The sequence below is a fragment of the Oncorhynchus gorbuscha genome, linkage group LG25 (genome assembly GCF_021184085.1).
Source record: "Oncorhynchus gorbuscha isolate QuinsamMale2020 ecotype Even-year linkage group LG25, OgorEven_v1.0, whole genome shotgun sequence".
NCBI lineage: Eukaryota > Metazoa > Chordata > Actinopteri > Salmoniformes > Salmonidae > Oncorhynchus > Oncorhynchus gorbuscha.
Genome location: NC_060197.1, coordinates 34288462 through 34432640, shown reverse-complemented (window position 1 = coordinate 34432640; position 144179 = coordinate 34288462). Strand labels below are relative to the sequence as shown.

General features: G+C 43.6%; 2 protein-coding genes and 1 long non-coding RNA gene across 4 annotated transcripts; 2 read left to right on the top strand and 1 right to left on the bottom strand.

Annotated features, from left to right (window-relative positions):
* The first annotated feature begins 66050 nt into the window (after nucleotides 1-66050).
* LOC124013863 (proline-rich protein HaeIII subfamily 1-like) lies at nucleotides 66051-67202 on the top strand. The gene has a single exon (XM_046328417.1). It carries the CDS (start codon nucleotides 66051-66053, stop codon nucleotides 67200-67202), a length of 1152 nt encoding a protein of 383 aa, XP_046184373.1.
* A 901-nt stretch (nucleotides 67203-68103) lies between these two features.
* On the bottom strand, nucleotides 68104-90206 carry LOC124014005. 2 transcript variants are annotated; one of them, XR_006834948.1, is made up of 3 exons: nucleotides 90097-90206; nucleotides 68869-68979; nucleotides 68104-68540 (listed from the first exon to the last, which is right to left on the bottom strand). It is a non-coding gene; the product is annotated as an uncharacterized LOC124014005 (long non-coding RNA). The 2 variants fall into 2 exon arrangements; XR_006834947.1 differs by lacking the exon at nucleotides 90097-90206 and adding an exon at nucleotides 72986-73166.
* LOC124014004 (adhesion G protein-coupled receptor A3-like) lies at nucleotides 74875-136461 on the top strand. The gene is made up of 19 exons (XM_046328633.1): nucleotides 74875-76058; nucleotides 90472-90543; nucleotides 117179-117250; nucleotides 121723-121794; nucleotides 122233-122304; nucleotides 122726-122886; nucleotides 126085-126298; nucleotides 126715-126879; nucleotides 127622-127823; nucleotides 128059-128208; nucleotides 129601-129762; nucleotides 129935-130138; nucleotides 130597-130798; nucleotides 131279-131487; nucleotides 131860-131984; nucleotides 132329-132452; nucleotides 133163-133308; nucleotides 133660-133755; nucleotides 134626-136461. Exons 1-19 carry the CDS (start codon nucleotides 75835-75837, stop codon nucleotides 136094-136096), a joined length of 4143 nt encoding a protein of 1380 aa, XP_046184589.1. The 5' UTR covers nucleotides 74875-75834; the 3' UTR covers nucleotides 136097-136461.
* The last annotated feature ends 7718 nt before the right edge of the window (nucleotides 136462-144179 follow it).

Here is a 144179-nt window from a genome sequence, read left to right as displayed (position 1 = left end):
AGGTCATACTGTTGCAGTCCGTGTAGATGCTGAGTTGTTCTATATTCTAGAAATGTCAAATGTATGCATATTGCAGCCTCTGTGTTGAGCTTGGTGCTATCCCGGGTCCTTAGGATGTCCCTTAGCCCTTACCTAACCATAACCGTAACCATGACCATTTAAAATGTCAACGTCAATGGTGTGATGTCAGAGTTGGATGCCCCAAGGTACCCGGATAGCAAGGACCGTTTTGTAAATATTTTTTTAACACTGCCTATTGAAATAATTGCTTTTGAAGTGTCATATCGGGTGGATATGTGTAACACTGAGTTGCCATTTCAGAGCACCTCTTTGTGAAGTACTATGATTACCGGAAAGTACTGAATTCATACCCACCTGAGGGCAGGTGGGTATGAATTCTACCCTTAGTTTCATCTTCCAAATTGAGACAATTAATACATCCTCCCTCAACTTTTGGGATTGCTTCTTTAAAAAAAAATAGCCCCTTGTTTCTTTAACGGAGTGGTGTACTACAGAGCTGTTATAGTTTGTCTTCCCTCTGGGCCAAAGGACATCTGAGTTTTGTTAGCGTTAATTGCCGTCTGTTTGATCATTAACAGTGACACCGCTTTAATGTACTCTAAGTTCCTTCTGCTCTCATTTCACAGGGCTTCTAAAGATGCATACTCCCTCTCTACACTGACCCCTTTTTACCCTTGCCCCAGTGCATGCATGCACGAACACGTGCATTAGCAGGCACAAACATACAAACAAACAAGCACACACACACACTTCCAATCTCTCTCTCTCTCACTCACACACCTTATCTAACGTATACACTCTCTTACATTCTCTCTCACAAACAATGTTACACACACAATCACAGATACGCACACACTCACAGACACACACACACAATCACAGATACGCACACACTCACAGACACACACAATCACAGATACGCACACACTCACAGACACATAGTCACAAGACAACTGACTTGAAAGGGAACAGATTCCAGCCACACAGTACACATGTGGGTGAGTCTCGTCCGCTTTTCAAATGGAAGTGGCATGACTTGAGTGGCGTACGCAGGGGAACCAGAGCTCTTACAGGATGAGAGCACCCGTACCCTGCGCGCTCGCTGAATATTCCCATCCAAGCTGGACCAGGCCAACCCAGGCCAAATCAAACTAGGACGAACTATAGGCTCAGCATCCTTTTTTGTGTACAGAGCTTTACTCGTCCGAATGAGGTCAAACAGAATAGCACCCAGTGGAGGGTACCACTAAATGATTGTGAGTGCATTCATCTGGGCCTTTCCCTCTGTAGTCAGCGACGCCTTTTCTATTCCCCTTCGCATTCAAAGGTTGTTGCTTTTGGTCAGAGACAGGACAACGCTACGGATGGACTGATAATCCAGAAGTACACCACTGCCAAGTCCCATCCCTGGCCTCGTCCCTGAAAGCTTACGCGTTTGACTCTCCTGGAGTCTATTTTTACACCTGGAACAACTGCCTGACCCCTCGTCATTAAGGCTGATGACTGATAGGCTGCTGCGCTGGCAGCCGCTGACCATACGTGATGCAACCACCGACCTTGGGGTCTGGACCAGGGGAGCAGCAGCAGCTTTTCTAAATAAAGAAAAGGCTGTGATTGAGACGCCGCGGTTTAAATCAGCTGCTCCGTTTCCCCTTCGGCATTTGCAACGCACCCAGTGATGGAATCGCGGAGACTTGCCTGGCCAAGCAGTGTGTTTGTTTGTGTGTATCTATATATAGGTGACTCGTACAGGAGCAGGTATGCAGGAGGTCCTCATTGATATGCTATGCTGAGTCATCTGATCTGTACACTTTCCTTTGTCGCTTTATGCAAAGCCGTGAAGACAAAGAATATGCCCGACTGCTCAAACGGACTCCGATGCGGAAGCTATAAGCTACAGAGACTAATGTGCTAATGCCTTTGTGTGAATTTGGGAGGGTGAAAATGAAGGCCTTCGTTCACTTCCCTCCTCCTACATTGTGTATTTCGCTGGCTGTCCATAAAAAGACAGTCATTGGAGAGCCTGCGTTGATTTCTCGACATATATAGTGATAAAACGTGCTCCTTGCTCTTCCGACCCTTAACTGCCCAATTTGATGGCCCCTGATTTGGCAGGGCCGTGGAGGAAGTGTAAATAGAGCTGCAGGGGGCGGTGGTAGTGGTGGTGGAGGGCATTCTCTCTATTAAAAACCCACACAGCCAGGAAGTGTAGAGGACGGGGGAGCTGCCTCAAGGACTCAAGTTCAACCGAAAACTGAGAGGGAAGGAAAAACAGCAGTCAGAAAGAAGCAAGCAAACGGGATGTTACACTGCTGGCATGAAAGTTGTCCAACTGCTTTACTGCAGTTTCTGAGAGAAAATGACAGTGCAGTATGCAATGATGCTTCCTGTAATGGTAATACCCCTCTGTAACCCCTGCACCCAATCACCATGTAGTCAAATCACTACAAGTACAGATCGATAATCTTCATTTGATCACCTTGCGATGCAGGAAATGTAAAACTTGTAGTGTATTTGAGGTTTAAAAAGGCTTCCGAAATGTGTAAATTCCACATCAAGTACAACCTTTTTTTGTTGCTGTTTGTCTTGTAACTATGTCATACTTCTAAACGCCGTTTGAAAGCAATGTACGTTTCCAGTCTGATGAAGATGTATTTGAAGAAAAATCTGTTTCTTTAAAAAACGATCCGAGTCTGTAGCCTCCCCTAGTCATTAACAAAGCATTGTCCAGGCCACTTTATCATGATCTATGAATCTCTGATTTTGATGCAATAGAAAACCAATCACGCAGCGCGACTCCAGGCGAAGCATTCGTCATCATGTCTTTGACACCGGAGAAGAATTGGGTCATTCTTTTAAATTAAAACCGCTCATTTGTAAATATACACTTGCAGACAAAATACATACTCCTCTCTTATTTTGATGTATGAAAGAATAAAGCGACGGCGCTCTGTGATTTGTGGCAGGGCGAAATGCTGGAGCCCTCGCGCCGCACCCAGACGAGGGGTTAGGGGAGCGAACGCCGATGATCGAGCACTTTGCCTCGAGGTTAGCGTTTGAAAATTCATATTCTTCTATTATGATTATTTCAGAGTCGTCGGGCGCCGTTCACAATGTCGTAGGGCTCATTGGTGGGCTGGTTCAAAGATACTTGGAAATATCGACTCGTTTCCTCTCCTTCTTTCTCAATGTAACTTTACTCCTGCACAGTTATAGCCTTGCCTTCCATTGCTGGAGTCGCAAGTGTGGAATACAAACTCTGATGCTCGGTACCGTTGCTCCCTCACCTGATCGAACCTGACATTCGTGAGCATCTGGAGTGAGTTCAATTATCCAAAGTTTGTTCCCACTTTAGTTCAATGAAGTTTGCACTCCTCACCTATGGATTTTATACCAACTATCAGATGCATGGCTCATTTAACAGACCTTGAGCACCTACTCGAATGATGCTGTTTCAAGTAAGGAGATATAACGCTTGGGTTGGATGGCGTCCAGCCAGCCTTTCTGATATCAAGCCACCATTTTGAAGAAGACGTGTAGATATACAGAGTTACATGACTATCAGTTCAATAAGACAAATGTAACATATTCACAACTGTCACGCCCTGACCTTAGAGATCCTTTTAATTCTCTATTTGGTTAGGTCAGGGTGTGACTAGGGTGGGCAATCTATGTGTTTCTATTTCTTTGTTGGCATGGTATGCTTCCCAATCAGAGGCAGTCTATCTTTGTCTCTGATTGGGGATCATATTTAGGCAGCCTTTTACCTACCTGTCGTTTGTGGGATGTTGTTTTTTTGTAGCTGCCCGTGAGCAGCCCAGAACATCACGTTTCGTTTACGTCTGTATTGTTTTTGGCGACTTTCATATTTACTAAACATGTGGAACTCTAAGTGCGCTGCGCCTTGGTCCATTCATTCAGGCGCCCGGGACAACAAGACAATGTTAATCCCTTAATTGATTTAGAATTCTCCCAGATGACATTTATTTTGTCTTCATATTATATGACGTAAGTGTATTTATTCAAAGATTCACACACAAGGTTTTACCTTGGAACCTTGTTTGTCTTTACTTCGTCAATAGCTATTGGCATATCAGCACACATGTCCGTTTCTTACTCTGCATCTTACAATATTATCCCATTGCTTATTTGGCGTATCAAAACAATATGCATTTCATTCTGAACTTTCAGATCAAATTCATCTTGACCCCCTGTTTTAACGCGAGCATGGAGCTAATCCAGCGTTCCCAACCCAACCAGAAGAAATCTGGTTATATCAGATCGATCAATGTCTCAGAAGCCGGCATCGACATTACCACTGTCTTATTGTGTGAAGGAACGGGCCCACAAACGCCAGATCGCCGTGTCAGTGTCTCAATACCAATGAGAATGGCAAGTCTTTAAAGAGCCACAAAGCCTCTGTCTCAGTGGATGGTCTCCGGGGAACCAAACACTTAGCGCATCATCACAATAGGCAAAACTTCCATAAGGTGGGATAAAAAAAAAAACTATTTCCTGCTTGGATAATTACCCCTATAGTTGCAAGCACTTTGCTAAATCTATAAGAACTAAGATATTCTCCTTCAGGTTAGCTGGTAGGGAATGTGGTAGTCATAGTTGTAGGCCTCACTATTAGCGTCTGTGGTGGGAACGACTGAGTAAGAAAGGGGGAGATGAAGGTATGTTGGTGGCGGCCAACGTATGGGGCCATGAGTACAGGTACAGTATGTTGGGGTTAGCGACGGAATGCTAATCGGCCTTGGGCGCTGAGCTGGAGCGAATCAACTCCTCAGAGCGGCTCATGGTCCGGCTTGACATTAAACCACAACCCTTCCTCCCCTCCCTCGTCAAACACACACTCACATCTCACTGCGCACAGGAGAGGGAGAAGCTGTAAATTACAGAGAGAGAGAGAGAGAGAGAGAGAGAGAGAGAGAGAGAGAGAGAGAGAAAAAAAGAGAGGGCGTGAAAGAGGGACATTGGCAGTAAGGGAGGGTATATAGGAAGAGAGCAAGGTAGGTAGAGAGAGAGGGCCACAAATACAGAGGAAAATCTGCAAAAGAGGGGTAGTGAGTACTAGTGACTTAGAGCGTTTGGGCCAAATACAGACTGGGTTTCCAATACAACTGTACACATTCACACCTCAGACTCATCGTCATCCAAGATAGAGTAAAAAATATCCTCCTTCTGCGAACATAGCACTCTCGGGTGACGAGGCACAACGACTGCACGCCTCGAAGCCCCATGTTTGCTGGGAACAAGGTGAGGCGTGTCAGTGGGAGACACAGAGGCCTCTTGAGTCAGGATGCGGCGCTGCGACAACGACACCGCGATCAATTAGAGAGATTGTGGCGCTCAGGTGACGGTTGTATACTCGTCCGCGATGACACCGAACGTCCCCCTGGAAAGGCACCTGGCAGGAATGTTAAAGAGTGCAAGCAGACGTACACACCCAAAGACAGCTATACACAAGCACACACCAGTGGAGGCTGCTGAGGGGAGGACGGCTCCTAATAATGGCTGGAATGGAGTCAATGGAATGGTATCAAACACATGGTTTTCATGTGACTGATACCATTCCAATGACTCCATTCCAGCCATTATTATGAGCCGTCCTCCCCTCCGCAGCCTCCCCTGACACACACTCTCTCACACACATACCAACTGTTATGCAGGTGAATGAGGACCCAAAAGCGACTTGGCGAAAACAGAGTTTTTAATCCAGTAAGATACTTAACAAAACAAAAGGCATAATACTACTCGTAAAGACGAGAACAGACTGGAGACTTGATCAAGAACTGCAGGTTGCCTCGGGAAGGCACTTGAACCTAGCAGACTCAGACACCTGCTCACCACGCAGCATCTGAGGGAAACACGACACGACAGGGCAAAACATAGACACAGCACGGTGAATATAGACAAGGATCCGACAGGGCAGGTACGGAAAACAAGGAGAGAAATAGGGACTCTAATCAGGGAAAAGGATCGGGAACAGGTGTGGGAAGACTAAATGATTGATTAGGGGAATAGGAACAGCTGGGAGCAGGAACGGAACGATAGAGAGAAGAGAGAGCGAGAGAGTGAGAGAGGGAGGGGGAGAGAGAGGGATAAAAAGAGGGAAAGAACCTAATAAGACCAACAGAGGGAAACGAATAGAAGGGGAAGCACAGGGACAAGACATGATAATTAATGACAAAACATGACAGTACCCCCCCACTCACCGAGCGCCTCCTGGCGCACTCGAGGAGGAACCCTGGCGGCAACGGAGGAAATCATCAATAAGCGAACGGTCCAGCACGTCCCGAGACGGAACCCAACTCCTCTCCTCAGGACCGTAACCCTCCCAATCCACTAAGTATTGGTGACCCCGTCCCCGAGAACGCATGTCCATGATCTTACGTACCTTGTAAATAGGTGCGCTCTCGACAAGGACGGGAGGACGGGAGGGAAGACGAACGGGGGTGCGAAGAAAGGGCTTGACACAGGAGACATGGAAGACAGGATGGACGCGATGAAGATGTCGCGGAAGAAGCAGTCGCACAGCGACAGGATTGACGACCTGGGAGACACGGAACGGACCAATGAACCGCGGAGTCAACTTACGAGAAGCTGTCGTAAGAGGAAGGTTGCGAGTGGAAAGCCACACTCTCTGGCCGCAACAATACCTTGGACTCTTAATCCTGCGTTTATTGGCGGCTCTAACAGTCTGTGCCCTGTAACGGCAAAGTGCAGACCTCACCCTCCTCCAGGTGCGCTCACAACGTTGGACAAACGCTTGAGCGGAGGGAACGCTGGACTCGGCAAGCTGGGATGAGAACAGAGGAGGCTGGTAACCCAGACTACTCTGAAACGGAGATAACCCGGTAGCAGACGAAGGAAGCGAGTTGTGAGCGTATTCTGCCCAGGGGAGCTGTTCTGCCCAAGACGCAGGGTTTCTGAAAGAAAGGCTGCGTAGTATGCGACCAATCGTCTGATTGGCCCTCTCTGCTTGACCGTTAGACTGGGGATGAAACCCGGAAGAGAGACTGACGGACGCACCAATCAAACGACAGAACTCCCTCCAAAACTGTGACGTGAATTGCGGACCTCTGTCTGAAACGGCGTCTAACGGTAGGCCATGAATTCTGAACACATTCTCGATGATGATTTGTGCCGTCTCCTTAGCGGAAGGAAGTTTAGCGAGGGAATGAAATGTGCCGCCTTAGAGAACCTATCGACAACCGTAAGAATCACAGTCTTCCCCGCAGACAAAGGCAGACCGGTAATGAAGTCTAGGGCGATGTGAGACCATGGTCGAGAAGGAATGGGGAGCGGTCTGAGACGACCGGCAGGAGGAGAGTTACCCGACTTAGTCTGCGCGCAGTCCGAACAAGCAGCCACGAAACGGCGCGTGTCACGCTCCTGAGTCGGCCACCAAAAGCGCTGGCGAATAGACGCAAGAGTGCCTCGAACACCGGGATGACCAGCTAACTTGGCAGAGTGAGCCCACTGAAGAACAGCCAGACGAGTGGAAACAGGAACGAAAAGGAGGTTACTAGGACAAGCGCGCGGCGACGCAGTGTGCGTGAGTGCTTGCTTAACCTGTCTTTCAATTCCCCAGACTGTTAACCCGACAACACGCCCATAAGGAAGAATCCCTCGGGATCAGTAGAAGCCACAGAAGAACTAAACAGACGGGATAAGGCATCAGGCTTGGTGTTTTTGCTACCCGGACGGTAAGAAATCACAAACTCGAAACGAGCAAAAAACAACACCCAACGAGCTTGACGGGCATTAAGTCGTTTGGCAGAACGGATGTACTCAAGGTTCTTATGGTCTGTCCAAACGACAAAAGGAACGGTCGCCCCCTCCAACCACTGTCGCCATTCGCCTAGGGCTAAGCGGATGGCGAGCAGTTCACGGTTACCCACATCATAGTTGCGCTCAGATGGCGACAGGCGATGAGAAAAATAAGCGCAAGGATGAACCTTATCGTCAGACTGGAAGCGCTGGGAAAGAATGGCTCCCACGCCTACCTCTGAAGCGTCAACCTCGACAATGAATTGTCTAGTGACGTCAGGAGTAACGAGGATAGGAGCGGACGTAAAACGTTCTTTTAGAAGATCAAAAGCTCCCTGGGCGGAACCGGACCACTTAAAACACGTCTTGACAGAAGTAAGAGCTGTGAGAGGGGCAGCAACTTGACCGAAATTACGAATGAAACGCCGATAGAAATTAGCGAAACCTAAAAAGCGCTGCAACTCGACACGTGACCTTGGAACGGGCCAATCACTGACAGCTTGGACCTTAGCGGAATCCATCTGAATGCCTTCAGCGGAAATAACGGAACCGAGAAAAGTAACGGAGGAGACATGAAAAGAGCACTTCTCAGCCTTTACGTAGAGACAATTCTCTAAAACGCGCTGTAGAACACGTCGAACGTGCTGAACATGAATCTCGAGTGACGGTGAAAAAATCAGGATATCGTCAAGATAGACAAAAACAAAGATGTTCAGCATGTCTCTCAGAACATCATTAACTAATGCCTGAAAAACAGCTGGCGCATTGGCGAGACCAAACGGCAGAACCCGGTACTCAAAATGCCCTAACGGAGTGTTAAACGCCGTTTTCCACTCGTCCCCCTCTCTGATGCGCACGAGATGGTAAGCGTTACGAAGGTCCAACTTAGTAAAGCACCTGGCTCCCTGCAGAATCTCGAAGGCTGATGACATAAGGGGAAGCGGATAACGATTCTTAACCGTTATGTCATTCAGCCCTCGATAATCCACGCAGGGGCGCAGAGTACCGTCCTTCTTCTTAACAAAAAGAACCCCGCCCCGGCCGGAGAGGAAGAAGGCACTATGGTACCGGCGTCAAGAGACACAGATAAATAATCCTCGAGAGCCTTACGTTCGGGAGCCGACAGAGAGTATAGTCTACCCCGAGGAGGAGTGGTCCCCGGAAGGAGATCAATACTACAATCATACGACCGGTGAGGAGGAAGGGAGTTGGCTCGGGACCGACTGAAGACCGTGCGCAGATCATGATATTCCTCCGGCACTCCTGTCAAATCGCCAGGTTCCTCCTGAGAAGTGGGGACAGAAGAAATGGGAGGGATGGCAGACATTAAGCACTTCACATGACAAGATACGTTCCAGGATAGGATAGAATTACAAGACCAATTAATAGAAGGATTATGACATACTAGCCAGGGATGACCCAAAACAACAGGTGTAAAAGGTGAACGAAAAATCAAAAAAGAAATAGTCTCACTGTGGTTACCAGATACTGTGAGAGTTAAAGGTAGTGTCTCAAATCTGATACTGGGAAGATGACTACCATCTAAGGCAAACATGGGCGTAGGCTTGTCTAACTGTCTGAAAGGAATGTTATGTTTCCGAACCCATGCTTCGTCCATGAAACAACCCTCAGCCCCAGAGTCAATCAAGGCACTGCATGTAGCACCCGAACCGGTCCAGCGTAGATGGACCGACATAGTAGTACAGGATCTAGATGAAGAGACCTGAGTAGTAGCGCTCACCAGTAGCCCTCCGCTTACTGGTGAGCTCTGGCCTTTTACTGGACATGAATTGACAAAATGTCCATCAAATCCGCAATAGAGGCACAGGCGGTTGGTGATCCTCCGTTCCCTCTCCTTGGTCGAGATGCGAATACCTCCCAGCTGCATGGGCTCAGTCTCTGAGCCAGAGGAGGGAGATGGTTGCGATGCGGAGCAGGGAAACACCGTTGACGCGAGCTCTCTTCCACGAGCTTGGTGACGAAGATCTACCCGTCGTTCTATGCGGATGGCGAGAGCAATCAAAGAGTCCACACTGGAAGGAACCTCCCGAGAGAGAATCTCATCTTTGACCACTGTGTGGAGTCCCTCCAGAAAACGAGCGAGCAGCGCCGGCTCGTTCCAGTCACTAGAGGCAGCAAGAGTACGAAACTCTATAGAGTAATCCGTTATGGATCGATCACCTTGGCATAGGGAAGCCAGGGCCCTGGAAGCCTCCCCACCAAAAACTGAATGGTCAAAAACCCGAATCATCTCCTCTTTAAAGTTCTGGTAATTGTTAGAACAATCAGCCCTTGCCTCCCAGATAGCTGTGCCCCACTCTCGGGCCCGGCCAGTAAGGAGTGAAATGACGTAAGCAACCCGAGCTCTCTCGCTAGAGTATGTGTTGGGTTGGAGAGAGAACACAATATCACACTGGGTGAGAAAGGAGCGGCACTCCGTGGGCTGCCCGGAGTAGCAAGGTGGGTTATTAACCCTAGGTTCCGGAGGCTCGGCAGGCCAGGAAGTAACAGGTGGCACGAGACGAAGACTCTGGAACTGTCCAGAGAGGTCGGAAACCTGAGCGGCCAGGTTCTCCACGGCATGGCGAGCAGCAGACAATTCCTGCTCGTGTCTGCCGAGCATGGCTCCTTGGATCTTGACGGCAGTGTTACGAGCCTCTGTAGTCGCTGGGTCCATTCCTTGGTCGGATCCTTCTGTTATGCAGGTGAATGAGGACCCAAAAGCGACTTGGCGAAAACAGAGTTTTTAATCCAGTAAGATACTTAACAAAACAAAAGGCATAATACTACTCGTAAAGACGAGAACAGACTGGAGACTTGATCAAGAACTGCAGGTTGCCTCGGGAAGGCACTTGAACCTAGCAGACTCAGACACCTGCTCACCACGCAGCATCTGAGGGAAACACGACACGACAGGGCAAAACATAGACACAGCACGGTGAATATAGACAAGGATCCGACAGGGCAGGTACGGAAAACAAGGAGAGAAATAGGGACTCTAATCAGGGAAAAGGATCGGGAACAGGTGTGGGAAGACTAAATGATTGATTAGGGGAATAGGAACAGCTGGGAGCAGGAACGGAACGATAGAGAGAAGAGAGAGCGAGAGAGTGAGAGAGGGAGGGGGAGAGAGAGGGATAAAAAGAGGGAAAGAACCTAATAAGACCAGCAGAGGGAAACGAATAGAAGGGGAAGCACAGGGACAAGACATGATAATTAATGACAAAACATGACACCAACACACACACACACAAACACACACACACACAGGTCTCAAGGATCATTGACGCCCCGGAACGTGTAGTACCTGAGCATACCTCAGCTCCCAAACTCACCTCCCAGGTGCCCCTTGTGTTATTGAGAGGGGATGTTAGTTCAGCATGCTGATGTAAGCAGAGCCTTAAAGAGCCAATGGAAGTAATCTGTTTGTGCGTGTGTTATTGTCTTTGTGTGTGTGTGTGTCATTGAATTTCAGTGCGTGTGTGTAAGCGTACTTTTATTCCCAGCCAGGTTGCCCGTGATTCAAGTCAGTATCCCACGTCCATCCATGTCTAAGGACGTCGGGAGATCACGTGAAAACTGGCCACTAGGGGCAGCAGTAAGCGCTGTTACCTTCAAGTAGACTTCGGCTTTGCTCGGGTGTTGTGGATGGGCTTAAGCGTCAACCTCTAAGCATCAACCTCTGCTTCCAAAGGTTTGCAAGTTCAAATCCAGTGGCAGCAATAGGAAGATGTTTTTTTGTATTTCTGTTTTAAGCCTATCCCAAACCTTAACCCTTACCTTAACCATTCAGAGTGCATGCCTAACCTTAACCACTCAGAGTTAATGCCTAACCTTAACCACTCATAGTTAATGCCTAACCTTAACCACTCAGAGTTAATGCCTAACCTTAACCACTCAGAGTTAATGCCTAACCTTAACCACTCAGAGTTAACGCCTAAACATAACCTTAAACACTTCGAAATCTGACGTTTGCAACAACTTTGGAATTTAACGATGAATGTCTAATTCTGACGTGAGACTGTTAGAGCTGGTACTTAATTCCTCTGACAAACTCATATTGTAAATTAGTTTTCATCTGAATAGTATAACTGTGGTTGGTTTGCATGACTGCATGCTCTTCGTTGTAGTAAGTATGCCATCCAAGGACGTGCAGCTTCACTTCTTAAGGTCTTGGCTGTATATTGCTTTAGTTCCTCTGGAATAAGATCCTTGAGATGAGCATCTTATGCGATGCAAAATTAAAATGCTTTAATGCTCAATGGATAATCCATACTTATACAATTCCCTTTGCCAGTGTATAATGAAGTCTAACTCATACAAGAACTTGCCATGTTGGAGTAGGATTTGATTACTTGACAAACTGCACGGCTCAGGTTGTATTTGAAATATAGTAAACCTACTGAGCGATGCTGGGGTTGGGTTAAATGCGGAAGACACATTTCAGTTGAATACATTCAGTTGTGCAACTGACTAGGTATCCCCCTTTCCCTTTTCCCTTTCTCTTTCTGTGCCTGCGTCCCAAATTGCTTTTGACCAGAGCCCAAGAGCCTCTGGTGATGAGTAGTGCACTATGTAGGGAATAAGGTGTCATTTGGGACTCATCAGTGTTTGTTACCCCACTGCTCTGAGGACTCAGGATGATGCATAGACTCTGACACTTTAACAGATGAACAGATTGAAGGTGCTCCAAGGACTCTGCTGTTCAATATAACTAGGAGAGGGATGGGATGGGGTGTGTGGAGGGGAAAGGGGGGGTCTTGGTGTTAGTGATTGTTTATGTGGGATTGCATTGCCTGGTTGTGTACACTGAGTGTACAAAACATTAGGAACACCTGGTCTTTCCATGTGTCATAGCACTCCTATAAAGATCTGACGGATCAGGTTACAGTGGTTCCGCTCTACAGCACCCTCTCTCCCCCTCAGTGGTGCAGAGGTGTGTGTGTGGGGGGGGGGGGGGGGGGGGCGCGCGCTTTATGGCGGTCGTAAAATACTCTGCTTCTGGGCTCTGTAGTATTTAAGATTGGAATGTGACTGTGGAACACAGAGAGACACTTGGACATCAAAAGGTTGAATCATTGAACAGTATTTCTGTATTCCAAGCAGTCGGGGTCCATGGACACTTAACAGTCATGTTGAGTTTGTTTCATTTGGTGACCTCGTTTCATTTGGTGATGGAGGACAGGAGACACACAGTACTGTTTCTTTCTTTGCATACATGTCTCAATTATGGGGTTGCATCTGAATGTTGTATCAAATAAATGATTATGCATAAGAGTACTTTTGGAAAGATAACAATGTGATCTTAGTCTTCTAAATGAGAAGTGTTTTTCATAGTAACTTATGATCAGTCAGTGGCCCCGCCCCCATGACAAATTTTACATTTGACCAGAAAACATGGAAACTGTCGCTACATGTTGAAATGGTTGGCAACTCTACCAAAGGACAAGAACAGAGAACGTGGAGATCATTCCCACGTTGATGTGGCTAAGAAATCTACAAACTAAAGAGCAATTATTCAGGCTGCAGCTGTTTAAGTACTTTAGTCTGGTAAACACAACCAATCAAATGATCTAATGGTACTCTGACGTATCCATTATAACAAGCTACAACTACGAAATACTTTGATCTCTGGTGGACAAACCAGAGACTTTATGTTGACTGACTATCCAGCAAACAGACCGCCGACCACAGAGAGGGACAGCAAAGGCATACACTCGTAAATATGTCAATTGAATTTTTTTATTCAAATGAGCGGTTGTTCCTGTTCAAAGTATTAGCATTAGCACCAGCTGTCCCCACTCCTTTCCTTTGTCTACCAAGCCGTCATATCGGTTTTGTCCACTAGGGACTTTTCCTTGTGTCATGTTAGTAACCAATGTATGACCTTCCGTGTGTGTGTGTTTATGTAATTCTGTGATTGATTAGTTAGTTAGTAAATAAATAATTAAGCCAATTTGTATATCGCTGATTCATGATTTATTATGCTAGGGTTCGTGACATGCAGGAATGAGTCTGATGAGGTAATAATACATTAATAGAAGACTCTAATCGATAAGATAATAAAGTATCTTAAGAGTTATATCCGGGAAATTGCAACTCTATAAACAACATTTTCCCATGGTGCCCCGACTTCCTAGTTCATTTCTATTCCGTGATTAGTTTAATTGTGGAATAATTACACATATAGAACTGATTTGATAATATAACAGTCATAACGTTTAATGGCAGCAAACATTACGATACATGGCATTGTATCTGTTTCAAGTCGGTGCGCTGTTCGTGTTTCTTGTTTTCTTCATGTTAGTTTACTTATGAAATGTATTCACTCCCTGGGCTTGCTTCCCAGCGCATTCTTTACAGATCTCTTATTGATGTCACTTGTTAAATCCACTTCAATCAATGTCGATGAAGGGGAGGAGACGGGTTAAAGAAGGATTTTAAGCCTTGAGACATGGTTTGTGTACGTGTCACAGTCAGAGGGTGAATGGGAAATACAAAACACTGAAGTGCCTTTGAACAGGGTATGGCAGTAGGTGCCGGCCGCAGCTGTTTGAGTGTGCCAAGAAATGCCACGCTGCTGGGTTTGTCACGCTCAACAGTTTCCCGTGTGTATTAATAATGGTCCACCACCCAAAGGACATCCAGCTAACTTGACACAACTGTAGAAAGCATTGGAGTCAATATGGGCCAGCATCCCTGAGGAACGCTTTTGACACCTTGTAGTCCATGAATGAATCGAGGCTGTTCTTAGGGCAAAAGGGGGTGCGACTCAATATTAGGAAGGTGTTCCTAATATGTTGTACATTCAGTGTACAGTATGTGCTGTTTTCCAATATGTTCCTGCATGTTTTAATGTTTCTATAACTATCTATTTACGAACATATAAGGGGAAGTGTGTGTGTGTGTTTGTGTGTGTATGTGTGTGTGTGTGTGTGTGCAGTTTTCTTCTTTGTATGTGAAGGTGCCAGTACAGCCTCAAAAGCCACAGCTTCCTCATGAAGTGTGTGTGCATAGCAGGGGTCCAAGCAGCATGTCTGTGTGTGTGTGTCCTCAGATCTGTGTCCTTCACTCCCAGGCCCCGGCCGTTCTCACTTTGATTTCTTAAGTGCTTTGTTTTATTAGGCACTCTGGATGCATTTGATATGTGTGTGCATGTGTGTGTGTGTGTGTGCGCCAGGACACAGGCCTGGATCACTCTTTAGTCTCTCGCACACCACAGGGCTTATCGGGTAGTAGTGCACTAGGAGTAGGGTGCCATTTGGGATGCAGTATGCCTTCTCTGTGCCATTTGATTCCATTTAGAAAGTGAATTGAATTGAAGACATTGTCCATTTCAAGTGAAGATGTTATGCAGGTCATCATTTTTTGCCTAAATATTGAGTGAAAATGTTTTTGTTTTTTAAATCTTAATTTAATTTAAGCAAGTCAGTTAATAAAAAAATATTATTTACAATGACGGCCTACCCCAGACGACGCTGGGCCAATTGTGCGCCACCCTATGGGACTACCTATCACGGCAGGATGTGATACAGCCTGGATTCGCACCAGGGACTGTAGTGACACCTCTTGCACTTGGTTGCAGTGCCTTAGAACTCTGCGCCACTCGGGAGCCCCAGTTGATCATAAGATCAGTTAACTGATCCAAAACAATAGATCTCAATAGTTATTGTTCAATTCAAAATCAAAGTTCAGCCTCACTGCACAGCAAACACTCCAACACTCCATATCGCTTCCTCTGACAAGTCATGAATCAAGGTGGTATGTCACTATGGGATAATAATGATGACTGAACCCTGTGAATTTGTATTCTGAATTTCGTGGTCGAACATTGAGATTGGTGGATGCATGTAAGATTCGCAAATATAATTTGGCAAGCTTGTATCATAGTGTGTGAAAAATGTAGCAACGGTCGCAAACTTGTAACTTGACATTTGAATACATTCAATAAGATAAGCAAGCATAACTTATTTTCAGAATTGAAGTGCATACACCGCCACCTACTGTACTGGAGTGTGAGGCCATTCACGGCCGACCTGCATTATATTCTTAGATGTAATGATACAACACTGGGAAAAAGGAAAATAAAATGACCCTATTAGTCCTCTTTATAAACCCACCACCCATTCCACTATTTAACCCTACCTAGTCCTACTCCAGACCAACGGTCTGAGAGGCCATATCACAACCCCTGCAGCTGTTCTACAGCAAATCCTCACAATACCTAGTCCTACTCCAGACCACCGGTCTGAGAGGCCATATCACGACCCCTGCAGCTGTTCTACAGCAAATCCTCACAATACCAAGTCCTTCTCTGCCACTGCCACTGCCACCACAACCTCTATCTGCTGTGACTTTCCATCCATTTCTGCAGTACACTTAACAACCGTGGCTATAAATGCTAAAAATCCCACCTTACTGAAGCACATATTCTTTCCATCACTCTCTCTTGATCTCTGCCTACTCACAGACATCCTCTCAGGATCCCTCACCCTGTACCCATCTTCCTCTACCTCGCTCCACTGCTTCGGCATTTGACACTTTCTGTGTTGCTCTGGAAACCTCAATCTGCCTTTCTCACACCGGACACCTCTGATCTCCGGCTCCTTGATCACCCCCACGCCTAACACACATAACCTTCTCCACTGATATCACACACTCCTTCGTCTCATGTCCTCCTGCACACTTCTCACGTTTAGGCATCTCCCTCCTACACACTGGTGCAATATTCCCATAACCTAAAACACCTAAAACACCGTAATATTTTTGGAACATAAGCTCTCCTGGGATAACTGACACGTCCTACCGTGACCTTATCTGGTAACGATTCTGCATCCAAACTCAGCGTGACAGATAATGTCTTCTCCGTTTCCCCACGGAATCTGCATCCCATCAAGAGGCAGGATTTACAGACACAGGGAATCTTCCATTTCAACAGCTCCTCCTCAACACTTAATGCCACCCCCGATATCACTCCTTTCAACGGCGCCCTGCTCCGGAGAGCAAAGCATGTCACAATTCTTGTCCCTAATGTCATCATACGGAGCACCCTCTCCCTCTGTGTGTAAGAAACGGAATAAATCACGAGTCCACTCCGAGTTACCTTCACCAATTCAACAATCTCCAACCTCTACTCCACCCAACCTGAGACCACATGTGGATCAACCAAACAGCAAGGATCCATTCTCTGAACTAACTCTCTGTCAGAGAGACTGATGAGAGGGTTTGACAGGAGGCCCTGGGCCAATGGGGGGTCAGGGGTGAGGGCTTAGAGTCAGAGGGAGTGTGAGCAAACTTACAGACATTCAGATACAACTTGAACCCCAGAGTAAGGCTACCACCCAACCAAAATGCTTCAAACGCTTGTCCATTGCAGCTATTCTGTCAGGGAAAACACTGTTCTACATTTTTAATTGGTTGATCGATAGTTTTTGAACTTTTCTGACAGCACAACATAAACCTACATTTCCTCCCAACACACACCTTCTAAACCATTGAGTTGTTGTGTCCTTTACGTATCCATTTATCTGAATTGGAAGGCACCCTTATAGTCCGAAATCACCATCAATGTAAACGTTAACTCTCCTGCTTCCTCTCTTTCAAGTGCATTCAGTGCCCCTGTCCATCTCTCTACAGGTGTTACAGGGAGAATTCTCCAAGGACCTCCAGAGCTTTCTGACCAACTGCCTGCCTTCTCTCCAGACCACGGAGAAGTAAGCTCCTCGCTGGTGGCATTCACTTCACGCACGGTTGTCTCTGTGTGAATGCATGCCTCGTATTATCCAGGGCCACTGATTGCATTTACTGTGCTCACTCAAACTCATGCTATCTCCTCCCTCTAAAAGTGTCCCAGACAAACTAACATACGTCCATCCCTCTGTCGCCAGGCGAGTCTGCTGGGCCATGGGACTCTAGAGCAGCACATAAAAAAAAAAACAAAAAACTGCCACACTGTTGTCAGCAATCAGCAGACAGTTCCCTGAGGAAGAATGCAACTAGACTAGACTTTCAAAGGCCAAATTTGCGCGATGACCACCAAATAAAAGAAAGTGTTGTTAAGGTTGTGTGACAAAACAATACCTTTTTCACAGCCTGTTTTTATTCAAATGTTTTTATTACATTTTACTCGCTACTATGGTGACTTAAACATCAAACAACATGCAGACTTTCTCCATCAACAGAACACTCAGTGCTTATGATTTGATTTAATCTCAAATCAACGCCAAGTCTCGTGTCCAGGGTGAATACACGTTTATGTTTATAAGACATCACACAGGTGTGCCAACTAAAATATATATCCCAGACGAGACCAAAGAAGATGACAAATAGACCAGTGAATATAATAAGTAAGCCGTTTGTATGAATGAGGGGTTACATAAAATACATGTTGAAATGTTAAATGGCTACGAGTCAGAGATAAGGAGCCTCTGGCTATAATGTCAGGTAAGGTACCACTGAAGGCCCCAGAATTCAGTCAGGCAGCTGGAAGCAGATGTGCGTTACCATCCAGGACCCATGTCACAGCGTGCAGAGGGCCTGACGGGGAAATGGCAATAAATGCATTATGCACCTTTCATCACCAAAACCATGTTAGCATTTACTGCACATGATGCTGAACAATCCAACCATTTTGTTAGTGTCATTGATATGAATGGGCCGTTCGCATCAACATCCAGTTCGTAAAGCATTGACTGTAACACCTCTGGGGTTCTGCGGTTGTCTGGCAGCGTACTGCTTTCGAGTGATCGTACTCCCTCTCCTACCTGAAATGCAATAACGACCAAAACATGAATAACAATAAGCCTAGTCAGCCAGTCATTTGGCTAACTAGGCTAATTAAACACTCATGTAAATGTGCACAAGCCTGTTCATCCAAATGATACCAAAACAGAACAGCCTATTTGCAGGAGGGTAGGATGCCGAGAGCGGGTGAAAACGTGCTTTGGTGATGACACTTCCTTTATGATATAAAACACATTTTACCAAGACAAAAAAATGATTCTTCGTGTTCTGAATTGTTCAGTGGGGTCTTTCTCTAACATTCCATTAACCTTATACATTATTAACCTTATACAGCCAATAATAAGCACCAAGCGATGCAGCTTTCTCGCTGAAACGTTTTAGGATGAAACATTTTGTGGTCGTACTCTTGTCTCTGTGGGTCGCAAATGGAAAAATTAGCATGTAAAAGGATTTGAGAAAAAAAAGATGACAAGTTCAATAGTAAGCCTGTACTGCATCCAGCCTAGCTGACGTAATGATATTTTCCTGATTTTTGACCACTTTGTTTTTCTGGCCTCTGGTCACCATCATTTTTACCATCCTACAAGGGTAAAACTCCAATACATTTTGCATGGATTATGATAGAGACATCAGGTTTGAACCATTGGTTTTCTTAGAAGATTATCTACACAATTAACATATTATTTTACCCATTGATTGGGGACCTTAAGGAGGGGGATTTTTCAGTCACCAATTAATCAATAAAGAGGCAGTGGAACAAAGTAGCTTGACAAAAAGTGTTAAAGTAGGTAACGAGTCTTTAAAATATAGCTAGCAAATACATTGTTTTTATTTTTCTAGAAACCTAACATTAGCGACAGTGATTATGGTGCGAGACTTTCCCCCAGCAGGTTCAATTTAGCTAGCTAGCGATATGTTGACAGCTAGCTAATAGAATTCATATCAACTTAATCAATCAGATTGTTAACTAGCAAATATTATATTTGTTTTCCCCTCGCATCTAAAGCTGCCTGACAAAGCTAGCCAATTGATAGTAAAGCTAGGATGAACGTCAGAAGCCAGCTAGGTAACGCAAGGGGCCATGGTTCCGGTCTAGAAAAACGCTTTATCCATTTTAGAATGAAGCTGTAACGTAACAAAATGGGGAGAAAGTCAAGGGGTCTGAATACTTTCCAAATGCACTGTATTAACCTTTCTGGCGCAGGCGTTCCGCTGGCGACCCACTTCGACAACATCCGGTGAAATTGCAGAGCGCAAAATTCAAATGACAGAAATAGAAATATTTAACATTCATGAAAATGCAAGTGTCATACATCAAAATTAAGCTTAACTTCTTGTTAATCCAGCCGCTGTGTCAGATTTCAAAAAGGCTTTACAGCGATTGAGGACAGCGCCCCGCATACAAAATCATGAAACACATTTTCAACCAGGCAGGTGGGCCACGAAAGTCAGAAATAGCGATGGAATAAATGCCTTACCTTTGAAGATCTTCTTCTGTTGGCACTCTTAAAGGTCCCAGCTACATCACAAATGGTCCTTTTATTTGATAAATTCCTTCTTTATTTCCCCAAAAATTCAGTTTAGCTGGCGCTCTTCTTTCAATAATCCACCGGTTTCCCTCCTTCAAAATGCAAACAAAATGAATCCCAAACGTTATCAATAAACTTCTCCAAAAAAGTCAAACAACGTTTATAATCAAACCTCAGGTAAGCTAATGCGTAAATAAACAATCAAATTTAAGACAGAGAATCGTTATTGTCTTTACCGGAGATAAACAACAAAGGACGCACTCTCATCCAAGTGCTTGAAAACACTACAGCCAAAGTGGAAGCCCTAGGACCTGCAATCTGGGAGGATTTCGCCTCATAATAAACATGACAGCCATTGGAAACAGGGGGAGGCTGAAATTGTCATTCTTTTGGATTGTTTGTCCTCAGGGTTTTGCCTGCCATATCAGTTATGTTATACTCACATACATAATTTTAACAGTTTTAGAAACGTTAGAGTATTTCCTATCCAAATCTACCAATTATATGCATATCATAGCTTCTGGGCCTGAGTAACAGGCAGTTTACTTTGGGCATGCTTTTCATCCGGACGTCCAGACGTCAAAATACTGCCCCCTAGCCCAAAGAGGTTTTATAAAGACGATTACTTCAAGTATACAGTTTTATTATAGTACTTCAGGCCAAGTAGTAACATTAAAACCTCTCAAATATTGGCCCCACCAGCTAATTTTTGCCTAAAATGACATTCCCAAATCTAACTGCCTGTAGCTCAGGCCCTGAAGCAAGGATATGCATATTCTTGGTACCATTTGAAAGGAAACACTTGAAGTTTGTGGAAATGTGAAAGGAATGTATGAGAATATAACACATTAGATCTGGTAAAATATATTGTTTGGTATTTTTTGGGTCAGAGGGAATGCAAGAGAAAGGCCATTATGTATTATTCTAGGCAAGTTGCAATTGAGATTTTGGCCAATAGATGGCAGCAGTGTATATGCAACGTTTTAGACTGATCCAATGAACCATTGTATTTCTGTTAAAAATGTTGCATCAAGACTGCCCAAATGTGCCTAATTGTTTATTAATAACTGTTCATGTTCAATACTGTGAACTCTCCTCAAACAATAGCATGGTATTCTTTCCCAAACATGTAAAAGCTACTGTAAATTGGACAGTGCAGTTAGAATAACAAGAATTTAAGCTTTCTGGCAATTTCATATATGTGCATGTCCTGGTAAATGTTATTGTTACTTACAACCTCATGCTAATCGCATTAGCCTATGTTAGCTCAACCATCCCACAGGGCACCCACCAATCCTGAAGAAGTTGTAATGACCTGACTTTGTTAAAATGACTTATTTTCTCCTCTTCAAGCTACTTCCTGAGATTTGATTGATTGAACAATCCAGCCAGTGGTTGCAGCAATTTAGCTGTGGTTTTGGCTGAACTTGGGATTTTTACCGGTGAACTAAAACTTGCAAGGCTCATTCTTCTATATAAAAAAGGGAATAAGCTGGATCATGGAAACTATCGGCCTGTCTCAATCCTGTGTATTTCATCAAAGGTCATGGAAAAGATCATGTTCGAACAGATTGACAGTTATATTTCCTAACACAACAACCTATACAGTGCATTCGTACAAAAAAAATGTAATTACTTCGCTACTATGGCCTATTCACATTGCCTTACCTCCTCACGCCATTTGCACACACTGTATATAGACTTTTTTCTATTGTGTTATTGACTGTACGTTTGTTTATTCCATGTGTAACTTTGTGTTGTTGTTTGTGTCGCACTGCTTTGCTTTATCTTGGCCAGGTCGCTGTTGTAAATGAGAACTTGTTCTCAACTGGCCTACCTGGTTAAATAAAGGTGGGGAAAAAACACACACAAAAGAACAGAGCATTCGGTATGTATTCAGACCCCTTTACTTACCGCCTTGTTCTAAAATGGATTCAATTAGTTTTTCTCCTCTTCAATCTACCCCATACTGATAAAGCTAAAACAGGTTCTTAGAAATGTTTGCAAATTTATTACAAATACAAAACTGATATCACACCTGTATTTGGTGAGTTTCATCCATTATTTTCAAGCTCAGTCAGGTTTGATGGAGAGCATCTCTGCACAGCCATTTTCAGGTCTCTCCAGAGATGTTAGATCGGGTTCAAGTCCGGGTTTTGGCTGGGCCACTCAAGGACATTCAGAGACTTGTCCCGAAGCCACTCCTGCATTAGGGTCGTTGTCCAGTCTGAGGTCCTGAGTGCTCCAGAGCAGGTTTTCATCAAGGATCTCTCTGTACTTTGCTCTGTTCATCTTTCCCTCGATCCTGACTGGTCTCCCAGTCCCTGCTGCTGAAAAACATCCCCACAGCATGATGCTGCCACCACCATGCTTCACCGTAGCGATGGTGCCTGGTTTCCTCCAGACGTGACCCTTGGCATTCAGGCCAAAGAGTTCAATCTTGGTTTCATCAGACCAGGGAATCTTGTTTCTCATGGTCTGAGAGTCCTTTAGGTGCCTTTTGGCAAAATACAAGCGGGCTGTCATGTGCTTTTTACTGAGGAGTGGCATCCGTCTGGCCACTCTACCATAAAGACCTGATTGGTGGAGTGCTGCAGAGATGGTTGTCCTTCTGGAAGGTCCTCCCATCCCTACAAAGGAACACTGGAGCTCTGTCAGAGTGACCATCGGGTCCTTGGGCACCTCCTTGATCAAGGCCATTCTCCCACGATTGCACAGTTTGACCGTGTGGCCAGCACTGGGGGTTCCAAACATCTTCCATTTGGAAGGCCACTGTGTTCTTGGGGACTTTCAATAATAAAGAAATGTTTTGGTACCCTTCCCCAGATCTGTGTCTCTATACAATCCTGTCTCGAAGCTCTATAGACAATTCCTTCGACCTCATGGCTTGATTTTTTCTCTGAGAAGGACTGTCAACCATGGGACCTTACATAGACAGGTGTGTGCCTTTCCAAATCATGTTCAATCAATTGAATTTACCACAGATGGACACCAATCAAGTTGTAGAAATATCTCAAGGATGATCAATGGAAACAGGAAGCACATGATCTCAATTTCGAGTTTCATAGCAATTGGTCTGAATACTTATTACATTTCTAAAAAACCTTTTTTTGCTTTGTCATGATGGGGTATTGTATGTAGATTGATGGGGATTTTTATTTATTTAATCCATTTCATTTATAAGGCTGTAACGTAACAAAATGTGAAAAAAGTCAAGGGGTCTGAATACTTTCTGAATGCACTGAATGAGTTCCAATATGGCTTTAGGAAATCCCATTCCACCGACACTTGCCTACTATATCTGACTGACCACATCAGGAAGAAAGTATATGGAGGGATTTTGGTATGGCTACGTTAGATCTCCAAAAGGCGTTTGTGAATCGTGTGATTCTGTTAACCAAACTAAGAGCCATGGGCTTTAACAACTTAGTCATGAAATGGGTTAGCTTTTTCTGCAAGAAAGAAAACAGACGGTGGATGTGTCTGACTGTCTCAACCCAAAACCTTGAACTGTGGGGTACTCCAAGGGAGTGTGCTGGGTTCACTTTTCTTTCTGTTGTATTTAAATGATCTGAAATATGCCTGTACATATGACCTTTTCTTCTTTGCAGATTATTCTACACTGTGGTTGTCCCAGGAAAACAAACACGTGGTTGAGAAAGCCCTCAGTGCAGAGCTTCTGAATGTCAGTAAATGGAACTCCACCTTGGAAAAACTGCCCATCTTGTATGGGTCCAAAGTAACACCTAGGAAATCGCCTGGCCTTAAATTGGTAGTAGGTGACACAGTAGACTTAGCTAATTAGCTAACACATTTAGCTAATTAGCTAACACATTTCCACAATGGTGACATTGCCACTTTGACTATGCATGCTCTTCCTGGCACAATAGTGCCCCTAAAATAATTCAAAACAAGCTGCAGACATTCGTCAGGATTATTATTGAACTTCCAGCACGTATGCATCTTAAGAATTTGTTCTTAACTGACTTGCCCAGTTAAATAAAGGTTCAATAAAAAATAAAATAATAAAATAATGATCTTGACCATTCCCACTATCAAAGTCTCAGATAGTTTGAAATGAAAGAGAGAGTCTCTCAGCTTAAATGAAGTCTTGTAAATACGATTGCCCACAGTATGGTCCCCCAAGTACCTATGTAACTACTTTAACTAGGTCAAGGATAACCACAACTATTTCACTGGAAGAAGTGAAACTGACATTCTTCCTTTCAGATTTAAGAGTTGTATGGGGGAAAGAAACCTTTGTAGTCAGCTGACATTCTTTGGAATAGTAATCCAAAGAACTTGAAATTCATAACCTCCGTGGTCGGCTTCAAGTTCTCACTGAAAAAAATGCTAAATAGTAGTGTCTCAAAAGTGAACCTTAAGATTACGGTACGTGGGTGAGAAGGAAATGCCCGGGATAGTCTATGGGCTGACGTTTGGTGTCTTATTGTGTATTTTATTGTGATTGTCTTGTATATATTAGGGATTGATTGTTGTATAAATTAGGGGTAAATGAGACAAGGGTGAAGTACCTGTCCAGTGTTGTCTAATATGGAAATAGTATTGTACTATTGACACATTTTATGAAACCAATTTTGTCTGTCATTGTTTTTAGCCAATACAATTGCTGCCTAACCTTGCTGCCTTTGAGCTTTATTGTTTTATCCTTGATGATTTTCTTCAATTGTAGGAAGCGGGAAGAAAGGAAAGGAGGGGAAGGAAAGGATAGGAAAGGAAAGAAAAGGAAAGGAAATGAATGGAAAGGAAAGGAAATGTAAGGAAAGGAAGGGGAAGAAAGGAAAGGAGAGTAAGGGGAAGAAAGCAAAGAAAGGAAAGGAGGGGAAGGAAAGGAAAGGAAGGGGAGGAAAGGAAAGGAATGGAAATGTAAGGAAAGGAAGGGGAAGAAAGGAAAGGAGAGTAAGGGGAAGAAAGCAAAGAAGGGAAAGGAGGGAAAAGGAAAGGAAAGGAAAGGAAAGGAAAGGAAAGGAAAGGAAAGGAAAGGAAAGAATGGAAAGGCAGGGGAAAGGAAGGGAGTTTTTCAATAAACCAACCTCCACTGATACTATTTATTCCATTTTAAGTCAAATATGGTGCTGCCTTTTGGTTTTCCATGAAAAAAGAGAAACCATATTTGGATTTATCCAGAAAAGTTAAAAATACATCAAACAAACAAATACATCTCTGTAGGCCTGTCTCCCACAACACCTCCATGCTCTTGTTCTCTGTTTATCTGGAAACCAACAGTGCTATGAAAACGCTTGGCAGGATAGTGTGTGGTGGCCGTTAAAATGCTATCTTCTTTTGCCTAGCTGGGCCTCCTGTTTTCCTGCATCCGTCTGGCACCATTACCCACTGAGCAACTAATGAGTCTTACAGATGTGTATTATTTGCATCAAAAGGCATGGCAGCATATTCAGCAGCAGAGACGCGCCAACGCCCAGGAAGAAGCAGTTACAGGTAGGGCCTGTTGATCTGCCAACCCGAAAGAGAGAGGGAGGCAGGGATGGAAGGAGGAAGGGAGATTATACCGTTCTCATTCTCGGGGCCACATGCCCGAACGTCTGCGAATCCAATCATTTTAGTGAGCGAGTGTAAACAGTACGTGTACAGGTTTGTGTCTTCCCCCCCACCCTCTCTCTCGCTCTCCTCCCTGTGTCTCACTTTTCCTCCTTCCTTTTTCTTTCCCTCTCGTCTGTCTGTCTGTCTGTCTGTCTGTCTGTCTGTCTGTCTGTCTGTCTGTCTGTCTGTCTGTCTGTCTGTCTGTCTGTCTGTCTGTCTGTCTGTCTGTCTGTCTCTGTCTGTCTCTGTCTGTCTCTGTCTGTCTCTGTCTCTCTGTCTCTCTGTCTCTCTGTCTCTCTGTCTGTCTGTCTGTCTGTCTGTCTGTCTGTCTGTCTGTCTGTCTGTCTGTCTGTCTGTCTGTCTGTCTGTCTCTGTCCCTCTCTGTCTGTCTGTCTCTGTCTCTCTGTCTCCCTATCTGTTTTTCTCTCTCTCTCACTCTCTTTCTCTGGCTGTCTCTCTCTCTCACTCTCTCTGTCTTTCTCTGGCTGTCTCTCTCTCTCTGTGTCTCTGTGTGTCCAGCCGACTTGTTCAGAGCGGATTAGGATTGCCTAATGAACCTGCCGAGATCCTCAAACCTTATTATCCCAACCACCAACAGGCAGGGAATTAGGAGCTGCAAACGGACTGACCTGAAATCCCTCTGGGATATATATGAGCTAGAGTTAAATCACAACAGCAGCTCAGAATAGAAGAGATTAAACAGACCAGACTGGACAGGCTGACTGTGTCTTTGCATTTGTCCCATAAGAAGAGAGGAAAACACCCCACCTAGTGGCCCCTTGCAGAAACTAAGCCACCATGATGCCTGGCACTTTTCTTTGTGTGTGTGCAGGGGGGGCTCTGTTTGTGTCTGTGTGTTTGTGTATATTTCTGTGTGTGCCTCCGTGTGTTCAGCTCTGTGTATATGTGTTTCTTCATCCTTTGTGTGTGAGAGTGGTCTTTCAGTGCCAAGGATTGCCGTATGGTTGTATACCCACGAGGCAGAGCCTAGCTCCAGTTGGACAGGGTGGCTGTAACTACAGCGCTGGTTGTCATTTTAAGTGAGATTGGGCCTTGTTGGATTTTGCACTGTTTTGGAGAACTGGCCAGGATCCACTCCAGGTTTTTTGTCACCTGGTTTTGGAGAGCTCAGAGGTTAACACTGCACTTGCAGATGCTTATAGTTCTAGTTTTCCTATGTATCTTGCTTTAAAAAAATGCATTTTTGGCTAATTAGCTAACAATTTCACAGGCTGGTAAATGATAAACTTCATTAAGAATATTTTGGAAGAGTGTGGAAAGGCGACACAGCCAACACCTGGTCTTGTGGTGATTGCATTTTGAAGTGCACAATGTTAAAATGAGTGACACATATACCAGTTGTGCCATGAAAGTTGATTTAGTTAGCGGAATGGCTGCCATCTGCAAGTGATGAAATTCTGTTTCAAATTATGTAAAAAAGTCACTTTTTTACGAATTGCTTTTAGATCCTGGGGAGAGTTAGCCCAATACCTACTTCCCCCAGCTCCATGGGTGGCTAGATAATGTAACCAAATGTATGCAATACACTGAGATGCTTGGCAACCCTCGCCATGGCGATGGGAAGGTAATTTAGAGCTCTAACAGGTATGACAGAGCAAGCAGGATGGTATGTTTATGGGAGTGTGTGTTTACGAGCGTGTGTTTACGTGTGCTTTTCTAAGTGTGTTCATGCTGCCGTGTGTGCGTGTGTGTGTATGTGTGTGTGTGGTGTAAGTGTGAGGAAAGGGAGGTTAGGATAGGTGAGGCGACAGATATAGTCCCTACTCACTGCAAAGACTGAACCAGGGGGAGGGGAGTGGTTTTCACAAACATTAGGAGTTGTATAGATCACCAATTACCTGTAGGAACCATTTCACGTCTCCATTTCCAGATCACCTCTCTAGATCTCTATCTATCCACATTCCCACATTTCCCATTCCATCTGTCCTCCAGCCCCTCCGCAATTCCGTGAATCATCGGCCAGTCCGTGACTGCCTCTCCTCCTCTTCTTGAAGGGTTTGGGCTGTTGGGCCGACCAAGCTAGGAATTAGTCCCTGTGCTGTGTGGAGGATGCCTCGCCCGGGGCTGATAGTGCCATCCAACTGAACGCCCTTCCCTCTGCACTGAATCCATTAGCTCTACCGTTTCCTCCGCCCCATGATTTCACCCACCATCTATTTTATTTTTCGTATTCTTATTTTCAATTTTGCGGCTGGGGAAAGGTCAGGATTAGTTATCGACAGGCTGTGTCTAAGCCCAGACGTGGAACCACAGATGTAGTCCTGGGTCCCCGAAACCTATTTTCCTCAGTCCCAGCGGTGGCCTAATCTGTGTTGTGTGTGTGTGTGTCTCTCTCTCTCTCTCTACCTTTCTCTGTGTCTCTATTGCTCACCTCTCACTACTGCTGTGTCCCTGCCAGTTCGGTACTAATGCCTTTACATTTTCTAATAAGGCAAACGTGTTTGAAAGGTGAAAAGACATCAAATTAATTGAAAAAAAGTAATCTAATTTCTTACCAGTTGAGGTAGAATTTCATGGATCTTTTCATCACTTTGCCCATAAACAATCCTCTTTTTCTCCCTCCAAACCTCTCTCTATCCTTATATCTCCCTGTATCCTCCACCACAGTCAGTGGTGATTCTCAGTGTGAGGTGTCGCTGTCTCAGAATCCCAGACCTGTGAAATGATGATAGAGGAGCACAAGCCCCTTACCCATCCATCTCTATCCTTCCCTCTTCCCATCCCCCTCTCCCACCGAGGCAAAAGAGGATGCCGGTAGGGTCTGTCTGACGGTGACGGATGCCTGGGGCTGGACAGACAGGGCCGGAGCCCCCTAAACTCATTCCATCCTCTGCCCTAAACCCTCCACCCTGGCCGGATTAAAAGAGAGAGAGAGGGAGGGGTGGGATGGGAGGAGAAGAGAGGAAAAGAATGGAGAGAGGGGGGGAGAGAGAGAGCAATGGAAGTAGAGAGAGAGACAGCATGATGAAGTGGCTTTGTGATCTCATCTTCCATGGTCATCCCAACAGCCTCAAACGAACATGTATAATACAATGAGGATTCAAGCTGTCTCATAGAACGAATTCCAAAACATCTTCTCTTGGCCTGTTGTAATGTTCAGTTCTGTTTTATTTGGTCCACTTTGTGTGTGTTTGTGTGTTTTGTTATTACGTTACGAAAGATGTATCAGATTTGAGGTGATACAGACCCTGCATTAGAGAAAGAACTGCCGGGAGATGACCTCCACATTTATACTAGGCTTTCTCCTTTGTCAATGACAAACAGTTGAATGTAGAAAAAGGGAAATCAAACACGCACAGACGTTTCAAGACTTCCATTCCCAAATTCCTTTTCATTGTCCGGCCTTATGCTTTTCTCAACCATCCCTTCCTCGCTCACATCTCTAAAATACATAACCTGGTGTATTGTTACAGAAATAAATTAAACCAATGAATTATTAGCACTAATAGTCACATGACCCTAGCAGAGCCTTATGAAGACAGATTCTTGCCTCACGGAAGGCAATCAAGAAGTGAACTTATCATGACAGAAATTAAGAGCAAGCCCCATTCGTTATTCCAAGACCCAAGGCTACATTTCCATATAAAGTAATGGCGCAGTGTATTATTCAACTAACTACCACCGACGTATGTGATTTATAATGTGCTGTATGTTCTTTCCTCTTAACACTTCTGCTCACGTAGACAGCAGAGCGGGTATAGAGAGCTTCTCGGACGGAGAACGGCAGCTGGATTGGGGGTGGATTCAGGCCAAGTAGATCTAACCATCCAAACCCTGTCTGAAAGGGGACATGGGAGCAATGGTTGACCCATAGTGAGTTAGGTTACGATGCTTTTGGGGGCACTGGCAGAGAAAGGTTCATCTGGGTTATGCACGTAGCTGCTTGTCTGTGAAAAAATACATTTGAGGTGGCACCGTTCCAACAACAGAAAAACAATTTAGGCAGGTGGACCCACTGGGTAGTGGTTAGAGCATTAACCAAAAGGTCCCTGGTTTGAATACCCGAGCCGACAAGGTGAAAGTCTTTCTGTGCCATTGAGTAAGGTACTTAACCCTAATTTACTATAGGGGTGCCATACTACTATGACTCACCCTGTAAAACAACGAATTTCACTGCACCTACCCGGTGAATGTTACTATATATATATATATATATTTTTTTTTTATAATATATTTTTTATGGACCAGTCCGTCTGGCATTTGTTCGAACTGTGCTATGATCAGTCCGTTTCTGCCTAAGTACTTCTGCAGGGGTTGGTTCATTCAAAATCCTCTATTTATCCTTTAGCATGTTACCATTTGCCCATTTTGGCTGCGAGAGAACACTCAATCACATAATATAGGTAACAGTGGTTGTGGTGGTGTGAAGCTGCAAAGGGCTGATGCTCTGTATGCGGAAATGTCACCATCGCAAAAGTCCCCCAGCCGGAAATGGAAAGAAGGGGGAGTAAGAAAGCCAAAAGGCCATTAAAAGCCATGATCATTCATTTCCCCTCCCTCTCCTAATCCATCTCTCTGGGAGAATGGGCTGTCCTTTAACACCCAAGGCTAGCAATCTATCCCCTATCCTGTCTCCATGAATTAGAATGAACCAAACCTAGCCAGACTGAAAGAGACAGTGAGAGACTCTCTCTCCTTTTCTCTCTCTCTCTCTCTCTCTCTCTCTCTCTCTCTCTCTCTCTCTCTCTCCTTTCTCTATACCTCTATCTATGTCTTTCACACTCGCCCACTCTCTCGCTCTATTCAAAAGTGTCTGTATGAATAGCAATACGTATTTAGATCATATTCAGGGTAGGAGAAAGTGCAACAAGACTTTGTCGATGGCAATTTGTTCCTCTGTGAGCCAAGGTGTACATTGTGGTGTGTGCTTTACTCCAGGAAGTTGTCTGATTGTACTTGGTATTTGTAAGGTTCTGGTTCTCTTCACTTGCTAAGGGAGGCAACCTACTCATTTCTCAAAATACATTTACAATTTTCTCTCAAACTTTTTGCCTCCGCTTTGTTTGATTAGAAAAGGGCTTACGCAATAAAAGGGGTTCGGCTCCGTTATCAGGGTGTACTTGTAGAAAGCTGGGGTAGAATGAAGATTGAATTGGCTGCGTTATTTGAGCAAGTCAAGGCATCTCCTTATTGGCGTATGTAACAGAGATGGATTGATGAGTAATCTTGCCACGGATCTGAAAACAAACTTTTATCTGAAAACAAACTTTTATCTGAGCGGGCCGAAGCAATCTTGTGGGAAACTGGAGACCTGGGTTCGAATTCCAGACTGCATTTTTTTTGGGGGGGGGTTGGAGGTCTGGGATTGAAGGATATGGGAGTCGTCTGGAGCATGTAGCCCCTCATTCTCCACCTGGCTAGTCATGAACAGCCCGAGAATAAAAGAGACGCTTTAAACCAAGGTTCATTCCCCCATCATCTGATATCTCCAAGGTTAGCTCCATCATTGCACTGTTGTCAGAAGACAAAAAACTCTGCCTCCTCCTTGAGTTGCTGTGAGAATGACTTCAGCTAATCTCTCACCACAAAGTTCCACTAAACATCAAGTGAATATTTATAGGCTATTAATAAACCGCTTGTGTCACAGAGCAGACGGGCAAGATGTCGGGAATTATAGCCCAACATTAATATCTAGGCACACCGGAACTCAGAAGGCCGGGCCTGGTATTCCCAAAGGTAGATGGATGGGCAGGAGCACCGTCGGAATCATGTGCCGGATTGGGAATCGGTGCCAGGAATACGCAGGCGGAGAGGTCCGTGATCCGGAGGTTCCATGCGAATCCAGGAACATAATTGGTATAATCGCCTGATGAATTTCGTCCATTTAGCTTTTTTATCTGCAAGCTTCAGCAATTTATTTTATAGGTGTTGTTATGGACTTCGGTTCGCGGCACGTCTTTTTATCGTCGAGTGGGAGAGGACCTCGCGAAATGTTAAATATGTACAATTGGCAGAGTAATTAGAATAATAGGGTCTAAATGAGTGCTGGGGCAGGAGTGAAACCCAAAAGGCCTCATCCTTTGAGGCTCCGGACGAAACACGTGATCTGTTTAAAGTCTTCTTCAAATCCAAGTTCTCTCGTTCTCTCTCTCTCTGCCTCGCTCTCTCTGCCTCGCTCTCTCTGCCTCGCTCTCTCTACCTCGCTCTCTCTCTCACTACCTCGCTCTCACTCTCTGCCCCTCTCACTCTTTGCCTCTGCCTCTGTTTCTGCCTCGCTCTCTCTGCCTCGCTCTCTCTCTCTAACTACCTCACTCTTACTCTCTCCCTCTCTCTCTCTCTGCGGCTCGTCGCTCAGTTGGTCTGACTTTTCAGGTAAGAAACGTTCAGAAGACCTGATAATGAAGCAAAAAAAGACAAAAAAAGAAAAGGTTTAAATAAAGTTTAAAAAAGAACAGATGCTTTTAGAAAACCCCAGCGCTCATTTTAGAGCCAAGAGATTGAGAGGAGGTTTTGCTCAGTGGTCCAGATTTGGTATGGATCTGTTTCACCCCCCCTCACCTGACGCAATGCTTCAATAAAACAACTTTTCTGTATAGCATCTCTATATTATGCATGGGGCCAAACAGTTGGATACTCACAGATGAGAGTAGAAAGTGATGCAAGGGCATGTGGGACCTTCTCGATGCATCTGAGTGTGCATGGTATATTTTGACATTTCAAGGTGTATTCAGGGTGTTTGAGGAGTGTGTGTGTGTGCGTGCGTGCGTGTTTGTGCATGTGTGTGCGAACTTAAGTGTCTCAGGCCTCCTCCCGTTCTTCAATATAATGTTTACATTCATGTTCTGTCCCCTGTGGTATATAGTACTTGTTAAAAAAAAAAAAACAGACAGTTTTTTCCACTCTTATTTTTCGTCCAGATCGATCGCATTTGAGCTCATTTTCCTATAAATGATTCATCCAGTAGTCAATGTCAAAACCCTGTTGGGTTGGGAAGGGTGGCAATGGTTTCCAGTGGTGCTATAGTAGATGCCTTAGAGCAGGGATCAGCAACTAGACTCAGGCTGATTGGTTTTTCTAGACTTCAAATTGACCACAAGAAGCCCAAATAGATATAATATTTGACGAAAACATAACAACTTCAAACCTCGCTTCCATTTGTATAACATCTCACTGGCCTGTTTCTCTCTATTATGCGTGGGAGTACTTTAGAACAGATTTCCACAGCTGTCTTTCATGTCCAACAATTAAAGTAAAATGTTTTATTAAAATGTTTTGGGGGGGTTTTTGCTCAGAAAACATGGGGGGCCAAATAAAATCATCTGCGGGGTCATCAGTTAGGGAACCCTGCCTTAGAAGTTGTTGTTTTTTACAACCAGTATGAGTTCTGGTTCAGTATATCTACTGTATCTCCACACTGCTAGCTTCAACTCAACCCAAGAGATTAGTAGTGGAACACGATACCGAATGTATCCCTTTACAGTTTTTATGACACTTTCAGTATACAATGACACGGTGCATCATTTCCATGTTGGCTGGGCTCTGGTAATCTTTCCCACCTAGGAAGACAGGCGTTCTACTCCTAACCCAATCTGTCCTGGAACCATGATATACTTTGAATCATCCTGTTTGGGGAACATATTTTGCATAGAAATGACATCAACATCAGCTTTTTTGAATTGGTGACTGGACCGGAAATTGGGGTATAGGAAGTGGCCACATATAGACCTACATTAGGCTCCATGGTGTCTATTGAATGGACAATTCCATTTCCATCTCACAAGTCCATTGTCACTGTCTCTTCTAAGCCCAAGCTGTATCATATTGCAGTGAGCATGCACTCTCTGCTGTACGCTGTGTGAGGTTTTAGCCCGGCATTAGAGACATGAAAGCACTGCAGAACAAGAAGACACAGCGAGAGCTCTTTGGTGCTCCCACATTTCCCTGTGAATGCAAAAACAATTCGTGGCCAAGAAAAAGGAAAAACAAAGAAAGGGATTGCATCATCAAAGGCACCTCGTACTTCAGCCTGTTTTTTTTTTTTTGACCTGACACGGATTAATTACAGCGGTGCACAATGAAGACGAAAAGGAAAGGAAAAAAAAACGCTTGAAACGCGAGCAGCGCGGTGACAGGGCGGTTTAGACGGCTGAATTGCTGTGTGCTTCTACTGGTGTGGTGTGTGGCGCCATCCCACAATTCCCTTTGCTGGGCGCATCTTTACGACCTCAACTCTGAGGCAAAACTTTCAGGCCTTAACGTGAAAAAATGGTCTTACTTACCTCCAGACAGGCCCTGTGATTTATGCACTAGCAATGGCACTCCTATGAGTTGTATACGTATATGTGCTGACTGGGTGTTTATGGAAATGACAACTCCTGTTGCTGTTACTGGATTAAGGCCTAGTCATTCCATGTTTAAGCACCGTTTGTAAGCTACTCTCACAGGAGAGAGACAGTGTCATGTTGGACATATACCCAGACAGGAGGAGTTAGTTGTCAGTCAGGCGTTAGTGTGTGTGTGTGTTAGCCTTCCCAGCGGGTCAGCCTGGCGCTGCCAAGGAGGTGTCAGGAACAACTGGCACAGAGTGTGCACGCCTGCCGCCCCAGAACTCTGCGTGGCAGCGAGAATAGTGCCTTTGTCTGTCACGGCAGAGAGGACGAGGACGAGGACGTCGCAATTAAAAAAAACTATATTTAGAACTCATGACCCTGCGCCTGAATGCCAACCTCATGGTTCTTAAAGAATATATATACTGAACAAAAACATGAACCCAACATGTAAAGTGTTGGTCCATGAGCTGAAATAATAGATCCCAGAAAAGTTCCATACACACAAAAAGCTTATTTTCTCTAAAAATGTTTTTTTTATTTTTTTTATTTATCCATGTTAGTGAGCATTTCTCCTTTGCCAAAATAATCCATCCACCTGATAGGTAGAGAATATCAAAATACAGATTAAACAGCATGATCATTACACAGGTGCACCCTGTGCTGGGGACAATAAAAGGCCACTCTGAAATGTGCCGTTTTGTCACACAACACAATGCCAGGGACGTCTCAAGTTTTGAAGGAGCCTGCAATTGGAATGCTGACTGCAGGAATGTCCACCAGAGCTGTTGCCAGGAAATGGAATGTTTTTTTTCTACCATAAATCGCCTGCAGCGTCAACAGGCCTCACAACCGCAGACCACGTGTAACCATGTCAGCCCAGGACCTCCACATCCGGCTTCTTCACCTGTGGGATCATCTGAGACCAGAGACCCGGACAGCTGATGAAACTGAGGAGTATTTCTGTCTGTAATAAAGCCCTATGTGGGGGAAAACTCAGTCTGATTGGCTGGACCTGGCTCGCCAGTGGGTGGGCCTGGCTGCACCCCTGCGCCTTCATGTGAAATTCATAGATTAGGGCCTCATGAAATTATTGAAATTGACTGATTTCCTTGTATGAACTGTAACTCAGTTAAATCATTGAAATTGTTGCATGTTGCATGTAGATACAGTTGAAGTCGGAAGTTAACATACACTTTAGCCAAATACATTTAAACTCAGTTTTTCACAATTCCTGACATTTAATCCTAGTAAAAATAATTTGTCTTAGGTCAGTTAGGATCACCACTTTATTTTAAGAATGTGAAATGTCAGAATAATAGTAGAGAGAATGATTTATATCAGCTTTTATTTCTTTCACCACATTCCCAGTGGGTTAGAAGTTTACATACACTCAGTTAGTATTTGGTATCATTGCCTTAATCTTGTTAAACTTGGGTCAAACATTTCAGGTAGCCTTCCACAAGCTTCCCACAATAAGTTGGGTGACTTTTGGCCCATTTTTCCTGACAGAGTTGGTGTAACTGATTCAGGTTTGTAGGCTTCCTTCCTCGCACACACTTTTTCAGTTCTGCCCACAAATCTTCTATAGGATTGAGATCAGGGCTTTGGGATGGCCACTCCAATACCTTGACTTTGTTGTCCTTAAGTCATAACTTTCGAAGTATCCTTTGCTGTTGTTCTGGGATCGATTTGCACACATCTCTAGGAGACAGAACGCGTCTCCTTCCTGAGCGGTATGAAGGCTGCGTGGTCCCATGGTGTTTATAACATGGATATGGATATACTTGTTTATACCTTCAGGCGTTTAGAAATTGCTCCCAAGGATGATCCAGACTTGTGGAAGTCTACAATTGTTTTCTAAGGTCTTGGCTGATTTATTTAGATTTTCCCATGATGTCAAGCAAAGAGCCACTGAGTTTGAAGGTAGGCCTTGAAATACATCCACAGGTGCACATCCAATTGACTCAAATTATGTCAATTAGCCTATCAGAAGTTTCTAAAGCCATGACATCATTTTCTGGAATTTTCCAAGTGGTTTAAAGGCACAGTCAATTTAGTGTATGTCAACTTCTGACCCACTGGAATTGTGATACAGTGAATTATAAGTGAAATATTCTGTCTGTAAGCAATTGTTGGAAAAAAAACTGATGTCATGCGCAAAATAGATGTCCTAACTAACATGCCAAAACTATAGTTTGTTAACAAGAAAATTGTGGAGTGGTTGAAAAACAAGTTTTAATGACTCCAACCTAACTGTATGTAAACTTCCGACTTCAACTGTATATACAATACCGTGCCTTCTGAAAGTTTTCAGACCTCTTGACCTTTCCCACATTTAGTTAAGTTACAGCTTTATTTCATCAATCTACACACAATACTCCATAATGACAAAGCAAAAACATGTTTTTATAAATTTTAGCAAATGTATTAAAAATACAAATTGAAATAATACATTTACATAAGTATTCAGACCCTTTACTCAGTACTTTGTTGAAGCACCTTTGGCAGCGATTACAGCATCGAGTCTTCTTGGGTTTGACGCTACAAGCTTGGCACACCTGTATTCTTCTCTGCAGATCCTCTCAAGCTCTGTCAGGTTAGATGAAGAGCGTTGCTGAACAGCTATTTTCAGGTCTCTCCAGAGATGTTTGATCTGGTTCAAGTCCGGACTCTGGCTGGGCCACTCAAGGACATTCGGAGACTTGTCCCGAAGCCACTCCTCATATTTTGTCTGTGTCCTTTGGGTTGTTGTCCTGTTGGAAGGTGAAGCTTCACCCCAGTCGGAGGTCCTGAGCACTCTGGAGCAGGTTTTCATCAAGGATCTATCTGTACTTCGCTCCGTTCATCTGTGCCTCGATCCTGACTAGTCTTCCAGTCATTGCCGCTGAAAAACATCCCCAGAGCATGATGCTGCCACCACCATGCTTCACTGCATGGATGGTGCCAGGTTTCCTCAAGACGTGAAGCATGGCATTCAGGCCAAAGAGTTCAATCTTGGTTTCACCAGACCAGAGAATCTTGTTTGGTGGAATGATTGGCCTGATTGGTGGAGTGTTGCAGAGATGGTTGTCTTTCTGGAACGTTCTCCCATATCCACAGAGAACCTGATTGGCTCAAACGCATTAAGAAGTAAAGAAATTCCACATATTCACTTTTAAGAAGGCACACCAATTAATTGAAATGCACTCCAGGTCACTACTTCATAAAGCTGGTTGAGAGAATGGCAAGAGTGTGCAAAGCTGTCATCAAGGGAAAGTGTGGCTACTTTGAAGAATCTCAAATATAAAATATATTTAGATTTGTTTAACACTGTTTTGGTTACTACATGATTCCATATGTGTTATTTCATAGTTTTGATATCTTTGCTATTATTCTACAATGTAGAAAATATTAAAGATAAAGAAAAACCCTTGAATGAGTAGGTGTGTCCAAACTATTGACTGGTACTGTATATCGTTCTTTATTTTTTATTTAAAGAAGAGGCATTTAAAAAACTATTAATCTGACATGGAGTGTGAGTGTGGAGAGGTGTTCGTTGAGAGTACGAAGCAAACAGCATGGCCGCAGAGCTGAGGACCCACACAGTTGCGCTCTGTGAGAAGGTTAACTAGGTGGGCGGGATGGGGCGGAGGGGAGGGGAGCCAACTTGGCTTAAACTGACCAGGCGGCAGGCGGATAAATACTTCTAAAAGGCAGAGCCAAAGGTCAGGTGGCTCAGAGGTGGCGCTGGGATTCACTCTGGCAGGACAGAGGAGGGAGGAGGGAGAGGGAGGAACACAGAGACAGAGGTGGGAGGAGGGAGAGATTGGAACACAGGGACAGGGGGAGACGGAAGGAGAAGGGGGGACAAAGGAGGGAGAGGAGGGAGAGGGGGGACACAGGAACATAAGAGGGAGAGGGGGGCACAGGGACAGAGGGGGAGGAGGGAGAGGGTGGAACACAGGGACAGAGGTGGGAGGAGGGAGAGGTTGGAACACAGGGACAGGGGGAGACGGAAGGAGAAGGGGGGACAGAGGAGGGAGAGGAGGGAGAGGGGGGACACAGGGGGGGGCACAGGGACAGAGGGGGAGGAGGGAGAGGGTGGAACACAGGGACAGAGGTGGGAGGAGGGTGAGGGGCAAACACAAGGACAGAGGGAGGAGGGAGAAGGGGAACACAGGGACACAAGGGTGGAGGGAGAGGGTGGAACACAGGGACAGAAGAGGGAGAGGGGGACACAGGGACAGAAGAGGGAGAGGGGGACACAGGGACAGAAGAGGGAGAGGGGGACACAGGGACAGAAGAGGGAGAGGGGGACACAGGGACAGAAGAGGGAGAGGGGGACACAGGGACAGAAGAGGGAGAGGGGGACACAGGGACAGAAGAGGGAGAGGGGGACACAGGGACAGAAGAGGGAGAGGGGGACACAGGGACAGAAGAGGGAGAGGGGGACACAGGGACAGAAGAGGGAGAGGGGGACACAGGGACAGAAGAGGGAGAGGGGGACACAGAGACAGAAGAGGGAGAGGGGGATACAGGGACAGAAGAGGGAGAGGGGGACACAGGGACGGAAGAGGGAGAGGGGGACACAGGGACAGAAGAGGGAGAGGGGGGACAGGGACAGAAGAGGGAGAGGGGGACACATGGACAGAAGAGGGAGAGGGGGGACACAGGGACAGAAGAGGGAGAGGGGGACACAGAGACAGAAGAGGGAGAGGGGGACACAGGGACAGAAGAGGGAGTGGGGGACACAGGGACAGGTGGGAGGAGGGAAAGGGGTGAACACAGGGACAGAGGGAGGAGGGAGAAGGGGAACACAGGGACAGAAGAGGGAGAGGGGGACACAGGGACAGAAGAGGGAGAGGGGGACACAGGGACAGAAGAGGGAGAGGGGGACACAGGGACAGAAGTGGGAGAGGGGGACACAGGGACAGAAGTGGGAGAGGGGGACACAGGGACAGAAGAGGGAGAGGGGGACACAGGGACAGGTGGGAGGAGGGAGAGGGCTGAACACAGGGAAAGAGGGAGGAGGGAGGAGGGAGAAGGGGGACACAGGGACAGAAGAGGGAGAGGGGGACACAGGGACAGAAGTGGGAGAGGGGGGACACAGGGACAGAAGAGGGAGAGGGGGGACACAGGGACAGAAGAGGGAGAGGGGGACACAGGGACAGAAGAGAGAGAGGGGGGACACAGGGACAGAAGAGGGAGAGGGGGACACAGGGACAGAGGGTGGAGGAGGGAGACTGCGGGACACAGGGACAGAGGGGAAGGAGTGTGCTAAATAAACACTCACATACAGACTGGGCAGGAAATGTGCTTTCTCCCTTTGTTCAGATTCTTTGCCCGGCTACCCAAATTGTGCACTTGCTTACACCCCTTTGTGGATTTAAAAGACCCCTACTTCTTACACTTGCCTTTTAAATTCTTGAGGGGGCGTGAATGCAATTTAAGGAAAAGGGAAGACTCATTCTACTAAGCTCATTCTATATTCTGGCAGGTATAGTCGAAATTCATCCTTCCAGCGTGGCGATCGTCACCTCCACGTTGAAATTAGCCCATTTAAACGTATGGACACCAGTCCTCATGTCGTCGGGAACATAAGATAATTCACGGTCACAGTGGCTTTTCCAGGAATGTAGAAAAGGAATGTAGAAAAGGGGTTGGTTCATAATTTCCAACCAATGCCTATTCACGTGGGCGTGGCCACTGAGTGAGCATATTTTACTTATGGAAACAATTCACTCATTTTAAAACTAAAAATACATTTAATATTTTCACAAATAGTTTCATATTTAAACATTTAAATTTCACAACAATTCCATGTGAATCTAATAACTAGAATGTTTAGACTTTCCAAGATACAATTTTTGTTGCCCTATCATCAGTAATAATATCTCAGACAACAACTGATCAAACATCATAATCTTTAAGTACCAACAGATACTTTCAACTGGTTGGATTACAACAATATTGTTATTTAACTAGGCAAGTCATTTAACTAACTTCTTATGGCTTGCCCAGAGTAAACTGCCTGCTACTCAGGCCCAGATAGCTAAGATATGCATATTATTAGTATATTAGTATATTTGGATAGAAAACACTCTGAAGTTTCTACAATTGTTTGAATGATGTCTGTGAGTATAACATAACTCACATGTCAGGAAAAAATCTGAGAAAAAAATCCAACCAGGAAGTGGGAAATCTGAGGTTTGTAGTTTTTCAACTCTTTGCCTATCCAAGATACAGTGTAAATTTGGTCCGATTGCACTTCCTAAGGCTTCCACTAGATGTCAACAGTCTTTAGAACCTTGTTTGATGCTTCTACTGTGAAGGAGGAGAGACTGAGAGCTGATTGAGTAAGAGGTTTGCCAGAGGATGTTTAAAACATCCTAAATATTGATTCTGTACATCGTTTGACATGTTTCTGCGAACTGTAATGGATTTTTAAAACTTTTCGTCTAGCATGCGCGTCATGAATTTGGATTTGTGAACTAAAGGCACGAACAAAAAGGAGGTATTTAGACATAAATGATGGACTTTATTGAACAAAAGAAACATTTATTGTGGAACTGGGATTCCTGGGAGTGAATTCTGATGAAGATCATCAAAGGTAAGTGAATATATATAATGCTATTTTTGACTTCTGTTGACTCCACAACATGGCGGGTATGGCTTGTTTTCATGTCTGAGCGCTGTACTCCGATTATTGCATGGTGTGCTTTTTCCGTAAAGTTTTTTTTTAATGTATCTGACACAGTGGTTGCATTAAGGAGAAGTTTATCTGAAGTTCCATGCATAACACTTGTATCTTTTATCAATGTTTATTATGAGTACTTCTGTAACTCTCTGCAAAATTACCGGATGTTTTGGAAGAAAAACATTACTGAGCGTAACGCACCAATGTAAACTGAGATTTTTGTATATAAATATGAACTTGAACACCTGCTCTTTCCATGAAATATACAATAGTGTCATGTTGAATTACACAGAAATCATATCCAGAACAAAACATACATGTATTGTGTAACATGAAGTCCTATGAGTGTCATCTGATGAAGATCATCAAAGGTTAGTGATTAATTGTATCTCTATTTGTGCTTTTTGTGACTCCTCTCTTTGGCTGGAAAAATGGCTGTGTTTTTCTGTGACTAGGTGCTGACTTAACATAATCGTTTGGTGTGCTTTAGTCGTAAAGCCTTTTTGAAATCGGACACTGTGGTGGGATTAACAACAAGTATATCTTTAAAATGGTGTAAAATACTTGTATGTTTGAGGAATTTTAATTATGAGATTTCTGTTGTTTTGAATTTGGCGCCCTGCACTTGAATTTGGAGCCCTGCACTTTCACTTTCACTATTTTCAATGACGGCCTAGGAACAGTGGGTTAACTGCCTTGTTCAGGGGCAGAACGGCAGATTTTTACCTTGTCAGCTCGGGGATTTGACCGCCGCCCCGATGGTACCATACTCTCCAGTCCATTCTGTAGAGTAGAGAGAGAAAAGGGGGAAAGGTATTTATGGGAGTCATAAACCTCACCAACAGGGCAATGTCATGGCAACTCTCTATGCAATATACATGAGAAAATACGTAATAAACGCCCCCACACTTACTACAGTACTACAGCATGGTTATGAAGACAAAATGTATGAGGCAACTCTCTCTAAACTTTTTCCTCCCCACAACCCTTCAACCTAGCCTCTCAGTCTCTCCTCCCAGAGTGGCGTTCCATTGGCACAGCCACAGCCCTGCTGATATATTGGTCTGGACACCTGCTTCAAATTCCATAGCCAGTGAGTGGCATACTTGGCATGGGAGTTGAAGGCCTCTGCGATTTCATAGCTGACGAGCCAACGAGCGACTGAGTGTTCTGTCCCCAAGGCCAACACCTTTACCGAGATATCCAAATCCTTCGTCCTAGGTCGACTTATCCCTTAGTAACTACATTTTATAATCTGCCTTTTCTTCTTCATCCTCTATTTCCTCTGACTCCTCTTTTTTACCCATCTTCCACCAACCTTCATCTTTCTCATCCTCTCCCTCCTCTTCCTCCTTACCTCTTTCCTCTTTCCTCTTCCTCCTCCTCCTCGTCATCACCGTCTCAATGTCAAACAGACTCTGCACAAAAACAAATAATAGACTTTGTTGGTGGTGTGGAGAGAGAGGGGTTGCAAATAAACAAGATCCCCACAAAATTGATGAGTGGGGAGTTCCTGCTGTGCATTCAAATTGGCGACGCGCGGTTTGACAGGCCACTGCCGAGCCTGTCTCTAGGATTAGGGGCCCTGAGACGCTGTTTATTTGTGTCCACTTGTTCAGCGGATATCTTCCTCCTGTCCACCCCTCTCTTTCATCATCCTCCCTTCATCGGTGAGATGCAAAGCCTCTGTCAGGAGGAATAGACCCGACTCGCTCTATTTTTGATGTCTTCCTCATCATTGTTGCTCAAACCAGGAATATGTGGATTACAAATAGGCACTGGACAGCTGAATTGTTAGAAGGGACAGTCAAATTGTTAGAAGGGACAGTCGAATTGTTAGAAGGGACAGTCAAATTGTTAGAAGGGACAGCTGAATTGTTAGAAGGGACAGCTGAATTGTTAGAAAGGACAGTAAACATGTCATAAGGGATAGTTTTATTGTTAGAAGGGACAGTCAAATTGTTAGAAGGGACAGCTGAATTGTTAGAAAGGACAGTAAAAATGTTAGAAGGGATAGTTTTATTGTTAGAAGGGACAGTCAAATTGTTAGAAGGGACAGTCGAATTGTTAGAAGGGACAGTCAAATTGTTAGAAGGGACAGCTGAATTGTTAGAAGGGACAGCTGAATTGTTAGAAGGGGCAGTCGAATTGTTACAAGGGGCAGTCAAATTGTTAGAAGGGACAGCTGAATTGTTAGAAGGGACAGCTGAATTGTTATGAATTGTTAGAAGGGACAGCTGAATGAAAAGGACAGTAAAAATGTTAGAAAGGATAGTTTTAAAAATAAAAATGTTAGAAGGGATAGTTTTATTGTTCGAAGGGACAGTCAAATTGTTAGAAGGGACAGCTGAATTGTTAGAATGGACAGTAAAAATGTTAGAAGGGATAGTTTTATTGTTAGAAGGGACAGTCAAATTGTTAGAAGGGACAGTCGAATTCTTAGAAGGGACAGTCAAATTGTTAGAAGGGACAGCTGAATTGTTAGAAGGGACAGCTGAATTGTTAGAAAGGACAGTAAAAATGTTAGAAGGGACAGTCAAATTGTTAGAAGGGACAGTCGAATTGTTAGAAGGGACAATCAAATTGTTAGAAGGGACAGCTGAATTGTTAGAAGGGACAGTCGAATTGTTAGAAGGGGCAGTCGAATTGTTACAAGGGGCAGTCAAATTGTTAGAAGGGACAGCTGAATTGTTAGAAGGGACAGCTGAATTGTTAGAAGGGACAGCTGAATTGTTAGAAGGGACAGCTGAATTGTTAGAAGGGACAGCTGAATTGTTAGAAGGGGCAGTCGAATTGTTACAAGGGGCAGTCAAATTGTTAGAAGGGACAGCTGAATTGTTAGAAGGGACAGCTGAATTGTTAGAAGGGACAGCTGAATTGTTAGAAGGGACAGCTGAATCGTTAGAAAGGACAGTAAAAATGTTAGAAGGGATAGTTTTATTGTTAGAAAGGACAGTAAAAATGTTAGAAGGGATAGTTTATTGTTAGAAGGGACAGTCAAATTGTTAGAAGGGACAGCTGAATTGTTAGAAAGGACAGTAAAAATGTTAGAAGGGATAGTTTTATTGTTAGAAGGGACAGTCAAATTGTTAGAAGGGACAGTCGAATTCTTAGAAGGGACAGTCAAATTGTTAGAAGGGACAGCTGAATTGTTAGAAGGGACAGCTGAATTGTTAGAAATGACAGTAAAAATGTTAGAAGGGATAGTTTTATTGTTAGAAGGGACAGTCAAATTGTTAGAAGGGACAGTCTAATTGTTAGAAGGGACAATCAAATTGTTAGAAGGGACAGCTGAATTGTTAGAAAGGACAGTAAAAATGTTAGAAGGGATAGTTTTATTGTTAGAAGGGACAGTCAAATTGTTAGAAGGGACAGTCGAATTCTTAGAAGGGACAGTCAAATTGTTAGAAGGGACAGCTGAATTGTTAGAAGGGACAGCTGAATTGTTAGAAAGGACAGTAAAAATGTTAGAAGGGATAGTTTTATTGTTAGAAGGGACAGTCAAATTGTTAGAAGGGACAGTCAAATTGTTAGAAGGGACAATCAAATTGTTAGAAGGGACAGCTGAATTGTTAGAAGGGACAGTCGAATTGTTAGAAGGGGCAGTCAAATTGTTACAAGGGGCAGTCAAATTGTTAGAAGGGACAGCTGAATTGTTAGAAGGGACAGCTGAATTGTTAGAAGGGACAGCTGAATTGTTAGAAGGGACAGCTGAATTGTTAGAAGGGACAGCTGAATTGTTAGAAGGGGCAGTCGAATTGTTACAAGGGGCAGTCAAATTGTTAGAAGGGACAGCTGAATTGTTAGAAGGGACAGCTGAATTGTTAGAAGGGACAGCTGAATCGTTAGAAAGGACAGTAAAAATGTTAGAAGGGATAGTTTTATTGTTAGAAAGGACAGTAAAAATGTTAGAAGGGATAGTTTTATTGTTAGAAGGGACAGTCAAATTGTTAGAAGGGACAGCTGAATTGTTAGAAAGGACAGTAAAAAATGTTAGAAGGGATAGTTTTATTGTTAGAAGGGACAGTCAAATTGTTAGAAGGGACAGTCGAATTCTTAGAAGGGACAGTCAAATTGTTAGAAGGGACAGCTGAATTGTTAGAAGGGACAGCTGAATTGTTAGAAAGGACAGTAAAAATGTTAGAAGGGATAGTTTTATTGTTAGAAGGGACAGTCAAATTGTTAGAAGGGACAGTCGAATTGTTAGAAGGGACAATCAAATTGTTAGAAGGGACAGCTGAATTGTTAGAAGGGACAGTCGAATTGTTACAAGGGGCAGTCAAATTGTTAGAAGGGACAGCTGAATTGTTAGAAGGGACAGCTGAATTGTTAGAAGGGACAGCTGAATTGTTAGAAGGGACAGCTGAATTGTTAGGAGGGACAGTCGAATTGTTAGAAGGGACAGCTGAATTTTTAGAAGGGACAGTCAAGTTGTTAGAAGGGATAGTCGGAGAAGGGACAGTCAAACTATTATAAGGGACAGTTGAAGAAGGGACAGTCAAATTGTTAGATGGGACAGTCACATTTTTAGAAGGGACAGTCAAATTGTTAGAAGGGGCGGGCAAATTGTGGAATGCCAGTCAATTTTTTTGAAATGGTCAAATTGTTAGAAGGGACAGTCAAATTGGTAGAAGGGACAGTCAAATTGTTAGAAGGGACAGTCAAATTGTTAGAAGGGATAGTCAAATTGTTAGAAGGGATAGTCAAATTGTTAGAAGGGACAGTTAAATTGTTAGAAGGGACAGTCAAATTGTTAGAAGGGACAGTTAAATTGTTAGAAGGGGCGGGCAAATTGTTGGAATGCCAGTCAATTTTTTTGAAATGGTCAAATTGTTACAAGGGACAGTCAAATTGGTAGAAGGGACAGTCAAATTGTTAGAAGGGACAGTCAAATTGTTAGAAGGGACAGTCAAATTGTTAGAAGGGACAGTTAAATTGTTAGAAGGGACAGTCAAATTGTTAGAAGGGACAGTCAAAATAGCTAATGCTCGGTATGCAGAAGAACCTTCTTACCGCTTCTGTGTGTTTGAGTCGCAGCCGGTAATTCAGCATTCTATGCTAATATATATACTCTGACTGAATGGGCCTCAACTTTTTCCCATGCATCCAACACATGGAGTTGAAGTAGTACCAGGTCGTGGTACTACTAACATAAAGAGCTTATAGATTGCTTTAGCAAGTGAAACGTCCCTGCTTGCAGCTTCCCCTCTCTAGTACACTTTGACGTTTGGTTCATAGGGTATTATCCACATTGGGCGTGCGTATGTGTGTCTGTCGGTGCCCTCTTGACTACTCAGTGCTCTCTCTTGGAATGAGTGGCTTTCAATGATCTACCACCTTCAAGTCGCTCTGTAAGTCACTCTGGATAAGAGTGCCTGCTAAATGACATAAATGTACTGTGTATGTACTGCGTACTTACTTGCAATGTACTGCGTACTTACTTGCAACCATTTGCCCTCATCTCCCCCAATTGAGAATAGCAAATACAACAAACCATAAGCACCCTCACACACACCATTTTCGCTGTGAACGTTGGGTACTGAGTGAAAAGGAAAAATCAGCACAGTGCTTCTGCTATTCCCATGAGAATTGGACCCGACACATCTGTACGCTGCTTTTACTGATCATCGTCCAAAAGATACTTGTTTGCTGATAATCATAATAATACAGGTCTGGGATAGAACGCGTCTCGGCTAAAGGGGGGGGGGGACTTCCTGGAAAAGAAGGAATCCTTACTCTGCTTACCCAAGCAGTTTTACCCCCCCATCCCATCCCTCCCCAACCCCGTGAGCGGAGGGCCACACTGAGACCCCGCTTAGTCGAGAACTGGAGGACAGGAGCGTTTTCTCTTTAACTGTGGTTAGAGGGAACTACACAAAGAATCATATAGAGCAGCTTCAAATGTGTCTCCGTGAGTAAGAACCAACTGACAGGAGGAGTAGAGGGGAAATAATAACAATTAGTTCCATGCAGACTGGTGTTGTTTGTCTAGTGGCCTGTACTGTCGGCGTCTGTAGGAACAGATAAACTAGCATCTTTGGGCAAATGCCTTCATCAGGGCCAAACAAAAGGAATACACTGAGTGTACAAAACGTTCAGAACACCTGCTATTTACGTGATGTGGACTGACCAAGTGAATGCATGTGAAAGCTACGATCCCTTATTGATGCCACTTGTTAAGTCCACTTCAATCATTGTAGATGAAGGGGAGGAGACAGGTTAAAGGGGGATTTTTAAACGTTGAGATAATTGAGGCATGGATTGTGTATGTGTACCATTCAGAGGGTAAATGGGCAAAACAAAAAATGTAAGTGCCTTTGAATGGGGTATGATAGTAGGTGCCAGGCGCACCGGTTTGGGCCAAGAACTGCAAGGCTGCTGGGCTTGTCCCGCTCAACCGTTTCCCGTGTGTATCAAGAATGGTCTACCACCCAAAGGACATCCAGCCAACTTGACACAACTGTGGCAAGCATTGGAGTCAACATGGGCCAGCATCCCTGTGGAACGCCTTCGACACCGTGTTGCAACTCAATATGAACAAGGTGTTATTTATGTTTTGTACACTCCGTGTATATTATATCGGGAATGTCGCTGTATTCAACCAGGTGTGTTTCGGGTCTAAATCCTAATGGCATCATTGAGCCTCCAGGGAAGAGCTACACATTATCTCTGCCTTCCTCGCTTTGGGTTGGCCATTTGCTATTAAAGGCTAGCTCAGCATTCATAGTGAAACATGGCTAATGTCATGCAAGGTGGGGGAAAGTTTACATGATACATACATGTAGGGTCTTGTTGTCACTTGTGACGGGTCAGTGATAATCACCCCCATGGCAACGGCCCGGTAGAGTGACATATGGTAATATTCCCTTGTATCTGTAAGAGGGCAGTGTACTTACACAGCCTGCCACTTGCTGGTGAGTGACGGTCTCACGGTTCTATGCATTCCGTCTTCTACTGTCTATTACCATTCAGCTGTTTGAAGTGCGACACAATGTTCACAACCTCTTCAATTCACCTCACCGTATCAAATGAGATGTGTTGCTCATATTCCTCCGTGATGTATTTCGAGGAGAGTGGGGGAACGGGGGGGGGGGGGGGGGGCGTGTATCCCATCTGATTACAAGCCCTCTCCGACGAGTAGCGGCGTAAACGACGTCGGGAGTGTTTCAAAGGGCACTCTCCATCACCGTTATTATTAACCAGAGAACAGGCCATCGTGAATGTGAAAAAGTCACTGCAGATGCCTAGATGATAACTCTCATAGCGGATAGTATTTGCTCAGTCTGTTTGCAGCATTTCGGGTTGGGTGAAATATGGGTGATATATTATGAGGAGAGTTCATTTCCAGACAAACTAGATGGTTTCCCTTTTGCGAATCATCACTGGCTCAGGTTTATTTCAGATGAAATGTTTTTGGGGCTTCGCTACCTCATTTTTTCGTCCCGTTGTAGTTACTGTTAAATTACCACGGAGGATATAGTAGAATGTGGACTTCAAAAGACAAGACAATACCACTTCCACTGTGGAGAAGTGCATCATTGTGGACAATGGCAAGGAAAACAAAGGCCTGGTAGATTAGTGCAGACAGGAAAATAAGCCGCGCCTTGACCACTCTGCATACTGCTTTGGGGGTGATTTTGGGGGGGAAGCAAGAGGGAGAGAGTCAGGAAATTAAATAAATATATTAAATAAAAATTGCCTTCTCTCAGCATGAGGAGGAGAGATTTGAAAACATATTATCCTCAAAGGCTTGTGTCTGCATTTGACTGAGGCTGAGGGAGAGAAGGGTAAGGCCCGTCTGTGGTAAATTATGAAAGGCCCATACTCTGGTGACAGCTCCATGGCTTTTCCTGATACCACTAACACCAGCTGACTGGAGTGATCCATGGCGCTTTGTGGAGTCTTCTGATATAAATGCTGAGGGCTAGATGTTCAAGATCTCCGCTTCCCCCCCGCTGCCTCTGCCTCTGCTTCTACCTCGCATCCCCATCGCCTAGCATCGCCTGCCGAACGGGGGGAATTTGTTATGTTCCCTTTTTTCTCTCGCCCCTTCTCGCTCTGTCTTTCTCTTTCCTCTCTCGCTCGCTCTCTCTCTTTCCTCTCTCTCGTTCTCTCTCCCTCTCGCCTCGGAATATCAGGACGAGGACAGGGGCGACTTACTCGTCCTTGTGCCTTTTCAATTTGACAAGCAAGCGGCCTTGGGGGACTTTCGACTCTATTTTCAAATTGACCATTTGTAATCAGGTCTCTGAAGGAGAGAGGAAAGGGGGGAAGAAATGGAGATGGTACCTTTGGTGTTATTCTCAAGGTAGGAAGTAGGGGGTGGGGTTGGTTGTGATAGAACAGGGGAACGTTTTCGGATGTGCCGAAGGCTATGGGGAAGAATTGGAGGGCACATAAAGATATGTGAAGAAGAGAATTGACCTCTTCAAAAAAGGAGAAGAAAAAAATGAATGTATTTATATTTCCTCTGGAAAATAAAAACCTAATACCCTCTCTTTGAAAGATGCGCCACCTCTCCATGAACTGGGGGGCTGGTAAGTCGTGCTCTCACTCACTGCGACGAAAGCCCACCAAGAAGAAGACAAGCATCCGTTTTTCTGACGCAAATGCGGCTGCATACATCAACAGCCACAAGGTCAGACGGGCTGCACCGTTCGGCCTGCTCAGCCCGTCTTTGAGCCCGGCGGCCTGGGAAGCGTCGCGTTCTGTCACGCCGGCTGCTCTGCGACCCCATCACACGCTGACATTTCTACAAGATGCGTCCGCTGAATTATGCGGAGGTGGCGACAGCGGCAGAAAAGGGCGAAAAGAAAATAGAGAAAAAAAGCTCATTTCCAGGGTGTCTGCCTCGCACCTGAAACCAACAGCCACGAGTTTTCATCACAGCCGTGTGCCGCTTATGCAAAATGGCACGCAGGTAATGGGGGAACAATCAGTGTCGCCCGTCGCTCCACATTCGCTGCGGACGACCCCCCTTTCTTCGGGGCAGGACGACACAGTGTCACCTCCACGCCGGACCTTTCCCGAATGAATCCCAATTTGCCTGTTAAGCCTGAGCCGCGAGAGGTGGGTGCATGCACCGCACACGGGGTAATTGGCATTCTCGGCTGCATGCGTTTGTGCTTCGGTGATGCTGGGTAAACCATGGGCTATTCACCAGCGGAAGTTTGCCGGGCGCTCGTTGAAATACAGCCTCTTGCTGTTTTTGGAGCTGAAGTGAGGAGCAGGAAGCGGTTTGTAGCACCCCTAGCCCCGCTGTCGTGGAATGTCTGTCTGAAGGACATTTGGTGTAAAGATCGTCTCAGGTGTCAAGCGGCCGATCATGCGGCGGCTCGAGGTCATTTGTACGGATGTATTGATCGCTACTGTGACCCCAGCTCTCTCCTTTAGCTATCGATCTGTCTCCATAGGGCCACATAAACACACACAATGCCCACGCCACACTCGCTGGGAACTACAGGCATCAATACAGCCACCCGAAAAAAAAAAGAACAAGAATGGCAAATCCTCAATAGGACGGCTATGTATATGTATATGTATATGTATATGTATATGTATATGTATATGTATATGTATATGTATATGTATATGTATATGTATATGAAATAGTCATTGTGCTGGAGTGGCCGACTTTAGTGTCTGCCGAGGTCATCTTGAAGCGCGTCCATTTTGTATATTGGGATTCCATTAATGTTGCTGAGATTATCAACATGAGAGTGTTCCGGGAATGACCGTAAGCCATCTTGGAGGGTTGCTGAGAAGGAGGTGGTCCCCACTCTACATGGAATACCCTCCCCGATATGCCTTCCTCTGCGGATCTCATATGGCTTTTAGCATGTCACCTGGGACTATAAAATCATGATTACTGCATGTACATGTTACCTGCGAACGCCAGGGCTTTTCAATGAGGTAAAAGGGATCTGAGGCAGGGCCCGGCAATGGGGTCGCCAGGATTGGGGTGCAGGGGGTGAGTGAAGAGGGAGGTGTAAGGGATTTGGGTTGGGAGGGTTAATTACAATATCAATGGGGGCGGCCAACAACAACAAAAAATATCACCCCGGCCGAGCTGCTCTCCCCATTTGTTTCAATAAGATAAATTGATTGCGATGTCCTCTGGGGCTATTTGCATAGCACACATTTACTGTGCTGTTCTTTCTCCCCTTCCTCTCCAACGACCCCTTAGTCTCTACTCACTCCACTTGCCGGGAGTCAGGACAATGTTCCATGGAGACACATCGATCTCCTGGGGGAAGGCTGCGTGAGAACACACATGTATGCAGACACATGCACGCAAAAGCAACGAATCCAAGGAACACCACCTTCAGCGCACGCAGACACATACACTCATGGACAAACACACCACCTTCAGCCTCCTTACACACACACACACACACACACACACACACACACACACACACACACACACACACACACACACACACACACACACACACACACACACACACACACACACACACACACACACACACACACACACACACACACACACACACGCACACACGCACACACGCGCACACGCGCACACGCGCACACACGCACGCACACACACGCACACACACACACACACACACACACACACACACACACACACACACACACACACACACACACACACACACACACACACACGCGCACACGCGCACACGCACACACGCACACACGCACACACGCACACACACGCACGCACACACACACATCCACACTCAGCTCCCAGAGCACGTTGTGGTGATTTGAACACCTCACACCTCAGCACCTCAAACAAAAGTCCCTGTTATTGGTCCAGGAATGACACGTGGTCACATTGAGGGACACACCCATGCGTCCACTAGGGGGCCCCAGGCACTTCGGCTAGGCTGGTGATTGATCATACTGGCCACTGGGTCTTTCTCAAAAGGGCCTGCACTGTTTTGTTCTATTCCAGCACTGACACACCTGATTCAACTAATCAATTAATGACTAAGCCTTTGATTGGTTGGATTAGATGTCAGTGCTAGGACTGAACTAAAATGTGCACCCTCTGAAACATAGTACCACCAGCCACTGAAGTGGACATACATTTGAATAATTTAGCAGACACTCTTGTCCAGAGCAGCTTACAGTAATGAGCGCATACATATATGTTTTTTCATACCAGTCCCCGATAGGAATTGAACCCACAACCCTGGCGTTGCAAGCCCCTACTCTACTAACTGAGCCACCCAGCAGAAACACCAATGGACACACTCTGCTGTTTTGCTACCGTGCCCTTCCACAACCATGTGACAACTGATCCATCATGGCAACAGTGGTCATCCTTGGTTGTCCGTCCATCCCCCTCACGGGCAAGGCTGCCTGGCAGGGTACTGCCCACCGGCCTCCAACAGAACCTCCAGCCATGGTGACATGCATCTCTCCCACACACAGCCTCCATTCACCAGACCCACCTCGGAAATTACACACACACGCACACACACACACACACACACACACACACACACACACACACACACACACACACACACACACACACACACACACACACACACACACACACACACACACACACACACACACACACACACACACACACACACACACACACACACACACACACACACACACACTCCTTTCATCAGTATCAGTCACCGTCAGGGTAGATAGCGCCGGCCGTCACAGGAATGAGTGACGACTGGGCTCTTTACCTGAGGCACTGCATGACAATGGGCCTCACCACGATAGATAGAGAGAAGAACCTGCCTCCCACAGCCTACATAGAACACTCTCAAGCAGAGGCTGTTTACTAAACCTAGTGCCTTCAGAAAGTATTTACGTCCCTTCACTTGTTCCACATTATGTCGTGTTACAGCCTGAATATCAAATGGATTACATTGAGGTTTTGTGTCACTGATCTACACACAATACTCCATAATGTCAAAAATGAAGAGCTGAAATGTCTTGACTCAATAAGTATTCCACCTTTTTGTAATGGAAGCCTAAATAAGTTCAAGATAAACAATTTGGTTAACAAGTCACAAAATAAGTTGCATGGACATTATTTTTAAATTACTACCCCATCTCTGTACCCCACACATACAATTATCTGTAAGGTCCCTCTGTCAAACAGTGAATTTCAAGCACAGATTCAACCACAAAGACCAGTGGTTTGCAAAGAATAGCCCTTATTGGTAGATGGGTAAAAAAAAAACGGACATTGAATATCCCTATGAGCATGGTGCATTTATCAATTACACTTTGGATGGTGTATCAATACACCCAGTCACTACAGAAATACAGGCAACCTTCCTAACTAAGTTGCTGGAGAGAAAGGAAACCGCTCAGAGATTTCACCATGAGGCCAGTGGAGATTTTTAAATAGTTACAGAGTTGAATGGCTATGATAGGAGATAACTGTGGATGGATTAACAACAGTGTAGTTACTCCACAATACTAACCTAAATGACAGAGTGAAAAGAAGGAAGCCTCTACAGAATAAAAAATATATTCCAAAACATCCATCCTGTTTGTAATAAGGCACTAAAGTAAAACTGCTAAGAATGTGGAAAATTCATTAACTTTTTCCCTGAATACAAAGCGTTACGTTTGGGGCAAATCCAACAACACATCACTGAATACAACTCTTCATATTTTCAAGCATGGGGGTGGCTGTATCATGTTATGGGTATGCTTGTCATTGGCAAGTACTAGGGAGTTAATTATGATAAAAAGTGCTAAGCACAGGCAAAATCTCAAAACCTGGTTTGGTCTGTTTTCCAACAGACACTGGGAGATGAATTCACCTTTCAGCAGGACAATAACCTAAAACACAAGGCCACATATACACTGGAATTGCTTACCAAAATGACATTGAATGTTCCTGAGTGACCTAGCTGTGATTTTGACTTAAATTAGCTTGAAAATCTATGGCAAGACTAGAAAATGGTTGTCTAGCAATGATCAGCAGCCAACTTGACAGTGTTTGAAGATTTGTTTTAAGAATAATGGGCAAATATTGTACAATCCAGATGTGCAAAGCTCTTAGATACTTACCCAGAAATACACACAGCTGATTCTACCCTGTATTGACTCAGGCGGGTGAATACTTATCTAATAAATATATTTTAGTGTTTTATTTTCCATTACTTTTCCATTACTAAATGTTAGAATTCTTCTTCCACTTTGACATAACATAGTATTTTGTGTAGATTGTTGACCTAAAAAAGTGTTTTTAAATACATTTTTATACCACTTTGTAACACAACAAAATGTGGAAAAAGTCAAGTGGTGTGAATTGAGGCATGGATTGTGTATGTGTGCCATTCAGAGGGTGAATGGACAAGACAAACGGTTGGAGTGCCTTTGAACGGGGTCTGTCCGTAGGTGCAAGGCGCACCGGTTTGAGTGTGTCAAGAACTGCAATGCTGCTGGCTTTTTCACCCTCAACAGTTTCCCGTGTGTATCAAGAACGGTCCACCTTTTCACTTAGGTCCCCCTTCCAGCATCGGCGAACATCCCACGCCCTGACAAGTTATAAATAGCTCCCTCAGGTAGGCAATGACTGACGTGACAAGAGGAACTGATAGATGCACTACCCAAGATGCACTACCTCAGAAAATGCACCTTGTGAATTCTACCATTACAACTGTCAAAGGTGAGTTGAAAGCCGGACTGAGTTCCCCTAGGTGGTGCGCCCCACAGTTTGGGAACCACTGGTGTATATTGTCCTCACATTGATGCAATAAACATGTACTGTATGGTCAAGTCTTGGGTCAAGTCTCCCTTGAAAAGTATATTCCAGAAGAGTTATATTCATATCAGAATGATCACACAGTATCCGACATGTTTCAAGTCAGTGCACAGTACACAACAGACTGGTGGAGTTTTTGCGTTCATTGGAGCGGCACAGGGGAGGGGAAGGTTGTTTCCGAGCGATGCGATAACAAAAAGCTGTTGTCTAAACAAAAGGGGCTGCTGGAATAACAATTGCCATGAATCTAATCCCGTTGTTATTGAGTTTCCGCGGGTGGCGTCTTTCAGCGACTACCGTGTGATGACAGTTGTCTTCGAGCAACACTTCAAGTGGCCATTGTTTTTGCGTTTTTAAATTGAATTGGAAACATACATTCTAAAATGAATTGGCTACCCAATGTACAGGCCTTGGTCTCCTCGGAGTGACGCTCTTAGCAAATCCAGTAAAATCCCTCTTTATTGCGCCCCATTCAGTTCACTTCAAATTGTTTGTACACACCATAAAGGGGGATGTAATGAGTTTGGGGAGTGGTGGGCCTTCTGGGTAAGTCACATGTGTGTGTGCCTTTTTCCTTTCTCTCCTCCCATTGGCCATAACTACATATGAGGAAACCAAGGTCCAGACCTCGGTCATTTCTTGTAGTAAAAAAAGTATTATACATATGCTGTATGTCAGTCAGGTGAATAGCTTCGTGCAGAGACTATTGTAGAAATGTTGAAGGGCTCTGGCTAGTATTACTCAGCCAGCTAACGTTAAACAGAGCCTTCCTCGGCAGCAGCAAAAAAATCAGCTCCTAAATTCTCATAATAACGTTGCTTTACAGAGAGTAGGTTACTGAGACAGACGGTGATGTGGCACTTAGTAGTGAGGCTGAGGCAGGCTGCAATGCTTGCGGGAGGAAGCAGAGGAGAAAGAAGGAGCTAGCGAGCAGAGAGAGAGGTTAGGACGGTGGTTCCCAAACTTGAGAAAATCTGTACTCATTTTATCAAGGAACTGAATTCTTTTTCAGTATGAACATCTTGCCTATCTTCCCTATAAGCCTAGTCCCGCATTAAAATGCAGACAATTGTCGTGGTCGTCATATGGAGGAGACCAAGGCGCAGCGTGGTAAGCGTACATACTTCTTTAATGAAAGAACAAACACTGAACAAACTATACAAAACAACCGTGATGCTAATATTGCTAGTGCAGACAGGCAACTTAACATAGAATATGAACCCACAAACTACCAAAGGAATATGGCTACCTAAATACGGTCCCCAATCAGAGACAACGATAAACAGCTGCCTCTGATTGAAAACCAATCTAGGCAACAATAGAAATATAAACACCTAGACTTACAAAAAAAACCTAGACATACAAAAACCCCTAGACAATACAAAAACTAAACAAACCACCCTCGTCACACCCTGACCTAACCAAAATAATAAAGAAAACAAAGATAACTAAGGTCAGGGCGTGACAATAATATAGTTGTAAAAATGTCATACCTTTTGTTTGTATGGGTAGTTGTTTGTCTTATCCATTACACACCTTTTTTCTACCAATACATTACTGATATTAATACAGAATCGTATGTAATATTCAAATAATTCATGTGAATGTGATAATGCGATCATCTGTGTCCGTTTGTGCGGAGCTTGATTAGTGATGCCTAGGAATACGAACATGAACGCTATGCAATTCGAGACAATAGATATCTGTTCATGGTTTTATACAATACGTCATTACAACTGATTGAGCAGTCGTGATGCTAATAGGCTATGTGCTTGAATGAACCTACAGCAGCCAAGGTGATGATAATGCCCCCCCACCCTCCCCTCCCCTCCTCCAGACCTCACTAAAACTCAAACCCTGGTTATGGCTCTGTCTCCTCCCTGTGATGTCAGAGGGCCAAGGGAGTTTGATTTACCTTCATAGACCTGTTCTACAATGCTAATGCCCCCCCCCCCAACACACACATGCACACACATTCACAGACAAAAAGACACACACACACACACACACAAACATGCAAGAGATTTTTAACAATACAAGCCCCCAAAAAGCCAGCCAATGCATACGCCCATTTGTTTGAAGCCTTGAATTCCACCTGATCTGCTATTTATTACCGGTATAACTTGGAAAAACAAAAACACCAACAGCCAAACACCTGAAGGGGGTTATTCCTCATGTTAGTGGGGTTCAATGCCTTCGAGCTGAGAGGCAGAAACTGACCAGACACACATTTCGCTGCTCACAACAACAATACCTTTATCCAATTAAAGAACTGCAAGCTTATTTGCGTAAGTGTGAATGATTAAATGACTAATATCACCCAGGTAAATATTGTTACAATTCTCCGGCCCCCCTCTGAAGTTTTGCTTTGCGTCAGAAAGCAATGTTTGCACAACAGTCCGGCGTTGCGTTTTGGCGCCAACGGATAATGATTATGCTAATCCAAACAAAATGAATGCTGCTTTACATGTGACGGAAATCCGCTGTAAACCCGTGACCTTACTAACCTCCCTAATCCTTGACTGTATACCCACGATAAGGGGCTTACACACCCTAACACACACTCCCATGTCCCTTTTCCTCAGGGCACCACCCCCCTCCCCCTCCCCATCACACAAAAACACCTGAAGAGCCGTGTGCAAAGTCACAGAGCAATTGAACATAATTAACACCTGTTTGATCAAATGAAAGTTGAGCTAACGAGCTTTGAGCGAACAGTCTGATCGGTATTAAGTGGTGAGATTAAAAAGCCATCCCATAGGTCAGGTCAGCGGTGTTCATTTGAATGCGTTATTACAAGGGCCTAGATAACTCTCTCATTAGCCACACTCCAACCCTGAGTGACAACACGGATGAGAGGGAGCATGTCGTACAACACTTAGAGCTAATTAGTGTTAGCGAGACAGTGGCACATTGTTGCTCCCCACCACCACCTCACCTCCCTGCTCTCTCACTAGCGAGAGGATGGTGGACGGAGGCATCTCCGTTTACTTAGAACTGATACCTTTTGGCGTGAGGCTAAGGAGGCAGCATTCGACTCGGATTACTGAAACTGTATGTTTTAGGGTGATTGTAGGATGATTATGGGGCTTGGAAAGTTTTATTGACCATTTTGGTAGGGATAATTTATGTTTTTGTGGAAATGGTTAGATAATGTTTTGAGGTGTTGTGGTTTTGGTGAGTGTCAATGACAAGGGTGTTTCAGATGTTGTCTCGGTCTTTGTTGACATTTTCAAAGGGAACAATAGTGTATATTTCTCTCTTTGCTACTCCTGGTATCATCACATCGGAATATAGTCACTTCTTATTTCAACTGGTTATAGTTGTCCCGGTGTGATACACCCACCCACCCACACCACACACACACACACACACACACACACACACACACACGCACGCACACACACACACACACACACACACACACACACACACACACACACACACACACACACACACACACACACACACACACACACACACACACACACACACACACACACACACACACACACACACACACACACACACACACACACACTCACTCACTCACTCTCTCTCTCTCTCCCCTGTGGTTTCTGCCATGATTGAGTGATTGAGGTGGCTCATTGGCCACCTCAACACATACCAACAAGCTCTCACAGTCTCACTACAGAGTTAGACGTTCATCCATGTTCTCCAAACGTCAAACTTCGAAGTTTCTCCAAACGTTGAATTTCTACATGTTTTTTGTTGCTCCTGCTGCTCGGTATCGTTCCATTTCTACAAACGTCACATTTCGAAGTTGAGGGTTAAGTTTAGGCACTCATTTGGGAACGGTTAATGTAAGGGTTCAGGTTTACGATAGGGTTCAAATCAACGACAAAAAAGATCACACAACCTTCTGATCCGGAGTCGTGGGATTACACCAATCTACCATCGCCATCCACAACTCCCTAGCAAAACCCAAGCCTACTTGATGGTAGTAATAGTCGCTGTTGGCCCTTGTGTCCGGTTTTCCAAGGCATTTCCCAACGTCCTCAGACATGGATTAGATGTCCAATTTCGACATCAAATTGAACGATCTGGCTGACATATACAGGCGGCTTCTCTCTCGCCCTGCTAGGTCTACCTACAGCACCCACACGCCCTGGATACCAATCTCCTTACACTTTGTCCGCTGTGCTCTCAGGAGCGGCTGAATATACTACTAGCTTGACATTTTCCAAGGGGTCTGAGAACCTCTATCACGAAAAGCCGTCATACACGGGGAAAGTTGGGCTTGAACAGTCGTTTGGCGACGTCATTTCCTGCTTCTCAGGGTGGACCACAAAGAAAACTATGAATAGTTTGTTATCGTTGCATTTTTGACATTTTTCTCACATGCATACTAGCGTGTTTTGAAACGATGTTGTCGATTTTCAAAACTCTGTGGCTTTTTTGCAAAACATTAAATGCATTTGTCAAAATTTAGTTGCCTTCTCAAAACATAAATACAATCAGCAGGACTATATTATACCATCAAAATTGCTAATACATTTATCAAAAGCGAACAGTACTGCCTGCAAAAAAAATTCATGCAAGCATACTTATCTCTTGAGTGCAAGCAGAAAAAACTAAGTCAGTCTGTGTTTTAAAAATCCCAGTAGATCAAATACATTTTCTTTTCCGTCACTAATTCCTAATGATCAAAATTAGAAGTTCAACTATCCAGAGGTGCAGAATTATGGTCAATGCATATTCTACCAAACAATGTCATATACATCAAATCAAATATTATCCCTGACAAAATAATGGCATTAATGAATCGGTACCATCACGTATTCAAAACAAAGGTTGGTTTGCTCATAGTTTTGTAGACTTTCCATTGGCACATATCAACACAATCCACAGTAGAAATAAGGAAAGGTGAATAATAAAATGGAGGAACACAACTGATATGAATGTATAGGCCTTATGTATGTTATGTATGTTATGTATGTTATGTTATGTTATGTTATGTTATGTTATGTTATGTTATGTAGAAGAAACACAACTGATATGAATGTATAGGCCTTATGTATGTTATGTATGTTATGTATGTTATGTTATGTTATGTTATGTTATGTAGAAGTAACACAACTGATATGAATGTATAGGCCTTATGTATGTTATGTTATGTTATGTTATGTTATGTTATGTTATGTTATGTTATGTTATGTAGAAGTAACACAACTGATATGAATGTATAGGCCTTATGTATGTTATGTTATGTTATGTTATGTTATGTTATGTAGAAGTAACACAACTGATATGAATGTATAGGCCTTATGTATGTTATGTTATGTTATGTTATGTTATGTAGAAGTAACACAACTGATATGAATGTATAGGCCTTATGTATGTTATGTTATGTTATGTTATGTTATGTAGAAGTAACACAACTGATATGAATGTATAGGCCTTATGTATGTTATGTTATGTTATGTTATGTAGAAGTAACACAACTGATATGAATGTATAGGCCTTATGTATGTTATGTTATGTTATGTTATGTAGAAGAAACACAACTGATATGAATGTATAGGCCTTATGTATGTTATGTATTTTATGTTATGTAGAAGAAACACAACTGATATGAATGTATAGGCCTTATGTATGTTATGTATGTTATGTTATGTAGAAGAAACACAACTGATATGAATGTATAGGCCTTATGTATGTTATGTATGTTATGTTATGTAGAAGAAACACAACTGATATGAATGTATAGGCCTTATGTATGTTATGTATGTTATGTTATGTAGAAGAAACACAACTGATATGAATGTATAGGCCTTATGTATGTTATGTTATGTTATGTTATGTAGAAGAAACACAACTGATATGAATGTATAGGCCTTATGTATGTTATGTTATGTTATGTTATGTAGAAGAAACACAACTGATATGAATGTATAGGCCTTATGTATGTTATGTATGTTATGTTATGTTATGTAGAAGTAACACAACTTAATTCTCTGCACCTCTGCATGTCTGCACAGCCCCCATTGCCTAGATCTTGCAATATGTTGTGACCATGGTATGACACTGATGGTATGATTTAGAATGTTGTGCAGTAGGATGAACTGATTTCCGGAAACAGTGAACACAATTTCACACTTTTCTCTACTGATGAAAACAACGTGTTAGTATTATGTGGACAAAACACTTAGCAGTGAATTATGTATTCACAGATTACATTTGTATTTAATATTTTGCAAAGGGCGGTCTAAGACAAGGTTTCGCAAACTCGGACCTGGGGCCGCCCCTGGGTGCACGTGTTGGTTTTTGCCCTAGCACTACACAGCTGATTCAAATAATCAAAGCTTGATCATGAGTTGGTTATTCGAATCAGCTGTGTAATGCTAGGGCAAAAACCAAAATGTGCACCCAGGGGGGGCCCCAGGACCGAGTTTGGGAAACCCTGGTCTAAGATATATAAGTCAGGTACTAAGGCAAGAAAATGATCAGAAGCTCTATAAATGTATATGAGCATTTTTGCTGTTCTGCTATAGATATGTTTCAACACAGATCCCAAAATTGCTTGTATGCGGTTGAGATCATCTGTAATTTCTGTGTAATTTAGTTCTCTGCATGGCTGGCACTAATTCCGGTTTCTGTCTTCGAGGCAGAAGCATTCGTCCCTCAATCTTGTCTCATCCCCAAATTCAAGATTCAATGTCGAGGCTATCCAAAGCACTTTTTAACTCCGATGTCACGCTTCTTACGACGTGGACAAAAGTAGCTGCGGAGCTTTGAAAGAGCGAGTAACGCCACCTAAAAGCATTTATCCCCCCCCCCCCCCCCACACAGAAATGGCTTCCAGCTCAAAGAAGAGGGGGATATCGAGGTTGTGATGAGGAGAAGTGGGGAAAAATAACACATTACTTCTAAATTTCTTCTTCAGTGTTTGGCATGATTATACATTCCCAGCTAAAAGTCTGGTGAAATAGGTCAATGGGATTTATAAAGTTTGGGCTGTTTCTTTCTTTCTTCTCCTCTCTTGTCAACGGAGACTGAGCGATACGATTAGAATGAGGGAAAGAGATGAGCTCTGTAGAGAGGGGGAGAGAGAGGGTGGAAGAGAAAGCGAGACAGGGAAGATAGACAGAGGAATACGTATACATATGAGAGAGAGGGAGAGAGGGTGAAAGAGAAACTTCTCCTCTGTCACTTTCTGATTGGCTGAGAGAGAGACTGAGATAAGAAGACCAGGGATGTGAGAGAGGAAGAAATGGGGAGATACATGGAAGCTATCAGTTCAGTACACAAGGGGTACATCTCTTTATCTTGACATTAAAGAAACAATTTCATTACACCATTTCTCCCGGGAATATGCATATGAGGGCAATCAGTAAATAGAAAAGGTAATTATTTTCTAGAAGTTAGCGCCTCTGTACCTGAATATGTCAAGACATCAAACTCAGACATTTTTACATAATTTATTATGGAGATACTAGTTAATTAGCAGCTAAATTATTCAGATATTTATATTAGGTAAATGAGTTCTCTGGCCGTTGAATATTTTATAGGGCCTGTCAAAATATAACAAGTTAAGTTTGGCCAAATACAAATGTGCCTCCCTTGCTAATTTGTGAGAATGTTCATCGGCACAAATCTCCATCGGCGACTGTGATTGAATGTTACAATTAAACGTCCTAATTCAGAATCAATCTATATCTATCTATATACATGATATATTTGCGGCTTAATTGGAAAGCACGTTTGGAAACGGCTTCCTGAGCGACTTTCTACATCACAGCCTAATCAGAATAAATTCCCCCTGTAATGAATTAAAGTTGAATATTCGTGGGGCTTAATAAAATAGTCTGTAACAGTGAATTATTTAAATGTTAATTAATGTTTCAGCATTCAAACCTGCAATAGGCACATATTATCCCATCCAGACTACCACAAAAGGCCAATCTTGCTGCTCGTTAGGCGCAGTACTAACTTCTCCTTATATTTCATGCAATCAATTCCGGAGCAGTTATCTCATCCATACTGCTCCCCAGCTAGTCACATGGAAAGATGAATCAATCAGTAATGAGAGACACTGGCTGGGAAATTACTCATCCAGTCCAATCTGGAATTCCTAGCAAAAATGATGTACTTTGACAAGCATAAATCATAGGGAAATAGCAACATATTTTGTTTAACCTTCAATTTGATACTGAAAACAACCACTTTATTATTGTGTTCACCAAATTGAATGTGTGCAAAATGCATTTTGGGAGTTGGTAGGACTATAGGTTGCACAGTTTTGTATGATCCTAACTGAATTGTATTATTGATTTGTCATAAAAGGATTATTAGTGTGTTCATTTACTATTTTCCACACTTTATCGCTACCCTTGATGACATCATAGGGGGTCATTTTCTTATAACCTTTTCATCTTATCCTTTTGACTGGAGAAAGTAGAACAATGCTGTTTCCATATATGGAGACTTTGGTATGGTGCTGAAGAGAATAATTATGGTGCTTTAAAAAAAAGTAGTGAAGTACCCCTTTACCATACTTATATGCTGCTCTTAAAGGTCCAATGCAGCCATTTTTATCTCAATATCAAATCATTTCTGGGTAACAACGAAGTGCTTTACTCTTATTGTTTTCAATTGAAATGGTCAAAAAGAAACAAAAATTGCTTCTTAGCAAAGAGCAATTTCTCAAGAAAGAATTTTGCTAGGACTCATATGGGAGTGGTCTGAGTGGGGAGGGGACAACTGATAACTAGCTGTTATTGGCAGAGAGGTTTGGAACTCTCTTGTCTATTAAATTTACCATCTGATCATGTCACCAGGCAGGCGGAAACTCCATCCCACCAAAACAGGCTGAAATTTCAACTGGTCTTTTCAACATCTCTTACACTAAAAGGGCATTATTATATATATATTTTTTAACAATTTCACAGTATTATTCCAACCTCATAGTGTGGAAATATATAAAACACAGGAAACTGCGTTTCTGACTTCACAGGGCCTTTAATGTTGTTATTCACTGTAAAATAAGAGGCAAACTTGAATGAACTTTAAAGCATTTATTTTCTGGGCCAAATGTTTTCAAGTCAGGTTAGAGAAGTGGTGTAAAATATTGTTAAATCTTACATATATTTAAAAAACCTGTGTTGAAATATTCACCGCTGGTTTCAAATACGTTATTGATGGCCGCACAATAGGTTGTTATTCATCACAAGACAAAAGAGAATATCATTCTGCTTGACTTAGAGGAGGGCCACGGAGGCATTTTTCACATCTGTTGAAAACAATCTGCATAGCCGACGATACGTCATGCCACAATATGCTTATTAATGCAAACAACAAAGTCGCATAATACATAATACAAATTATGCTTCCCTTCATACTGGGGCATAAATATTGATATTTTATATTCATCTTATTTGTATGCTAAATATATCATTACGACAGATATGGTTTAGGGAGTTATGGAGAGATGGTTGGTGATCATTTTTATGGGTTCAAAACACCGTATTGTGTGATGTCACATTGTGTTCATGATCACTTAATTTCGCAACAAAGCTGTAGTTCTATTTGGTTCCACATAGTGGCAGTGTAAGACAACAAAAATATCCTTCAACGTTCACTCGTATCCAAGTAGTGAAAGGAACATATTTTAATGCTTTAAAAACAAAACAACAAATAAATCCACTTATGTAGTCGAAAATAACAAGTAAATATGATTTAATTTGTATAATTTCAGGGTTAAGAAAACATAACATTTTATACCACCTTCTTACGATACTAACACCATACAACCGAGGCTGTTCCATTGTCAATGCCCACTCAAACTTAAGTGAGCAATTTCATTAATTTATCAGATAAAAGTTGCCCCCCCCCCTAAGTTTCCCGTCAAAATATTTAGGTGCATGACGTGCCATTCAGTGGTGTTTTGCAATGGCTTGCCCATAGAAAGACCAGCCTCAGCTATGCAATTTCTACAGTCCATTGTACACAGTCCATACATTAAATGAAGCCAGAATTAACCACACTATGTACATAGAGTCAACACGTGACTTGAGGGAGGATTTTCACCTTGTTCTCTGGGTAGTTTCTCACAGTAGGGAGTTTGTACAGCTGTCGGGGCAGCTGGGGCACGTACACAAATACCACCCTGGTTTTCTGGTGGCAGGATGACATCTGTTGTTCAGCATGGCTGTTGAAATGAGTTTCATCCACACTGACAGGCTCATAATACAGTCAATCTATTTGGATGTGTTTAATACCTTTTATTGAATGACATTGATGGCTTTGAATTCAAGCGAATGGAAAGATGAGATGGTAAAACAGGGACCCAACCAAAGCTACAGGTCAGGCTTGCCGTACAGTACACACTATTGTTCACAGAGGAACATTTGTATGAAGTCGGGTTCAGAAGGACACACAAAGGATGTTCCAGTCAGGACCACGAGGGTATGAAGTAAATATTTACATTCCTTACTTTTAGCACAGAAAACGGGTGGAGAGAGAAAAACGGACAAAGCAACATTCAAATCAAACAAAGATGGTAAAAGGAGCATATATGCTACAGATGAATGAGTAAAGACATAAAAACGTTGTTAGGAGCGTACATTATGTCAACAGAACCATCTGAGACTAAGAGCAGGGGTGTATAGATGACGCCGATTCTGTTGAAAAACGCTTTGCCACAGAAACCGTTTACTGCGAACGGAAAAAGTGTCGCAACGAAAATGAGAGTTTCCATTGGTCCAGCCCTGTTTTGTTCCGTTTGGTTCTTACATGGTAAACCGTTTACATTGCAAGACATAATGAATAAACCCCAGGTTGACTGTCATTTTTGGCATTACAAAGGGACACTGACGATCGATACATGTCACATCTCAAGTCTCTTTGAGACTATCTTTCCTTGCATCATCTGAAAGGACTGCAAGGAGCAAACCCACCAATAGACAGAGGACTGTTTTGGGTACCTTTTGTACTGTCAAGTTCCTTTCAGAACAGTCATTCTCCATTGAGATGCAGCCATAGCATCTGTCCATTCAGTAGTCCTGTCCCTGAGTCTTTATGCTGTAGCAATGCAGTCCTGTCTCTAAGTCTATAGAGCACAACACTGTAGTCCTGTCTCTGAGTCTATAGACCACAGCACTGTAGTCCTGTCTCTGAGTCTATAGACCACAGCACTGTAGTCCTGTCTCTGAGTCTATAGACCACAGCACTGTAGTCCTGTCTCTGAGTCTATAGACCACAGCACTGTAGTCCTGTCTCTGAGTCTATAGACCACAGCACTGTAGTCCCGTCTCTGAGTCTATAGACCACAGCACTGCAGTCCTGTCTCTAAGTCTATAGACCACAGCACTGTATACCTGTCTCTGAGTCTATAGACCACAGCACTGTAGTCCTGTTCTGAGTCTATAGACCACAGCACTGTAGTCCTGTTCTGAGTCTATAGACCACAGCACTGTATACCTGTCTCTGAGTCTACAGACCACAGCACTGTAGTCCTGTCTCTGAGTCTACAGACCACAGCACTGTAGTCCTGTCTCTGAGTCTACAGACAACAGCACTGTAGTCCTGTCTCTAAGTCTATAGACCACAGCACTGTATACCTGTCTCTGAGTCTATAGACCACAGCACTGTAGTCCTGTCTCTGAGTCTTTACCTCAGCCCCCTATCGGCGGATCCTTTACCTCAGCCCCCTATGGGCTGATCCTTTACCTCAGCCCCCTATGGGTGGATCCTTTACCTCTGCCCCCTATGGGCGGATCCTTTACCTCTGCCCCCTATGGGTGGATCCTTTACCTCAGCCCCCTATGGGTGGATCCTTTACCTCAGCCCCCTATGGGCGGATCCTTTATCTCAGCCCCCTATGGGCTGATCCTTTACCTCAGCCCCCTATGGGCGGATCCTTTACCTCAGCCCCCTATGGGCGGATCCTTTACCTCAGCCCCCTATGGGCGGATCCTTTACCTCTGCCCCTATGGGCGGATCCTTTACCTCAGCCCCTATGGGTGGATCCTTTACCTCAGCCCCCTATGGGCGGATCCTTTACCTCAGCCCCTATGGGCGGATCCTTTACCTCAGCCCCCTATGGGCGGATCCTTTACCTCAGCCCCCTATGGGCGGATCCTTTACCTCAGCCCCCTATGGGCGGATCCTTTACCTCAGCCCCCTATGGGCGTATCCTTTACCTCAGCCCCCTATGGGCGGATCCTTTACCGCAGCCCCCTATGGGTGGATCCTTTACCTCTGCCCCCTATGGGCGGATCATTTACCTCAGCCCCCTACGGGCGGATCCTTTACCTCTGCCCCCTATGGGCGGATCCTTTACCTCAGCCTCCTACGGGTGGATCCTTTACCTCAGCCTCCTATGGGTGGATCCTTTACCTCAGCCTCCTATGGGCGGATCCTTTACCTCTGCCCCCTATGGGCGGATCCTTTACCTCAGCCCCCTATGGGTGGATCCTTTACCTCAGCCCCCTATGGGCGGATCCTTTACCTCAGCCCCCTATGGGCGGATCCTTTACCTCAGCCCCCTATGGGCGGATCCTTTACCTCAGCCCCCTATGGGCGGATCCTTTACCTCAGCCCCTATGGGCGGATCCTTTACCTCAGCCCCCTATGGGCGTATCCTTTACCTCAGCCCCCTATGGGCGGATCCTTTACCGCAGCCCCCTATGGGTGGATCCTTTACCTCTGCCCCCTATGGGCGGATCCTTTACCTCTGCCCCCTATGGGCGGATCCTTTACCTCAGCCTCCTATGGGTGGATCCTTTACCTCAGCCTCCTATGGGTGGATCCTTTACCTCAGCCTCCTATGGGTGGATCCTTTACCGCAGCCCCCTATGGACGGATCGTTTATATTTTACGATAAGAACTAATCTGACGATGCCTTTTACCATTGAAGCTGAGGACCGTTTCCCTTGTATATTGACAGTAAGGTATGTACACAGACTTTTCCCCTGCCACTGTATAGCACAGTGAACAAACCTTGAGCAGAAGTGCACAATTTGCTTACATTTGGTTGGTAAATGTTTTTCCATTCAAATCTTTGTCCTCGTCCTGCACATTTGAATGTGCGTAAATCTCTTCCCTCATAATGTACTGACTTCCCAGTGACCCCTGCGCATAATCTCTGATTCACTGTTTGTAAATACAAATCTGCATTAGACTATGTGATCATTCATACCTGGGTATGGGCTCCTGTCTGGCGCCACTCCCTACCCAGGCCCAGTAGGATTTACTCTTAGTGTTACATCAAGCGCTCACTCAACTCTAACCCTCCACCGGGCACAATGAGTGGCATTGTGTATTTTTTTTCACCATGAGGGCTGTATAGGATCTAAAAAAAAACTCATCTGAGCCATATAGGGGCCTTGCGGGTTGAGATATAAGATTACACACACACATTCAAACACACATACAAAGACACAGACACACACACAAAGATGCCGACACACACATATACGAGCATGCGCACGCAGGCACAAAGACACAGAAACACACACACACACTCCTCTGTAGACTTGTGCCCCCGACCAACCCTGCATTGGCAACAACAGCTAGGCCTGGATGGCTTATAGCTGGCTCCATTACTCTGTGTAGGGAATTCTCCATCCTCCTCTACCCTCCAAAAACCCTTTGTACAGATTGACTGGGAATTGGGCAGGATATAATACAAATTTGCATTCACTTGAATAAACGTAACACTCTTTGGCCGGGTCCTTGCAGTTCTATGCCAAAGTCAGGGAAGAAATCAGACAAAATCAATTTCTTGCGGAGGGAGCCGAATGAGCTTCGCACTCTTTTACAAAACATTTTCAGGGTTGACAGAGAAAAGTGGTGAGAAGGAACGTCTTAAAGGCTTCACAACTATAATGTGTTTCAGATGGGCTTCAAATCAAAATGGCAAATCAAAATGGCCCAAGCTTGGTTGTAGTTGATCAGAACAGAACATTGAGCAAAAAATGTCTTTTATTGGCTGATTTGGATGATTTTCTCTGTGCCCATTGGCTGTTTAGTTATTTGTCCTGGTCTAAGATCTGTACTTGGAGATGATCCCGGAGTACCCTCTTCCAGAGTGGTACGCGGTCCACGGTCACTCTGGTCAAGAAAAGTCCATGTGGAACAGGACAAAGCGAAACTGTCGGCCCATTCAAAGTTATCCAGGAAGGACCCGGTGAATTAAACTAGCACGTCAACAACATCCTCTCTGAGATCTAGAACAAAGGGACAAACAGCAAGTTAATAACAGATGGCGCTATACTTATTAAATACGTGACAATGCACATTAAGGGCTAATCTGAAAAGACTTTCTTTGCACGTTACAAAAGAACAAGATCCCGTTGTATTGTGATAGCCATAGTCTCTCTCTCTCTCTCTCTCAACCTGTCTCTGTTGAAGTGAAATAGCCTACATACCTAAGACAACGGAACAGGATCATCAAATTGGCTTTCAGAAGAAAGTAACATCCTAAAATGATAGATTCTCCATAATATGCAGTACCTCTATTGTGGCCTGCTGTGGTCATTACCTCTGGCTACTAACCTGGATGATGTCCTGGTAAAACCCACAGTGCTGGATGTCTTCCATGTCCACTGGCCCCACCTGGGAGAAGCCATTTTCTGTGATGTAGACCGCAGGGTTATTGAATGTGTCCTGTGAAAAGTGGTAGCTATTATTGTCCAACAACGCCTGAGTTCACAAATGACAGTCAAACAACACTGTGTGTGTGTGTGTGTGTGTGTGTGTGTGTGTGTGTGTGTGTGTGTGTGTGTGTGTGTGTGTGTGTGTGTGTGTGTGTGTGTGTGTGTGTGTGTGTGTGTGTGTGTGTGTGTGTGTGTGTGTGTGTGTGTGTGTGTGTGTGTGTGTGTGTGTGTGTGTGTGTGGGTGTGTGCGAGTGTGCCCGTTGCACTGTTACAGGACTCCACTCATGCTAATGGAAAGTGACAACCAGCAACAAAAGGAAATGGCTCATTCTCAAATAGTGTTCACCTGAAGCAATCAATGTGACACAATTCGATGTGACAACTGTAATGGATGTTCAATCTGTTGACTGTGCAAAAAAATAAACAATAGCAAGCAACTCTATTAATGTTAATTGCTTTCTCCTCACTCAAGGTTTGGCTCAATTTGATTGGCTCAAGGCAGGTGATTCAAGTCATGAATTTAATAACTCTCATGGAAAAACCCAGGAAATGATCGATTCTCAAACTTCAATTTATCTTTTGAATTGACTGCTTTTAAATGGAGCTGAAGTGGATTTGTGGAAGCTGTGAAGTGGACATTTTGAAAAGTATTTTCAAAGTACTGGAACAGGGCCATTGTCCTCTTTACCCCTAATGTACTTCAGCAGTTTCTTAAGTTAAGGTCGTTAGGAACCACAGCCAGCCATGACACCCCACAAATCAAATCAAATGTATTTATATAGCCCTTCGTACATCAGCTGATATCTCAAAGTGCTGAACAGAAACCCAGCCTAAAACCCCAAACAGCAAGCAATGCAGGTGTAGAAGCACGGTGGCTAGGAAAAACTCCCTAGAAAGGCCAAAGCCTAGAGAGGAACCAGGCTATGAGGCATGGCCAGTCCACTTCTGGTTGTGCCGGCTGGAGATTATAACAGAACATGGCCAAGATGTTCAAATGTTCATAAATGACCAGCATGGTCAAATAATAATAATCACAGTAGTTGTCGAGGGTGCAGCAAGTCAGCACCTCAGAAGTAAATGTCAGTTGGCTTTTCATAGCCGATCATTAAGATTATCTCTACCACACCTGCTGTCTCTAGAGAGTTGAAAACAGCAGGTCTGGGACAGGTAGCACGTCCGGTAAACAGGTCAGGATTCCATAGCCGCAGGGCAGAACAGTTGAAACTGGAGCAGCAGCACGGCCAGGTGGACTGGGGACAGCAAGTAGTCATCATGCCAAGACGGGTCCAACTACCCCCTCTGCCTCTTGGTCACTATTCAATCCCAAAACTTCATAGGCTCCACCCTACAAGACGTCTAGTAGTTCAACGCAAAGGTGTCAGCAATAACAAAAATAATAGGCTCGTCCTTGGAGAACCTGGACAGTCTGGATCCTTCGTAACCCAGTCCTTTGCATTTGACCTCAAAAGTAGACCGTGTCACTTCTTGGTAGTCCCCGGTCACAAACACGGGCCAGGCGAACCAGCCTAAGGAAAAGGCGTGGTAGCGTTCAGAAGCAGCTGTGTCATCAGTGCTGATGTCAGAGCTCTGGCTCTTGTTACGACTTCCGAAGTCGGTCCTTCTCCTTGTTCGGGCGGCATTCGGCGGTCGACGTCACCGGCTTTCTAGCCACCACCGATCCACTTTTCATTTTCCATTTGTTCTGTCTTTGTCTTATCACACCTGGCTTCACTCAATCAATTACTTGTTTATTATTTAACCCTCTGTTCCACACGTTGTATTTGTGAGTGATTGTTTATTGTATTTTCGGTCCGTCATTGTGTGCTTGTGATGTTACTTTGTACATTTGTCATTTTGAGTAAAAGTACGTTGATTACTTATAATTGCTGTCCTGCGCCTGACTCTCTACACCAGCTACACACAGGACCCTTGCAGCTCTGCGTTTTACATCGCTGTATGACCGACAGCGGTTCTGAACTTGAGCACAGTGCGTGACAAGAAGTTGCCCTCATCCATCCCGGTAATTGGGCAACTTTGCATATGTTTTGTTGTCCGAGTTAGGGAAATGCTGTAAATGAAGATGACTCGTTGAGGATTGTAATAAATAAGCCTACAACGTTGATGTCATACAAGCAAAAGCCAAACACCTGTGAGTCCAAATGTGCACCCCAGATCATAATTCATGTAATATACAGTGTCAACGTTTACAGTCACTATGTTTGATGTACAGTTACAAGATGACATGTCCCGAGTGGCGCAGCGGTCTAAAGCACTGCATCTTAGTGCTAGAGACGTCACTACAGACCTGGTTCGAGTCCAAGCTGTATCTCAACTGGTTGTGATTGGGAGTCCCATAATACGGCGCACAATTGGCCCAGTGTCGTCTGGGTTAGGGTTTGGCCGGGGTAGGCCGTCATTGTAAATAAGAATGTATTCTTAACTGACTTGCCTAGTTAAATAAATCAAATAAAAATATATAAAATACCTTGGGATGTTCGGAACAGAATGAGCCTGTTTGTTTACTGTGGAGAAAATTAGCCGCAGCACACACACCTGAATGCACTCATGACTCCTTTCTATGCGCACCTAATGTGTTTGTTACTTGAACTCTGTGAAGCATTTATTTGGACTGCAATTTCTGAGGCTGGTAACTCTAATGGACTTATCCTCTGCAGCAGAGTAAACTCTGGGTCTTCCTTTCCTGTGGCGGTCCTCATCAGAGCCAGTTTAATCATAGCTGCACTTGAAGAAACTTTCAAAGTTCTTGAAATGTTCCAGATTGACTGAACTTCACATCTTAAAGTAATGATAGACTGTTGTTTCTCTTTGCTTATTTGAGCTGTTGTTGGTCTTTTACCAAATGGAGCTGTCTTCTGTTTACCACCTCTACCTTGTCACAACACAACTGATTGGCTGAAACGCATTAAGAAAGAAATTCTACAAATTAACCTTTAACAAGGCACACCTGTTAGTTTAAATGCATTCCAGGTGACTACCTCATGAAGCTGGTTGAGAGAATGCCACAAGTGTGCAAATCTGTCATCAAGGCAAAGGGTTGCTACTTTGAAAAATCTCAAATCTAATATCTATTTGGATTTGTTTAACACTTTTGTGGTTACTACATGATTCCATCTGTGTTATTTCATAGTTTTGATGTCTTCACTATTATTCTACATGTATAAAATTGTAAAAATGAAGAAAAAGCCTTGAATGAGTAGGTGTGTCCAAATTTTAGATTTTCTTGACTGGTACACAAGGAGCACGTTTCTCTTGTTTTGTCAGTCACTGACAGTGTCAGCTAAAAAATGTACCGACCGGCACTTGTCAAGGGGTCCTGACACTCCATTGATTTTGTTAGGCACTCTCACGCAGATATCATTAACATGGCATAAGTCATGGCAAAATGTGTAGAATTGCAGAAAATGAGCTTTAAACGTGCAAAAATGTCTCTCCACCCCATGACTTAATCGGTAGAATTGCAGGAAATGAACTTTAAAATTAATACATTTTCTCTCCCTGCCCGATGGCTAAATTTGTAGAACGGCAGAAAACTTTAGTTAAAACTGCAAAAATAATTATCTAGCCCATGGCAAAATGAGTAGAATTGTATGAAATGTGTTATGAAATTGCAAAATTCTCTCCGCCCCACGGCAAAATGTGTAAAACTGCAGAAAGCATGCTTAAAACGGCTCTATTTTCCCTAGTCCTAATGGTCAAATGTGTAGAATTGCAGTAAATTAATTTTAAAACATACATGTTCGCCTGCTTGGTGGGGAGGCTCCCCAAACAAATCTAGTTTAGGGCCCCCAAAAGCTAAATCCGGCCCTGCTGTAGCCTATAGGTTGTCAGCAGTTGTGTAGGCTACTTCTTGCACTTGGCCAGAGAATCTCATCTCGGGGACGCGCATTAGCTTTCCTAAATCCAATTACTGAACCTAGCTATCTACAAACGCTTGAAGAAATTATCACGTGGACTGTTTGACTACCGCCAGCGCCAGACAAACTATTGTTACATACCCTCGATTTGATAAGGGAATGTTGCCGCGCCCCATGCAAAGTTCGGGAACATGGTTTCAGCATCGTTCTATGCAAACAATTCCATTCAGGGCTGTTGGTTCTATTTGCCTAAATGTAAAAAAAAGAGTCAATTATCTTGTCAAATATTGAATAGTCAAGCAAGTAAGAACTGGTGCGTAGACTCGGAGCTCTTCACTCGTGCTTGTTCACGATCGATGAGGTGAGCGAGCGCTGGACAAATTATATTTGTAGGCTACAATTAACATGTAGCCGAGTAAAGAAAAGGATAGTGGTTAGATGAGGCTAATGTAGGCATGTGTATTTGTGAACCTGCACATTGCTCATTAATCACTTGTTACCTGTCCTGCACCCTGGCTGAATTCGATTTAAAAAAATATATTTTCATAAATGCATGAAGTTGTATTTTACTTCACAAATGTGCTCATATGAGTTAATTGATTAAAAAAATAACCCCAGAGAATGAAATGACATCTTGAATCTTTGGCATGTGACTCGTCCTGAGCGCTTAATTGGGAGGTTACAATCTACTAATCAAATGACCAGTCAATGCTAGCCATTACAGACATTCATTGGACTATAGTGATAATTATCATAGTTTATGTGTAATATAATAGAGATCAATCCTGCATCTGGAGAAATATCTTTAATTTAGTCATTTTAAATGAGTCATATAACATTATTTCATGGATTTGGTGTATTATGTAACCTTATTTTGGTCTCTTTTCAGTCAATATTGAAGGCCACCCAAGATACACCGCCCCTCTAAATAACTTTCATTGTGTCATCCTAAAGTATTCCTTGTTTTTCTCTCCATGAAGAAGGAAAACCTATTACTACAATGACCGTGGTCCGTATGTTTGGACACAGCCTTCTTTTAGTGGACGTCAAAGCCCTGTGCGATCCTGAAATGAAGGCTAATGGAAGTTAAAGCTGTGCAGCCTCTGGGTATGACGTTTCCTGAGATGACTGAGAGGTTCCGCTGCTTGTCTGTCAGCCACTCTTCTAAGGCCAAGCTGCTCAATTGACCTGAATATAGACAGACGGACGGACAGCGTCTGGCAACCCAACTCTACTAAAATGTATTTATCTAGTGTCTATGGGCCCTTACATGTCAATAGTGTTATACAAGGGTATTGTAGTACTGCATATTTGAATTATTTTATGGTCTCTTCCTGTCTGACTGACTCTGGCTTTTCATGGCGATTGCCCATTACAAAGCTAGCCTGAACTTGTCTGAGAAGTGAAAAGAGGGCTTTGTGTGAAGGCACCTAGAAAGAGAGGAGATACAATGCTGGGTGCAGTAAAAGAGAGAAGGGGTGCATTGCCAAGGGTTACTTTAATCACATTTTAAAATGAAATCATTGTTTAATTTTCTTGGTCACCTTGTTATCAAAGTAGACATGTGTAGCTAGGTAGATATGTGTGGTTCTGCTATTATTGCACTAGTAACAACAATGTAGTATAGTTATATTGTTACATACCGTTTCAAAAATGCTGTTACAATGTTGTTACTGTATTTATTGCAGTATTACTAGTATAGTATGTGTTACCAAATACATGTTATCCAAGTCATCGGTCAATAAATCGGGTCGACAACAGTATGTAAATACTAACTGGGCTACATTTCCAAATCAACAAGTTTGCTCAGTCTCAGGAACGCTCAAAAGTTCATTGACCAATACTGGACAATATTTTCTATGAAATTGAAGAACATTTCCGACCTATCAACTGCATCAAGAGCGGTTGTTTGCTGTATGACTGCTGATGTACGTGCATCAATATGCTTTTACTGGACAGTATCGTCTTATTTATTTTGTATTTAAAGGTAGATCCAACTGCTCAGGGAAAATCGGAGAAAGAGGCGGTCTATGTGGAGTGACGTCAGTGGGTGGAATTGCAACATGGAGCCAAGGGCAGGACTGTGGGAGAAGAGTTCTCAATGGAAAGAAAGCCAATGAATACTTTCAGATAGAGACGTGGACGCTCCAATTGAAAGTCAAGGACAGCAATTCTGGATATTTACTCAAACTTGGAAGGAACCCACTTTAACTCATATTTAAACACAAGATTACTGACTAACTCGGAGTGGGCTTATGTTTCTTGCTTTCGTTTTTTTAGGAGATGTCCCATGATTTCATTTTGCACCAACAGCTGGAGTCGATGGGCGCCACTAAAGTGAAAAGTTGCTTACAGCTGTTTTAGTTAGTTGTAATGCTATTTAAGTGTTCCAGTCTACGGCTCTCGGGGTGAGTTCTCTTAAGGAGAAAGTTTTTAAAGCTAAGGCGTGATCAAATTTCCTGAAATTAGAGTGTGTTATCTTGGGATGACTGCAGCTGTCTCTTGGTGGAGTAGGCAAATTCTCAATTAGATCCGCGCTATTGGCAACAAAGAACATATTTTCTCTATCGCGGAAGTTTCGTTGTGTAACCCTGAAAAATCGTTACAATTACAAGTGAACAGTTTTTTTCTTTTTCGGGAAGGCTGCAAAGACCTTATGACGAAATGGAATTGTGAATCGTGTCGTTTGGCAAACAAAGGATGTACAGACCCTCTCACGGATTGATTGACGCTGAACACATACATCGAAACCTTTGCAAGAAATGGAGGAGGGAATCCAAATCCACATTATAGTGGACAAGATGTTTGCAACATGACTAAAACTGTCCGGGTATTCTGAGGGACGTTTTGGCTCACCCTTATTTCCAGAAAGAACCAGGCCATTTTATACTACACACACAATTCCCAGCCTCCTGCGCTACTTGATATGAATATATTATTTTATTTGCCAATGCCACAGTAGCCTAATTATCTTGGAATATATTTTGAAAATGAGGGTATGTGTGGTTGCTTTTTTGCAATTGTTATTTGTTTTGCTACTCGGAGGCGATGGCTCTGCGGTATCATCTGACTGTAAATCATATGATGAACGTTCAAAGAGCGCAGGGAAAAGCACACCGTCAGTGGCCACGGCGGATAGGAAAGTGGTCTGCAGCAATATGGAACTCCATCAGGTGTTACCCCCGGACTCCTTCCCCAACAGAACAGTCACGTTGTAAGTATAGATCAATAGGTCTGTCTGGCATCAACAAAATAATGACGATGCTGTCCCCTTGTTTGGAACAGCTTGGGGATACAGAAAGAACCATGCGGCCAAATATTTGCCTTGTTTATTATCTGCAATTTATCCTGTCTGTCGGCCTGTGGTTTGAGAAACTTATTCAACTTTCAGCCTAACACGATATGTATTTGTATTTTGACATGACTATTGATAAGTGATGGTCTGACTGAGGTCATGCATAATTCTTCCAATAGGCTATAGCCAACTATATATGTTTTTGGTTCTAGTCTGATCTTGTTGGGGTTAATCACTCAAATCGGCTGATGATTTCAACTGCTGACATACAAATACTGTCCATTACAGCTCAAATATAGTTACCATGTCCATAATAAAGGACTTGTGTCAAAGATGCTGAGGTCACTATTTGTGGCTGTATTGCCTCTTCCACATCCGTCCCTTGTCAGCTGCATACAATAATATTATCCTTTACTTATAAATCGTATGTAACATGTCATTGGCTATAATCTAGTCCCGTATGATGGAAATGTCTTATACCAAAATACCAAATAGTTTCACTTGAGAAACACCACCAAACATCACAGGCAGATGCAAAATTGAGCAACTAATATCTCCTCTGCAAAAGCGTCAACATTAATGACAGATTTCTTAAGTTATCTTAGAGTAATTCTGACTATTTTGAGGAAATGGAAAAAATGGCTATGCTGTCTTAAAATGGACAAACGGCACCATTGACGCTTTCAAGCGAAGGTCTTTTACGGAAGTATGCTAGCACTTCAGCCAAACTTTATCATGCTGACACCTTAAGCCAGGGGCATACTGGGACAATTTGTTTTCCTCGAGGCCCCATTAGCTAGATAATAATAATTTTGTGCCCCCCCAAAAAAAAAAAAAGTGTTAGACAGACCCACTAGGATGAAATTGGACCAGTCCATCTGGCATTTGCCCGTAATGCCAGATGGCCAGTTCGCCCCTGGACCAAGCAAAAACATGCAGTGAGAGTTATTGGTGAACACATCTAGTGTGTGGTTGGCAACAGTTTTGTATCTCATTTCATTGCCACAACATATGTGATACATGTAGTTGTTTGTGCAATGCAACCACACTGCATACCATTAAACCACCGCAACCTATTTCACATGTTGTCGCCCAGATGGAGACAAGACTGAAGCAGTGTTTTTGAGTGTACACAAGCCAAGAACATCCGTTCCTTACACCAGTACTCTACCATTGCCTTGCATTAGCCTATAAGATGGAAACAGCACAAACTTTGCATCCGTACTGTTCTTCATTCTTCAAGTAAATGTGTTTTTGTTACATTTTTGAGATTGAGATATTATCACCTCCGTCATGGTATGTGATGTCATGGTATGTGATATTTCTGTATGCGTTAAAAGTAGGCTGAACTGCTTGGAGGGCCATCATTTTGTTCGGCCCGACAGTGATTGGTTGGGAAGGGAAACATATTGCTCATGTCTTGAGCGTTGAACCAAGCTCCATGATTCAAGGTATGAAAGATGGCCACCACAGAACAAGAGAGATAATGAAGTTCTCAGGCATTCCTATGGGTTTCCCACTAAACTTCCCATGTGTCTCTCAATGTTTTTGTCAACAGATTTCAGGAATAATGATGGGTAGGTCTTCAGGGTGTCAAGATCTCTGTCAAATAGACTCGCTGCAACTCTGTCCAAATTAGTGACCATGAAACTGTGCTCTTCTTTTAACCGCTACATTTGGGGGGGGGGGTTTATTTACGGCCTGTAAAATGGCCAGGCCTCTCCTGAAGATGTGGTGGTCTATGGGCTGGTTTACAACCTCAGTGTCCTGCCGATGGGTTGACAGTGGTCTGGACTAGTGAAATTGTTATATATCAGGATTAGAGGTCGATCGATGGCCGATTAATTAGGGACAGTTTCAAGTTTTCATAACAATCGGAAATCAGCCTTTTTGGATGCTGATCATGGCCGATAACATTGCAGTCCATGAGGAGGCTGCGTGGCAGGCTTGACCACCTGTTGCGCGAGTGCTGCGTCAAAAGGACCTTGTGGTTGCAATGAGCCAAGGTATGTTGCTCGCTAGCATTAAACCTATTTTAGAAAAAACAATCAATCTTCACATAATGACTAGTTAACTACACATGGTTGATGATATTACTAGGTTAACTAGCTTGTCCTGCGTTGCATACAATCAATGCGGTGCCTGTTAATTTATCATCGAATCACAGCCTACTTCAACTTTGCCAAACGGGTGACGATTTAACACAGTCGCATTCGTGAAAAAAGCTAATTTGTTGCACAAATGTACCTAACCATAAACATCAATGCCTTTCTTAAAATCAATACACAGAAGTATATTTTTTTTACACCTGCATATTTAGTTAAAATAAATGCATGTTAGCAGGCAATATTAACTAGGGAAATTGTCACTTCTCTTGCGTTCAGTGCAAGCAGAGTCAGGATATATGCAACAGTTTGGGTCGCTTGGCTTGTTGCGGACTGTGTTTCTTCCTAACAAAGACCATCATTAATTTGCCAGAATTTTACATAATTATGACATAACATTGAAGGTTGCGCACTGTAACAGCAATATTTAGACTTAGGGTTGCCACCCGTTTAACTAAATATGGAATGGTTCTGTATTTCACTGAAAGAATAAATGTTTTGTTTTCGAAATGATACTTTCCGGATTTTACCATATTAATGTGTTTATTATAATTAAGTCTGCGATTTGATATTTGATAGAACAGTCAGACTGAGCGGTGGTAGGCAGCAGCAGGCATGAAAGCATTCATTCAGACAGCACTTTACTGCGTTTGCGAGCAGTTCTTAGCACTGCTTGAAGCACAGCGCTGTTTATGACTTCAAGCCTATCAACTCCCGAGATTAGGCTGGCAATACTAAAGTGCCTATAAGAACATCCAACAGTCAAAGGTCTATGAAATACAAATGGAATTGAGAGTAATAGTCGACGTGTCACAATTCCTAAAATAACGACAGCCTAAAACTTCTTAAATGGGAATATTGAGGAACTGCAAATATTGAACCACCAGCTTTCATATGTTCTCATGTTCTGGAACATGAGCTTTTTTACATGGCACATATTGCACTTTTACTTTCTTCTGCAACACTATTTTTGCATTATTTAAACCAAATTTAACATGTTTCATTATTTATTTGAGACTAAATAGATTTTATTTATGTATTATGTATTATAAGTTAAAATAATAGGGTTCATTCATGATTGTTGTAATTGACATTATTACAAATATATATAAAAATCCTCAGCAATCTACACACAATACCCCATAAGGACAAAGCGAAAACAGGTTTATTGAAATGTTTGCAAAATCATTCAAATTTAAAACAGATACCTTATTTACATAAGTATTCAGACCCTTTGCTATGAGACTGAAATTAATCTCAGGTGAATCCTGTTTCTATGGATCATCCTTGATATGTTTCTACAACTTGATTGGAGTCCACCTGTCGTAAATTCAATTGGTTAGACATGATTGGAAAGGCACACACCTGTCTCTATAAGGTCCCACAGATGACAGAGGAATTATCTGTAGAGCTCCAAAACAGGATTGTGTCGAGGCACAGAATTGTTTTTGCAGCATTGAAGGTCCCCAAGAACACCATGGCCTCAATCATTCTTAAATGGAAGAAGTTTGGAACCAGCAAGACTCTTCCTAGAGCTGGCCACGTGGCAAAACTGAGCAATCTGGGAAGAAGGGCCTTGGTCAGGGAGGTGACCAAGAATCCAGTGGTCACTCTGGCAGAGCTCTAGAATTCCTTTTGTGGAGATGGGAGAATCTTCCAGAAGGACAACCATCTCTGCAGCACTCCATCAATCAGGCCTTTATGGTACAGTGGACAGACGGCAGCCACTCCTCAGTAAAAGGCACATGACAGCCCGCTTGGAGTTTGCCAAAAGGCACCTAAAGACTCTCAAACCATGAGAAACATGATTCTCTGGTCTGGTGAAACCAAGCTGTGCAGCAACGCTCCTCATCCAACCTGACAGAGCTTGAGAGGATCTGCAGAGAAGGATGGGAGAAACTACCAAAATACAGGTGTGCCAAACTTTTAGCATCATACCAAAGAAGATTTGAGGTTTTGATCACTTCCAAAGGTGCTGAGTAAAGGGTCTGAATAATTATGTAAATGTGATATTTTCGTTTATATTTTTAATACATTTGCAAAAAATGTCTAAACTGTTTTTCTTTGTCATTATGGGGTATTGTGTGTAGATTGAGTAAAGAAAACAATTGAATCAATTTTAGAATAAGGCTGTAACATAACAAAATGTGTAAAAAGTCAAGGGGTCTGAATACTTTCTGAATGCACTGTAGAATCGTGAGAATCACAATATATATTGTATCAGCACTTGAGTGTTTTGATAATATTGTATCATGAGTTTCCTGGCAATTCCTAGCCTTAGTCTGGACACAGTGGGACTGGACTGGCCCGATCACAGTCAGGGTCCCTGCTGCTCTGCCCGACCTTCCCTGACCCTGAAAATCAATCACTTCCCCTACCTGGACACTGTCGGTTCCAGACCTTTTTGCTCTGTGAGAGCAACAAATTCATTCTGCCCTCCTGGCCCTAAACGCTAAAGTTGGGAGTAGAGAAAGTGCCACAAGCAAAGTTGATATTGTAGGGAATCCAACCTCAACCTAAAACATGTGGATAGTATTCTGTTTATTGATCAATTGACTGCCAATAAGAGAGTTCTTTAACTTCTCGTTGAGCACACCCCAGAAAATAATTGTTTTTTTTTTGTGGCCTTTTCAACTTTTCCCCAGTGAATTTACTATGTCAAGATGTCCTATGACAGACAAACCATTGTGGGTAAGTATATTTTTCTGTCAGTTTTAGTGTTAGATCACCACCATTATCTCAGGGCAATCTTTTTTTTTAAATCTAGAGTTACCTCTGACTTGTGAAGATAATGGACGTTTCTGGACAGAGTTCACACAATCTTATCTAGCCTTAACTCCTAAACCACAGGTCTGGGGTCTGACAAACCAGGATAGCATGTTCTAAATGTGTTCATTTGGGGCATCGTTTCCATGGGGTCCCTTTCCAGACTTGTTATTTGGGACATTTTAAATAGTCTATTGACACGCCTGCTTCTCTGCAAATTAAAGACCTGGTCCGATGCAGTAATTCAACTTGTGTAATTAGAGCCCATTAAATCATAATCGACCTTCCCTCTCTTTGACCCACACACTTCCCGTTTCCTGTCTGGAGTGAAACTGAGCACTTCTCTGAATGAAACAAAGAAACGAGTTGGCCATTTTTCTTGAATCATCAACAAAAATATTCCAGACATTTTGGTCGGTGTAACTAATCCCTCCAGTTTTGGAACAATGTTAGTTGGCCATCGTTTGAAATTCAAATCGTTGGAAGGCTTTGATTGGCTTAAGTCAAGCTCCTTTGTGCTTCTAGGGGAAGTATTTGGCGACCCTGTTGTGGAATGCATCCAGTTCTCCAGCGTGGTTCTCTCCGGGTTCAGGCTGCTGAATGCATGTCTGTGAAGAAAGGATGAGTGCAGCATTCCCAGCATTTGCACTCCCAACTGATACTGCATGCCAAAGTAATCCAAGAGGAAATGACAAACGTGTTGACACAACCAGCTCTTGTCAGAAAAGACTTGTGCAACATCAACCCTGGTGCGTTGATAACCTTTGCACCCTTTCATCCGCATAGTGGGCTAATTTCAGGTGTGTCGCGTGAAGAAGTATATATGCGCAACTGCATGTGTGTGAGGCTCAACCTGTTCATGTTTCACCCTATATTAGCACAGCCTCTGTTGAACCATATTCTTGGTGTACAGCAACAGTAGAGCTCATATTTCTTCGAGAGACTTGTTGAGTGTCATTTGGATCCTTCCCAGCAGGCACCTGGGCTTGACTATGTGGCCCAGCACACACCCTAGAGTCCACCTCCACCAAGGAGTGTGGGATTGATGTCAGGAAGAGACAGGGATTTCCTCGTACTGCACGTAAGGCAGTGTAATTTGACGACACAGTCAAGAGCACTAATTGCACGGTTCGTGGCAGGGAATCATGGGGGACGGCCCGGTATGCATCCGGTTTCCTGAAGACTGCAGTGATGCCATTGGACCATGTTTTTGGAACGGAGTAGCTTACTCAGAATAGTTAGACTTGATGTAAAATACATTTATATTAGAATGTAAAACATATGACAAAGACAAGTGTTGTGACAATACCAGTATCATAAAAACATTTTTTTTGTCAAAAATGAAAACATGAATGAGACCCAACACTTTGGTCCTTTAAATACCTGCCGTATGTAAATATTGTATCATGGGAGATAAATAAATGTGACTCTGGATGACAACATGTTTGTTTCCCACATTAGGGCTGTTTTCCTAAAGAAGTTAAATCCACTTTATTCTCCTTGTCACAATACCAATGAGTATCACCATACTGGTATCGTCCCAGCCCTAGCAAAGACAAGTACTTTATAGGCCTACAGATGCACACAACGCATTCTCTTACCTTCTATATTTGATATTGTCTTTTCAATTTGAGTGAGCTGAATTTAAAATTGCCGTGGAATCTGAAGGTAGAATCCATTCTGTTGTTGGTTTCATTTGTTTTGCTGCTCCTACATGAAAAGGGGAAGTTGGCAGGCCGGCGGCCTTTTGAAGTGCTCGTGGAACTAGTACCCGGGAGGACACTGTCATGCATGTCCGGTGGCTAGAATGGTGTTGTTTCGCTTTCCAGGCAAAGCATTTGGGTTAAAGCAACGCTCCCCGTGTTTTCCTTTGCTGTCGCGTGATGTTTGGAGAAGATAACGAAATCCCAAAGGTCATTCACTGACTGGCGATTGAGTGTTCACAGCCAGGCAGCTCACGGTCTCTCATTACGCACTCAGACCTGTTGAGCATTTGGTTTGCCAGACCATACTTGGGTCTCAAGTTGATTTTCAAGGCTAGGCTATACATTTTGTCTTATGTATGTGCATCTGAATTTCCGTATAAGGACATGGGCCTTCCTGTTTGTCTATCTGGAAGGCCCCAGTTCTTGGTTTCTATTCATTTGGCTGTCAGCCCAGTATTTGGATGTTGGCACCGTGTATACCATGCACCTGAAGGAGTTGTAAGATGACCGTTTTCTATACGTTCTTATACCGTGGCTTACTGGAATTGAAAGGGGATATTTTCAGGCTTATAACTATGGGAGAGTGACACAGCATAGTCGGTGCTTGAATGACAAGTGTCCTTTTCAGCTCTGCCCTAACAAAAGTTCATTCTTTCAAAGACGAGGCCTTTGTCTTCCAAATGGGAGACAGTATTCAGGCCTTAATTTTGCTGAAGACTCTTCCAGGTCATAACTTAATTGAGCAATAATCAATCGCAAATTTCCAAATAGTATCCTTATGGTCTCCAACGCTACATTTGACCCTTATGTCTGTATCAGTTACTTTTGATGAATGTTCATAGTTTTCCCGTTCACTAAGCTCACATTGATATCCCTTTCAGAAAGACGTTTTGTCCTCCGACTTTATCGTACCGCCAACTTTACCATACCGCCAACTTTTTTTCAGCTTTTTCCTTATATCAGAAAGGTATTGCCAGTATCAAAGCCAAAAATGATAATTGGGTAAACTTCTGCTTACGGCTTAGTATGATACGTAGCCGTAATGCTGAGGCGGCAGTGGCACGCACTACTCTTTAATGGTTGCTAAGCAGCTCCAGTTAACCATCCTCCTGCCATTTTCTAAACTTTGCGAGGCATGTTGTTTCCTTAACCACAACTGGTTGGATCCATATCACTGAATGATGGAAATATTGGAATAAAGTAGACTAATGCAATTGAAGGCATGCATCAAATTGTTGCTTACTGAAACTCCCAGATTCATCCAATCGTTGTCATTAATTCTAAGCAATAGCCTACCCGTGTGTGGCCAATGCCACCGCGCTGCGTTGAGACAAGCGGGTACATGTCTTGATAAAGCAATCAATGTCAGCTTTTTGTTTTCACTGAATGTTAGCTTAGTTGAGGCGAGTGCTACTCATGATCACCTTGTCTAGTTGACTCATTTATTAGAACCTTTTGCCAGCATGTTATGTAGTTTAAGTTTAACAAGTAGATTATTATTTAACATTTTCTGCTCTTCACTCGCAGTGACGTAGTAGCGTAGGCCTACTGTCCTACAGTGGCTTAGTAGCGTAGGCCTACTGTCCTACAGTGGCTTAGTAGCGTAGGGCCTACTGTCCTACAGTGGCTTAGTAGCGTAGGACCTACTGTCCTACAGTGGCTTAGTAGCGTAGGCCTACTGTCCTACAGTGGCTTAGTAGCGTAGGCCTACTGTCCTACAGTGGCTTAGTAGCGTAGGCCTACTGTCCTACAGTGGCTTAGTAGCGTAGGCCTACTCCCAACCAAAAGCCTGTGGCTTCACTGACTTGTCTCAGTCAATGTGACTGTTTCACTGAATCCCCATCTGTATAGGCTATTTAGTTAATTGGTTTCTGTTTGGGCAAATAAGTGGAGGTGGTATAGCTCATCTATCACTGATCAGAAACATTTACCATGCAATAATGTAGCCCGAATCAAGTGTGGGCTTCTTATTTTGCTCGATTGCAGGCCTCTTTTTTTCCTTCGATTGCTTCTAGGCAACTCAAAAGGCCAGCAGAGGTTGTGATATATGAACACGAGACTTGCATGTTTTTGAAAATAGGATTGCTATTATTTTCTGTAGATCTCATGATGAAGATGCTCTCAATGTAAGACCCTACACCTGCTCACTCACAAAGTGGAGTCAGGGTAGGAAAGAGATGACATGTGGATTTTTGACAGTGTATTATTCAATGGATTTATTAAAATGGACGCCCACCCACATCTGCTCACTACTACTACCACTCAATGCCGGCATGTACACTGGAGGTGTAACAAGGCATACGCAGGTAAGAATGTGGTACAAATGTGCCTGTTTGAAAGGGGGTCATTGCCTGAAAATATATCTATATTTTTTTTTATGCAGTCAAACTTCTTACCCCTATGTTTCTAAAGGGTTAATGTCTCAAGTGTTGAGAGAGCACCAGTCGACTTTGATTGCCTACTGCCTTTGAGGGGGTCGTATAGTGGTTGGCTTTTTTTCCTCAATCCCTGGTTAACTTTGTGCTAATAACCTGAGGCTGGTGCAATTCAAAGGCTGGATTTTCTCATGCAAAATTAGTGCAAACTTAGCCTCAAGACTGTGAGGCTCCTTCTGGGAAAGAATAACTGTAATATAGATGGTGTTTTTGTCTTTGAATTATTTGCTTCACTCCAAGAGCGTGCAAAGAACAGAATTATCACAATGGATTTGGTGAAATGTTAGTTAACAATGGAGATGGTTGGGTTTGACGGCAAAGTTTGTTTGATTATAGGCTACAATTCATGTGATTTTTTCAGTCCCTGGTACATTAGTGCATATTACATGAGATTTGTCTGGATCCCACTGCTCTTTTGTTCCTGGCTCATGCTCAAGGCGGTTTTATCTTTGCGTCAAGATAAGGGTGGTTCCCCTCCTCTGCCCCTGAGCCCTGAGGAATTTACCAGTGCAGACGCTCAGGAAGCTAGTAGTCAAATGTGAGATGGAGACAACCTACAGGTGGTGCTGATTTCAGATGCTAAGTACGCTTCTAGTGTGACGATCCGAATGCAGACGCTCCGAATGCAGACGTGTAGACGCTCCGAATGCAGACGCTCCGAATGCAGACGTGCAGACGCTCCGAATGCAGACGTGCAGACGCTCCGAATGCAGACGTGCAGACGCTCCGAATGCAGACGTGCAGACGCTCCGAATGCAGATGCAGACGTTCCGAATGCAGACGTGCAGACGCTCCGAATGCAGACGTGCAGACGCTCCGAAGACGTGCAGACGCTCACGTGCAGACGCTCCGAATGACGTGCAGACGTGCAGACGTGCAGACGCTCCGAATGCAGACGTGCAGACGCTCCGAATGCAGACGCTGCAGACGTGCGCTCCGAATGCAGACGTGCAGACGCTCCGAATGCAGACGTGCAGACGCTCCGAATGCAGATGCAGACGCTCCGAATGCAGACGCTGAATGCAGACGCAGACGCTCCGAATGCAGGCGTGCAGGCCTCGAATGCAGACGTGCAGACGCTCCGAATGCAGACGTGCAGGACGCTCCGAATGCAGACGTGCAGGACGCTCCGAATGCAGACGTGCAGGACGCTCCGAATGCAGACGTGCAGGACGCTCCGAATGCAGACGTGCAGGACGCTCCGAATGCAGACGTGCAGGACGCTCCGAATGCAGACGTGCAGGACGCTCCGAATGCAGACGTGCAGACGCTCCGAATGCAGACGCTCCCAGAGGCAAACGTAAACTGAGAAGCAGACACTTGCCTCTAGGCACTTGCCCTCTGCAGATCGAACACATTGAATTGGTCAAAGGTGTCTAGACTGCCAAAAGATTGTCCACCTTTTCTGGATATGGTTCTTCAGTGCTTGATTTATCTACCTATTGAGAATCAGTACATGGTGTTGTAGCTGGCTACATTCACTTTTGAAATTTGTATTTTTATTTATTTATTTAACCTCTATTTTTAACTAGGCATGTCCGGCTCAGTCAGGCTGAAGTGGCTCAGTCTATAGGCCTCCTTCTTTGCCATGATTCACATCTATTCTACTGCTTTACATCTATTCTTTACAACATATATTCTACAGCTTTTACAACATCTATTCTTTACAACAAAAATTCTTTGTTGTAGGCTCCTAATATCTATCTACAATGCAGAACCCTTATCCCAATGACTATGTGAATGGTATGAGTGTTCAGACGGCAGAACTATAAACACGCATTGTTCAGAGGTCGTAGTTTATGGTAAACTATATATACAGGTTTCTTTTGCAGTCGTGCAAGCTAAGCAGTTCCCCTCGCACTGAGGTCACACACCAGTCAGGATGAGGAGGGGGGGGGGGTGGAATGGAGGAAGGAGGGACACGAGGGAGAGGAGGAGGAGAGAGGGAGGGAGGAAGAGAGAGGGGGAAGGGAGAACAGAGCTCATGACTCTCAGGAGAAGCCTCTTACACAGATTTATTTTGACAGTTGGAGAGTCACAAGGTTGGAAGTGCATATTTATCCAGCCGGACTTGAATAATTCCTAAGAGTGTGTGTGTTTTGTAATATAGCTGTTATGTCTTTTAATTCTGAATACAATTATGTGGTTTTCTACGGAAGTAGCAGGGATATTTGTGGATAAACAAATCTGCAATTGGCGCTGCATGTGTCTACACGTCACTCAGGTCATGAGAGAGAAAATATATTGAACTTGTCATGAACATATCAAATCCAATGTTATTGGTCACGTACACATTTAGCAGATGTTATTGGTCACGTACACATTTAGCAGATGTTATTGGTCACGTACACATTTAGCAGATGTTATTGGTCACGTACACATTTAGCAGATGTTATTGGTCACGTACACATTTAGCAGATGTTATTGGTCACGTACACATTTAGCAGATGTTATTGGTCACGTACACATTTAGCAGATGTTATTGGTCACGTACACATTTAGCAGATGTTATTGGTCACGTACACATTTAGCAGATGTTATTGGTCACGTACACATTTAGCAGATGTTATTGCGGGTGAAGCGAAATGCTTGTGGCTGTATGTAATAAACACAAACGTTCTGGGAAAATAATGTAAGAAACAACACACACACACAAAAACATACTGCAGAGTTGCTGAGGAGCTAGAAGCAGTGCTACCATGTCTGTTGGTGCCATCTTCCTGGCAGCAGAGCCACCCCCCCCAAAAAAAACACAAAAAAATATAGATAAACATAATTCATTCAATGCATTAATTGCTTTCATCTTTGTGCTCATTATCATCTATAAAAAAGCCATTGATGTACTTTACTTAGCATTCACACTGGAATTGAAATCATCCCTCCCTGAACCTTACAATAAAACATCATAGGCCATATAAATCTGGTCAGACCAGTTATTCCTCAATGATTTTCTCGACCCAAGATCTTTGTGTGAATCCCCTGTGGCTCTGCCTAAATCATCAGTATGTGTCGAGAGCAGTGATAGACTTTGCAGTCTCGTTCCTCACCAAGCCCCAGCATCTGGAGTTTCAGCACGCGGAGAAGAATGCACGGGCCAGTCGTGAAACACAGGAATGGTTGTGTTTCCTCTCTGAGGGGTTGGGAGCAGGGAAGAGAAAATATCGATAGTCTTCACCAGCCAACCTTGTAATAAAGCTAGTCCTCAACACCCGTAATGACTCCAATCTGGCCGGGGGTTGTCGGTAGTGGTTGTGTGGGACCCACCACATCCCCTCCCGAAAGTCAAAAATTAGGATGAACACAAGCCAGTTGGGTCTTCCCACAGGAGTAAACATCACTATTCAATTACTAAGCCTTGAACACTTATTTTAATGTAATATAATACATAAATAAAATCAATTTAGCCTCAAATAAATAATGAAACATGTTCAATTTGGTTTAAATAATGCAAAAACAAAGTGTTGGAGAAGTAAAAGTGCAATATGTGCTATGTAAGAAAGCTAACGTTTCAGTTCCTTGCTCAGAACATGAGAACATATGAAAGCTGGTGGTTCCTTTTAACATGAGTCTTCAATATTCCCAGGTAAGAAGTTTTAGGTTGTAGTTATTATAGGAGTTATAGGACTATTTCTCTCTATATGATTTGTATTTCATATACCTTTGACTATTGGATGTTCTTATAGGCACTCTAGTATTGCCAGTGTAACAGTATAGCTTCCATCCCTTTCCTCGCTCCTACATGGGCTCGAACCAGGAACACATCGACAACAGCCACCCTCGACGCAGCGTTACCCATCCCTCCACAAAAGCCGCGGCACTCGCTCTGAGACTACTCCAAGTCTCAGAGTGAGTGACATTTGAAACGCTATTAGTGCGCATCCCGCTAACGAGCTAGCCATTGCGAAGAGCTGCTGGCAAAACTCACGAAAGTGCTCTTTGAGTGAATGTTTACGAGCCTGCTGGTGCCTACCATCACTCAGTCAGACTGCTTTATCAAATCATAGACTTAATTATAACATAATAACACACAGAAATATGGGCCTTAGGCCATTAATATGGTCGAATCCGGAAACTATCATCTCGAAAACAACGTTATCGGCTCTAATTAATCGGCCATTCCGATTAATCATCGACCTCTACTTCAAATGTATGCTCTTCTGACACAGGACATTTTCTCTGCAGATGTTTGATACTTTTTGCTGAAGCCCCCAATAAATACAAAATAACTAAAGCTTTGGTCATGTGATTGCACTAGTCTTGACATTTGAAACTCGAATTTCAAACGACATGTTTTCTGCGAGGCCTCTCCCGTTTTCCACCGTTGAATGAAGAGACCGTTGGTGCATTTGTAAATTGAGGCACAATCTGATCTGAATAGATCGTTTGAATGATGGAGGTGTTATCAAATTGTGGACTGCTTTTTGAGTGGAGCTCCGTTGCCTGACACAATGTTGATAACCTCATAGCATCTTCTGAGGGCTTTTCTCAATTTCATAAGGGGTCAAAAAGTACAATACTTGCTATTTTATCTGATTGAATAGATTCTTGAGGTAATTCATTAAGGATGTGATGCATCTTACTATCTAGTGATCCGATTTATCTCAGTCAAATAAAGCATACTTTCATTGAGTCATTTTTTGCCCTGACCTGGACTAGTCTGATCCTAGATTCAGCAATACCAGTGACTTGTGGATCTAGCCCCTATGAAACGATAATACCTGGTTGCCAACGACTCTATCATTATTGAAGTTTGAGACCAAACACCTGAACTGCCGGTGTCTACGATCAAGCCTATAACGTTACATCAAATGACTTCATGTAGCACTCTGGAAACAATCTCAAAGTGAGTCACAGCATTTTTGGATCCAATTATTATACCTTTAAACATCAAAGCGGAAGCGGGTTGACGGAAAGTATGCACCAGACGTTATCGCATATCTCCTACCTGGATGAATTGTACACTGTAGAGACACATGCTACCAATTTAGCATCATGGAAGTACACGGTGGGCAGAAGAAAGTTGTTTTCCCCTCTTCTTGGCACTAGAGAACATTCCGTGAACGGAGGGTTGAGAGACAATGAGATTACTAGAGCTTAGCTTTCTTTCAGTGTTGATGGAATTCAACATGTCCATGCTAGGCTCCTCCTTGTTGGGTAATGAGCTAGTTGTAGTATGTGAAATGTGGTTTCGTTGAAATTCTACTAACACTACTTACTGCTGAAAGCTGCTGTACTTTTGTCGTTAAAATGTGGTCTTTTGTGGTGTCTTATTGATGTAGACACTTTTAGTGGTTGATACATCTCTTTTTTTTCTTCACAGGATTTTAAGCAACAACAAAATTCAGGAATTGAGGAATGGATCCTTCACCGGGCTGTCTACTTTGGAAAGATTGTGAGTCTTATTATTTTTCATAATATTCTCATGTTTCCCACAAGCTCTGACCATGACAGAATCAACAATGAGTGTCATTTATGCCTTTCATCCCTGTTTCCCTGTATATGCATTTCAATTGTGGCCGGCACAAAAAAAGGAATAACACTGCAATGTGCCAATCGATATCAAGAATCATGTCTTGCTCTTCACATGCTCTTTGACGAGACACACATTCACTGCACATCTATTGCAACTTACAACCAGTCAGTACAGAAATTCTGCATGACAATCCAGTAGATTTAGAAGAATCAGGGGCCTTATGAAATGGACTTTGGCTTCATGCCAACAGAATATCCAGGTCACACAAAACCAGGAGGCATCCAGCACTTGGATGGCACTAGAGAGGGTTAAAAATAGGTATGGCCTCCAGGGTTAACTATTGTCGGACAATGGGATGCTCTTAGTAGGACCGTACTTCCAGAATGTGCCAGCATCTTTTCAGTGAGTCTAAAACCAACCCCATCACCATTACCAGATATGCCATATTATAAACAGGGTGGTTCAATCCCTGAGTGCTGATTGGCTGAAAGCCGTGGTATATTTAAGCAATTAAGCACACAGGCACTGTTGGCGCGAGTGACTCTGAACTTACAATGGCTAGCACCAAGTCGTTCTTTTTTCTTGTGCGTTTTGCTATTTCGTTATTCGCCTCATGACCCCTACATGTTTTTTTGAATACAAACTTTCTTTTCCCAACTGTGGGACAGACTGTTTGTTCCCACACTTGGACTCTGACTCTCTATTGGGTACACAGTCTTTTGGCCTCCCATCCTATTCTAACCAGCTCTCGTCGACTTTGTATTCATGTTACCTGATGAAATTGCTGTACAATATGATCTTGTTGCCATCTGATGCACATTCAGATGTTATAGATTAGTACTGCAGAGCTCTCCCTGTACTATGCCGTGCCTTGATTGTATTACTGTTGATGATATCTGGAAATGTGCATTTACACCCTGGCCCATCTACTGTTGGTAGCCCCAAATCTGACTTGGTATCTGCTTCACTGTTTTCTGTCTTTTAAAAGCCTGGCTTTTCTGCACGTTAACACTAGAAACTTATTACCTAAAAAAATATATAAATTGAAAGTGTTGGTTCAAAGCTCCTATCCAGATGTGTTGGTCATTACTGAGATGTGGTTAAGGAAGAGCATTTTGAATACTGATGTTAACCCTTTCTGGTTATAACCTTTTTCGGTAAGACAGATCTTCCAAAGGTGGGAGAGTGGCACTTTACCAAGGATCAACTAGAGTGCTCAGTTGTCTCCACCAAGTCTGTCCCCAAACAATTTGATTTGCTGACTTTGTGCATTTAAACTTTCAAATAGGTCTTTGTTGACTGTTGCTGGCTGCTATCGTCCTCCATCAGCACCGGCCTGTACCCTACCTGCCCTAAGCTCTCTCCTGGCCCCTTACACTAAATCTGAATTTGTCCTGCGAGGTGACCTAAACTGGGACATGCTTAAACCACCTGACTAAGTCCTAAAGCAATGGGAATCCCTAAATCTTTCTCAGATTATTACCAATCCCACAAGGTATGACTCCAAACACCCAGAAAAGGCTACTCTTCTTGATATTACCCATTAGGATTATTTGTGAGGATATCAGTCTGGTGTTTTCTGTAATGACCTTAGTGATCACTGTTTTAAAAACTTTATTGAGCAAGCCTTCCGTCATGAACTGGCCTCTGTAAAATGGTATAGAATCAGCTTGATCCCCTCTGTTGAAGTTGCTTGGACCTTCCGTTTTGATATTTTCAGTGGTATTGTTCACAAACATGCCCCATAAAGAAAATGAGAATTAAAAACAGGTTCAGCCCCTGCTTCGACCGTGATCTTGCAGAGTTACTCCACCTCAAGAATTGCATTTGGCGAAAGGCTCGCCACACGCATACTCAAGCTGACTGGTTCTTGTTCAGGCAAATGAAAAATAAGTGCAGGCTATCCGGAAGGCCAAATTTAGTTACTTTAAGGAGCAGTTCTCTCTCTGTAGGTCTAATCCTAAGAAGTTCTGGAAAACAGTTAAAGACCTGGAGAATAAACCCTCCTCCTCCTCACAGCTGCCCATGACCCTTAAAGTTGATGATGTGGTTGTTACTGACAAGAAGCGCATGGCTGGGCTCTTCTTCACTTCATTAAGTCAGGATTCATATTTGACTCAGCCATGCCTCCCTGCCCGTCCAACATTTCCTCATCTCCCATCCCTTCTAATGTGACTTTCCCCGATGCTTCTCCCTCTTTTCTCCCTGCCCCGCAACAAAGTTTCTCCCTGCAGGCAGTCACTGAGTCCGAGGGGTTAAAGGAGCTACCGAAACTTGACCCCAAAAAAACATCTGGGTCAGATGGTTTAGACCCTTTCTTCTTTAACTCTTAGAACTACTCATCCCGGATCCGGTATATTTGTCATCAGCAACCGCTGAATAGCATAGTGCAACAGTCAAAAAATATTACGAGAAAATATTCATATTCCTGAAATATATCGAAACACAGCTTAGCCTTTTGTTAATCATCCTGTCGTCTCAGATTTTGAAATTATGCTTTACAGCGAAAGCAATGCAAGCGTTTGTGTAAGTTTATCGATAGCCTAGCATAGCATTATGTACACTTAGCATCAGGAAGCTTGGTCACGAAAATCAGAAAAGCAAACAAATGAACTGTTTACCTTTGATGATCTTCGGATGTTTTCACTCAAGAGACTCCCAGTTCGACAGCAAATGTTCCTTTTGTTCCATAAATATATTTTTTATATCCAAAAACTTGTCAATAATCAACTGACTAGCTTTCTTGATGTCTCTAGTATTCTCTCTGGTATGCAATCTGGTTTCCGCTCAGGTTTTGGATGTGTCATTGCAACCTGAAAGTTCCTTGATTCTTGATTTTAAGCAATGTTGTGCTGCTATTTTTATTGACTTAGCCAAAGCTTTTGATATGGTTGATCATTCCATTATTGTGGGCCAGCTAAGGAGTATTGATGTCTCTGAGGGGTCTTTGGCCTGGTTTGCTAACTACTTCTCTCAAAGAGTGCAGTGTATAATGTCAGAAAATATGTTGTCTCAGCCTCTGCCTGTCACCAAGGCTCAATCCTAGGCCCCACACTCTTCTCAATTTACATCAACAACAGCTCAGGTAGTAGGAAGCTCTCTCATCCATTTATATGCAGATGATAGAGTCTTACACTCAGCTGGCCCCTCTCCAGATTGTGTGTTAAATGCTCTAAAACAAAGCTTTCTTAGTGTCCAACAAGCTTTATCTACCCTTAACCTTGGGGCGGCAGGGTAGCCTAGTGGTTCGAGTGTGTGACTAGTAACCGGAAGGTTGCGAGTTCAAACCCCCGAGCTGACAAGGTACAAATCTGTCGTTCTGCCCCTGAACAGGCAGTTAACCCACTGTTCCTAGGCCGTCATTGAAAATAAGAATTTGTTCTTAACTGACTTGCCTGGTTAAATAAAGGTAAAATAAAAAACCTTGTTCTGAACACCTCCAAAACAAAGTTAATGTGGTTTGGTTATAAGAATGCCCCTCTCCCCACAGGTGTGATTTACTACCTCTTGGGGTTTAGAGCTTGAGGTAGTCACCTAATACAAGTACTAGGGAGTATGGCTAGACAGTACACTGTCCTTCTCTCAGCACATATCAAAGCTGCAGGCTAAAGTTAAGTCTAGACTTGGTTTCCACCCTGGTTCAGATGACCTTGATAGATTAGACATCATTTATAGATCGGCAGGTGAGGGTACTTTCGAGCGGCTAGATGTTCTTTGCCATTCGGCCATCTGATTTGTGACCAACGCTCCTTATAGGACACATCACTGCACTCTATGCTGGTCATCTGTCTACCCGTCGCAAGACCCACTGGTTGATACTTATTTATTAAACCCTCTTAGAGGCCTCACTCCCCCCTATCTGAGATATCTACTGCAGCCCTCATCCTCCACATACCACACCCGTTCTGCCAGTCACATTCTGTTAAAGGTCCCGAAGAACACGCATCCCTGGGTGTGAGGTCCATCGTCTTTTCAGTCCGCTGCAGCTGGCGACTGGAACGAGCTGCAACAAACACTGTAACTGGGCAGTTTTATCCCAGTCTCTTCATTCAAAGACTCAATCGTGGACACTCTTACTGACAGTTGTGGCTGCTTCGCGTGATCTATTGTTGTCTCTACCTTGTCCTTTGTGCTGTTGTCTGTGCCCAATAATGTTTATACCATGTTTTTGTGCTGCTACCATGTTGTGTTGCTACCATGTTGTCTTGCTACCATGCTGTGTTGCTATGTGGTGCTGCCTTGCTATGTTGTTGTCTTAGGTCTCTCTTTATCTAGTGTTGTCTCTTGTTGTGATGTGTGTTTTGTCCTGTGTTTATATTAAACATTTGTATTTTTAATCCCCGCCCCCATCCCCTCAGGAGTCCTTTTGGTTGGCCGTCATTGTAAATAAGAATTTGTTCTTAACTGACTTACCTAGTTTAAATAAAAATAAATAAAAATAAGGCATGAGGGGGTGTGGTGTATGGCCAATTGTGAAAGTATTCACCCCCCCCCCCTCCCCCAATTTGATTTTTTGGGGGGATTGTATCATTTGATTTACACAACATGCCTACCACTTGAAGATGCTAAATGTTTTTATTGTGACACAAACAAGAAATAAGACAAAAAAAACTGAAAACTGGAGCGTGCGTAACTATTCACCTTCCAATAGTCAATACTTTGTAGAGCCTCTTTTTGCAGCAATTATAGCTGTAAGTCTCTTGGAGTATGTCTCTAAAAGCTTGGCACTTCTAGCCACTGGGATTTTTGCCCATTCCTCAAGGCTAAACTGCTCCAGCTCCTTCAAGTTGGACGGGTTCCGCTGGTGTACAGCAATATTTAAGTCATACCACAGATTCTCAATTGGATTGAGGTCTGGGCTTTTACTAGGCCATTCCAAGACATTTAAATGTTTCCCCTTAAACCACTCAAGTGTTGCTTTAGCAGTATGCTTAGGGTCATTGTCCTGCTGGAAGGGAAACCTCCATCCCATATGGCTTTTCTTCTGGCCACTCTTCCGTAAAGCCCAGCTCTGGGGAGCGTACGGCTTAAAGTGGTCCTATGGACAGATACTCCAATCTCCGCTGTGGAGCTTTGCAGCTCCTTCAGGGTTATCTTTGGTCTCTGTTGCCTCTGATTAATGCCCTCTTTGAGTTTTGGTGGGCGGCCCTCTCTTGGCAGGTTTGTTGTGGTGCCATATTCTTTCTATTTTTTTAAAATAATGGATTTAATGGTGCTCCGTAGGATATTCAAAGTTTCAGATATTTTTTTGTATAACCCAACCCTGATCTGTACTTCTCCACAACTTTGTCCCTGACCTGTTTGGAGAGCTCCTTGGTCTTCATGGTGCCGCTTGATTGGTGGTGCACCTTGCTTAGTGGTGTTGCAGACTCTGGGGCTTTTCAGAACAGGTGTGTAAATATACTGAGATCATGTGACACTTGGATTGCACTCAGGTGGACTTTATTTAACTAATTATGTGACTTCTGAAGGTAATCGGTTGCACCAGATTGTATTTAGGTGCTTCATAGCAAAGTGGGTGAATGCATATGCACGCACCACTTTTTCATATTTATTATTTACATTTTTTTAAACAAGTTATATTTTTAATTTCACCAATTTGGACTATTTTGTGTATTTTCAGTACATGAAATCCAAATAAATATATATTTAAATTACAGGTTGTCATGCAACAACATAGGAAAAACGCCAAGGGGGATGAATACTTTTGCAAGGCACTGTACCACGTCAAAGGGCTGTTCTTAGCACAATGCAACACGGAGTGCCTAGATACACACCTTAGCCGTGTTATATTGGCCATACATCACAAACCCCAGAGGTGCCTTATTGCTGTAATACACTGGTAACCAAAGTAATTACAGCAATATAATTGTTTTGTCATACCCCTGTCATACAGTCTGATATACCACGGCTGTCAGCCAATCATCATTCAAGGCTCGAACCACCCCGTCTTAAACCACAGGTATGACAAAACATTAATTTGTACTGTTCTAATTATGTTTGTAACCAGTTAATAATAGCAATAACACCTCTGGGGGTTGTGGTATATGACCAATATGCCACAGCTAAGGGCTGTTCTTAAGCACAACGCAACGCAGAGTGCCTAGATACAGCCCTTAGCTGTGGCATATTGGTCATATACCACAACCCCCAGAGGTGTCATTGCTATTATAAACTGGTTACAAATATAATATATTGGCAATATACCGCACCTCCTCGTGGCCTTTTTGCATAAATGAATATTGTGGACGTGCTATGTTAGACACGTGCTTTATTTATTATAGACTTGGTCTTTGTTCTATATTGCAGTTATGATGCAAAATCCAATCCGAGCTTGTTCCACACACCAGGAGTTGATTAGTGATTCCTAGTGATTCTAATGGGAGTAAAAATGATTCCGTGAGATATTCTTACACCTGTTAGTGAGGAAGAATTTAGCTTAGTTGAAAGTATACCAATTGCTTTGAGCTAGAGTGAGAGTTAGGAGGAGAGCAAAAGAAAGATTAGTCAGAAAGTAAGAGTGAAGGCTAGAGAGGAGCAAAGCATAGAGGGGAGAGTCGGCCTGCTCTACTTTCTCTGCCTCCCTGTCAATAGGCAGCAAAGACATTTATTGAGGCGGTGTGCTCTGTCAATATTGAGTGTGCTTCGGAACGATGGCGTGAGCCTGCCGAAATTCATCGTTCCTGCCGCAGTGCAAAGCGTCTGTCTTTGGAGTTTGGAATCTCACCGCCCGTGTTTCCCCCGAGATTCCGAGGAAATGCTCTCGGCTCGTGTGTTGTGGACCTCTGGTGATTTATCGCTTTGGAATGGCTTCATGCAGATAAAATAACCAGACCATTAATAGCTTTTACCCAAGGCTACAGTAACAGATGACTGCATCGATGGGGAATTTTAAGGGCATATTTTCCATCCAATTTTTCCAGGTCTTGTTAAAAGGGTCAGGAATCTGCCCGTGGGAGGTACTTGAAACCTTTTTTGGCCGCAGTCAGTCATCTGGTATTGGTTCTGAAACCATAGCCAAGTGGTTGAAGGTTGGATAAAACTAACTCATCCCCTAATGTTGGGTCACAGTGAGTTAAAGTTTGAGAGTTTTACTTAGAATGTACCTAGAGTTATACCTAGGCATAGATCTGCTTCAGAATATCACTGCACTGCAATGAGTGCACGTCATACTCCGTGGTTCTTTGAGTTACGCTTGGACTAGCCACATGCCTGATCTCACCTGACTCCCAAATTGTTTACGGGTTTGGGGAGAGCTTCCCTCCTGGTTTTTATAAGTGGGTCAGATGCTAGAATTTCAGAGTGGAAGGCCTCAAGATAAATCAGGGGCCTTTTCTGACGCTAAGTGTAAAGCGTCTTTGATCCTCCAACGCCGAGGAAGTCTTTTAGTGCTCTTTACTTCGTCTTAATGCATAGTATACGGCCAGTCGCTGCGGCTGGCGAGTTCATTCTCTGTGTCAAAGAACCGTGTAGCCAGTGGCACATCTACCTTAGAAAGTAGCTCCCATTGTGCTCCCCCCCCCCACCCATCCAGTGAAGCTCTTTGCTTTGTCATTCTAATGAAGCCAAGCCAAGGCTAGAGGTCTCGGCAGAGGGATTCACACACAATGCCAGCCCGGCCTCATGCTGAAGCATCCCTGCTTTTCTGCCTTCCAGCCTCCTCCCTCCTCATCCCCTCTCCCTCTCACCCTCTCTCCTCCTGCTACAAAAAAAAAAATCTGTGCCCTGGTCTGTTTGCATGCAGTGATGCGCTTGCAGTGATGCGCCCCCCCCCCCCCCCCCCGCAAACCTTACTCCACACCCTCCCTCCTTTCTCAGACCACAGCCCTCAAAAAGGGGGTTTCTCCTCTGCTTCAGGTCTATCTGTCTGTGTGCATTGGTGCGTTTTGGGATTTCAGCTGGTTGTGTGGCAGGCAGTGGGGGGGAATTGATTAGCCCTCTTCAGCCATGGCCGTGAAATCTCAGGGTACTGTGGCAGCAACAGTGTTTTGTGAGGGCCAAAGGTGCCCTGGCATGAGATGAGGTCCACTGAGTCCACATTATCACCATCCTACACGGTAATATGAACCCAAGCCAGCTGCTGTCGCACGGTAATTCTCTCCCAAAACTGACACGGAGTCAAGACAGAGGGAATGGTTATTATTACAAATGAAGCAGGGATAATCTCTTGTTATTTGGAAGGACTGGAGGAGGTTTTGAGTTTCAAATGGAACCTTTGCTATGGAGAATGACAGTATATGAGGAATGCTAGTCTTTTATGCATGTAAGAGAACTAAGATTGTGTACCTGTAGGTTATCAACATTGCATAAGATAACAGGTTTCAAGTTGTATTAGTCTTATGTACGGGATATGCATGGTATATATCGTCCCATGTCGACTCCAATGCTTCCCACAGTTGTGTCAAGTTGGCTGGTAGTGGATCTCGACTCCAAATAGCTTGTTCCATCTCATCCCACAGATGCTCGATTGGATTGAGATCTGGTGACTGGGCAGGCCACTGCAGTGAGATGAATTGACCGTCATGTTCGTGGAACCATACCTGAACAATCTTAGCCATGTGGCATGGTGTGCTATCCTGTTGAAAAACATGTATTTGCAGATGGATAAACTGCTGTCACGAATAGGTGCACCTGATTGACAATGTTCAGATATCCTGTGGCATTCAAACCTGCTCCACTTTTATCAAGGGGCCCAATGTGTGAGAACCCACCCCACACCATCACCCCACCACCATCTGTCTGCAATGTTGACACGCGGTGTGATGGATGCATGTGGCTTTCTCCATACCCAAGTCCTCCCATCAGCGTGAAACAGCAGGAACCGGGATTCAACAGACCAGGCAATGTTTTTCAAATTCTTCAGTGTCCGGTGTTTTTGTTCCTTTCGTCCACTGCAAATGCAGTTTCTTGTTTTTTTTTTGCTGAAAGAAGTGGAACTCTGTAAGATCCTCGGCTGCCATACCCCATTCATGTCAAGCTACGATGAGTTGTGCATAATTTTTGGGGTCTTTGGGCACTAAAGTTGGACTGGAGTGTCAGTTGACTAACTGTTGCTCTGCACAATTTGTGTCAGCCTTCCTTTGTCCTCTATCAATCAATTACTTGTTTTCGACCACTGACCTGCCATTGGCTGGATGTCGTTTGGGTTTTGGACCATTCTTGATACACACGGGAAACTGTTGAGTGTGAAAAACCCAGAAGAGTTGCAGTTCGACACCTGGCACCTGCTACCATATGTTCAAAGGCGCTTACATCTTTTGTGTTGCCAATCCATTCACCCCCTGAATTGCACACATACACCATCCTGGTCTCAGTTGTCTTAAGGCTTAAAAATATTTCTTTAACCTGTCTCCTCCCATTCATCTACACCAGTGGGTCCCAAACGTTTTATAGTTCTGTACCCCTTCAAACATTCAACCTCCAGCTGCGTACCCCCTCCAGCACCAGGATCAGCGCACACTCAAATTATTTTTTTGCTATCATTGTAAGCCTGACACACACACACACACACACACACACACACACACACACACACACACACACACACACACACACACACACACACACACACACACACACACACACACACACACACACACACACACACACACACACACACACACACACACACACACTATACGATATATTTATTAAACATAAGAATGAGTGTGGTTTTTGTCACAACCCGGCTCCTGGGAAAGTGACTAAGAGCTCATATAGGACCAGGGCACGAATAATAATCAATAATTTTGGTCTTTATTTAGCCATCTTATATATAAAACTGTGAATAACTAACCACAGGTTAATGAGAAGGGTGTGCTTGAAAGGATGCACATAAATCTGCAATGTTGGGTTGTATTGGAGAGAGTCTCCATCTTAAATCATTTTCCACACACAGTCTATGGCTGTATTTAGTTTTCATGCTAGTGAGGGCAGAGAATCCACTCTCACATAGGTATGTGATTGCAAAGGGCATCAGTGTCTTAACAGCGCGATTTGCCAAGGCAGGGTACTCTGAGCGCAGCCCAATCCAGAAATCTGTCAGCGGCTTCTGAGGCTCTCTTGTTCAGATATCGGTAAGTAGACTGGAGGCAGAGCATGAAAGGGATAACGAATCAAGTTGTTTGTGTCGTCCGTTTCGGGACAGTACCTGCGTTATTGCGTACCCAGCTCACTGGTGTGCTTTGCTATATCACATTTGACATTGTCTGTAAGTCTGAGTTTATTTGCACACAAACATCATACAATTATTGAAAGAACTGTGTGTTGTCCTTGTTAATGCAGGCAGAAAAGAGCTCTAACTTCTTAATCATAACCTCAATTTTGTCCCGCACATTGAATATAGTTGCAGAGAGTCCCTGTAATCCCATATTCAGATTATTCAGGCGAGAAAAAACATCACCCAGATAGGGCAGTCATGTGAGAAACTCGTCATCATGCAAGTAGTCAGACAAGTGATAATTGTTTTCAGTGAAGAGGAATTTAAGCTCATCTCTCAAAGCGCTACATGGTCGCTGCCCATATCATTGCATAATGCAGAAAATACACGAGAGTTCAGGGGCTTTGCTTTAACAAAGTCAACCATTTTCACTGTAGTGTCCAAAACGTCTTTCAAGCTGTCAGGCATTCCTTTGGCAGCAAGAGCCTCTTGTGGATGCTGGAGTGTTCCCAAGTGGCGTCGGGAGTAACTGCTTGCACCCGCGTTACCACTCCACTGTGTCTCCCTGTCATGGCTTTTGCGCCTTCAGTACAGATACCAACACATCTTGACCACCAAAGTCCATTTGATGTCACAAAGCTATCCAGCACTTTAAGAAACATCCTCTCATGTTGTCGTGGTTTCCAGTGGTTTGCAGAAGAGGATCTCTTCCTTAATTGACCCCCCATAAACGTACCAGGAGCTGTGCCAGGCCCGCCACGTCTGTTGACTCATCCAGCTGTAACGCATATAATTCACTGACTTGTATGCGAAGCAGTAATTGTTTCAAAACATCTCCTGCCATGTCACTGATGCGTTGTGAAAGTGTTGTTTGATGAAGGCATTGTCTGTATAGTTGTTTTGGCCTTTTCCCCCAGCATTGTCCCAGCATTGTCCCAGCATTATCCCAGCATTATCCCAGCATTATCCCAGCATTATCACAGCATTGTCACAGCATTGTCACAGCATTGTCCCAGCCATATCTGCAGCAGCAGGAAGTATTAAGTCCTCCACAATAGTATGGGGCTTGCCTGTCCTAGCCACTCAGTGTCTCACCATATAAGACACTTCTAGCCCATTCTTATTAGTGGTATCTGTTGCTATTATACAAGTCATACTACTCTAGTAGTCTTAATTCTCGCTCAAATTCCCGTGGCTTAGTTTTTCGAATTGTCATCTTTCATTTCTAAATGTCTGCGCAAGAGTGAAGGTTTCCCGCGAGAGAGTAACAGTTAATGTGATTGGATGTTGATTATTTGACTAGGCTACCTGTATTTGACATTGTTGTTATTTCTCTGAACACTAGCTGGTTTTAATTTGTATTTTTTGGCAGTGAAACGAGCCTACTCAGTCGAGGGGAAAAAACTCACACAAATGTATAGCCCTGCTGGAAAATATAAATGTACTGTTTGAAAATGTAAAGAACATTTAAAAAAATGTTTATAAAATAAATATTTGCTGTTCGCCCTACGGCGGTGTACGCGCAGTGCCGTCGGGGGTACGTCAAATACTTCAGTTTGGGAATACCTCATCTACACTGATTTGAAGTGGATTCAACAGGTGACATCAATAAGGGATCATAGCTTTCACCTGGTCAGTCTGTTGTGGAAAGAGCAGGTTTCTTCATGTTTTGTACACTGTGTGTATGTCTGTGTGGGTGTGTGCTAAGGTGTGGAGAATCAGAGCAGGTGGTCAGTCCAGTTCCAGTGTTCAGCAGTCTGATGTCTTGTAGATACCAACAGGCTCAGAGACAGATTCTATCAGACTTTATGCTCCGATCTGGTCTTCCCGACGGTAAGCTAGAGAACAACGTGTGGATGGGGTGTGTGGGGACTTTGATGGCGCTGTGTGCCTTTCACAGGCACTGTTTTTAGTTGATGTCCTGGATGGGTGAGAGCACGGTCCCAGTGATATGCTGGTCTGTTTTCACGACTCGCTGAAGGGCCTTGTGGACGGTGCAATTCCCATACCAGGCCATGATGCAACCGGTCAGGACGCTCTCTGTGATGCAGTGGCAGTATTTGGACAGGACCTGGGGGCGCATGCAGAATTTCTTCAGCCGCCATAGGAAGTAGAGATGCTGTTGCACCCTCTTGACAAGGGGTGGTGTTGGTCCACGACAAGTCCTCGACGTGGATGACGAGGAACTTAAAAACTCGTGACTCTCTACTTAGGGCTGTTGCAGTGACTTAGTGATGATTGTTTTATATATATATATATATATTTGGAATAAATGACAATTACAACAATACTGAATTAACAACTTTTTAACTTAATATAATACATAAATCAAATCAATTTAGTCTCAAATAAATAATGAAACATGTTCAATTTGGTTTAAATAATGCAAAAACAAGGTGTTGGAGAAGAAAGTAAAAGTGCAATATGTAAAAAAGCTAACGTTTCAGTTCCTTGCTCAGAACATGAGAACATATGAAAGCTGGTGTTTCCTTTTAACATGAGTCTTCAATATTCCCAGTTAAGAGGTTTTAGGTTGTAGTTTATTATAGGACTATTTCCCTCTATACCATTTGTATTTCATAGACCTTTGACTATTGGATGTTCTTATAGGCACTTTAGTATTGCCAGCCTAATCTCGGGAGTTAATAGGCTTGAAGGCATAAACACAGTTGTGCTTCAAACATTGCTAAGAGCTGCAGGCAAATGCCCCTAATAAGTGCAGTTTGAATGAATGCTTACGAGCCTGCTGCTGCCTACCACCGCTCAGACTGCTCTATCAAATCATAGACTTAATTATAGTATAATAAACCCACAGACATACGAGCCTTAGGTCATTTAATATGGTCAAATCCGGAAACAATCATTTAAAAAACAAACGTTTATTATTTCAGTGAAATACGGAACCTTTACGTATTTTATCGAACGGGTGGCAACCCTAAGTCTAAATATTGCTGTTACATTGAACAACCTTCAATGTTATGTCATAATTATGTAAAATTCAGGCAAATTAATTACGGTCTTTGTTAGGAAGAAATGGTCTTTTTTTAGCTGCTCGTATTAAGCGCATGCTCTGCTATAAAACCAAAGTAGCCTAAAAAACGGATGGTGGGGAAGCGCGCAGCCTCCATTCACTATTCTAGTGCATACAGGTTACATTGATTTTTTTTCCCCTGTTCCTGCCAATTTGATAACGGGTCATTCTAAATCCAAACTAATTTGACATATTAGTAAAGACAAGAATATATTGATTATAGTCTGATGGGTGAAAATATGATCACTTGATAAGAGAATAGCTGTGCAGCCTGAGGCAAGGAGCAGAGCGCAATATGTTTTTTTGCTACTTTCTCAAATCACCGATAAGTCGCATCATGCAGCCCATATATGTTTCCTAATACATTATACGGTTACTATCATTCACAACTAAAGTTGCCCAATATTGCTAAATCTAGGACCTGTTTCAAATGACCATTTCTACGCTCAACATAGCCACTTCATAGTCAAACCATCTCTGTAATAGGAAAAATATACATTCTATTTCATTCAGCTTAGCTCAAGTGTATTCTTCTTACTATAAAATGTTATAAAATAATGGCATATCTTGTCAGCTAAATGGGTCTGCAGGTAGCCTAGTGGTTAGAGTGTTGGGCCAGGAAACGAAAGGTTGCTGAATCGAATCCCCGAGCTGACGAAGGTTCTGCCCCTGAACAAGGCAGTTAACCTGCTGTTCCTAGGCTGTCATTGTAAATAAGAATTTGTTCTTAACTGTGAAATAAAGGTTAAATTTAACAAATGAACAAACCTATGGCATGGCGCATAGCCAGATAACATACAGTAGGCCCACTCCTATTCTGTTCTGAAATACATTTTCTTCATTTCGACCTGACTAAAATAAAGAATGGATTCATTGTGATGGTGTGTGATCAATTATTTTATTAGACAGTTTTTAATGTAGATGTTCTAAAGGGGCTCATCAGCGGCTTGTTTGTGCGGTGTCCCGGAGATGCTAAACCTGTTTATGTTAATTAACGGTCAATCTATTGCATAACAATAACCGCCTGACAAAATGTTATGACCGCAACAGCCCTATCTCTACTGCAGTCCCGCTGATGTGGATCGGGGCATGTCCCCTCCTCTGCTTCCTGAAGTCAATAATCAACTCTCATGGTCACCCTCCTATACAGTAATATGAACCCAAGCCCTGTCGCACAGTAATTCTCTCCCAAAGCTGACACAGTCAAGACGGAGGGAATGGTTATTATTACAAATGAAGCAGGGATAATCTCTTGTTATTTGGAAGGACTGGGGAGGTTTTGAGTTTCAAACGGAACCATTACTATGGGGAAGGACAGTATATGAGGAATGCTAGTCTTTTATGCATGTAAGAAACCTGTGAAGATTTTTTGTAATTGTAGGTTATCAACGTTGCAAAAGATACACTCAAGTTAAACGTATAAAAAAGTATGGTGTGGGAGATTTTCCGTTTGTTCCTCACTGAACTGGACTCCGGTGGAGTGAGAACTCTCGACGTTGAGAATGAGGGTGATCTTGTGTTCTGTTTTTGTTTCAGTAGACAGATTTTTTTTAACATCAGCAATTTCTCGTGATTGTAACATCAATGTTCACCTTGAAAATAAACTTTGTGCCAGATTTGGTAGAGTATACGTATTCGACACCTGCCAAAGAAACTTCAAATTTTATATACTTTAATATTACTTGTGGCAGATGAAAATTGAAGAGACTTAATATTTTCCAACATCCAAATCACAAGCTTATAATGTTTGTCAGTAGCTGCTGCGCTCTTATATCAAACAGTGCATTTGGCTGTGTTTCTACATCTTTCCAAAATGGCTGCAGAGGCTTCTACAGAATCTCAGGTTCGATCTAATCGGCGCACAAGGATAATTCCCTAAAAGGGAACAAGGGAATCCCCTAAAGTACTCTGAGGTAAATTATTTCAGATTTCATTATCCAGTCATTTACATTTTAGCATGGCAAGAAGGCCTAGCGTGTTCCTGCAAAGGGAGTTTGAAATGTGCCAGGTAGTTTGTGGTCGGTAGTTTTGGAATCTGAGGGGAGTTGGGATAGGTTGCACGCGGTCTACCTCCACCACTACCTGACTCTTCCCACAAGTTATTCTGCTTCTCTATAAAGGAAATCTCAAATGGTTTAATATTCTGTATTTTTACTGATAATTCTGCCAGTGCAGTGACAAAGGTGATAGTGTTGAATTTGTACAATTTAGTTTTTTCAATACATGGATGCCACCCCAGAATTTTTATCTTAGTCATGTCTGTGACAACTTGACAGTCAATCAGTAGAAGATGTAGGTCAACCAGCTTCGTAAACAACTGACAAAAACAGATCAGAAATATAACCTTTCAGTGACTCGCTTAACGTAATCCACCAAACAAAGACCATTGTTTCCCCCGTCTAAGACGCAACAGAACCGATCACGCCAAGCTGTCATTTTGGGAAAACCACAGAACGACCATTAGGAATTGGAATCACAGAAAATTCTGAATTTCAGTTTGAAACGAGTTCAGAAAAATTGGTTCACTGTTTCACCCTTTGACAGCATTCCAGCACTACTCTTTGAGGAAATGGAAGGATCAGTAGATTGGGATTGGCTTTGGTGCCAAACTGTGGGCTGCCCCCACTGGCGTTTGACACCGGTCATTTAGCTGGCACCGGCCCCACCTTGGTATCATCAAGCCTAATCAAAGCATGGATAAATGTGAACCAAAACTGTGCCTTGTTGAACACTGTGCCTTGTCCCCCAGAGTCTATTCCATAACTTGTGACATTTTGCCCCTCGGTTGATTTACTATGGTCACCAACATGAAACAGTTGGGTTAAGAGCACAGCTAGTGTTGACAAAGGCAACAGCAGCATTTCAAAGTGAAACTTTGATGGTATTTAGAGGGGAGAACAGAATTGGCCGGGGACAAATTATTAGTAGGGTTAAAGGTACCATCCGGCACAGTAAGCAAGTACAAAGATCCTCTCTCTTTTTCTGGCCTCTTACAGGTGGTCCAAGGTGATCCATTTGTGCCTCTCATTTGTTGCATTCTTTAAACCTTTTTTTTTTGACAGCGAGTCGTACTGAGACCAAGGTCTCTTTCACAGATTGCCCAGGTAGACATCAATACACACTACACACATCAATAATACATTATACACATCAATATGCACATCAATACACTAAAAGCAATACACGATCATATAAATCAAACACATTATTTAGTAAAAAGGCTCTCAATCAGCCTTTTTTGAATTGCCATGGAGGCACCAATTCATAACATTTTGAAGATCATTCTTTTTTTTGGCCTTACCCCATTTCCATTTGTCTTTCAACACCCCTCTACAGGAAAGCCAATTTTGCCAATGCACATCAAAAGCAATAGCTTGGCTCCTATGATCCATGTGTGGCCCTGCCTCCCAATCCCCCTCCAGCCAGATGACAGCTACTGAACATCAAACAGCCCAGTCACAGTTACCTTTGTATGGGGGATCAGGTGGCGACCTGCGAGGTCTTTAAAAACACAGATCGTAATGAGTGACTCGGCAGTGGTGGCGCAGGTGAGCGCTAGGTGCTAGCAGGTATCTGTGACCGTGCTGCCTCGAACTCAGTCCAGTTACTGGACTGAGAAGTACAATACAAGTACCATAGCACCAGGGGTCAACGGGGTGAGTTGGCGTCAGTGGGATTTCATTTTAAGGACAGTCATACATTTTGCTAAAATTGTAGCTCAAAACTGGCTCTTGGGTATAGGCCTTACTCTTTGACTTTATGTTGTCTCTGAATGTACAGTACATTCGGAAAGTATTCAGACCCCTTGAGTTCCTCCACATTTTGTTACCGTACAGCCTTATTCTGAAATTGATTAAATGAATGTTTTTCCTCCTCAATCTACACACAATACCCCATAACCACAAAGCGAAATCCGTTTTTTAGACATTTTTGCAAATGTATTAAAAATAAAAACAAGTATTCAGACCCTTTGCTATGACTCGAAATTGAGCTCAGGTGCATCTTGTTTCCATTCATCATCCTTGATTGGAGTCCACCTGTGGTAAATTCAAATGATTGGACATGATTTGAAAAGGGACACACATGTCTATATAAGGTCCCACAGTTGGCAGTGTATGTCAGAGCAAAAACCAAGCCATGAGGTGGAAGGAATTGCCCGTAGAACTCCGAGACAGGATTGTGTCAAGGCACAGATCTGGGGAAGGGTAGCAAAAGTAGGGCCTTGGTCAGGGAGGTGACCAAGAACCCAAATGGTCACTCTGATATAGCTCTAGAATTCCTCTGTGGAGATGGGAGAACCTTCAAGAAGGACAACCATCTCTGAAGCACTCAATCAATCAGGCCTTTATGGTAGAGTGGCCAGACGGAAGCCACTCCTCGGTAAAAGGCACATGACAGCCCGCTTGGAGTTTGCCAAAAGGCACCTAGAGGACTCAGACCATAAGAAACAAGAATGCCATGGGTCACGTCTGGAGGAAACCTGGCACCCTCCCAACAGTGAAGCATGGTGGTGGCAGCAGCATCATACTGTGGAGATGTTCTTCAGTGGCACAGACTGGAAGACTAGTCAGCATTGAGGGAATGATGAACGGAGCAAAGTACAGAGAGATCCTTGATGAACACCTGTTCCAGAGCACTCAGGACCTCAGACTGGGGGGCAAAGTTTCACCTTCCAACAGGACAACAACCCTAAGCACACAGCCAAGACAATGCTGGAGTGGCTTCGGGACAAGTCTCTTAATGTCCATGAGAGGCCCAGCCAGAGGCCGATCTTGAACACAATTGAACATTTCTGGAGAGACCTGAAAATAGCTGTGCAGCGACGCTCCCCATCCAACCTAAAAGAGCTTGAGAGGATCTGCAGAGAAGAATGGGAGAAACTCCCCAAATACAGGTTTGCCAAGCTTGTAGCGTCATATCCAAGAAGACTCAAAGCTGTAATCGCTGCCAAAGGTGCTTCAACCAAGTACTGAGTAAAGGGTCTGAGGACTTCTGTAAAATGTGATATTAATGTTTTTTATAATTTGGTTTCTAAAAACCTGGTTTTTGCTTTGTCATTATGGGGTATTGTGTGTAGATTGATAGGAAAAACATTAATTTAATACATTTTAGAATAAGGCTGTAACCTAACAAAATGTGGAAAAAGTCCAGGGGTCTGAATAATAGGTCGACCGATTAAGTTCATGACAATCGGAAATCGGTATTTTTGGACGCTGATTTTTGCATAATTTTTATTAATCTTTATTTGTTATATAATCTTTATTTAATGAGCCAAGTCAGTTAAGAAAACATTCTTATTTTCAATGACGGCCTAGGAACGGTGAGTTAACTGCCTTGTTAAACGACAGAATGACAGATTTTTACCTTGTCAGCTCAGGGATTCAATCTTGCAACCTTACGGTTAAATAGTCCAACGCTCTAACCACCTGCCTCACGAGGAGCCCGCCTGTTACGGGAATGCAGTACGAAGCCAAGGTGAGTTGCTAGCTAGCGTTAAACTTATCTTATATAAAACAATCAATCAATGATAATCACTAGTTATAACTACACACGGTTGATGATATTACTAGTTTATCTAACGTGTCCTGCGTTGCATATAATCGATACGGTGCGCATTCGCGAAAAAGGACTGTCGTTGCTCCAACGTGTCGTGTACCTAACCATAAACATCATTGCCTTTCTTAAAATCAATACACAGATGTATATATTTTTAAACCTGCATATTTAGCTAAAAGAAAGGTTAGCAGGCAATATTAACCAGGTGAAATTGTGTCACTTCTCTTGCGTTCATTGCACGCAGAGTCAGGGTATATGCAACAGTTTGGGCCGCCTGGCTCGTTGCGAACTAATTTGCCAGAATTTTACGTAATTATGACATAACATTGAAGGTTGTGCAATATAACAGGAGAGAGGGACGGAAGCTATACTGTTACACTGGCAATACTAAAGTGCCTATACGAACATCCAATAGTCAAAGGTATATGAAATACAAATCGTATAGAGAGAAATAGTCCTATAATTCCTATAATAACTACAACCCAAAACTTCTTACCTGGGAATATTGAAGACTCATGTTAAAAGGAACCACCAGCTTTCATATGTTCTCATGTTCGGAGCAAGGAACTTAAATGTTAGCTTTCTTACATGGGACATATTGCATTTACATGGCACATATTGCTTTTACTTTCTTCTCCAACACTTTGTTTTTGCATTATTTAAACCAAATTGAACATGTTTCATTATTTATTTGAGGCTAAATTGATTTTATTGATGTATTATATTAAGTAAAAATAAGTGTTAATTCAGTATTGTTGTAATTGTCATTATTAGAAATACATATTAAAAATCGACCGATTTAATCGGTATCGGCTTTTTTGGTCCTCCAATAATCGGTATCGGTATCGGTGTAGAAAAATCATAATTGGTCGACCCCTAGTCTGAATACTTTCCGAATGCACTGTACAAAGTTCTTATACAATCACCGGCCAGTTTTTATTAGGTACTCCCATCTAGTACCGGGTCGGACCACCCTCAGCTTCCAGAACAGACTGAATTCTTCGGGGCATTCTACAAGGTGTCGGAAACGTCCCACAGGGATGTTGGTCCATTCTGACAGGATGGCATCATGTAGTTGCTGCAGATTGGATGGAGGTACATTCATGCTGTGAACAGCCTGTTCCATCTCATCCCAAAGACGCTCTATTGGGTTGAGGTCTGGGGGCTGACCAGGCCACCCAAGTAAACTGAACTCACTGTCATGTTCCAGGCAATGTTTTTCCAGTCCTCAGTTGTCCAGTGTTGGTGATCATGTGCTCACTGGAGCTGCCGCTTCTTTTTTTTGTCCCCAGATGTCAGAAACATTATCGAGTGTACCATTCATTTTAGAAATCAACCTTTCATCTGAAGCTGTTTCTGCCAAGGCTATGTACCATTCGTTAAATGAGGGAGGGTCCTTCTCCCTCCAGTGTCTCCGTATGACTCTTTTCGCTGTGGTCAGAGCAGCGTTTAGCCAGTTTCAACATGAGCTTCTCAGTCTATCAACATCTTTAGTGATGATATTCAGTAAAGGCAAAGCAGGATTTGCAGGTAATCTTTTCCATTACATTCTGCCAAAAGGTATGCAAGCTCGGACAGTTACAGATCATATGGATTATGTCACCTGTACTTGACTGGCATCTCCAGCATAGACTGGATTCTATCAAACCTATTCTGTTCAACCTCAGAGGAGTCCTATAAATCCTATTGAACACTTTCAATGTAATCAGTTTGGACCGGGCATCTCTCATAGGGAGGAGCATCTGTTGTGCTATAATATTCCATTCCTCCGCTCCAAAAGATACCTCCCTGGTCTTTTTCCCTTTTAGGGCCTTTAGGCCCTTACAAGTTCCGTTCAATCCACCTATAAGATGGCTATATAGAAACCGTGCCGTATGTGGTAATTAGCAAAGGATTGCTATCTTAAGACTTATATCAGAATTGACATGGAATTTGTTGTTATTCTGTCCTACCTTAAGCATACAATGTCTAAACTGGAGATATCTCCAAATGTCTTGTTTCTGTAAATTATACTTGGACCTTAGTTATTCAAAAGAGGTAAACGAGTATTCTTGAAATAGACAACCGATGTTCTTTATCCCCTATCTATTCCAATCTTTCCAGAAGACCACATGTCCCCCTATTTTCAATTTAGGGTTGTTCCATAACAAAACAGAGCTTTTCAGGAAAGGTAAAGATTTCTCATGAATCTGACTCCATATATTATTGTATGGGACATTATTGGATTCTGCAGTCCCACCTTTTGTTGACTCAAATAATCTGATGCTCCGAATGGGGCATTCAATTCCATGTCCTCCAAAATTGGCGTATTAGAATTTTCAGTAAAGAGAGCGCCTATTTGGGCAGCTACTGAGTCTTTTTGATATAATGACATGTTAGGGAGCTTTAATCCTCCCTTCTCAGTCGTTGCCTGTAGTCTCGCTAGTTTCACCCTGGCCTTTTTTACCGGCCCATACAAACTTAGTAATCATTTTGTCTATGGATTTAAAGGTATATACCGGTATGAACACTGGTAATATGAGGAGCTATGACTATCTTTTATAACCTGTTTCCTACCCCATAATGAGATTTGTAGCTTATCCCAGCTCTTAAACTGGAGTTTAATTTTGTTCAGTAGTGGGTCAAGGTTTTATGAAGTCATGTTCTCCAGACCAGGATTTAAAGCGATCCCCAGGTACCTCAAGTTTTTAGAGACCCATTGAAACCTCCACTCTGCATGAAGCAGTAGTTTATTCTCCCTACCTCCTATATTAACCCCTTTGATTGACTGATGCAGCCTAATGGCTTCAGGCAAATGGTTTAAATGCTATAATAAACAGGGGAGGCGAGAGACAGTCGCCTTGTTTCGTGCCTTGTCCTGCTAAAAATGGAGATGATCATCGTCTGTTAGTGACTAAATGTTGTTGTTTTTTACTACTTTTTCTCCCTAATTGTGTGGATTCCATTTGGTAGTTAGTCTTGTCTCATCGCTGCAACTCCCGTACAGAACTCAGGAGAGGCGAAGGTCGAGAGCTGTGCATCCTCCGAAACAGAACCCAGACAAGCCGCACTGCTTCTTGACACAATGCCAGCTGCACCAATGTGTCGGAGGAAACACCGTACACCTGGCAACCAACAGAGCCTGGACTCGAACCAGGATGCGATGCAGTGCCTTAGACCACTCGGGAGGACCTCGTTGTACATACAGTTGAAGTCAGAAGTTTACATACACCTTTGCCAAATACATTTAAACTCAGTTTCTCAATTCCTGACATTTAAACCTAGTAAAAATTCCCTGTCTTAGGTCAGTTAGGATCACCACTTTATATTAAGAATGTGAAATGTCAGAATAATAGTAGGGAGAATGATTCATTTCAGCTTATATTTATTTCATTACAGTCCCAGTTGGTCAGAAGTTTACATACACTCAATTAGTATTTGGTAGCATTGCTTTTAAATTGTTTAACTTGGATCAAATGTTTCGGGTAGCCTTCCACAAGCTTCCCTCAATAAGTTGGGTGAATTTTGGCCCATTCCTCCTGACGGAGCTGGTGTAACTGAGTCAGATTTGTAGGCCTCCTTGCTCGCACACTCTTTTTCAGTTCTGCCCACAAAATGTCTATAGGATTGAGGTCAGAGCTTTGTGATGGCCACTCCAATACCTTGACTTTGTTGTCCTTAAGCCATTTTGCAACAACATTCGAAGTATGCTTGGGGTCATTGTCCATTTGGAAGACCCATTTGCGACCAAGCTATAACTTCCTGACTGATGTCTTGAGATGTTGCTTCAACATCCACATAATTGTCCTGCCTCATGATGCCATATATTTTGTGAAGTGTACTAGTCCCTCCTGCAGCAAAGCACCCCCACAACATGATGCTGCCACCCCCGTGCTTCATGGTTGGGAGGGTGTTCTTCGTCTTGCAAGCCTCCCCCTTTTTCCTCCAAACAGTTCTAATTTAGTTTCATCAGACCGGAGGACATTTCTCCAAAAAGTATGGTCTAATCTCCCCATGTGCAGGTGCAAACCGTAGTCTGGCTTTTTTATGGCGGTTTTGGAGCATTGACTTCTTCCTTGCTGAGCGGCCATTCAGGTTATGTCGATACAGGACTCATTTTACTGTGGATATAGATACTTTTGTACCTGTATCCTCCAGCATCTTCACAAGGTCCTTTGCTGTTGTTCTGGGATTGATTTGCACTTTTTGCACCAAAGAACGTTCATCTCTAGGAGACAGAACGCGTCTCCTTCCTGAGTGGTATGACGGCTGTGTGGTCCCATGGTGTTTATACTTGAATACTATTTTTTGTACAGATGAACGTGGTACCTTCAGGCGTTTGGAAATTGCTCCCAAGGATGAACCAGACTTGTGGAGGTCTACAAAAAAATGTCTGAGTTCTTGGCTGATTTCTTTTGATTTCCCCACGATGCCAAGCGAAGAGGCACACCTCCAATTGACTCAAATTGTGTCAATTAGCCTATTAGAAGCTTCTAAAGCCATGAAATCATTTTCTGGAATTTTCCAAGCTGTTTAAAGGCACAGTCAACTTAGTGTATGTAAACGTCCGACTTCAACTGTATGTTTAATAATATTGTGAAAGCCCTGTCCAAATCCAAGTGTATTTCTAGTGTAATGCAGGTCGTCCCAGCCCACCCTATCAAAGGCTTTCTCTGCGTCTGGGGATAAGGCTGCCACTGAAGTATCCAAATCTCTTGCCTTCCAGATGACATGCTGTAGGATTGTCAGATGAAGTTCTGCTTTTCAGAAATCCCACCTGGTCTGTATTTATGATTTTCTTAATGTTATGATTCACCCTCCATAGCCAGACGTTTTGTAAACCGTTCTCCATTCAAATGTATCAAAGAAATTAAATAAAATAAATACAATTAGGGTGACTACTGCATCACGCGTAGGTCGGAACTATTACTGAAAGCTGCTCTGCAAACCTTTTCTAGAAATCACTGTTAAATGTTTTCAATCCATTTTACCACTGGTAGCTCCCATTCATGGGGATCCTTTTTACCACTCTTTTTTTGGTCAATTCCTCCAAAGTAATGGGGTGGTCATTTGCAGTACTTTTTCTCTATTGTGTTATGGACTGTACTCTTGTTTATTCCGTGTGTAACTCTGTGTTGTTTTGCTGTCACACTGCTTTGCTTTAAGGTCGCAGTTGTAAATGAGAACTTGTTCTCAACTGGCGTGGGTTAAATAAAGGTGAAATAAAAACAAATAAAATAAATACAATTAGGGTGAGTACTTTTTCTCTATTGTGTTATGGACTGTACTTATTTCTTTCCACCTGTTTGATTCTCTAGATGACTGTAACTTTTCTGTTTTCACCTGTTTTCTCTGCTTCACACTGCTTTGTTTTTGTCTTTATCTTGAGCTCTGTTTAAAGTTTATACATTTTCTGTTTAATTTCAAATAGTAGCTGATCTTTATCATTATCGGATGCTTTAAAAGCTGTTTCAGAGATTTCAAAAACACCTTGTCCTGTAAGAGGTTGTTGTTCAATCGCCAACATTTTACATGTTTATCTTTCTTTTCCCATGTCAACAGTCAGATCAGTGTGATCTGTCTATTCAAAAAGAATGTGTAATCACAGTGTGCCTATTCAAAAAGAATGTGTAATCACGAGGGTTTGGATTGATCAGTCTCCATATATCAGTCACCAGCATCCTCGTTTTGGAGGTCTTGGTTAGACCAGTTTTCGATTTGTATTAAAATGCATCAGGGACCTGATTATAGTCCCTCCCCCCCTAGTACCAGAGAAAAATAACCAAAATCCAATATTATTTTGTTAAATTGACAGAAGAAGTCTGGGTCCTCCTCATTCAGAGCATAAATGTTCATATTATATTTGGGCCTGAAACCAATACAAGTAAAGTCAAGATTTGTCCCTCTACGTCCTTAAACTATTTTCCCACTTGAACATGTATACTTTTGGAAAATAGAATATACACCTCTTTTTTGGGGGGTTGAATGTATTATGGCAGGTATTCCCAAACTGGTGTACGCCAAATAAAAACACGATTGGCCTTTTTTTAAATGCACATTTTAGATTTTCCAAAGGGGTTATACATTTGAGTTAGTTTCTCTCTCTCTCTCTCTCTCTCTCTCTCTCTCTCTCTCTCTCTCTCTCTCTCTCTCTCTCTCTCTCTCTCTCTCTCTCTCTCCTGAGTAGTCTCGTTTCACTGCCAAAAATAAAATGAAACCATCTATTCTTCAGCGAAATAACAACACAATGTCAAATACAGGCAACCTAGTCAAATAATTAACATCCAATCACATTAACCGTTACTCTCTCGTGGGAATTCCACTAACGGTCCGTATGTAGCCAAACGTAGCTGCTGCTCATGTTGGTATCTCTACTGATGGCGCAAAATCCGTAACAGGGAGACATAGTGGAGTGGTAACGCGCATGCAAGCAGTTGCTTCTGACGCCACTTGGATACACTGCAGCATCCACTTGATTTGTGCATTTGAATCACGTTGGTCACGTCTGAAAGGTTGTAAATATACTATTACCAAAACATGACGACTATTAAAGTATTTTAAATCAATGCCTTTCGGATAACCTTTGCTTTTGAATCAAAGAAAAGTGAACGACTGGTAGTGCACCCCACAGAACACTAAACTTCCCATAGAACAAACATGTCATAAACCTATCCCATACCCACGCGACACAATTATTTCTTTTTTAAATCGCCCTCCCCTAAACCAGGCCTTCATCCGTGTGAAGTGTACCGAGGACTTCCCAGCACTGACGCTCCAACTAGAATAAGGACGTTTTACCAACGCCAAATACAGGCATGACCATATACATTTTGATATGACAGCGATGACATGTCATTGAAATGACATGGATCAACCAAAACCATTGGACATAAAGACAGGCTGCTCATTATACTCCCAAAGAGAAGAGATTATCTTTCTCATGAACTGTCTAATTCCATAAGGCAGGAATGTAAGCAGAGAACCAACACCAAAGGGTGTCCGATATAGGTCATAATAATGATAACTCAGCCAACTAACACTTTGGGTTGTGCCCATCACACATGGCATGAACATGCGAGTGAAAACAAACAAAAAAATAGATATGTTTATCCCTACTATGACCGCGAAACAAATGATATGCTTGGCCTAGATTGCTGCTCAATCGAGTACTATAATGATATCAACTGTAAACCAGAATGATAAATTGTAGGCAGCATACACAGCATAAACACTCAGTGAGACTATTACTCACAACATAGGAAGTTCTCTCAGCTTAGAGAAAAATGGTAGTTATACCGTGATGAACCACTGCCATCATGGGGACCTTCCATAGCCTCCCACGCTACTCAGATCGTTCGGCCTCATTGACGTCCGCGACACACTTTCATGCACATGTGTCTCACCTCCACTAACGCTTTTCTCTTGTCCAGGACCTCCGTGGAGAAGTCAGGGAAAAACTCCACCTTTGTCCCTATCCAGTGAAAAGTCCTAAGTTCTTTTGCTCTGAGCCGGACCTTGTCTTTCTCCCAATCCACTGTATTTACGTGGATTTCGGGAACACCTCTGATCTGAAGTGTGTTTCTTCGACTGTCATTTTGTATGTATTTGAGCAGGCCTAGAGAGAATGTCTTTGTGTTGTTAGATGCGTAAAAGAATATGTCTTAGTCATTGGGGGAATGGTATTTTCGGATCAAGTTGGCTGCAAATATTCATAAATATGTGTTGATTGCAATATGCCGTGGCACGAACCAGACGTTCTTTGTTGTGCACTTGCCGTTTAGTTCTCCTTTTTCTTTTCTTGTGGCTTACCCTTTGTTTGTCTTTCACAGGGACATGCGGAACAACATCGTCAGTCGTATCGAACCGGGGGCTTTCCTTGGATTGCTCGCACTCAAAAGACTGTGAGTATTATCAATATCACCATCAGCAGTAAATCATTTTCATTTTAATCAAATTTGTCATTTTCTTGGCAGATGGACGAGTCATGGGCTGAACGATTTTAAATATGCGTCTAAGCCGATCCTCTATTGCTCAACATCGGATGTATTATACTGCATCCGTAACGCACCATGTCCAAAACTGTTGTATAAAAGAAAGGGAAAAAAAACTACACACTGTTGTATATGCTCCCACAATGCAACATTTTAACCGAACGGTCTTTGCCAGGTTTCGACAATAGTCTTGGCCCTATCTGTTGTTTCTGAGATAGAGGCAATTGCTAACTCTGTGTCTAGCCTATCCAGTCTACGTAAGCGACAGCTGTAAAATCTCTGGTAGGATTTTAAAACTTTTGCCTGGCAACAGTACTTAGCGCCTTTGAACAGAGTGTCGGCAGTCGATCTCTTGTGTGTTCACACAGCGAAGGCGTTAGCCACTCGCCTCTTGTTAAAATACTCCAAACCAGAAGGTGGCAGTAGCTTCGTTTGGCAATGCATATCTGTGGGTATTGCTAATGGTCTAGATTCCAAGCTGTCTGCAATTTTAATTGTTATTTTGTAAAAAGTCCTTATTATATTAGCCAGATGGCCACAGCTAGATACACTACCTAGCAAGATGACGAAGAAACTATTTAATTCACACTCCATTATCCCATACTGCCAGTGGCAGTCAAGAGCCAAATGTTTAGCTAACTTGCTAATGTTAGCATATTCGTTAGCTAGCACAGCATAGCTAGCTAGCTAAGGACACTGCACTAACTCAGCAGCTAACACGGAAACTAGCTAATCCATTGTGATTTAATTATAATGTCAATTCCAGATACAATGGTTATCTAGCTTGGAATAAGTGTTTTGCGCACTTAGCTAGCTACCATCCCATAGCCTACATTGCATATGAAGTGTGACTGTCTCACCTGTGGATGTGCAGAGAAAATCCCCCTTTTATTTTGCTCTCCCATGTGGGGGTTCGTGCTCTCTGATTGGCTCAAAGTAAAGTTGTTGGCCACTGACAAGCATTGTGATTTTACAAGTAAAATCGGTACGTTCGTTGCTACCGGGTCGGCAGGTACCACTTTTGTTCTAGCAAGAGAAGGAACGGCCTCCCACTGTGATAGACTGCCGATAGGTACTTATCGGCATTGAGATTCTCTGTGTTTTCATGCGTCAAGCAATGTTCTATTCAGTTCTCCAGTCCACTTGGGCCCTTGCCAGGGACCACTTGAGACTGCATGAGGCCCTATCTACTTTCACACATTCATGGAAAGGGGAATGGATGGATGGGCATGTGCGTGGGTCTGTGTGTCTGTGCTAGAGAGAGCGCGTATGAGTGTGTTTGTGCCTGTGCACTCTTCTGAGTGTTTGTGTGTCTCTGTCTGTGTGTGTGCGCCTTTGTGTACTGCAATCATCTTATACCTGCCGGTCCTTACCAACATAAACTATAGTTTGGATGCTAGTGCGGAGCTGTGAGTGAGACAGGAAGGTTGTCTCCTTGGCTTGGGCAGAGCTTAATTTCCCCTCGTCAAGCCTCAACCATTTTACAACCAACTGTAGACTTATATTTCCTAAATGTATAGCTAACTGTAATTCCCTCAGCCAACCTACAAATCATTCAGCAAACAGCTATTTCATCTTGCATGCGCCTATATAACACAATGTCAACGTTGGGTCGAAATGAATTGATCAGAAACACTGGATATCCACTGATTATAAATTCATCAGTATTATGGTCAGAAGACACAGCAGTCTTTGCACATAATTAACATGTTCGGCAGTGGAAATATACGGCACAGACAGGTTGTCAGGAGGTGGTTAAATCATTCATTTGCTCCTGTCTCTGGCTGCGTCTCCAACATATCGCTTACAACATATTCCTCAACTAGCAAAAGTGCGAAAGGAGTAGCTGAGGTAAAATGAGTCTTGAACTTGGGCCTGGTGCTGTAAACAGAAGTCCTGTGGTGACTGCTGGCACGCAGTGCACCTACCCTCCAGCCCCGCCCTCTTCTGCTTCTGGAAAAGGGTGATGGAGTTAATTGACAGGGAGGACATGAAAATACACGCTCCCTCTCTCTTCCAATGCAGTCAGTAGCGAAAGCGCCCGACAAAGACTCAGTGTTCTCTCTCTCTCAGCCTCAGCCAATCTTTAATTTCTCCCATCTGTCCCTGTACCTCACTTCAAAGAGCCTAATTAGATTTTCGCTCGTTTTTAAGACTCAAGCGACTTGGCCAAACCGAAGCTGCTTGCCTCTTTTATCCGTCTTGTCGTAGAGAGGAGAGCGATGTCAGACTTGACATTTTTCTTGAAGTTTCTCATGAAAAAACAGACATGTTCAGTGCATGCTACAATGTATTACTTCACCCCTTTTCATTGTCATCATTTGTAATGAATCGAAATGTAGGTCAATGTCCATTCCAGTGTACATTGTTAGGAAATGTTATCCTATTTCAACCCAGCTGACGGATACGAGCTGCAACTGATCCGCTCCCACTGTAGTAAATGAAAAGCAAAGCTAACATGACAGCAACGTTTTGAGGGTTGCTTTGGACACGTCATGGGACAAACATCTGATCTGGGATCAGTCGCATGGTGCCTGGTCCCAGCTGTTTGGGGCTGACTGGCTAGGGGTGGTGGAGTAGATACTGGAATACCCTGGGGGGAGAGAGCCCAAGGGGAGGCTAGCTCCAACCCTGTTTTAATAATATAAATAATAACCACCTGATACAGCTAGTCAAGGTCCTGATGTGCAGAAAGTAGGTCTAGACTCAGGTGCGACGTGCCCATATATCATCTGCATTCAGCTAAATGTATACGTTGTCAATAGAGCCATAAGATGCCTATGACGTGACAAAGCACATTTTCTTTGCTGGATGCAACCCATTCATGTATGTCTGGGGTGAAGTTTCCCCTATCTACAGATCTAGGATCAGCCTCCCTTCCCCCAATCCTGACGTTAACCATTAGTGGGGGGGAAATGGAAAATGGACCCAAGATCCAGTGTCTAGGGGCAACTTCAAGCTACAACCCCCTACTGGCCACTCCAGGGCCTTACTACCCGGCAGCAGCCGCTACATTCCACCGACAGCTGAACAGTCACTGACCCCGTCTTGTTACTTACACACCCGTCTATTTTTATATCTGCTCATATCACAACAGACAGCTTGCTCTGGGTCTGCTGTAATGTTGAGCGCTGCTGCTACTTTAATGGACAGACCACAAGATTTTAAAAAACAAACGTGTTGGAATATATTTGGGATGATGTGGCTAATTTGTGAGAGATGGCCATTTTCTCCTTATGTGGGCTGCTTTGACGTCACACTGCACTATCAACTGCAAAGCACTGGACCATGTCTAATCCTATGCCATGGCAGCATTGGCAGGGTGGGAGTTTATCCCTTTAGCTAAGGGAGTTCCACCCCAGTAGGTGATCCTCCTCCGACACGGGATGCCAGCATGACTTCTTGGCAACCCTTGAAAGGTTTTTCCCAGGCCAGGCGGAACTAACCACCTCACTCAGTAAATTCCCCAGCTGCCACCCTCCCTAGGAACCACAACAATAATTAGACCAACACCAGGATGTTTACGTAATACGCTCCACACTTATTTTCTAAGCATTTAAGTGTCTGATGCTGCCCTGGCATTAGGCCTTGGGCTAGGGTTGTAGCTTACAGCTAGCAGGGTCTAGTTTGTAGGGTATTGTGAGGCCTCTTCTGGCCGTTCCAATGTTACACTTGAGTCATTTGTTTACGTTCGAGTCGTTTAGCATATCCGTTTTGTTCAGCTGTAACGGCTTGCATATACACCACATCCTTGATTTTATACATGGTTGTTTCGAACTGCCTTCCATCATCATTTCTTCTCGTTTCAACTATCTTTGAGTTGATCAAAATCAGATTTTCACAATGTAGACTAAATAAAATCCTTTGCCCGAACACGATTTCTTCAAAGATCGATAATACTACCTGATGTTTGGCAGACACTTTGTGTCAGGTCCTGGTGAAAAAAGACACACTTTGATGTGTAGGACATCAATCATAATACATTAATTTCAACTAGTATAGTGTGTTACTAAGAGCTTTGATGTGAAAACCGCCTCGGGGCGAACACAGGCATCGTCTCCAATCACCTTGAAAAGTTGTAAAACTGACAGACCTGGATTTGTCAATCCCTGCCTCTGCCCCAACCTGTCTCTGCGAATGACATCACCCGTCTTTTAATTGAGTTGACAGTTTTCTCCACTTTTTGATTTGTTGAGCTACAATGTGGATTTATTAGAATTCGCCGAGTCACCACATGAGGTCAATTGCGTCTAGTCATGAATTTCATGCTGTTTGTACAATTAACGATGGCATATTACGTTTCTTAGACTGTTGCTGCTGTTTGACTTGAGTAAATCAGGACAGAATATAACCAGAATCTCCATTTGTTTTGCTTTCTACAGAGACCTGTCCAACAATCGCATTGGCTGCCTCAACGTGGACATATTCAAAGGCCTCACAAGTCTAGTTCGACTGTAAGTAGTAGTTATTTTTCCTTTATTACTTTGTTTAAATACGCCAGATCCATAGTATTGTTTTCTTTGAAAACTGTTTGCATTTCCCCCCTATCCATCCTAAAAACAAGTCATTGATAAGGACATTCATGTGAAAGTGACATATCTGGCTCCAACGCCCTAATAGTAATTGCCCTGCTCAGAAAATGGTGGCGTCCAGGTGCTGTGATATTAGCATAATACCCATGGTTCCCCCACGGGTCTCAGTGCCACAGCTGCAACATATTATTCCATGTGCTTTTCCCTACGATGCAAAGGTGAGGATTAAGATTCCTGGACATCTCAGTGGAGTTGCCAATGACGGCCTGTGTTTGGGTCCCGATTGTGTGATGTGACAGATTGGCACACTTGATTCGATCTGTTGTAGATGATTGATAGCCTTCATCTTGTCCTTTTCAGAAACCTTTCAGGAAACATGTTTTCATCGCTGGCCCAAGGGACGTTTGACAGCTTGGTGTCATTGAAGACTTTGTAAGTATGCTTTAGAGTTCAGGCCCTGCAACGCTATTCCATGACACCCTGTGGCAGTGTAGTGGGTTTTCTATTCGGGGTACTTTAAAGAGTATAGTACAATACCCTGTTGTAGAAATGCACCAATGGGTGCAATCTGCAACTTTTATTTCCTGGTTCGCAACTCAAGGTAATGCAAACACATTCAGCCAGGAAGCAAAACAAAGATTCAAATGGTTCCATCCACCAAGGGCCCAACCCTCAGTTTACAAACGATCGCAGAGAGGCAATAAAATGTAGATAAGAGGAACACCGCATAGAAAGTAGGTTATGGAACGGGGGATCGAACAAGGGACTATCACTTTTCACTGTAAATGAAACTGAAAGTAATGCTCCTTTTTACATGTATTTTTTAACTCTGCCTGTCCCCACGTTACCTCAGGGAGTTCCAGACGCCGTACCTGCTGTGCGACTGCAACCTGTTGTGGCTGCTGCACTGGATCAAAGACAACAACGTGGGGGTGAAGGACACCAGCTGCTCCTACCCCCGCTCCCTGCAGGGCCAGCTCATCACCTCCACCAAGCCTGAGCTGTTCACCTGTGGTAAGGAGACACACACACACACACACACACACACACACACACACACACACACACACACACACACACACACACACACACACACACACACACACACACACACACACACACACACACACACACACACCTGGTCCTACAACTACTCATCACCTTAAAGCCCTTAAGCTCCACGTACATACAAAGTTTCGTGAGAACACAAACACACACCTGTTACCCCTTTACATCACCTTGTTTGTACCAGAGCTCCTAGTAAGAGACTACCTTTTGATGCGTACACACACATCTTCAAACTCTAGCACAGTCACGCATAACCATGCCCACACATCTGATCTGGATATACAGAACAGATGGACGTGCAACCTCTAGCATTTGGCTCTGCACTCTATTTTCAGTTCAGAATCACCTTTATTCGCCAAGTAGCTACCTTTACACATGCTCAGAGTTGTACTTGGTGATATATGGTGCTAGTGATCGACTACATTTAGAGACAGAATACAGACAACAGAGTTTACATACAACTAGGTAGAGTGAGTATAGAGCTATAAGATATTTAATTTTTTACCTTTATTTAACTAGGTAAGTCAGTTAAGAACAAATTATTATTTACAATGACGGCCTACCAATTGTGCTGGGTCAATTGCTGGGCCAATTGTGCACCACCCTATGGGACTCCCAATTACGGCCGGATGTGATGCAGCCTGGATTCGAACCAGGTACTGCAGTGACTCCTCTTGCACTGAGATGCAGTGTCTTAGACCACTGTGCTATTCGGGAGAAAGAACAGTTTATATACAAATATACAGTGAATGTGCAGTGTATATACAGTTAATATACGGTGGATGTACAGTGTATATACAGTTGATATACGGTGGATGTACAGGGTATATACAGTTGATATTCGGTGGATGTACAGTGTATATACAGTTGATATACGGTGGATGTACAGGGTATATACAGGATGTACAGGGTATATACAGTTGATATACGGTGGATGTACAGGGTATATACAGTTGATATACGGTGGATGTACAGGGTATATACAGTTGATATACGGTGGATGTACAGGGTATATACAGTTGATATACGGTGGATGTACAGGGTATATACAGTTGATATACGGTGGATGTACAGGGTATATACAGTTGATATACGGTGGATGTACAGGGTATATACAGTTGATATACGGTGGATGTACAGGGTATATACAGTTGATATACGGTGGATGTACAGGGTATATACAGTTGATATACGGTGGATGTACAGGGTATATACAGTTGATATACGGTGGATGTACAGGGTATATACAGTTGATATATGTACAGTGATATTCGGTGGATGTACAGGGTATATACAGTTGATATTCGGTGGATGTACAGGGTATATACAGTTGATATTGGATGTACAGGGTGTTGATATACGGTGGATACAGGGTATATACAGTTGATATTCGGTGGATGTATGGGTATATACAGTTGATATTCGGTGGATGTACAGGGTATATACAGTTGATATTCGGTGGATGTACAGTATATACAGTTGATATTCGGTGGATGTACAGGGTATATACAGTTGATATTCGGTGGATGTACAGGGTATATACAGTTGATATTCGGTGGATGGATGTATATACAGGTATATACAGTTGATATTCGGTGGATGTACAGGGTATATACAGTTGATATTTGGTGGATGTACAGGTATATACAGTTGATATTCGGTGGATGTACAGTTGATATTCGTGGATACAGGGTATATACAGTTGATATTCGGTGGATGTACAGGGTATATACAGTTGATATTCGGTGGATGTACAGGGTATATACAGTTGATATTCGGTGGATGTACAGGGTATATACAGTTGATATTCGGTGGATGTACAGGGTATATACAGTTGATATTCGGTGGATGTACAGGGTATATACAGTTGATATTCGGTGGATGTACAGGGTATATACAGTTGATATTCGGTGGATGTACAGGGTATATACAGTTGATATTCGGTGGATGTACAGGGTATATACAGTTGATATTCGGTGGATGTACAGGGTATATACAGTTGATATTCGGTGGATGTACAGGGTATATACAGTTGATATTCGGTGGATGTACAGGGTATATACAGTTGATATTCGGTGGATGTACAGGGTATATACAGTTGATATTCAGGGTATATACAGTTGATATTCGGTGGATGTACAGGGTATATACAGTTGATATTCGTGGATGTACAGGGTATATACAGTTGATATTCGGTGGATGTACAGGGTATATACAGTTGATATTCGGTGGATGTACAGGGTATATACAGTTGATATTCGGTGGATGTACAGGGTATATACAGTTGATATTCGGTGGATGTACAGGGTATATACAGTTGATATTCGGTGGATGTACAGGGTATATACAGTTGATATTCGGTGGATGTACAGGGTATATCAAAATGCAAAGAGATGAACAGAGAACAAATGGCGTATAGTGCAGTTATTTTGTGTTCAGTTCAGAGATGGCTTTATTTGCTGGTGTTGTTGGGAGTGGGAGTTGTCCAATGACACAGGCGATAAGGGAAGGGCCAGCAGTACGGAGCACTGCAGTGTTTTGTTTGTGCTTGCCCTGTCTTATCAGTTTGGCACTCTTCACTGCACGGGTTAGGAAATACGTGGCACAGCTTTTACAAGTGGAGACACATGACCGAGTGACAAATGGGTACCAACGTTTGACTATTGAAATGATCCCCTCTTTATTTTTTAAGTTTTATTTCACATTTATTTAACCAGGTAGGCCAGTTGAGAACAAGTTCTCATTTACAACTGCGACCTGGCCAAGATTATAAATCAAAGCAGTGCGACAAAAACAACAAAAATAACACATTAGAAAAAGTGTATGTACAATGTGTGCAAATGTAATAAGATTAGGGAGGTAAGGCAATAAATAATTACAATTTAACATTAACACTGGAGTGATAGATGTGCAGATCATGTGCAAGTAGAGATACTGGGGTGCAAAATAGCAAAAAACAAAAAAAACTATATGGGGATGAGGTAGTTGGGTGTGCTATTTACAGATGGGCTTCATTTCACACCTGGCTTCACCCCTGAGGAGAAGAATTCAGTTGTGAACAAATAACTTGAATTAACCCAATCCTACCCAGACATGCAGTCCAGAGAGAGCGATGCACTAAAATGTAACTCCCCTACCCTCCAGACGCACCCCTGGAACTGCCTTCCTTCCAGCTGACTCCGTCCCAGCGTCAGGTCGTGTTCCAGGGCGACAGCCTGCCCTTCCAGTGCCAGGCCTCGTTCGTGGCGGAGGACATGCAGGTGCTGTGGTACCAGGACGGCCGCATGGTGGAGCCCGATGCAGCCCAGGGCATCTTCATCGAGAAGAGCATGGTACAGAACTGCTCCCTCATCGCCAGGTAAGGGGGACGGTACTTGTGGGCGGGTTGGTGGATAGATAGAAGACAGTGGTAATGAGAACGGCACCCTTAGATGAGTTTTTCCTCACCCCTGCTGCTGCTTGGAGGTTAAGGGAAGGTTACTGTCAAGCACTTGATGACTAATGTTATTGTAAAAAGGGCTATGTAAATAGGATTTGATTGATTGTTTCCACAAAGCACAACTGACCTAACCCTCTTTAAATCAGCTAAGCAGTAGGCCACAAGAGACAGCTGGGGTACCACTTTTGGACTGTAAATTAAAATGACAGATTGTGCATTTAAACATCTGATGCAAATGGTGCCTCTCGGCATACATGGTTAAAAGCGGTCTACTCTCTCTTTCCGTCTTTGGCAGTAATATTTGATTTACTTGTTCCCCTCTGTTCTTTACTCAGTGCGTTGACCATCTCCAACATCCAGCCTGCTTCAACTGGGAAATGGGAGTGTCGTGTGAAGACCAGCCGAGGTAACACCACCCGTACCGTCGACATTGTGGTTCTGGAGAGCTCCGCCAAGTACTGCCCACCCGACAGAGTGTCCAACAACAAGGGTGACTTCAGGTGAGGGGGTGCTACTTTCACTATCACATTTTATGCTAGGCTAGGTTATTATTAGTTGGTCATTTGTCTGTGAAATTTTTCAGGTAAATGTTTGTAGTTGTATTAATCAATTTTATGAATCTAATATATTTATCTATTGTATTTATATATATATCTAGTGTCTTATTTAATCAGGTACTTGTTTAATTTTAATGAGCTTGTTGAGGTAAACAAGTTTGTACCAGACAGTTATTTTTGAAACAAACTCAGCTCGGTGGCACCACCTAGTGGCTGAATATCAGACTTGTTGTTAGTAGTAAAATTTGGGTCGTATTCATTAGGCCTTACTAACCTGAAATTCCAATAGTTTAGTTTGTACACTGTTTTGGTATGTTTTCCCACAGTGTGCACTAATGAATACGAACCAGTTCAGTGACTGTCAAAAGCATTTATTCCATTGAGTGAATAAGTAGTACTGGGCAGGAACTAAAGCGCTCCACAGTTTTCAATGATGATGTCGAGCTCAGTAAACCGCCGTTGCGGATAAGTAATCCCATGTTCCTGGAACACATCTTGTGAATCATGCCACCACATTGTGGCAAACCCACCCTTCTAAGACGTTACTCACTGTCTCTCTGTCCCTCTTTCTATCTATACACTATGTCTCTCTCTCTCTGTCCCTCGCTTTCTATCTATTGTCTCTTTCGCTCCCCTCTCTTTTTCTCTTTGTTTTTCTCTCTCGACCCCCCCCCACACCTCTCAGATGGCCTCGTACCCTAGCAGGCATCACAGTCTACCTGCCCTGCAACAAGCTGGCGTCGGGCACGGGAATCTACTCTGGCTCGGTGGGTGAGGAGCGGCGTGCGCGGCGGGATTGTGACCGCGGGGGCCTGTGGGCCAAGGACGACTACTTCCGCTGCCAGTACCAGAAAGACGTAACTCGCTTCCTCTACATCATCAACCAGGTGACCGTGACACTCTGTCTGACCATGTTTGATTTGCTCTCTTTGTCCGTCTTTTCTTTTCTTCAACTTATTGTATATCTCCCGCCAAGTCTCCCCTCTTGATTTGTTATTTTTCTCTTTCGTTCTTTTGTCGGCGTTGTCATTCTTTTTGTCTTCCTACACTCAAGTGTTGTTTTTCGAAGCGTTCACCCTTGTGTACAGTTCTTCTAAACCTCTCCGTCTCTCTGTGTTCCAGATGCCTCTGAACATGACCAACGCGGTGATCACGGCCCGCCAGCTGCTCGTCTACACATTCGAGGCCGCCAACTTCTCAGACAAGATGGACGTCATCTTCGTGGCTGAGATGATCGAGAAGTTTGGCAAGTTTGCCGAGAAATACAAGGAGGTGAGTCCCGCTTCAGTCTCCCAGTCCCACCTTTATGGATGAATAAGATGTTCATATAAAGAAGCACACACACACACTCGGAGAGGACAGTAACATGCACGGCCTCAGGCATAAGTGTAATGAGAGGAAATGGGGTCAGAACCAAAATAAATGTTCTAAGTAGAGCTAGGTAATAGTATTTTTTAGGTGTGTGTTTACTGCGTGTGCAAGTGAGAGGTGCGAATACGCCACACAGTCTATTCACCTCCAGCTTACTGCTGATACTTTGGCCCTTTATGTTATTCCACTCCTCATAGTTGATACAGAGCAACCCTGTCCTGTTTCAATCCACAGAGGAATTGTAATGAAAGCGAATGAGCTAGGATCTGGATTGGGGGATTTTCCCTGTCGAGCTGTGGGGGATTGCAAAGCAAGGCCGGGTCGGGTTTCTTTGTCTGTTGGGTTTCACACCTGTCAGTTTGTGCTCATTGGGGAAGGCTTTGAATGTTGCACCTGAGCAATGTTGCACCAAACTCGTAAAAGACACACCATCGTCCACTTACCCTCGCCCTCGTTGTTAATGGAGTTTACGAGTGTACAATAATGTTCACTTCGGGGCCTGAAACGCGCCATAATTCAATTTGCGATGATTGTACATCCGCTAAGAAAAGTATCGCCAAACCTTAAAACGTCATTATGGAGAATGAATGTAAATAAGTTAGAAATCGTGCTACTAAATGCACAAACACGTCTTGTAAAAGTAATGATGTTTTTGTTTGGTTAGCTTTTGGAAAATGTAGAAATAAAACATTTTCCTTCTTCAGAAGTAGCTAGGCAGGCTAACGTTGGTTGGGTAAATAATTTGCTGGCGATCATAATAATTACATAGTTAATATAAGTCGACATGCAATCCTAATTGACTGTAGCGCATATAAAGCACCCACAAGCTTCCGGTGGCTGAAAACACAATCATCGCGGGGTGAACGAATGACGAATTTCCGGACGAGGTGGTCCATTAAAAATAAATAAAGAATCCATCCTCCCTCGCTCTGCAAGTGTATACTCGTCAGACATCATGAAACGTCAGCAGAAGTGTCCACTTACTTTGAGGGCTGAGGGGATAGGGTGTGTCTGTTAAGTGTTTGGAATGCAGCCCTGGTCTAGAGCCCTGTGCCCTCCGTCAACGCTGAGAGGAACCCGAAGGATCAAATTCAGTTATTTCCAGGACGATGATAATAAAGACTACATTGAGTGTTGGATTAAAAAAACAAAGCACTCTATTGTTTCGATTGATAAGACCTGTGTATGCGTGTGCCTCTGTCGGGTATTTGCAGTTAACAATGTGTAGTTCTGTGGTTTCTTGGTGTGTGTGGTGTGTGTGTGTGTGTGTTAACCCTGTTCTGTCTGTCTCAGTTGGGGGACGTGATGGTGGACATCTCCAGTAATCTGATGCACGCTGATGAGCGAGTGTTGCGGCTGGCTCAGCGCGAGGCCAGGGCCTGCTCCCGCATCGTGGAGTGTCTCCAGAGGATCTCTGTACACCAGCTTGCCAGCGGAACCCAGGCCCACTCCACCGTAAGATCGAGCCAGATCATAAGATCGCATTACCAAATGGCATCGGGGTGTAAATGCATTGTCGTTGGGAGGTGGCGTTTTGTATGTGTGTTTTTACTATTGGAATTTAAAAAGTACATCTGATTGTTGTTTATTTGACCTCGTGCGTATTTGTCCTATCATTTGTTCCCAGAATTCCCATAACATCGCCCTGGAGGCCCACGCCATCAAGGCGAGCAGCTTCAATGGCATGACCTGCACACTGTTCCAGAAGCTCATGCCTGAACGCATCGCTCTCCGAGACCTGGGCCCGCGCATTGACCTGGACGGCAACCCTGACCGCCAGCTCAGCTTCAAGTGTAACGTCACCAGCACCCTGTCCAGCCTCTCTCTCAAGGTCAGTATCCAGACCGAAGGAGAGGCAATCAATCCAATGTGTGGAAACACAAACTTTTGTACATCAGCACTTGTCACAAAGTGCTTATAAAGTAGCCCAGACTGCAAAGTGCAAGCAGCAGCAGTCATTGAAACAGGTCCCCTTAGCCTGAACAATATATAGGCTGAAAATGACGCATCATTCGTTTTAGATATCGCCATCATTGCCCCTTGAAATGTTTTACCAAAGTGAGGTGTGTTGTCTTGAGGTTCACCCATAGCACAAACCTAAGAACAGCTTACCATATAACCATGTCTTTTCTAAGCAAATGCTAACTAAACAATGAATTGTAGACTAAAACGTTAAACCAGAATCACACATGATGCTTTACACTCAATCATATTTTATTTTTTTATCTCTATGGGACTAAATAAAGGATAAATAACATGAAAGAATAGATCCTCTCTGTCTCTCCCTAGAACACCATGGTGGAGGCGTCCCTGCAGCTCCCCCCCTCTCTGTTCTCTCAGTACCTGGGTCAGGCCGACGACAACGTCTACAAGCTTCACTTGCTGGCCTTCCGCAACGGCAAGCTCTTCCCATCCACGGGCAACTCCACCCTGCTGGCTGACGGTGGGAAGAGGAGGAACGTGGCCACCCCCGTTCTCCTGGCCAAGATTGGTGAGTCCGCCATGGACCCTACTGTACCACTAAAGTATTAGATGGGTTTTGTTCAAGATACTGTTGTGACTTGTTTTAAGAGTGAATTTTGTGGTTTGGGCAAAGACTTTTGATTTAGGGATCCATCTGTAATACAGATAGGCGAGTCCGTTAAGAACTAATTCTTATTTACAATGACGGCCCAGGAACAGTGGGTTAACTGCCTTGTTCAGTGGCAGAACGAAAATATTTTTACCTTGTCAGCTCGGGGATTTGATCTAGCGGTTACTGGCCCAACGCTCTAACCGCTAGGCTACCTTTCACCCTTTCGTCTTGCATTGGATTTTAGAAAAGGTAGCTAAAAAAGGACCAATAAATAAAAGCACCAGGATATGTTTTGAAGACTCACGCCTCTCTCTCTTTTTCTCTCTCTCTCTCCTCATCGCTCTCCTCATCTCTCTCCTCATCTCTCTCTCTGTCTCTCTGCCTCTGATTGGTCAGAGGGTTTCCAGCTGCGCGGACTGCGTGTGCCGGTGAACGCCACGCTGCGGAGGTTTGCCCGTGGCTCGGACGCCGTGCCCGCCTGCTGGAACTTCAGCCTGCTGGGTGGGCAGGGTGGCTGGCAGAGCGAGGGCTGCCGTGTCGTGCGGCACCATGACAACTTCACCACGCTCTCCTGTGACTCGCTCAGCAACTACGCCGTGCTCATGGTGAGTGGCCAGGGGTTTAATGGCCTTTTAAACTCAATGAACAAATGTGGCTCCGGGAGACAACATAAGGCTGTTTCCAACATGTTTTCCTCAGTAAATGCAGTACGCTTCTTCTTTTGTTTTCTCGCCACGAGGCTTCTGAGTATTTCGGATACTGACATCGAGACATTAGCCTTTTCAAGACGGGCTCAACATCTCTTTTCGGGTTCACACGCTCTATAAACACTACCTGTTTAGTTTTGGGACAATCGGATGACAATCTCCTGAGTTGACGAAATTGTCTCATACCTTTTTTTCAGGGTTCATTTGTTTTTGTATGACACATTGTCTAAAGTGATGACATTCAAACATTTTGATGTGTGTATCCCACAGGATCTTACTGGGGTGGAGTATTTCTCTCCCAGCATTGAGCCTCTCCACCCAGTCCTCTATGCCACAGCTATCGTCCTCCTGCTCTGTCTGCTGGCCATCATCATCAGCTACGTTTACCACCACAGGTAACAGCTCTACCTCCTAGTAGAATCTAATACCGTGTATACCTAGTGCATAAGATACCAAGTACCCATCTTACTAGTAGTACGGTATCTAATATTACCAAATGATGGACTGTGACTCGCTTTCGGGTCACAGCACAAGTTTCTTTTGGGGTGGGTGACAATGCAAGGAAGTTTGGGGACCAATACTGTCCAGTCTCCACTAATATGTTCACCACTCCACGAGCACATCGCCACCTCTCCAAACTCGTAACAGATTTTGAATGAATCAAACAAACAGACGTGATATTTTATTCCCTGATATTGTTTTGATGAATCTCACTAGTTCTGTGTGGTTGCGTGTCCAGGTCTGTCCGAATCAGCCGTAAGTTCTGGCACATGCTGGTCAACCTCTGCCTCCACATCTTCCTCACCTGCGGCGTCTTCGTGGGTGGCATCAACCAGACGCGTTACGCCAGCGTGTGCCAAGCTGTGAGTATCCCCCCCCCCCCTCCCACCACCATAACCCACTGGTGTGCCAGCCTATCTGCCTACCAACCTGCCAGCCAGACTGCCAACCTGCCTTCCCTTGCCAAAAGCACTTCACAATTATATGGGGATCTTAAGATGTTGTGGAGGATGCAAAATTGCCTTTGGCAACATAGTGTGATGCCTGATTCTCCACCCTTATTCCCCAAAGTGTACACTTGCTGTTTCCACCATTAAATCCATGAGAAGGGAGGAGAAACGGGACTGAAGGCAGTGTAGCAGCCCCTGCTGATTTGCACTGGGTTCTTTTCATTTACTCATTGTCCTTAACACAAAGAGCCCAGCTGGTAGAGAACATCTTGGAAAATAACGCTTTGCCCCCTAGAATAAAGCATATCCTACAGCTAGGCTCTACTTTGTCAAGGAACTTTACAAACGGTCAATTAGTACAATAGCATTTTATGAAGTGAGTTTTCAGAATGCGTAGTATTTTGCGGATAAATTATTAGTGAAGCATCTATGTAGTGCTTATGTAGAATTTGTGAATGCTCTATAAAGCCTTTATATAGTCCAGGCAATATGTGAACTCTTTCATAAAATCATGATACTTGGTACACTCATACAGTTTGGCGCATTGAACATTTTCATAATGAAGTTGTTTGTTTAATGTGGAATCCTGATCGTGACTGAGCTCGGTGGTGATTTTTTTCCAGGTGGGCATAGTTCTGCACTACTCAACCCTGGCCACAGCTCTGTGGGTGGGCGTGACGGCACGCAACATCTACAAGCAAGTGACCCGCAAGGCCAAGCACTACGAAGAGCTGGACGAGCCCCCGCCCCCTCCACGACCCATGCTGAGGTAAAATACTACATTTCCCACGATGCACAGTTATGAAAAGGTTTGGTCATTATAGCCGAGTCAGACTAACTGTTTAGTGTGTGGACGAGGATCAGTTGAAATGCTGTACAATCCCATTTTGCGTTTCTCTCCCTTTACAAGGAACTATTATGTGTGTATTATGTATCTTCTGGAAATATAGCTGTGACTTGTGGAGAGAGAGGGTTTGGTTTGCGTCGTTGGTTTAACACCCACCACATGATGTCAGTATGGAGGCCTGAAGCACACATGCCACCTCTGCAACCAACTCACCACCAATTTGATCCCAAGCAGGTCCTACTCAGTTCTTCTTCCGCTACCTTTTCCTACCAGGTTCTACCTAATAGGCGGAGGGATACCGATCATCGTCTGTGGCATAACCGCAGCCGCCAACATCAAGAACTACGGTAGCCAGACCAACGCACCATAGTAAGTAGTGCCAGTTTACTGTCACATTGTATGGAAACCAATGAGTTATTCTACTATAGTGTGTGTTTATGGAAATTGTTATGTTTTATATCGACAGAAGGCTTTGTGTATATATAAAACTAGACCCAAGAGAAATTGCTTTTTGTTTTCCACTGGCCAGAATGAGCGTGTGCGTAGCTTTATGTAAATAACAAATATTTTGTGGGGGGAGGAAAAGTTCTGAGTCCCTGTGAAGTTCCGAGAGCCCGATTGGGGAGCGCTATTTATAGTGTGTGTCTCGGCACCTCACGTCTGCTGCCATTTTCCAAGTCTGTCAGTCTCTCTTTCTTCTCATTCTTCCTCTCTCTGTTTGTGTTCTCGCTTCTCTCTTTCTGTCGCTCTCTCGCTCTTTCTTTCCCTCTTCATTTCTCCCCCTCTTTCATTCTCTCACTTTATGGTGGCAGCTGTTTGGGTTGTAATTTGGAAATCTGGACCTGTGTCTGTCTGAAGTCTTTGGAGTTTAATTAGTTTGCAGCTGAGACGAATGGAACCCGCCCCGTGGAATATTCCGGAACAGATACTCTATTCCCGCATTTCGCATTTTCAAAGAGACTCAATGCCTGCGTGTGTTTTTTTAAAACTTGATTTAATGAGCTATGGGTTGAGTCAAACACAAAACAATGTTGAAGTTGTTATAATTTAAAAATGTTTTTTGGACCCATCCATGTCTTATGGCTTCATTGACAACATGTGTTTTCACTTAATGCAGCTGATATATCGACACATCTGCACAATACATTTGTGTGTATGATATTGTACGTGTGTCTCACATTTACATAAATATTTATTGTATGTTTGTACTGATGCCTTCCCCTTCTGTCTTCTCCTCAGTTGCTGGATGGCGTGGGAGCCCAGCCTGGGGGCCTTCTATGGCCCTGTCGGCTTCATCGTCTTCGTGGACTGCATGTACTTCCTTAGCATCCTCCTCCAGCTGCGCCGCCACCCCGAGCGCCGCTACGAACTCAAGGAACCCGCCGAGGAGCAACAGAGGCTGGCGGTAGCGGGCAGCGATGCTGGAGACGTCCCGGCCACACTCCTCCACCTCCAGTCCCACGACGCCTCGTCTTCGACGGTGTCGGCTCCCCATGCCGTGTCCCTGTCAGCACTGGAGAACGAGCATACGTTCGCGCTACAGCTCCTGGGCGCAGCGGTTGCTCTGGGGCTCTACGCGTCGCTGTGGGTGTTTGGCGCCATGGCCGTGTCCCAGGAGAGGCCGGCCGACCTGGTGTTCTCCTGCCTGTTTGGCGTTGCGGCGCTGGCTCTGGGTGGCTTTTTGATGGCACACCACTGCGTCAACCGCCAGGACATGAGGCGCCACTGGGCCCAGGCCTGTTGCCCCGAGAGACGGGCCTACTCGGCGCAGGAGGACGCCTTGCTGCCACTGCCAGGGGCATCCACGGTGTCCGCGGCTGGGTCGGTTGGTAGGGGCAACGACGATGCGGCCAAGTGTGCCCACAGCAGCGCAGAGTCATCCTGCACCAATAAGAGTGGCCCAAGTGTCCGAAACTCCACCCAGGGAAGCAAACTGACCAATCTGCATGCAGAGGCAGCACAGAACAAATCATTGCCCCTACTAGCCCTGCCTGCCAATGGGGCAGCCATGCTGGACAACAGCCTGACGGAGCACTCGGTGGACAACGAGATCAAGATGCACGTGGCACCCGTGGAAGTGCAGTTCCGGCCCAACAACAACAATCCTGCCGCCAACGGACCCACGGGCCGGCATCACAAGAACAGGGCGCGGGCCCACCGGGCCAGCCGACTCACGGTGCTGCGCGAGTACGCCTATGACGTGCCCACCAGCGTGGACGGCAGCGTGCAGAGCGGCCCCCACAGGCGGCATCGCCACGAACACCACGACAGTCAGCAGGCGCGGTGCAGCCGACGGGCAGTCTACATGGCCTACAGGGAACGCCACCAGAGTCAGACGCTACAAGACAGCAGTGACGCCAGCACGTCCCTGCCCCGACGCTCGCGCTACACCGACAAAGGAGGGGGCAGCACTAGCGCCCTAGGCAACGGAGCTATCGGAGTAGTGGGAAGTGGAAGTGTAGGATCAACAGGAGGAGAAGGTGAGGGGGCTGGGACTTCTGCGTCCGTTACGAGTAAAGACAGTAGTAGCATAAAGCAGCCCAATAACACAGAGCTGGTGGACGGCCAGCCCAAGTCGTACGGGCTCAACCTGGCTACACAAAACGGAACGCTCAAAAACAATGGGCAGATCATGCCTATAATCAACACAGAGAGCTCGTGCTCAGCCAACATAAAAACGGGACTATGGAAACACGAAACTACTGTGTAGTGTGTTTTCTGCACCAAAGACTGCATGTCACGTGCGCTCTCCCTTCAACTGTGAAATGTTTGTTTCGATCATTGTTTATTTTATTTTATGGTACAATGTTTCAAAACAATTGTTATTGAAAAAAATATCTTCAAAATAGTCACACTATTTTGAGTTTGTGGAACGTGTGTGTTTTGGATGCCACTGGTCTGTCTCTGTAGTAGACATTTTGTAAATGGTTTTATTTTTTTATTTAATCCTAATTAAATGAGTTATGGACGTGAAACTGCATGTTCTGTGCCATTGCCTAGTGTGTATCCACTGGGCGGGTTCTTTTTAATTTTCTAGTTTGTTTCAGTGTAATAAACCAAACGTTTCTAATTCCATTCACGTAATTGAAAGTTTCTTATTCCCTTTTTCTCGGCTAACCTTTACTGCGACATATTTCGAGAGGAGTGCAAAAGGTGAGTCCAAGCATCTTGGTTTTCAAAAGATCTCTCTCTCTCTCTCTCTCTCGGCAGCTACCTTGACAAGCTTGTAATTGGGGATTTGGTGAACTGTGTCCTCTTCTTTTTACACTCACCTGGAGAGTCAATTCTTTAATTGTGGTTGAGGTCTTAGTCTGGATCTAATTAATATTTTTTTTTTCTGCCCCGGAAGTTTCCAGGGGCCCACTGGTAACGCCTGAGGTAATTGACAGCTGATTGTCAGGGCGGCGTCCGTGTCACTGTCGGCAGTGAGAGGAAGGGATCATTAATGCAGTGCATCGTCACCTTCACACCTTTCCTCTCCTCTCTAGCAGACCATCAGCGCTACTCACAGCTGTAAATCCCTGTTAGGAAAGAGTCAGCAGGGGGGACAGGAGCATGACTCGACAACTGAGCGCAGTACCTTTGCAACGCAACGTGTTGGACTGAGACGGATTGCCATCCTTTACAGTCTGTTAGGTGAATCCTATCCTATCGTCAATCCTACGGTCCTAACCCATTGATGAGCAATCCTCCTGGGGGCCAAAGGGCAATCCATCCAGGAGGATCTGCCTTAGATGTTGACATTTGTTTTGACATACTGCGGCCGTTACTTATCAACCCGTCCGTTTCTGAGCTGTTGTGTGAAGGTCATGTAACGTTGAAAGTGATTCATTAGAAAAGTATTGACTCTCTGTAACTGTCCCAGTCACAAAGGACACAGCAAAGAAAGTAAAGCCATCACTCTGCCTTTCTGCTAATGATGTATATTATAGAGAATACTTCAGGCTGGCATCGATATATTACCCAGCCATCTTGGAAATGACAAACCGTAATAAGACCTTTGAATAATGTATTGAGCAATTATGTCTTGATTCGTGTTGGCTTCAGCGATTCCCTCCAGTCAGGAGAGAGAACCTCAGATAATGACAGAGGTTTCAAGGAGTCGATCCCATCTGTTAGAAAGTTCACTTGAGGTTGACACTTCTGTTTACTCTCTGGATCAAGTCAACCAACAGACCGATTCAGTCTGCCTTGAAATCATGAGGACACCTCCTCGGGCAGAAAATGGATGAATTAAAGATCAGATATTAAAGTCGGGTGCTTTCCCAAATGTGTGTTCAGAACTCAAAGGGTATCCATTTCTTCCAGGACTCGGCGGTTAATTAAAAACCTTTTTTTAAGTAGTTGAAAAACTTCAAATGTCGACTGCCATATTGAGATGTATAAAATTATATCAATTTTTCCTCCCATTGAGTATCCTAAGAGCGTTACCAGACGAGTGATGCATCTCTTACATTTTTTCCGATTGTTTGCCTAAAATGCCTGGAAGAAGCATCTGGCTTTGTTGTGGAAACTTGCCAGGGGAATAAAAATGGATACCTAATATGAAGTCAGGCCATCTGTGCTAGTCGCAATTAGCGGTCTCGGAACTGTTTAGAGGAACATTAAATATATTACCTGGAACGTTCTAATTATCTACAACTTCAGAGGCCTGAAATATAGATTAAAATATAAATCAGCAACCAGCGTTTCTCATGATTATGCCAGTGTCAAGCCATTGTTTATAAGGTCAAATATGAATCATACATTCTAAATATGGTGCTTTCTAATGGATGTATAGTATATCCAGTGCATTCGGAAAGTATTCAGACCCCTTGACTTTTTCCACATTTTGTTACATTACAGCCTTTTTCTAAAATGGATTAAATGTTGTTTTTTTCCTCAATCTACCCACCCCATAATGACAAAGCAAAAACATGTTTTTAGACATGTTTGCAAATGTATACAATTATTTTTTTTAAACGGAAATATAATGTGCGTAAATATTCAGACCTACTTTGTTGAAGCACCGTTGGGCAGTAATTACAGCCTCAAGTCTTCTTGGGTATGGCCCTACAAGCTAGGCACACCTGTATTTGGGGATCTTCTTCCATTCTTCTCTGCAGATCCTCTCAAGCTCTGTCAGGTTGGATGGGGTGTTTGCTGGAAAGCTATTTTCGGGTTTCTCCAGAGATGTTCAAGTCCGGGCTCTGGCTCGGCCACTCCTGGACATTTAGAGACTTGTTCCAGAGCAACTTCTGGAGCAGGTTTTCATCAAGGATCTCTCTCTACTTTGCGCCGTTTATCTTTCCTGACTAGTCTCCCAGTTCCTGCCGCTGAAAAACATCCCCACAGCATGATTCTGCCAACACCATGCTTCACAGTAGCAATGGGGCCAGGTTCCTCATTCCTCAGTCTGTCTGTCATAGTTGAAGTGTACCTATAATGAAAATTACATGCCTCATCTTTTTAAGTGGGAGAACTTGCACAATTGGTGGCTGACAAAATACTTTTTTGCCCCACTGTATGTACATTAGGCAGCTCCCGTACAGACTCGGGAGAGGCGGAGGCCGAGAGCCATGCGTCCTCCGAAATACAACCCAACCGCACTGCTTCTTGACACAATGCCCATTTAACCCGGAAGCCAGCCTCACCAATATGTCTGAGGAAACACTGTGCACCTGGCGACCGTGTCAGCATGCACTGTGCCCGGCCCACCACAGCAGTTGCTAGTGCGCGATGGGGCAAGGACATCCTTGCCGGCCAAACCCTCCCTTAACCCGGACGACGTTGGGCCAATTGTGTGCCTCCCGGTCACTGCTGGCTGTGAAAGAGCCTGGACTCAAACCCAGAATCTCTAGTGGCACAGCTAGCACTGCGATGCAGTGCCTTAGACCACTGCGCCACTCGGGAGGCCCACGACTAAGCATAGATAATAAACCTCGAGTAGCAGCAGTGTAAAAAAAGGGGGGTCAAATAGTCTGGGTAGACATTTTATTAAGCTGTTCAGGAGTCTTATGGCTTGGGGATAGAAGCTGTTAAGGAGCCTTTTGGTCCTAGACTTGGTGCTCCGTTACAGCTTACCGTGCGGTAGCAGAGAGAACTGTCTATGACTGGGTGTCTTAGAATCTTTGGCAGTTTTTAGGACCTTCCTCTGACACCGCCTGGTATAGAGGTCCTGGATGGTTGGAAGCTTGGCCCCAGTGACGCACTGGGCCATAAGCACTACCCTCTGTAGCGCCCTGCGGACAGATATTTTAGATGGTCAGAACATTCCATTTTCAGAGAGAATAACACAGGCCTACAAATAGCAACATACCGTAACCATCTCCGTCGTTCAATGACCTCAAATGGCCAAACAGTTTCAACACAATTGTAGAGATGAGCGACTTGTCATTTGAAATGGTTACACTTTAGTTCCTGAATCCATTTTTTGGACATAAATGTATTATATGTACTAATTGATTCTTGATTCCTCGTGAGCTTAGTTCCACTGTCATACCCCATCAGAACCCAACATATAAGATTGTTGTACTCCAGTGTTTGTAAACAACGTAAATGTAAATAAACACTGTATAGCCTCAAATCATGGTTATACAATTGATATCATGGATGGTCATGGATGGTCAGTCCCTGCATCCATAGCTCTGTCTATGAATTAGAGAGTGGTTACGTTTCAACAGCCTCATCCCTTAGCTTTTAGATGATTTGCTTATCTGTACAGTATATTACTCCATGGCAGACCTATCCGTTAACTTTGACCTCAACTTTACAGAGGATGGCCCCAGTGAATGGAGTCACTCCATTGTCAACTGTCACCTCTCTTGGTCCAGTAGGTGAAAAACAGTCTCTTTGGTTTCACTACAGTGGGTCTCTTCAATGGTCTCATTTTATGGTGTCCATTATTACCAAGTGTATCCTCACTCATGTAGTACTCAATAGTTTTCTCTCCACCCTCCACAAATATGAAGACAAAATAGCTTTATTAAAGGGTCATCTTTAATGTACGGGAATTGAATTGTGATGCTTCTCGTGATTTTATATTACATTGGTGCCTTTTTTTGTGTTAATTTCTTTGCAAACTGTTAGGAAATGTCCATTTACTTTAGACCGCACTACCACATAATCCCACTCCATACCGTCAGATAGCAGTAGCTACGGTTCTAACTAGAGGGACTACTTTAGATACAGCGACAACCTTTTTTTTTGGAGCAGGTTAGGAGAACTTACACAGCGGGTTAGGAGAATTAAGGTAGGAGGTTAGGACAATTAGGTTAAGGTTAGGAAAAGGGGTTAAGTTTTTTTATTTCTTTAATCCTCTCCTTACCTGCTATGAAAAGCCACTCGTGTTGAGGTGGTGTATTTGTAGGGAGTTCCGTTTTTGATGTGCTTCTGCACATCCAGGTCATTTGGACTGTGAGGGAGAGCATGCGGTCCCCTTGATGCAGCTTTTCTTTCTTTTGTATTCTGTTAAGAGAATTATGTTCTCAATGTTCATAAACTGAACTTCAATTGAACTACTCGCTCGGTCTGTTACCAAGAATTTGTAAGATTCTTGTTGAAATTAAACAGACAGAGGCCAGTCAACAATAGTCAGCAACGTTTATTCACAAGAGCTCTGCCCATCATTACATGTACATTGGTTTATATACCTCTCATTTCATCATAAATGTCCCTCCTCCTCTAAGACAATGACAATATAGTTTACAAGTCTTCTCCTATGCATACATTGCTTATCATATCCTGCAACATGTTACACAATCTACTACAAGCCCAAGGTTTCCTCCCCTCCCTGGGTGGGGAGACTTCCTTCCCTGTTATCAATTTCACAGTGGTCACAAGTTGTCTGCCACAGTTCCTTGCCTGCAAACAGTCCCTCTTTTCTTATGGACAAACATTCTTCATCGTTATACAGAGACAGTGTAGAATTCTGTTAGATATAGTCCTATCGTTACTTTAAATGTATACATCATTTAGTCATTATACATCAAATTCATAACATATTCTTGGTATCACCTCAACTAAATACAACTGAATGACCAAACAATAATGGAGACGGCCGGCCTAGAGGGCCAAAGCTGCCAGATCTGAGGTCAGATGATGGAGAAGGTAAGCTGTCTGTGTGCCTTGGGCCTAGGACTTAGACAGAGCTCGACTATTGAACAGCATACTCTCACTAACTGGTTTCATAATGACTAACTTCCTATTTAGCTTTACTGACAGAATATGATGGGTAAACATGTGCATTTTATCTGATTGCTTTGTTTGCAGTCACATCTGGGGAAGTTGACTGAGAGAGAGGGCCTCAACTGATGCGACCTGGAAGAATTTGCCTTTAATCGAGTGAAATGGATGATCTTCATCATTGGCCTATGCTGAGCTCCAAGTAAGTCATCGTTTGCCTTGCTTGTCCTGAATCCAACTGTTGTCGGTCTTTTAGGTCTATGGGTATAGTCACCAAGGATGCCTGTATCACAGGAGGTTGGTGGCACCATAATTGGGGAGAACACGCTCGTGGTAATAACTGGAGTGGAATAAGTGGAATTGTTTCCAGGTGTTTGATGCCAATCCATTTTCTCTTTTCCAGACATTATGATGATCCGTTCTCTCCTCAGCAGCCTCCACTGGTCCGTATAGACACTGTGGGGTTTATTTCTTTTCAGGCTTATCTAAGGGATTCTTGACTATGAAGATGGCCAGGTGTGGGGCCCATTATGCAATGGGCAGAGGTTCAGATTCGGCTAAGTGTCAGAGATAAGAGAAGAGGGAGAGATGGAGGGGAGGGACAGAGGGAAGGTGAGATTGAGGGAGAAACTGCAGGATGGACAGAGTGAGGGTGAGACTCACAGAGAGGGGCAGATGGAGACTGAAGAAGAGAGAATAAGAGGGAGAGTGAAGGGAGAGATAAGGTAAGATTGAGTTGGAGAGGAGGAAGGAGACGGGAGGTATTTATCCCCACAGGTTATCTTTGACAGATATTTTTTTATTCCACTCCTGGAGGACTCCCAGTGTGCTCAATTTGTTGGTCAGTTGAAACACCTTGCAATATGTTACCGGTTTACAAGAAAGTCACAATATTGTATTATTTTTTAAATCATTTTTTGAATGATAAAATATACAATCTACCTGCAGTGAAGCCGCTCAACATTTACATTACATTGTCATCTAAAAGACTCCAGAGCGACCCACAGAAGCAACCAGGATCAACGCCCTGCCCAAGGACACGTTGACAGATCCCCCATCAAGTCAAAACGGGGACCCGAACCAGCGACCTGTCGGCCACGGGCCCAAGCTCCCAACCGCCAGAGTGACCCACAGAAGCAACCAGGATCAACGCCCTGCCCAAGGACACGTTGACAGATCCCCCATCAAGTCAAAACGGGGACCCGAACCAGCGACCTGTCGGCCACGGGCCCCCATGCTCCCAACCGCCAGGCCACCAACCCTCCATGATCCCCTCCCACACACACACACAGTTTCCTCCCGAGAGCTGCTCCTCAACCAACTGAGACCACCCCACCTCTTCCTCCATTCCCCACCCCCAAAACCCCCCAAACCATCGTCCCCCAATGCACCAACAACCAAGAAGAGCAAAAGAGAAAAACAACGATGTAAAAGCAAAATACGTCAAGGACAACAAAAATCTAAACAGCAAGAACAACTGGATATGTTTCAGTGCATGTGTGTGTGCATGTGTGTGTGCATGTGTGTGTGCATGTGTGTGTGCATGTGTGTGTGCATGTGTGTTTGCACATGCGTACAAGCACCTGCACGGCATCAACCTCAGGCAAACAGTCATTATATGTAACAGCGTTGCAATATTGCATTATTGATTTGTTCCAAGTAATCTGAAATCTTTCGACTCCATTTAAATCTTCAATGTTAACTGGCACGTTCATGCTTCTGGCATACATTTCAATTGGAAGGCGTGCATTTAAGGCTATGACTACCCTGGATGCCTCAGAGCATCTGATTGTTGTGTACTATATAGCCCACATAATAGTACGACTTTAGACTGCAGTCACATAAACCCATCCCATTGATAGCCTCAGCGTTAGTCTCATCGCCCCTAAGCCAGACTCACTTGTCACTTTCAGTTCAAGACGTCAACTGCAGAGTGGAGTCAGGAGCAGTGGTGGGAAAAGTGCTCAATTTTCATGCTTGAATAAAAGTAACGATACCTTAATAGAAAATGACTCAAGTAAAAGGGAAAGTCACCCGGTAAAATGCTACTTGAGTAAAAGTCAAAGTATTTGGTTTTAAATATACTTAAGTATCAGAAGTAAACGGAATCGCTCAAATGTACTTTAGTATCAAAAGTGCAAGTATAAACCATTTAAAATTCCTTTTATTAAGAAAACCAGACAGCATAATTAAACAAATATTTTGATTGGCGGATGGCAAGGGGCACACCCCAACACTCAGACATAATTTACAAATGAAGTATTTGGTTTTAGTGACTCTGCCAGATCAAAGGCAGTAGGGATGACCAGGGATGTTCTCTTGATAAGTGTGTGAATTGTACTTTTGGGTGTCAGGGAAAATGTATGGTGTAAAAATTACATTTATTTTCTTTAGGAATGTTAGAATTCCTCACAAACAAATGTAGACCGCATTATCTTCCAAGAGAATTCTCTTCGATTATAATCACAGCCGTATCCAAGCAGACACATCGATGGCTCTGAACGAACTTTATTTAACTCTTTGCAAACTGGAAACCATTTATCCGGAGGCTGCATTCATTGTAGCTGGGGATTTTAACAAAGCTAATCTGAAAACAAGACTCCCTAAATTTTATCAGCATATCAATTGCG

Bases quoted from the DNA above. Each gene is read 5' to 3' on its own strand.
- LOC124013863 (XM_046328417.1), top strand. From the start codon at position 66,051: ATGGGTGGATCCTTTACCTCTGCCCCCTATGGGCGGATCCTTTACCTC.
- LOC124014004 (XM_046328633.1), top strand. From the start codon at position 75,835: ATGAGGGTATGTGTGGTTGCTTTTTTGCAATTGTTATTTGTTTTGCTA. The intron at 130,139-130,596 runs GTCAGTATCCAG...GTCTCTCCCTAG, and splicing joins TGTCCAGCCTCTCTCTCAAG to AACACCATGGTGGAGGCGTC. The intron at 131,985-132,328 runs GTAACAGCTCTA...TTGCGTGTCCAG, and splicing joins AGCTACGTTTACCACCACAG to GTCTGTCCGAATCAGCCGTA.